This window comes from Maylandia zebra, linkage group LG13, assembly GCF_041146795.1.
Source record: "Maylandia zebra isolate NMK-2024a linkage group LG13, Mzebra_GT3a, whole genome shotgun sequence".
Taxonomy (NCBI): domain Eukaryota; kingdom Metazoa; phylum Chordata; class Actinopteri; order Cichliformes; family Cichlidae; genus Maylandia; species Maylandia zebra.
Window position 1 is genome coordinate 328,706 of NC_135179.1, and position 144,179 is coordinate 472,884.

The 144,179-nt window shown below is 43.0% G+C and overlaps 2 protein-coding genes across 8 annotated transcripts; one reads left to right on the forward strand and one right to left on the reverse strand.

The window, feature by feature from the left end:
* Nucleotides 1-10,010: 10,010 nt before the first annotated feature.
* Nucleotides 10,011-90,444, reverse strand: gbf1 (golgi brefeldin A resistant guanine nucleotide exchange factor 1). 4 transcript variants are annotated; one of them, XM_012925082.3, is made up of 41 exons: nucleotides 90,155-90,444; nucleotides 82,774-82,877; nucleotides 82,493-82,559; nucleotides 46,124-46,255; nucleotides 41,699-41,817; nucleotides 41,511-41,619; nucleotides 40,991-41,051; nucleotides 37,123-37,177; nucleotides 35,787-35,822; nucleotides 34,617-34,761; nucleotides 34,287-34,513; nucleotides 34,003-34,171; nucleotides 33,664-33,875; nucleotides 33,182-33,280; nucleotides 32,897-33,091; nucleotides 31,861-32,053; nucleotides 31,582-31,719; nucleotides 31,409-31,497; nucleotides 31,136-31,338; nucleotides 30,890-31,013; nucleotides 28,508-28,633; nucleotides 24,975-25,057; nucleotides 24,385-24,621; nucleotides 23,981-24,074; nucleotides 23,060-23,236; nucleotides 22,868-22,932; nucleotides 22,473-22,596; nucleotides 21,968-22,039; nucleotides 21,758-21,852; nucleotides 21,521-21,674; nucleotides 19,701-19,926; nucleotides 19,448-19,605; nucleotides 19,008-19,257; nucleotides 17,968-18,176; nucleotides 15,608-15,758; nucleotides 14,632-14,762; nucleotides 14,442-14,543; nucleotides 13,422-13,535; nucleotides 13,132-13,309; nucleotides 12,866-13,048; nucleotides 10,011-12,045 (listed from the first exon to the last, which is right to left on the reverse strand). In XM_012925082.3, the coding sequence occupies exons 2-41, from the start codon at nucleotides 82,867-82,869 to the stop codon at nucleotides 11,792-11,794; spliced, it is 5,652 nt and encodes a 1,883-aa protein (XP_012780536.2). In that variant the 5' UTR covers nucleotides 82,870-82,877; nucleotides 90,155-90,444; the 3' UTR covers nucleotides 10,011-11,791. The 4 variants fall into 4 exon arrangements, with proteins under 4 accessions (XP_012780536.2, XP_012780535.2, XP_012780537.2 ...); XM_012925081.3 differs by having other exon boundaries at nucleotides 17,956-18,176; XM_012925083.3 differs by lacking the exon at nucleotides 35,787-35,822 and having other exon boundaries at nucleotides 17,956-18,176.
* Nucleotides 90,445-110,113: 19,669 nt separating this feature from the next.
* Nucleotides 110,114-128,537, forward strand: pitx3 (paired-like homeodomain 3). 4 transcript variants are annotated; one of them, XM_076891348.1, is made up of 5 exons: nucleotides 112,409-112,494; nucleotides 112,609-112,723; nucleotides 116,108-116,225; nucleotides 120,492-120,697; nucleotides 127,113-128,537. In XM_076891348.1, exons 3-5 carry the CDS (start codon nucleotides 116,117-116,119, stop codon nucleotides 127,683-127,685), a joined length of 888 nt encoding a protein of 295 aa, XP_076747463.1. In that variant the 5' UTR covers nucleotides 112,409-112,494; nucleotides 112,609-112,723; nucleotides 116,108-116,116; the 3' UTR covers nucleotides 127,686-128,537. The 4 variants fall into 4 exon arrangements, with proteins under 4 accessions (XP_076747464.1, XP_004572558.1, XP_076747463.1 ...); XM_076891349.1 differs by lacking the exons at nucleotides 112,409-112,494; nucleotides 112,609-112,723 and adding an exon at nucleotides 110,114-110,347 and having other exon boundaries at nucleotides 116,055-116,225; XM_004572501.3 differs by lacking the exons at nucleotides 112,409-112,494; nucleotides 112,609-112,723 and adding an exon at nucleotides 110,114-110,347.
* Nucleotides 128,538-144,179: the final 15,642 nt, after the last annotated feature.

Sequence of the window (144,179 nt, forward strand, 5' to 3'; positions counted from 1 at the left end):
AAGGACAGTGAGACAAAAGTGAGTACAAAAAATAAAATAAATTAAGGGGAACATAAATAAACAAAAGTTTGCAAGAGCCAAAATCAAGTTAGCAGTTTCAATCGGTTACAGATGTTAACAGTCTTGAGAGCCTTAGTGTTTTTTGATGAGGAGATTGTCCTTATATATTGTGCAAGTTCCATTTTTAATACAAGAAGTTCAGGCTTTCTGCTGAGGACTTTCCTTTTGTGTATATGAAATTTTGCCAAAAATAAAACCAAATTTATAAAGAAGAAAGCATCATTGTCCTTGTCTTTAAAATAATAATAGCCAAAGATAACATCCTTATAGTATAGTTGAAGATTAGGGAGAACAAAGTCAGTAATAAACTTGTGGAAATCCTTCCAGAATTTACACGTAAATTTACATGACCAAAGCAGATGAGAAACTGTTTCAGGTTGCTCTTGACAGAAGGTACACACCTTACATTTATTGAGGGTCTGCACGCTTGAAGTACGCATTTTAAGTGCGGTTACGTCACCGCCACGCGACGACGGCTGTCCCAATTCGAAGTGTACTCCAAATGCGCCGTTGATTTCCCCAAATATCAAGCGTGGTCCGGTGCACGCTTCGTGGTCCCATAGATCCCATAATTCATAGCGCGGCGGTGGGTGTGGATAATTTTGATGCAAATTACGGCAGAAGGGAGCGGCCGAAGAGTGAACTGTCAAAAGTACTGAATATGACGTCACTTATTTATGTGCGAATGTTTAATAATTACAGTCAGTCATATATCCACAAACACAACAAGCTGAAAGTCAGTGATTTTATAGATAGATCTATAGATATAGATCATAATCTGACAATACTATAATATTGGCCATATTATATTTACATTACCACAGTGAGATGACTTTAGTCTCATGAACAACATGAACTAATTGTTATTTACTAACTAATCTTAAATGACTGTTCAGCACAGAAATGAAGCCCAACAATCATGTTTTACAGTCCTGTGGTCTCAGCCTCAGATACTCAACTAATCAAAGTGATGTCATGACAAAAATGAATGAACAAAAATGCTTCATTTCTGTCAAACAAAGCTGTATGTAACGTGTATCGCGGTTAGTATCATGGTTGCTAGGCAACCTGAACAGCGCGACGAAGCGTATACCGTCCCATTTCACAAGCCTCTCACTTCCGCACTTCTCGTACTTCGCGAACTAACCCTAACCCTACGCACCGTACGTAGTACGCGTAGTGCGTGTCACTACCCGATCCGTACCGGAAACCCGATCGGTACCCCGCATGCGCGAAAGGTTTCTACTTCCGGTCGTAGCGTTTTACGATAGTTATGGGTCAGAGTATCTGTTAAGATGTTAAGAATAACAAGTATATCTTAAAATGTTTGCAATAATGAAGCATTTCAGTACAATGTAGACAAAAACGAAAAATAAAAAGAAAGTTACGGATAGGGTTGCCAACTCCCTGGAAAATAAATAAGGGACACCTCGTGGCCAGGGCCGGGCGACCCAGTTGTCTTCACCCTTCCCAGTGTGGTGAATTTTCTAGCTCTTTTTTGTGTGTGAAATTATTTTTTTAACCATTTGACTTGAAGTTGATTTAAGTAGATGCATATTCTATTCTTTGTGATATGAACACATGTGAAACAAATGATCATTTAGCCATTTATTTTTAGCTCAAAATGACAACATTAACACAGTAAAACAGGTCTCTTTCTTAAACAGAAGCCTGTCATGCTTAACTTTTGAGAATATAAGTAAATCTTTCTTTAAAAGAACTCTGTCCTGCTTAACTTAAAATAATAGAAAATAATAGAAAAAAAAACATTCTTGTAACAGTGCACATTTAGTGCATTTAGTACAATTGAGTTCAGTTGAGGTATTATTTCAGCTTTTCTAATGCTAATCAGCTGCTCCTGTTTGTAAACCCGCTTGTTCCCATGATTACGCATCTTAACTCATCATCATTATTCATCTATGAGGTTCTCACCACAGCCGCTCACACTGCTCGCGCGCAAACACGTAAACGTCGGTGATAAAGACGGAGCAGCACGGCTGTGCAGCGTGTGATCTGGACACAAGCGATGGAGGCACAACTTGTAGAACTTTGGAAAGCTCATCCGAGCCTTTTCGATGTGGCATCACAAAATTATCACGACCACAACAACCGTGAAAATAGTTGGATCTACACTGCTGCTCAATCACAGCTGCCTGATCAATGTTTTTCATTAGCAATTTAGCAAAGTTGATGGTGGTGGTGTGTCTGTGTGAGTGAAAGACAGAGAGAGCGAGCGACAGATTTTCTGTTATAACCTTCATTTTATGGAGGCACAGTGTGAGCACTCAGGTCGCATCAGAGCATCGGGCGTATAGTGTGAGACCTGCATCGTGACCTACCAACTTCTAACCCCTGCGAGTCAATCGTGCAGTTTGAGCAGGAGCTGAATATCGTGACTGAAAAAATCGCACAGTGTCTGCTCAGCTTTAGGTGTACTGTCGTCCGAGACTTGCACCGCAGTGTCGGCGTTTGTTTCCCTGTTGGCCATGCTTCTTGTTGTGGTCATCTGTTGTCTTCCGGAGCATGTGAGGAAGAAGATATAGAAGAGATGGAACTTCAGAAAGAGATCGGAAGACCCATAGGTGACCACACTCCGTTACCAAGTCCCAATCCCAAAAAAATGAAAAGCAAAATAACTGAGAAGCAGGTGAGCATCGAGAATGTATATGAAGTTTTACTTGGCTTCACAAAGAGATGCGAGGAAAGGTTTGATTCGCTTGAAAAGAAGTTGGAAGCCTTCGAACAACGCATTGAAGTAAATACACAGGCGACCCAAAAAAACAGAGAGGAAATTGACAAGCTGACGACGAAGGTGGAGTCGCTGATGAAGGAAAACAAAGAATTAAAGGAGAGCTGTCGGGAGAGTGCACGTTACCGCAGAAGATGGGACCTCAGAATTTTGGGTCTGACAGAGAAGGACAACGAGAATACACGTGAAACAGTGATCGGCATTCTAACAAGAGTGGTTCCTGTATCAGTGGAAAAACTGCAGCTCATGGTTGATACAGTACACCGACTGGGGAAGAAAGACAATGCAGTGAGCAACAAGGTGCCAAGACCAATCATCATACAGTTCAGCATGAGGACGGCAAGGGATGAAGTATGGAGGAAATCCAAAGAGGCCAGGGTCTGCAAAGAACTGAACATAAAATTTAAAGAAGACTTCTCCAAAGAAGACCGTGAAGCTCGGATCAAGCTGTGGCCCAAGGTGCAGGAAGCTCGAAACAACGGCAAAAGAGCATTCCTAAAGGAGGGTTATGCAATAATAGACGGTAAAAGGATCGATCTGTGAGATGCACTTGAAGAAGTCACTACAAGTTAACCATAAAATGTGGGTATGTGTGTATATATATGTTTATATATACATATCTGTTAAAAATACACAAATAAAAAATAGGAGAGGGTCAATAAGCAAAGTCGTAGTTAAATGTGAGCTATACAGAGCTAAAATTGCCGCATATATAAAGGGGTAGTACTGTGATAGGGTCGGAGTACTGTTATGATTACATAGGTAGGACACTAGGCTTATTCCTGCTTCAAGCACTTTTTTTTCTTCTAGTAAGTGCCAAGGAAGCCGTTACTGTTCTTGTTTTGTATTTTGTTCTTGCGTTTTTGTTTTTGTTTTTTCTTTATCTTATAGATGGCTGTTCTATTAAGTTCCTTAAATGTTCGAGGCTTAAAAAACAATGTCAAACGTAAGGCCATGTTCTTATTCTGCAAGGAAATTAAGGCAAACATTTTGTTTTTACAAGAAACACATTCTGGTAAGGAAGAGGAAACATTTTGGAAACATCAATGGGGAGATAGTATTCTTTATTCACATGGTACTACTCACTCAGCAGGAGTTATGATCTTATTCAACAAATTTGCAGGGAGAGTTATTGATCATAAAAGCGACGGAATGGGGCATTGGATCATGGTGTTGGTAGAAGTCTGTGAACAGAAAATTATTCTTATTAACGTGTATGGATACAATAACAGGTCGCTAAATAGAAATATGATGTCTAACTTAAGTAAATTAATTGCAAAGTGGAGTACTACATATGGTTCTACCCAGGTGATAACTGGAGGCGATTTTAACCTGGCTCCTAACTCATGGCTTGACAGACAACCACAAAGAGGAAATCAACCAGAACACGATAGCATTATTTGTGACTTTTGTACGACAACCAATATGATCGATTATTGGAGGATGACAAACCCAAATACGAAGAAATATACTTGGTTTAGTCCATCAAATAAAAACTTATGTTCAAGATTAGATTATTGGCTTGTCTCCCAAACAGTATCATCATATGTTACGAAATGTGAGACCCAGTCAACCCCACTTACTGATCATTGTCTGATAAGTCTCTTATTATCGCTACGTAAACAACAAAGATCTGACAACATATGGAAATTTAACAATAGTTTATTACAAAACGAAGACTTCTGTAAACAGGTTAAAGAACTTAAATCAGAAATTAACAATATGAGCATGACTAATGTCAGTAAATGGGAATGGTTTAAATATAGTGTGAAACAATTAGCTATAGAAACGGGAAAGAAAGTGTCTGCCCTACGCGTATGTGAACAGAAAAATCTAATTGAACAAATTCATTTATTATGTGGTAAACCCTGTATGACTGCGGAAGAGTCAGAACGCTTACAATCTTTACAAAATAAGCTAGATGAGGTGTACTTGATTAAAGCTAAAGGAGCATATGTAAGGTCTAGAGCCAAGTGGATTGAACATGGAGAAAAAAATTCATCTTATTTCTATAGTCTAGAGAAGCGTAGACAAACAAAGAAAAAAATTACTAAATTGAGTAAGGATGGTACTATAATTGAGGAACCAAACAAAATAAGTGAGGAAATTAACATGTTCTATAGTAATCTGTATAAATCAAGAACTGAAAAAGAAAATGCAGATATCTTTTTTGATATGATTAAAGATCAGGTTAAAAAATTGGAAGAGGATGATAAAACATGGTTAGAAGAAGATTTGAAAATATCCGAATTAGATACAGCTCTAAAACAAATGAAAAATGGAAAATCGCCTGGAATTGATGGTTTAACGATTGAATTTTATAAAACCTTTTGGCAAGACATTAAAGATTTGTTATTTAATGGCTTTTTGGATTGTTTAAAAAATGAAGAACTATCCCCAACAATGAAAACAGGATTAATAACCTTATTACCCAAACCAAACAAAGATTTACAAATGCTAGACAATTGGAGACCCATAACACTTTTATGTAACGACTACAAATTATTAGCCTTAGTATATGCAAATAGGCTTAAAAGCGTCTTAACCAAATTGATTGATGAGTGCCAATCAGCGTTTATTAAAGGAAGGCAGATTCATAATAACATAAGATTAATATTAGATATGATTGACTATCGATCCTTTATTAATTCAGAAAGTTTAATACTATTTATTGACTTTTTTAAAGCATTTGATTCAATAGACCATAATTTTTTATTTAGATCTTTAGAACTTTTTGGATTTGGAAACAAATTTTGCAAAGTGATCAAACTGTTCTACAAGCAAATTTATAGTTATGTTTCGCTCAATCCAGGCATAACATCTAGGATAGACATATTCTGTGGAATTCGACAGGGTTGCCCAATTTCTCCAAAACTATTTATTCTTTGCACTCAATTAATGGCTTACCTCATTGTGAACCATTCAGACATCGAAGGAATAAACATTTTTGATATTGAACTGAAAATAAGTCAGTTTGCAGATGACACAGTAATATTTTTAAAGGATAAATCAATACTCGAGAAAGCATTGAATGTCATTTCAATTTTTTCTAAAGCTTCAGGCTTGTGTCTGAACCTAAAGAAGTGTGAACTTTTGCCACTTTATGATTGTTTGGAAAATAGCATGAGGACGATTCCAGTGAAAAATGAAGTTAAGTATCTAGGCATCTATTTAGACAAAGACATCAGCACTAGAGAATCAAAAAACCTAAAAGACAAAATTGATGGCATGTCCAAAACACTAAATCATTGGTTGACGAGAGATATTACAATTTTTGGACGCAATCTATTATCCAAATCAGAGGGCGTATCAAAGATGGTTTATCCAGCATACTCACTATACATTACCCCGAAAAGCATTAAAAAGATTAACTCTATAATCTATCAATTCATTTGGCGCAATAAAACACATTACATTAAAAAATCACAACTTGTCAAAGATTACGCTAAAGGTGGTATAAAGTCAATTGATTTTCAATCAATGGTTGGAGTATTTAAAATAAACTGGATAAAAGCCTTCCTCTTGAAACCTGACTCCATATGGTTCCATATCCCAAAAAATATTTTCAAAAAGGTGGGAGGGTTGGATTTTCTCCTGAAATGTGATTTTGATATATTGAAGTTGCCTGTGAAACTGTCAGAATATCATAAGCAGGTCTTGTCTTATTGGAAGATGGTGTTTGCCCATAACTTTTCACCACATTGCTCCACCTTGTGGAATAACAGAACAATTACAATTAATAAGAAGTCATTGTTTATTAAAGAGTGGTTTGAAAAAAACATAATCTTTATAACAGACTTACTTGATGAAAGGGGTCAGTTTCTCTCAGTGGGTGTTTTTAATGCTAAGTTTAACATTCAGTGTTCCCTTAGAGAATATGACAAGGTTTGTAAGGCAATCCCCTTACCTCTGTTGAGTTTAATTCAAGGTTATTTGTATTACTCTAAGGCACAAATTAGTCTACCTTCTTTACATCTAAACCAGATTCCTTTGACGGATAAAAACTGTAATAATAAAACCATGAACAAGATATTTAAAAACAAATTATTTCACGACTTTAACAGTAACACAAAACTAAAAGGGAGTAATGTTAAAATAACGAACAAATATACGCACTTTTTAAAATGGCCTATCCCCCCCAAAGTCAAAGAAATGCAATTTAAAATAATTAATGGATATTACCCAGCAGCTGAAATGCTTAAAAAAAGGTTTGGGTTTGAGGTAGAGCCATGTGGATTTTGTTCACAAAATGCGGAAAGTATTGATCATTTGTTTTTTTCCTGCTCAGTAACAACTGACTTTTGGCAAGATCTAGTAGACTGGTTGAGTATAAGAATAGATGGGATGACCCCACTGACTCTAACACAAGTTTTATATAATAATGGTGATCCATCTAAGGAACTGTCCATGCTACACAAGGTGGTGATAATTATGGGCAAATACCACATACACAAATGCAAATGGAAAAGTAAAAGACCTTCCCTAACTGTATTGAAAATTGAATTAAAATCTTTTTTGTCATCTTTAGAATTACTGAGGGATTCATGTAAAGAGGCTGCTTTGATATGCGACAATGGGACTCAATCTCTATCCTTTTAATGATTGTTTTTTGGTGTACTAAGTAAGCCACATGTATGTTAAAGTGTTCGCAGAAAGGAAACTGTTATATGTCATAAAAATGGCCTTCATATATTTATGTATATGTATATATGTGTTTTGTTTTGTTTTGTTTTGGTTTTTTTTGTTTGTTTTGTTTTTTTTCGTTTGATTTCTTATTCAACCTTTTCAAGATGTTGTTGCACAAATGTTGTCTCCCAACGAGAGATTGTAATATGTGCATATATTTAATTAAAGTATTTAAAAAAAAAAAAAAAAAAAACACGTAAAAAAAAAAAAAAAAAAAAAAAAAATCTGTTGTCTTCCGGTATTTTCTCCGCAAGCGACCTTTCCTCGACCAATGAGATGAGCGGTAATCTGAATTGTCATACTCGAATTGTCATAAGTGTGCTGTCAGCTCATTGGTCACAAAGCAGGAGAGGGGCTGGGAATTATGTTTTCAAACAAAGCGTTAATTCCATTAACATTTATAGACTACTTTTGATTCTCACTGTATTACGGGACAAAGTGCGTCCCTTATTAGCTCAATATGGGACGTGTGCTTTTGTTTCGAAATACGGGACGATTCCGTTTTTTAAGGGACGGTTGGCAACCCTAGTTACGGATCAGGACTCTCCGATCCTTACTGCGCATGTGTAAAGTCTGACCGTACAAATCGGGTCTACCCGATCCGTACCACGCATGTGCAGGGGTTTTCTTCTTCTGTTCGTTTAATGGCAGTTTACTCCCCAGTGTACGAGGATACCGCCACCTGCTGACCACGCGAATGAACCCTATTATACACTGAATTAGCGTCATTACAAACGTGTGTTAAATTTGATTTAGCGATAGTCGAGTGTGTTTATGCTTGTCTGTGAAGAGAGGATTGCTGGAATAGTGATGATGATGTGCGCTATCACTGCCAATTGTCAGTAAACACTTCATCTGGCTGATGAATCTACACGTGAGATATTACAAAGTCTGCATTATTAACTCTGTAATTCGGCGCCATTCTTCTTATTTTACGGCGCTGTTGCTCAATCGGGGGACGCTCTCTGTTGAGGAGAAAAGCATGAATTTCTTTGTATACGGATTATCCATTGTTTAAATGTCCCGGGCAGTCGAAAAGGAGGCAGAGCTGTTGAGAAATGCTAGGAGCTAACTGGGCGCTAACGGTATCATTCAAATATATTGAATGTCGCAAAGTTGGCAAAGAGAGGAAGTGACGTAAGATTTGCGCATGCGGGGTACCGATCGGGTTTCCGGTACGGATCGGGTAGTGACAGTGCGCGTACTTCAAGCGTGCAGACCCTGAATTGAGACGCAGCCCCAGAATTCATAGCGCAGCCCAGCTCAGTTTCCAACAATGGCGGCAGCTAGTTAGTTTTAATGTTACTCTTATTATTCTTTTTGGGTCACAAAATAAACGTTTAACATATTTTCAGCCGAGAATGTAGCTGTGTAAACCTCAAATATCTGCTCAGTTTATCAAGACATCACATGTTTGCAAAAGCGCTCCGACGTTTTCGGAGACGTCTGTTACCCACTAGCTCGATAGCTAGCCGGGGGCTAGGCTCGCTAGAGCCGTGAGAACACCGGACTCCCGGCAAATCGTTTTCAAACCCACTGACGTCTTTCGCTACTCAGGTTAAACATGATATATGAGTCACTTAGATAACTTAAAATGTTATTGTTTGGCTTTTTTCAGTGTTTTATTTGTTCCTGAGTAAATCGGTTTGGCTGAGATTAAAGTTATAGTTTTTACACAGCTGAATAAACATCAAGCAGACAGCTGATTATCAGAAGTGTGAGATGCTCGAGAATTTACTCCGGTGTCCTGTTATATTTTAGATAGCAAGGAGTTTATTAAACTTCACCGAAACAATCTGAAAATTTCATTAAAACTTAATAAACTATCATCTTGTCTTTATTTTTAGTTAGCACCTTAAACACTTAAAGCTGTAAGCTAATGATAGTTATATGAGAGCAGATGCTGCTGGTGCAATAAGCTGTACGTTTTATGTCCAATGGATGATGATCTGATTAGTCGACTAATTGCAAAAATAATCGGTGACTAGTCGACTATCAAAATAATCGTTTGTGGCAGCCCTACTACACACACAATGTTATATGTTAGTTATCCCAGTTGTATTGCAACATATCAAAAATGTGAGACACACCACACCAGGTAAGTCCCCAGGTGCAGGCTGTGTAAAGATGCCCCTGAGACAATCCAGCACATAACAGCAGGGTGCAAGATGCTAGAAAGCAGGGCATACATGGAACGCCATAACCAAGTGACCGGCATAGTGTACAGGAACATCTGTGCCCAGTATAACCTGGAAGTCCTGAGGTCAAACTGGGAGACGCCCCCAAGGGTGGTGGAGAATGACCGAGCTAAGATCCTGTGGGACTTCCAGATACAGACGGACAAAATGGTGGTGGATAACCAACCGGACATAGTGGTGGTAGACAAACAGAAGAAGACGGCAGTAGTGATCGATGTAGTGATATCGAATGTGTTGTTGCTTTTGCTTAATCCCTTCATTAAGAGTATTTTTCCGTGTTCTTTCAGAATTAAAACATAAGCAGACACCAGGAGGAGCACTTTCTTACAACATATTTATTACATAGTAAAAAGTACATTACCTTTCATTTATATACATTAGACATTATATTCACGGAATTTCCTGTTCAAGTCACAATCAGCTTCTGATAAATCTACGATGCCATCCAACAAATAAACACTCAGCTTACATGTTGGTGGCTCTATAAGGCCGTAGTGTTACCTGACTGACACACATACACTGCATCTATGCCATCGTACTGCAGCAGCTCAGTCCACTTTCAATAAATAACACAAAACATCCGTGAGAGAAGCCCAGGACTGCTGTGAATGGTTTCCAGTCAATTTGACATCAGATGGTCATTTAACCAATGAGCCAGCACATGTATGGAAGCAAAGAGGAGCAGCTGACTCAAACTGAGGACGTGTTGTGGAAATGTTTTAACTTCTGTTGGCAACCTCTCTCTGGAAAAGAGACTGTAATCTCAGTGAGCCTTTTACCTGGATAAATAAAGGAGAACAACAAGAAAACCACCGGTCTACATGTGTGATTCCTCTCTGGCACGATGCTGCAAACTTCAGATGTTTCGTACGAGTCTGTCAAATCAAAGATGCAAGTCAGGAGAAGGTGACGTGACGGCGTGGCGAGCTCCTGTACCAGAGCAGTTCCTGTGCAGAGCGTGCTCACTACAGACTGACACTGGAATGTTTACGCCTCCATTTGCTGCTTGTTGAAGGTTATGAGATGCAAGCTTGGGGCAAAACGATGAATCGAACTTGGCCATTTTACACATGCTGATGTTGTCATGCCTTCTGCAACATCAGACTGTAGCCAAGGCTCTGGGAATCTTAAAACATGCAGATCATATAATCCTCACAACTCACTGTCCTTCTTATCTTTAGGTTGTTGTGAAGCATAGACATATATGAGCAAAGCTATGAGTTCAGCCTGGGGCGAAGAGAGGACTCCTGCAGGTGTTTCTGATGTAAAAACACAACAGTGCTCAGTCTAGATGAAATGTTTTCATCACTCCCAACATGAAGCTAATCCTGACGATGAGGTGGGGCAATGAAAACACTTCACTCAGAAGCTATTTACAAGACGGAGCTCTGTTTGCTGATATCCAGAGCCAAACGACACAGTCTGGCACTGAATAAGCAGTGTGTGTGTCAAATATACAGGATGTGCAGTGTGTTTTCGTCTGTACGGCTCCATTCTTATGTAAAAACTGTTAAAACAAAGCAGTGAGGCACAGTCTGACCCCTGGACAGCCACTGTGTGCATCACGACTCAAGCAGACGATCATCATTGGCACTACAAACCTCTTAGAAACAGTCCTTAACACATCTGTACTATTTATTTTAAAAACAATAAATAGTAATCAAAGTCAGCTTTCTGAACCCATCACCCACCGAGTTCAAAGAGAACAACTAACACGCTGTGTTGTTCATCCGTTTACAGACTTACAACAGTAAAAAACACAAATATAAATCAATGGGGATAAGTTCGATCTGTGGGTTTAAAATTACTGCCTGACTTAAAATATATGCACGGTGAACACTGCTGAAAATTGTGGAATCAGTAAATTGCTCTCAGTGGGTCGCACTAACCTCTCAAAGACTGCGCGTGGCTTCTAAACCAACCTTAACCTGTTGGGTTTTTCCTACAATAACATCAGTGCTGAGTTTTTATCGGTGTCACCAGGTTTCCATTCTGGAGGATTTCTCCTTTAAATGCGGTACTACTCCATGTCCCATCTTAAGCTGCAGCTCTTCCAGTTGTTAAGGAGAGAACAGCATGGCTGGGGGGCAGCTGGACTTTACTGGACCTCGTCGGAAGGAGTTGTCGATCTGGGAGCAGGAAGCAGTGGTACAGGGGATGTGGCCTCTATGAGGGCGGGATTAAGAATGATTGGCAGGGACATGGGTGGGACTCCCACCTGCAGAGGAGAAGCAAGGGGCTGCAGAATGAGGGGGGACTGGCCTAAAGGTGAAGGACCCTGGACAGGAGAGGTTGTTAATGGCACTGGCATGGGAGGAATCAAGGGGGGGGCCGGAGATGATCGGCCTGATCCTGGAACACGAAACGAGAGAACACAGTGATTCAGTCTCTGCTCTACATCAGTTATCAGTGTGATATGCCTGAACATGAGGCCTACACAGTCTCACTTGGAGCAGTTTGCTATTTTCCTTGCAGTCTTTTGAGCATGCATGCTCTGACCTCGGGATGAATGTGCTGATCCACAGCTACAAAAACTGACAACAGTCCTGAATGTTTCTGATGGAAATGACTTAATATGGCCCATGAATCTGTGATGGGCCGTAACAACTACTTCTTTAAGACTCATATATACTTGGCATTGGGTTACCACAAGCATGAATACTGCAGACTGCAACATTTCTGACTACTTGGATACGAGATGGTCAGTTAATCAAAGTGCAACTAATTACCAGCACCTGGCTGCTAATTACCCACCTGCAGAAGCAGCAAGGATTCCCCTCAGGTTTCACACACTACTATTAACACTGACGGTGTGTAACATGCCACGTTGTTTCCATCCAGACTGCTTTTACAACCATGTGTGTAAGAATGGGTGATAGGATGCTATTCGTGCAACGAGTCCAGCCATCCAGTAGTTTCCTCACTGCTAAATATTCCACAGTTAGTGGTAGGCCACTCATGACCATGACCTCAGCTGAACAGTGGCTGAGCCATTCGGCCCCCTGGGTTTTCTAACATCAGGTTTCAACTTACACACAGACGGTCATTTAGACCATTTAAAAGTTTTGCCATTTTATCCATCTGCCGTTAAAACAAATGAATATCCTACATGTATTTGTACCCTGACGGAGATCATACTGTGCTATAATAGAGGAAAGTTTCAGACATTTACCGTTGGCACTGGTTGGTGGAGGCTCCAGTGGTGAGGCCGGCCTGCTGGAGCTTTGAGCCACTGTAGAGTTTACTGGGGCTTGGGCGGGTGTTTGCATGGGAGGTGGAGACACCTGAGGCGATGGGGGCCGGCCTGCTGGGGTTGTCAGCTGCACAGACTCTGCTTGAGGATTGGGTACTGCATCTAAAATGAAAGATGATACAACGGGGTAAAACTGGTGACGGTACAAGCTCAAATTTACAGGTTGTCATGTCAGTGTGTCACACCTGGTATGATAGTCTGTTTGAAGAGCTCCTCCCTCAATAAAGGCAGGAAACAGACAATTCTTTCCCAAGTTATTTCCCACAGGTCAGAGTATCCTGTCCTAGAGTCAGCACTGTGGAAGATGCCTGCTGTGTCCATAACCAGCAGCATGTTCTTCAAAGACTCAGGGATGGCTTCCAACTACACGAACACACACAGGCAACACAGTCTACACACACCTTTCTCTCATAGTGACAGTCATAACTACCATGGTATTTTGGTAATGTGGACATAAGAATTATATTCTCCTTACCAACAAGTCACTTGATCCAGCATGCATGTACTTATCCATGAAGTCCAAAATGGTGAGCCAGAGGGCAGCAAAGGTAGGCAGGGACAGCAGAGGAGAGAGGTGCTGTAGGAAAACCTAGAAGACAATCACACGTCAGAAGAAAATGTTCTGTTTGACCACCTAAACTCAAACTACGGCAAAGAGATGTAGACAAAATGAACCAATGACAGAGCGACTTTTATTAACATTGATTAGCCACAACATTAAAGGCACTGACAGGTGAAGGGAATACAATTCAGGATCTTGTTGGAATGTAATGTTCTTCTGAGCAACCCATGTGGTGAGCCTTAACTTTGACACGTGGCACCACCTGGAAACTGCTACAGGCAGTGTTTATGTGAACTGTATCTTCACAAGAACAGGCCAAATCAGGGGAGCTGCCCTGCATGTCATGTGTGCCCTGCATGTCCTGTGTGCCCTGCATGTGCCCTGCATGTGCCCTGCATGTACCCTCATGCCCTGCATGTGCCCTGCATGTGCCCTGCATGTGCCCTGCATGTGCCCTGCATGTGCCCTGCATGTGCCCTCTGCCCTGCATGTGCCCTCTGCCCTGCATGTGCCCTGCATGCCCCGTGTGCCCTGCATGCCCCGTGTGCCCTGCATGCCCACAGAACTCGACTGATCAATTGCTTATGTTTCAGTGCCAGATACCACAGGAAACATTCTAGGCACTATATCCATCTCTGTCATATATATCTAGGTCAGGGCTGTTTTGGTGGGAACTTAAACAATATTAAGCTTGATTTAAACTTCTGCAGGAAATGTATCACCTAAAATGTATCACACTGCAACCTTCCATGCCATTCAAATTGTTGTGGTATGCATGTAGTTTACCCGACATGTAGTTAATATTTCTCAGGTTCACGTCAGCATAGGGTTAAAATGGGGTTCCAGTTACGACATAGATCTGACGCAGGTTGGAATGTTGGTTTAACTTGTGTAACTGTGGTTGTGTGCAGTGCAATATGTGATGCTTTCAACCTTTGACAACAGCGTGCAGGCTCTCATTCTGGTCTCCTCCATACCACCAACATCTGCTGGGCTAATGTTGTCAAGCAGCTTAGTCAGCAGGGGGAAAAGCACCTGACAGCCAACAAAGAAACACGAATGAAAAACGAGTGAACAAAGGTGTCTTCACAGTCCTGAAATAACGCAGACATTCAGCATTTACCTTGTTGAAACAGGACTCCCATTCAATTGCATCAAGTGTCTGCAGATCATGAACAAGCAGTGCCCTCTGGAGGTAGGTGAGGGCCTGCATGCGAACCGGTCGCCTGGCATCACAGCACAACCAAGCAATCCCTGTGGGAGTGACATTGAGTGGAGCTGTGACGAAGACACTGATATGAACATAAACTGCATTACAGAGCTGAAGCAGAACTGACATCTGAGAGAAAACTAAAAGTGTGGAAAAAAGAAAATGGCACCTAAAAAAGAAAAAGACTTCTCAACCTTGTACTAGAAACAGTAACACACATACACTGAAAGAGCAAGCGTGGTCTGAGATCCTTTATAACAACACAGATCTACCAGAAATTCAAATTCTTGTAAAAAGACATGTTGTAAGACAATATACAAGACTGTGCATTTGGTCTACATTAAGAACAGAAACAAAAAAAAGTTTATTCTATGACAAAAAATACACCAAGTACTTCAGACATGTTGTAGTATACACAACACAACACCTAAGATCAAGATTCAGGAATATCCACCACCAACCTATGAGACTGAGCTTCAGCTGAAGTCAAACCAGATTATCGAGGACTATCTCAGCTCCAGGATGGAGCACGTCAGTGATCCTGCTAAGAATTCCCTGAGTATCTGAACAGGGACTAGTTTTCCATGAGGGAAAACAAAGTCTGCTCACAATTCTTCACAAGACACATTTAAATAAATACATTTTCAAGTTTTGAGTTAAGACATTTTGCGCAATTGATAAATTTCAAATTTTTAAAACGTTAAATAAGACTTCTGAATTTCCTAAATGCTGATCTTTATTACCAAAATCCCTTTGTTAATTTAACTGCCAAGAAGACTTTGGAAACCTCTAGTTTTCAGCTCCAACCAGGCTTTTTACTACAAGCCATATTTACACACACACTGTGAATGTGTGCACGACAGTCAGAGAGCACAGAATAGTTTCCTACCTTGCAGCAGGGGGCACCAGCAGCTGGTCCACAAAGTCTGAGAATCAGCCTCAATCTTCCTGCTGGAGGCCTCCAGATGGCACTGCTCCTCTGCCCAGGAGTTGTAGATGCTGGCAGCCCGGGTGTGCAAGGTGTGCATCAGATCTAAGAGCTGCACCCCCCCACACACAAAAACCAGCATTAATAATAAGGAGATGTCCAGCTTTATGTCTGCAGTTCAAACTTGACGAATAAAACCATGTACAGACTATTTAGATGTTTACTCAGTTTCTACTAGCAGCAAGGATGCAGTAATGGTGTCTGTGACAGTAAACAGTTTGATCAATCACATAACAAGAGACAATGCTATATGTTATACAGACATTATATTATGAAGTCCTGCAATTCCACAGTGAATAATAGGGAGATTATTCATATTTATGCTTTAATATAAAAGCATTGCTCTTCTTGTTAATAGTTTATTTGGTCAATAAACCAGTTTATACAGAACTTTAGCTAATAATTAATTTCATCATGAACTAATACGCTGACTATTTTTTCCAGGAATTCACAGGAAAATATTTCAAAACTACTGGTGAACACAACAAAGTGGTTTAAATGTTTGTCTTTCATCTAATTTCATCGTAGATGAAGTTACATTTACGAAGTTCTTCACAAGCTGCTCTTTATGTGTCATTAGTTGGCAATGACATCAGTAAATGTGATCAAGGAAAACACCATGTTTGTCTGAGAGGAGGTGGAGTGTCATTATACAAAGAAACGACTTGAATGAAACAAAATAAACTCAAATTTGTACGTAAGTATTGTAGTTACAATCTCCCACTGGGTACAAAACAAGGCTCTTTAAAATAAGAGAAGAATTTTAAGCCATGTTAGTTTAACAGCCATAGTAGCAGGTACAGGAAGCAGTGAAGATGGTTTTGTGTAGGAAGAAAAGACGGAGACGGGTCAAAGCACTGACATCTACATCCACGACACAAACTGCACTTTGGTTTGTAATGTTTACTTCCTGTGTGTGTGTGTGTGTAATACATTAATTGGATGTTAAATCCAGACCAACAACACAAAAATGTTCAAACGTCCATCCAACTCTGAACATGCTGACTTAAAAGCTCCACCGCTCTGATCTGCACTGAAGGATGAGATCAGGCACTGAAACAGCTCTCAACTCTCTGTTTAACGTGTAAACACTCTAAACACAGCATGTTCCACCTACTTACACTTACAATAAGTCTGTGACTGTGCCGAGAACACAAGTGAAATGGTCTTTGAAATTAGCTGGAAACTCTGGTGAACACTGACCGTAACAATGAGCATAAACAGGTAACATCCTTCAACCCAGTGTTGTGACCCATCACCACATCAGAAACAGAACAAATGGGACTCTGTCAGGAAGAGTGTGATGCTACATTTACAGCTGACGTGGATTTACAGCTGTAAGAGTCCTGATGCAACACATTATAAGCTGCACCTAAAACTAAAGTCGTGATTATTGATTTTAGGAAGTCCTCTTATAGCTCATCACCTACTATCATTGAAACTGCCGATATTGGGACTGTTGAGAGTTATAAATATCTAGGTGTGGTACTTGACCATAAACTGTGTTTTGAATCTCATGCTGATGCCACTACTAAAAAAGTCCAAAGACTGTTCTTTTTAAGGAAAATGAGATCTTTTAATGTCTCATCTGAGATGTTGTCCTTGTTTTATAGAAGCTTTATCGAATCTGTGATGTCTTTTTGTATCGCTGCCTGGTTTGGTAACCTGACGGTGAAGAATAAGAATCGGTTGGGACTTCTGGTAAAAACTGCTAGCAAAATTTCAGGGTGCTGGCAAGATGGACTTTTGGCCATTTACAATAGAAATGTGCTTAGAAAGGCTCATTCTATTATTAATTGTGTGAACCACCCACTTCACAGTGAGTTTGAGTTGTTGCCTTCCGGCCGCCGTTTTAGGGCACCTCCGAGGAGGACTAAAAGACTCCAGGTCTCTTTTATCCCTACTGCGTCTTGTCTCCTTAATGGCAAATAATTGTCCTTGAACTTTCTATCATTATTACTGTTATTATTATTTTATAGTATTGTTCTGTTTATTTTTGTCCTCCTGCTGCTAAACTAATTTGCCCTTGTGGGACAATAAAGAAATTGAATTGAATTGAATAAAACTCCATCTGTGACCCAAACCAGGCGTCTAACATGCTGACACTACAGTCAGTGGGAGGAGTCTCAGTGCTGCATTAAAATGCTCAACTGAATCAGAGATGTGTGGGTAAAACAAGATGCTTTTGGGACAGCTGGGTTCTCATCATTAGAAGGGTAAGGAAGGGTAAAGAGGGCTGTTGTACTTACGTCCTGACTAACCTGTAATGACACCGTGTGGTAACTGGCTGGGACACCCTCATCCTCCTCATCATCACTGTAGGAACGTGATGGGCGCTGGCTGAAGGTCCTGCTGCTGCTTCGCCTCACGCTGCCTCCGCTGTCCTTCTCCCTGCCGCCTGCCTTCTTCCTCATCCGAGACTTGGAGGTGTCATATTTGTGGCTCTTCTTCTTGTCGTGGTTGCGGTAACCTGGACAAGTATGAGGAAACAGAGAGGCGATCTAATCTCATCTGAAATCTACCAGAAGCATGGCTGTTTGAAACATTTGCCCTTCCTGCTTAAAGGGTTTAAAACATGCTATAATAATGGGACCAATTAAAGCCACAAGCAGCTAAAAGAGAGCCCTCGCAGCTCGGTGCACATCCAGCATGCTGCTGCTTGGGTGTGCTGGAGATGTGGCCGTGTGGATGCAGTGCAGTTTACCTCCTCGTCTCAGTAAGTGGCGATGGAAAGTACACAGTAATTACACCGTTTTATATCATCCATGAAACCACTAATTAAAACCAGCTCATTTCTGCTGCTTGAATCCACAGCTCTAAGCTTTTGACCACATGTGAGGCACGGATGTTTCATTCATCATTTCTTGGTACTTTCCCACGGACACTGGAGAGAAACTGGAATGTGAATATATTATCTGGCTTCATAGATCTGCGTGTCATCTGCATAGCAGTGTAAATGTATGCTATGCCTTCTAATGAATAATATAAACAGAATTGGTCCTAGCACTGAACCCTGTGGAGCTCCATAATTAACCTCAGCGTGTGAAGAGGACTCATGAACGTGTTCCAATATTAAATCATAACTTCATTTATGGACATCTGTGGTTTGATGTGTTTGGATGAGTGGACTGAATGTGTTGTTATCAACATCTGGTGAGACTTTCATGCCAGTCACACCTTTAGAAATAAACTGGTGATGTGTTCAGTACTGACCTGCTATATTTAACTCAGTGTGTTTAGTACTAAGTGAACAAAGTTTAATAGTTCTTCTGATAAAACCAACCAGACGTTAGTGTCTCACCTCCATTGAGGCTGGCCTCCACAAACACTCGTATCGCTCTGACACACAGCTCAAAGTTGTCAGGCGTGACGTGGGCGGCGTCTCGAACGATGAAAGAAAGCGTCTCCACACACTTGATGAGAGACTTTGTGTCGTGCTGGCCAAGGTCCTGACCCAGTGTCAGACTGTACTGGTTGACCAGTGGGTGATTCAGCTGAGCCTTTGACCCGACTGTGGGGGTCTTACTTATCTCAAAGTCATCTTTCCCAACCTGTGTGGGGGTAAAGAAACATCTGAAATAAAACAAGCATCCCATGTTCTTTCCATAAATTAAGCTTTCAAATAAAATCAGGAAAAGAAACATGTCCTTGGCTGTATATATGATACTGTTACAGTTTCAGTGTCATATGCAACATACTGTTACTCATGAAGCAGGTGTGAGTGTGAGTGTATGTGCTAACCACGAGCCATCCACTGCTGGCTACATCCACATCAGTGGCTGAGCGTGGGATCCTGGTCTTGCTGTGCTCAGTGTAGACCTCCGAGTCCGATGTGTAGCCTCGGTCTAAGCTCACTTCACTGGGATGATGAGACGACAGCTCACTGTCTGACTGGGCACCTGCAGTAAATGCCAACAAAGACATGTTCATGTAAACTCCTAACATGATGTTTTTATGTATTTCTATTTGCTCTTAGACGCTTGTTCAGCTGAACCTGTGTCAGTGTCAGCTGTGGCCGAGGTAAGCTGGAAGGCGACAGGAGGTTTCACTCCAGCTCCGATGCACTCCAGCAGTGAAAAGAGCGTGTACCAGTCATCTGTACAGTGGATATTGGCTGCATTAGTCTTCAGCAGCTCATGAAGGCCATAAGCCACCTCCCTGCTGACCCGGGAGAGGACATGGGGCTTCATCATCAGCAAGAGGCGGAGGGAGAGAAGAACCTGTGGGCGCACAGCGAGAGAGCACTGTGGTAATCTGTTCAAATCGTTTAAGTCAGGGGTCGGCAACCCTGGGCACGAACGGTTAACTGATGGCACGACCATAGCTGGACTGGCCATCGGCCATTTTTCATCCATTTTTAATGGGCCGATGATTTTTTTATTTTTTTTTTGTAACGGTATAAACAATGAAAGGTGGTGGATTGTCCCGATGCTGGCCGATGTGTAAAAATAACTCAGTGGTTTGGTGGTGGCGGAGCTCCAACAGAGGCCAGCAGGTGGATGAGGGAAGGGGAGTGTGTGGTTTTTCCCATATTTCTAGCATGTCAGTTTATTTTGTTGTTATCAGCCAGACCCATATTTGCTTTAAATGACAAATGTATTTAAGACGGAGTGATTTATGTCAGTCTGGGATGGTACGTGTTAACAGCCATAGTTCCTACCTGCCGGATCTTCTTTTCATTGATATTGCTGTTATGACTGATGAAGCCGAGCTGGTGAGTTGTTGATAAATAACGTGTTAAAGCTACAAATATGACTATTACCAAACTGTACTGTCACTAATAGGGTTGCTTTGTTGATGTTGTTTTATTTTGTGTCTTTCAGTTTTGTAAAGGCACGGTTACTGTACTGGTGTTAGCTTATGCGACAAAGGCAGCAATCAGGCGTCCGAGCCTGAGTACCACACAGTTTCATCAGTTAAAACACACCCTTACGGTGGGAGTTAAATTAAATTTAAATTAAATTGTATTTTCTGTTGTACAGTTCATTTGCTGTTATGGATAAAAAGTCTTTTTTTGTTTCTAAATAGCTGATAACTATTCGCTGACAGCTGCCAACATCTGCAAACAAATATAATCCTATGAAGTTGATCTATATAGTGAGTAACTGTTCATATAGAGCGTTATTAAATTCATTGCTAATGCAGTCATATTGCACACTGACCTCTGAGGGAATTTTAGAGGCACTCATCATCAGAAAGGTTGCCGACCCTGGTTTAAGCACATCAGACATTTCCAGTCTTATTTTATTGGTAAATTCTAACGAAATAGTAAACTCAACAACATTATGCAGAAACAGGAAACAAACCTTTAGATCTAACATGCACTTGGCCCAAAGTGCTTGCTGGATCTAAATGATTTACTCTTCCTGCTTTCTTTGCATCCTTCTGAAATTCTCACTAATCTGCCGTTTGACTCAACGCATCGAGTAACAAATACTCGAAAGATTGTGTTGTGGTGGATAAATACTTTGTCTTTTTAAAGAACAACAATATTCAAAATAGAACAACACAGGTATTTTAAAATGACATGCTAATCTGTATCCATGTCCAACATGCCACATTCACACCAGCACGTTCTTCTATGCTTTTCAGTGCTTTCTGACACTCACACATGTTCATACTCTGATGGACGCATCAGAGAGCACGGTCATCGTGCTGGTCAAAGAGACCACCAGCACAGGTGGCTTTGCACCAACAGCATCCAGCTACCTGGGTTTAAGCTGCCCTAAAACTGAGACTGTCTGCTAACTTGATGATGATCCGAGTCTGCAAGACCACATCTGTGTGCCGGGGTCAGGAAGCATCTTTGTATACCTGCGAGCTGATGTCTTCTCGTCGTAGCAGGCGAATTGCAAGTCGAAGGAGTCCCACCACAGCTCGTTCCACCAGGAAGCAGCTCTCATTAGCATGAACGCAGAGCTGGCAAAGGTGGTCGCGCACCGTCTGCCACACACAGGACACACGGTCTCTGCTCACAAACGCAGAGAAACAGCTCGTTATTGTGCTCAAAATCACTGACAACACAAACGATGTCACAAGAGTCATTCCCACCGGTTCTCAAGAACAATGCGCAGCAGCATCTCCAGGCAGAAGGCAGCATCCTCTTCATCATACGTCTCTTCATCTGGGGTGACTGATATCAGAGCCTTGACAGGAGAATCCAGGTCATTTAGTGTGCTTATGTTGAACCATGAGGTGAATGGTAAGGGAAACACTAAGCTAACACTTAGACTGTTAAAGTATGTGCTGAACAACAATAACCTTCATGAGCTCTTGTAGAGACTCCAGCTTCAGGAACTTGCTCTCGGTGATCAGCTTTTCTGGGTCACATTGCTGGAAGACAAACAGCAAACCTACTGATGGTGATCTGATACAGTGTCAGCTGTCCGAACAGTGTTGGTCAAAGTGCACAGCTCAATAAGGCCAAATGTGTAAAAATAAACTATGAAGCAGGCTAACGTTGTTCCCATTTTCACAGCTTTAAATCCAGTTTGTTAAATATCACGGCTGTAACGTTCATATTATAACAAACCAAAACAATCACCGGTGCTGTCGTCATTTAACTGAATAAAAGTCAGACACTGCAACATGGGGCTGGTTTTAATTAGGCACCAATTACTGTAACTACAAGTAGTCTGATTACTCGGAGCATTGGCTCTGTGTCATTGTTGCTACGATATGCCTTCACTTGAACTGTATTTGAAATAAAGCTGAGGATGGCAGCTGGTGTTTGGACTGTGTTCAGAGATTGCGGTGAGTCCAGTACCTTGATGCAGTGGACAGCAGCCTGTTTGGCTTCCTGGTTTTCTGTGGACGGTCCTCTGAGTCCTGACTGCTCGGCTCCACTAAGCGTCAGCCAGTTGAAAACACTTAGCACTGCTGACTCGCCACTGAATGTAACACATGAGGAGAAAACGTCCTTTTACTCCATGGCCTCTTAGCTAGCACATGCCTTTGTACTGGTTTTAAAGATCCGGTCTGTTCTACGGGGAATTAAACGTGAAGCTGGTATTTCACAAACATGCAGAGCTAACCGCTGAGCATGGGAGCAGCTGAAAGCAGTTCTAGCAGGTAAAAAAAAAGTTCACCAGTATTTGGGAAAAAGTCACTGTGTGGTGACACTTATTGGTCTAAAAGATGGAGGATGAGATTGGTGTGTACCGATTTGAAGGGGTTTCCTCTCTCTGAAGAGAAATCTTCCCATTGGGCTCTACAAAGTCTTCCACCTGAGGGCACAGGCAGGTAGGTGTTAGCACAACTTTATGTCTCTCTTTACAAAAGACAAACAAACAAACAGTAGATGCCACAGATGATCTATGCAGTACTATCAGAAAGCGAGGACGGAACAACGACCTCAACCATGGCTTTGGGCAGCAGTTCAGCTCTGAACAGCTGCAGCAGCGAGTCCACGATGTTCTTCCAGCCCTCCCTCAGGATGTTGCCATGCCGATGAGCGAGGTCGAACACCGTCTTGGCGGCTGTCTGGGCCTTACTGTTACTGCCAAACACGGTGGGAAGATTCTCCACAGACTGTGTGTGGGGGGACACACAAACACTATTTACACATCTGAATACATTACTGTTACTGAACAACATGCAGGACAACACAATTAGATCATTCACAAACTCTGTTGTTTCTGTAGATGTTTAAGAAGCTGAGAGCTGTGAGGAAGGCTTCTTTTAAACAAAGGTCGTTTTAAGGTGCTGACAGTGGGGACTCTCTGCTGACATCAACAGGTGGAGGAGTGGTACTGACCCAGCCACGTGTGAAAACATCCTCTCAGTGCATCAGCAGGAACATTGAATGAAATCTGGATCAATTCATTAGTGACAACAAACGTGTGTCTGTACAAGTTTAAACTGCTGCGTTCACTCATCCTCACTACAGTTGTGTGTGGCACGGCTCAGTGTTTGCTGTGGAGCACAACTGATACAACAGTACATATTCTCACAATCACAGTTCAGTTCACGGCACTATTTATGTGTTAGCAGTATTTATACATTAGCAGATGCTACATTTTGTACACATGTTTTAATGTGGGGTGTGTATCAGAGGTGTCAGTTTTTCTTCAGAAACCACCAAACGATGATTGTGTGAACCAGAACGCCAAACTAACCAGTGACAGTGGACACAGTCAGGAACTGTGTTCTTTAATCAGCTGATCCCCAAAACACGTGATTGGACTAAGCAGTGTCACATGTGCACTTACTGTGTGTCAAAGGTACGGCAGTGTCTTTGGCTGTGAACAGAAGCGATTTAAGCTGTGGACCCACCTCGCTGCTCAGAGTGGTGAACTTGCAGAGGGAGATGATCAAATTGTCAAACACGTCATTGAAGCCATAGTGAGCTGCAATCATCGCACATTTCCTGCCAAACACAGACGATTGCACACTTTAACAGCTGACAAACACAAAGTGTTTACACTTCATTCTTTACTTCAACTGAACGCCTGACAAAACTACGCCTGTTTTAAAACGTGCATTTTTTCTCCTACAGTAGTCACACGATTTGTCCGTCCACAGTCAATAACAGTAACTTGTGTGTGGGTGGACCGTGCTTCTCCTGCAGGCTAACCCGTGGATGTGGACATCTAAAGGCCGCTTCCAGCCGGCAGCCTGCACTACAACTCGCAGCGTCTCGTAGCATTTACCACCGAGTGCATCTGAGTGCTGTATACCTGAAGCCAGTGATGGCCTTCTGGATGATGACATCATCGAGGCTCTTGTCAAAGACATAGGAGAGTGCAGCGATAGTGGGGCCCCATGTCATGGTGAACAAGTCATTGTCGTAGCTGCCGGGCGGCAGGTGGAGAAAGACGCCTTCGGACGAGGCGCCGCGGTGCAGTAAGACGCTCCACACATAATTCTCCTTCACTAAACCCGTCTGCTCGTCCGGCATCACAATCTCCTCGTTTCTGCAAAGGAAAGAACATCAGTCTATTCATGAGCCTCGGACAGCTGCCCGCCTTCTTTAATCACATCAATATGGAAACAGCTGGAAGCTCTTTAGATCTGTGTTGATGCAGGTAAGGAAACCCCAGAAGCCTTATTCTGTTCATCCGGATGTGGCGTTTCAGCAGGAGAAACATTAAACGCTACATGCAGATGAACAGAATCAGCCTTTTGCTTTTAAATGAGGTGAATGAAGCAGCGTGATGGGCATTTTTAACAAGATATCCTGAACCAGGATGAGCACAGAGATGAGGCTCAGGTCTGGCTGCTGATAGCAGATGCTAACACATCAGGGGAGTTGTGCTGTGCGCCTTACTTGATAGCATTGTAGATATCCTCCAACATGTCCTGGTCAAAGTCTTTGTTTCCGTTGACTCCCTTTAGATTTTTCTTGAATTGCTGTTTTAAAGTGAAACATCGTGTTAGCAGTTAGCAGCATTGGTTTCACTCTACAAACTCTATTCAAACATGTGACCAGTAGACTTTTATTTCCACTCACACGTCGGTGAGAGCACCGATGTGTGATCCTTTGGCATCTAGTGCTTTGTTCAGAGCATCACACCAACAGTTAAAAGGCCTTGGTTGGACACGCACTCATGTGTCATTTAATATATTTTAGGTGCATCATTAGGAAAACAGCGATGCCACAGAGAGACGCAGAAACAGGATCCTGCTAAGGATCAGGAACATGCCATCTGAAACGCACAGTGGTCAGTATCAGCGCTGGTCTGGGAGCAGCTGCTGGAAACAGCACGCTGGGTTTCATGGACACAGTACCTACCATCCCACCGCCCTCAGCTGAACCGCACTCGTGTCATGTTATTGTCGGGGAACACGATCTGATGTGCACACAGCCATAGTTTTCCCATTCCAAAAATAACTGGTGCCAACACATGCTGTGATGAATGTTACATACTGCAACAAGCTCCTAAGTAAGCGAAGTGCCAGGCGCCACTTTTATTGGCCCTGTCCAAACTATTGTGTGGACGTCTGTGTGCTGGCTGACCCCGAGCTCGGTGAGTTTGTCCCCAGACTACAGCTGAAAGCGCATAGAAATGATTTTAATACACAACAACAGACGATGAGGTCAGACCAGCTTTTATTAACTATGTGAACATAAGAAGAGAGAAAGCAAGTGTGTGTTCGTCAGTGAGTGCCACACACAGTTTAGGCTTCGACACCGTCAACCAAAGGCAGAGAGCACCGACATCCACCCCCCTCCATGACTGTGTGGAGCCACTGACTACAGCTGTGGGCTCTGAACCAGCAGCTTCACCAGTGCAAACACCAGCTTTGTTAGAGGAATGTCAAACCACCACATGTGTCATGTTTAACAAAAATAAAATGACATGACTGAGACAAAAACGCTGGCCTTTTGTAAATATAATAATAGCAGCGTCCTCCTATTGAGAGTAACATCCTCCCCTCTTAATGCTCTCTGGCTGCTATGGTATCGCGTAAATATTTCTTTCAAAATAAGACGCACAACTACAACACGGGAAAGACCCAGGGAAACAGTTAACAATAAAAACCCTGAAGACCATAAATTTCACACCCGAGCCTCAACTCTCAGGGCCCGGTACCAAACGACTAACGGACCGGTACTGGGCCGTGGACCGGGGGTTTGGGACCGCTGGTCTAAACTCTTTGATGTACTTCTCTTTAATTTGCTGTTTTGCTGAATGGGTTCGTTTGTGTTTATGGGTTTCTCACACATGCATGTCAGAACCAGTGCTGTGGTTTTACTCTCAGCCTCACCAACATCTGACTGCATTCTGCTAGAATACACAGGTCAACAACATTATTATCATTATCATTAGTAGTATTATAATCATATTTACAACATTTATGGCAGGCTTCAGTGACAGTGTTGTGTTATTTTCGTGCTGATGTGGTATCACGGGAGGGATACTCTGTAACAGCAGCTGTAACAAACGAGCTTTGCAACTAGCTTCAGTTTAAACGTCTCTATTAACTCGTGCACTGAACTTTAAATGAAACAACCTAACCTAACCTAACATGTGAAGTACAACAGCTCACCATTTTCATTTAGCTCGGTATATCGTTATTTAAGAGAGAGCTGCAAACTTTACAATAATCAAACATAGTGTGTAGATAATCAGGATGTTGACTTTGTTAAAGAAATGATAATGAAGGTATAAGAAACAGACTCATGCTAATGCATTTGACTTTTCATTTCTTATCACTGAAACAACCTTAATAGTCTTCACAGTGTTTCCATGGACAGTCTCTCTACTCAACATGTTTGTGCTTTAAAACACTGCATAGAAGTAACTCAGCATCAGGACTTTTCTCTGTTAACGAGCTCCCTGCTGACCACCGAGTATTTACTCGATTACTGTGGGAAACAGGGCGGACGTTTTACGCTTCATTCAGCCATTATTACTCATGCACAACAGGCTGGTGAATGAGAACCACAACAACGACTTTAATATCTTTGTTATTAGATTGTGAGCCCAACAAGGGACAATTGTTGAAAATCAGCAGCAGCTATAAACCTGTGTGCGGTACATCAGTGTCATGTCTTGCACTTGAACTGTGTTAAACTGCACTGTCCCTTTTAAATAAATAAATTCAACCATCAATGTTTCCTATGATGTCTGCAGCTGTAAGAGCTTCAGTTCTTCTGAAGGACCCACATATGTGAGGCACATACTGGTGTTGGGCTACAGGACCACTACAGGACCAGTCAAACTTCTTCCACACCAAACTTGTTTATTCACGTCTTTATGGTGCACAGTCAGGTTGGACGTGAAAGGGGCCACACCTGAACTATTCTCAAAAGGTTGGGAGCATGAGATGATCCAAAATATCTCAGCACGCTGACACATGAAGTTCACTGAACCTAAGGAGCTGAGCCTGAACATCAGCCCCACACCCTGAGCCACTAGCCCTGGTCAGATAGTTCTGTTCTCCTGCCTGCTGCTAGGACTCGTCCACTGGGTAAGAAGACGGTGAATGCTGATTCCTCCAGAGAGCGCGTGCACTGCTCCTGAGTCCAGAGGTGGCATACTGACTCATGGGATACTGATGTGCACATCACTGCAGCTGATGCTGTGCCTCACACTTGGAGTGCAGCAGTACATGAAGTTTGTCAGTGTGTAGTAACTGATCCTGCAGAAAGCCGTCTGCACACTACACGCCTCAGGTGTGATTCTACCTGGCCTACCTCTCTGATAATAATAGCATTAACAGCTCACTGTGGACTATTTAGTAGTGAGGAAATTTCCCGACTGCAGTTTGCAGCTGTTTGCAGCTGCACAGGTGGTATCCTATCAATATGACCCAGCAGCTAGAGGCTCGACTTCATGCACCTGTGGCCATGAAGTGATTGGGACACCTGGATTTTGACAATATAATGTAAACAGATGCATAGCTGTAATCATTCAGGTTAGGTAATTATCATTAGTAGACCATATGAATATATCTTCCCATCACATTGGTAGTTCATCCCAGTGTTACCATTGTTGCTTGGTTACATTTTGGCAGTTGAGTCTGGTTTGATGAGGTTCAAACTACCATCCCTGTGACACTCCAACACAACCATCATGTTAGATTCAAGCTTCTTACTGAGCTCTTTGTTTTTATGTCCTGTTCGACGCTCCTGTTGCAGCGGTGTTGTCCGGTGACATTTGCCATGTTTGGGCTTGCACAATAATAAATCTCAAACGCTTCTTATACGTGTTATCTTATTTCAAAGCTCCGTTCTTGGTGCTACGGGGGCATATCCTTTCAGACCAGTGTTGGGGGAATGACTGCTGTCCATTTACACAAACTGGCACGACTAGTTCATGCTTCACAACCGCACACAGGTGTGTGATCACTTACCTCTACGGTCATGGGGATGTTCTGCTTGCGGACATTGTGGTTATGCTGGTCAGTGTTCAACATGATGACAGCGTAGGCCAGGGCGAAGCCAGCATCGTTGCTCATGAAAGGAAAGCCGTTGACTTTCTACAAACACAGAGCATGGACCAGATATCACACAACAAACAGAGGCTGCTGTGCCTCTATGGCACACTACAACTACTCCCCGTGTTCTGACCTCCAGATTCACCTCTCAGCTGATACCACACTGACCCCACACAGTGGAAAACCCATTTACAGTGTCACTGCCTAGAATGAATCATCTTCTCTTTCAAAGCCTACTCCTGTGTGCGGCTGGCCTAAAAAAAAAAAAAAAGGGACATTACTAGGAATAGTTTCCAGGTCACATGGCTCCTCCTGCTATTTTGAGGCGTCACATGTTTCCCCTGTGGAGTTTGTCCTTTGCCTGTCACACTCTATACGTGACTCTGTCTTGACACTTATGTCATCCCACTGCTATAATCTAAACAATCTGCAGGGTTGACCACAATACTGAGGGCCGCCTCTTACAAGTGGAGTTACCTTGTGATGAACACGCTTGGTTGTGACCAGACTGTGAAACGTGAATGTGACCGAGTTTGTTTCCAGGTATGTTGGAACGAGTAAAAGCATTAAATTATAAATGCACTGCACTATTAGGGTCTATTAGGGGACACTAGATAATTACATAATCCAAGTCTTCCCAGTGGTAACATTATTAGCCAAAGAACAATAGAATAAAAGAGTATATGCACATTTATCAGTCTTTTGTTTGATGCCACTGGCGAGCTGTTCGGCTGCATGCCTGCGTTTGCCCTGTGACAGCTGGCACAGGCTCCATAGGCTGCCTCCTCTTTCTGCAGCACCGTGCTGCCACTTAACAGCTCAGTTCTTGGAAGACCATTGTAGGAACTCCCTCCATAGCTGCTTTCAGACACATGCACCATCCTTCCAGTGACTGAAGCACACTGTTCAGACAAGCTGTGATGGACACATCAAACTACACAGCATCCATCTGTCCATTTTCTGCCACTTACAGTGGGTCAGATATCAGGCGGAGCAGCCTAAGCAGAGACATCCTGAGGCAAGATGTGCCCAAAACACTCAAACTGGGGGCATCCCAGTCAGATGAGTGACTCTACACTGGCGCTTTCAGAACAACCAAGGGAGAGCCGAGACATGACAGAGGAGGATGATACCTATGAAGCGCCTTGAGGCGACTTTTGTTGTGATTATATATATATATAACTAAAATTGAATTGAGATCTCACTCTTTCAGTCAGTCTCCACTGTGGCCATATGTGAGGGCAGGAACATACACTGACCACAGAATCAACAGCTTCGTTTTCAGGCTTTTCACCGTAACAGTGTAGTGTCCACATCACTGCAGACACGGCGTCAACCTCTGATCAACAATCTGTCACTGTTCCATTTCACTTGTCCTAACTGACTGCAACTACCTGCAGTTTACTGCCGTATCAGGCCAAGACAACCACATCAGCTGTGAACAGCAGAGATGTGATACTAAGGCCAGAGCCCCTCCACGACTTGGCTGTGCCGAGAGATCGTATCCATCAATGCTATGAACAGAACCGATGACAAAGAGCAGCACAGGCCAACTTTCACCAGGAGCAATGACTCCAATGGTAATGCACACCAAGCTCTTAGGGAGTGCCTGCAGCAAAGGGCCAGTCATACCAGAGACACTGTCCCAGTCTTCCATGCAAAACTAAGACAGCCCTACAAGATCCAGAGAACCTCAGGGCGAACCCCGTCCACCCAGGGGTGAGGTCCAGCGGACCACCCAGGCGACATGACGTCTCCAGCCTCATTGTTAAAGCTTTTTTATTTGTGGGACCTGAAGTGGTGCATCGGTGCAAATGACGCTCAGTACCTGCTTCCCTGACCTGGAGGAAAGCAACCCCCTCGTCCACTGGGAAAAGTCCCAGTATACAGACGCCAAACTGGGGGAAACCAGTATACCAGGCTCTGTATCCTAGGCTCAGGCTCCTTCTCCACACAAGCGCTGACCTTCAGATCACCACCCAATCCACAAACCCCTGAACCCCTATTGGCCCTAAAGTGAGAGGTTGATAGGAATCTAAACCTCAGTGGGATCATCACATTATTACTGTTGTGCCTGATCCTGCTACAGCAGTCAGCTGATGCTCATTCTCAGGTCTGTTTCATCTCTGATCACGCTCTTATTATGACCTTTGCAGGTGTCCAGACTTCTTTTAGCTTTAGTATTCAAACTAAGAGTGAAATGACTTAGTCTCTGACTCAAGCGCAGCCTAGACCACGTGTGGCCCGATATCCTGCTGTGTCCTGCAGTAATGATGAATTGTAGGACGTGTCCCTTACATGCCAGTTGTCTGTGAACGTTTCCAGGAGTCTCTGAATGACAGGAGCCTCTCCAGGTAATCTGAAGGCCTCCAGGTAGAGCCGCAGGGCCTCGTCAATACGAAGCCCCTGGAAGGTAAATGTGCTGGAAAAGAAACCAGTCAGATTATTGTTTGCTCACACGGTGCATTACTGGTTATTGTTCCTGAACACACACGGCTCTGCCTGTGAAGAGCACACGTTGAAATGAAAGGATGCTAAGCCTACTTCACAAAGCTGTCCAGGAGTTCCGGGTTCTTCCGATCGCTGACGTACTCGCCAATCATTTTCTTGTCCAGTCGGGGGTTTTCTCTCAGCCACTGGGCCACCTGGTTGTTGTCTATGGGGCTGCTGAGGAGGCCTTTCTCCTGGAGGAACTGGATGCCTTTCTTGGGCTTCTGGTTAAACTGCTCCGTGCCTGTGATCAGCAGCTTGACACACAGCAAGAAACGCTGCAGATGTTATTCTTTACGTTACTCTCATTAAATGAATTCCACATACCTTTTTCTTTGTTCTAATTTCCATTAGCTCGTGTGAATCAGGTAAACAGGACAAGAAACGCTGAGGCTTTTTCAGACTTCTCTTCTCAGCTGGAGAAAAGAATTTCTGTTAGTCTCAGCTGAACAGTTTCCACGCAGCGCTTAGACAAACTTTAAAGAAGACGGAGGCCTCACAAAGGTCGCCGTCTCCCTGATCCTGTCTGCCCAGCCTCATCTTCTCAGCCATTAGATGTCCACTGGTTGGAGGATACACTGGTGCTTTTTCAGGCTGCGAGGGACTCAAACCATTGGTACTGCCAAGTCTACTAACATCTGTAAACAGAAGGGAAATGTTTTTACTGAAGCCGTCCGTGTCCAACGTGTGTGTTATTCAATCACATGACAAAGGTGAAAAAGACAGTAAAATGACACCCAAGCTGCATCTATGAGGTGTGAAGTTATCTGTGCTTATACCAGCTGCAGAGTCTGTTTCAGCTTTGGCTGCACCCTCTCCGTCTGCCAGCGCAGTCTCTGCTTGGTCTTGCTGAGCTATGCTGCTTAGCACCCTGGCCTGGCAGTGAGCTTCGATGCTGTCGATCACTGTGAGCAGCGCCTCCAGTGACAGGAGGTGGGTGGTGTACAGCTGCCCCGACACGGGAAACGCGTTCTATCGCCACAGAAGAAAAAACACTTTCACATAATACTCACATCATAATCTACAGAATATTAGCCTGCAAACGGTCTATTGTCCAGGTACATAATACTACCTGTGAATACAGTGTTATAATTATCGTTCCTACGACTGGACATGTTTGGCTCTGTTCTGACTGATCTTTTGTTTCTGTCTGCTTCGCTTGGATCAGCTTCGTCTGAGGTCATTTTGAAGTTGATGGACTATTTGACCACATGTGTACCACTGTGCAGCATCCTCTCTTCTTTTAAATGCCTGCAAGCTGAGGAGCCTGGCCGGAGGACTCCTCCTCCTGTTGGGAGACAGCTCTCTGCAGTCCTGACTCACACAAAACATGGTTCTCATGTGAATAACATGAGTTTATGTGATTAGTGCATGTTGTTTTTATTTACATTTTACACAGCCCAAGTTTTCGAGACTGTGTTTATACATTGATTCAACATCACTGTTGCACGGCAACCAAAACAGCTGACATGTGCAGTGGACGATGGGGAACAGGACGGTGGTGCAGTGAAACGGCTGGTTTGGAGATCAATGCAAATCTGCTTTCTGTTATCACCTGTATGTTGTTCCTATCACCTAAAACACTAATATTTTACAAGTGGTGACCAGTGTGTAAACAGAGCCAAACGTCCTCTGCAGAAAACACTCAGGAGTAGAAGAAATGGAGGACGCTCTAAACCTCTTCTAACAGAAAACTGGTTTCCATTATTTTGCCATTGAAATACATGGAAACAGAACAACTGCAGCAGTCTGCTCTCAGTACAAAAAGGTAATCAGGGCCTGTTCATCACTAGCAAGCCTTTCAGGGCGAGTTACCTTAGACAGCAGCTTGGTGAGGTCTTCAAAGAGGTTGGAGCAGTAAAAGTCACAGTCATAGTTAATGTAGAGCTCAGTGACAAAACTGGGGATCCTCCATAACTGGACCAGTGCCTCCAGAGCCACCTCCTTCATCTCGTAGGGCATCTTAATGTTCTCTGAAGTGATGATGTCTATGAGCTTCTTCAGGTACATCTGAGCAAACAGAGACATGGCCATCAGGTCCTCAGGGACTAACGCTATGAAAGCTGAATGACAGGAGTGTGGATCAATGAGAACAGCTACCTCCAGCTGAAACTTCAGGTGCACTCTCATGCTTTCAAAGAGCAAGAAGCAAACCCGTATGGATGAAGCATACAGGTTCATACGGTCCACACTCAGCAGCTGGAACACAGATGAGGTACTTCATCAGCAAGGCCTCATAACTACACCAGCGTACTGCCCTGCAGAGGACTCAGGCCTCGACAAAGAGAACCAATCAGTCCATCTGAGGTCAGATAAATCAGTCGAGAAGGTTAAGAGTAGATCTCTGGGTTTATAACCTAAAAACACTCCGGTCATGTCTGTCATTAGCAGTGAAACACAAATATATGGTGCTACACTTTTAGCCGTCTCAGTAAGGAACCTGGACCAGATGCTTTAGTTCAATAAAAAGCCAATAATCGCTAAAAAGACTCCGATCAGCACAGAGTTACCAAAATAAGACCGCGGCTTTGACGAGGACTGCTCCTCACTGTCAGCAATGACATCATCTACATTTAATTTACCTGGAACAGGTGTCGACAGAGCTCGTCTTTGACCAGCACTAACAAGGACTGGTAGTTAGGGATGTGTGCTGATTCCAGGGCTACAGTCAGCAGCTGCAGCCCCATGTGCATCATAGCATCAGTGTTGTGGCGGTCATGAGGGTTGGTCAGTGAAATCAGGAAACGAAACAGCTCTCTGAGACACGGCAGGCCATACGGGATGAGGGATGCTCCTACAGACAAGAGGCAAAAGGACAAGAGGTTAGAGAGAACCACTCTACAGCTGTCTTTATACATCACAGAAACGTGGAACTCTCAGATCATCTTCTGCCCTTCTTGCTAAATTCAGCTGGATCCTACCATCTCTTTGCGTGGACTGTGTGAAGCGGACGCCTCTGGGGTTGACGTAATCCATATCATGGACAGAGGCACTGTCTGACTGCTCTGTAATGGAGTCTTTGTCCTCCAGAACCTCAGGGATGGACTCCACTGAGGCTGACGGTGCTGGTTCAGCCTGCTGGCCCTCAAACTAGACAGAAAGAGGCGCAGCACAAGAGATTAGAGAAGGACAGGGAGAAGCGAGGAAATACAATGTCTCTCACGGAGCCGAAAATGTAAACAAGAGCCATTAGAAACATGTTCACCTGTGCATCTGTAGAGCCAGACTCAGTCCCTGTGAGTGCAATGGCTGCACCAGCGGTTGATGCAGAGCTGCACTGATCCAGGTCAGAAAGGTCTTCCCTGGAAGTAGTTTTTGAGCAGGTGTCCAGGCCGCTGTCAGTGGCTGTTGGGCTGCAGATAGATGAGGCAGAGCTGTCTGAGACAGGAAGGCTGGGATTGGACAAGCCCTCCTCCATGAACGGGACACCACCTGAGAACACAGGATCCAGTCATACAGCGCTCCACCAAAGACCTGAAAGCCAAGCTCTGCTTACAGACGGCTGTGAGTCCATTATTACGACAGCGCGTCCTACCCGAGAGGTTGTTGTTGAGCGTGCTGGGCTGGCTTGGTTCCATCTGACCGGAGGAACTACGGACCATGTGCCGAGGCGGCCGCGGAGAACGTTTCTGTTTCTTCCATTTAGATGACTCGCTCATGCCACCGGCACGCATCTTCAGCTGGAGGAAACACAGTGGTTCAGTGAGTCAGCTGGTCCATCATCATTGAGCAATGACAATGTTTCACTTCTCTTTATATCCAGATCATTTACACACTCGTAATACACAAGAGGCACCGGGACTCGTGTGGCATGTCTTCAGCCGGCGCTGTGTACCTGGAGTGGAGTGCTTTGAAACCAGATTTATATATGCTTGTATATATGCTCGTTATTGTATTAGTGACTCTTTATGACATGGCGTGCTGCGGGGAGAAGGTCATTCTAACGTCTCAGGTTTATCTGAGCACTTGACGACGTCTCGTTGGTAAACTGTCTCCATACTCTCGCACGTTACTCTCGCTTAGCTAGTGCAGCTTTGTTGTGTTGGCGTCTACTTGCCACATAGTTTGCACAGCACGGTTTTCTGCTGTTTTCATGCTACAGTTTAGAAACGAGCTCCTTGACTTGTCTGGCTGATTCTCCTGTGGCGCACTATTACAAACCATCATCTAAAGCAATGAAAATGATTGCACTGAACAGAATATGAAACGATCCCTGTATGCAGATCGCATAGCCCTGCCCCACTATGAGAAAGAGTCAAAAAAGAACAGGAAGAGACTTCTGCTGGAAGAATATTCCCTAAGGTTTTCATCCTCTAACTATTTATTTATTTATTTAACACTTGGGATAGTTGGAAGTCTGTTTTAAATAAAGAAAAACACACATACAAAAAAAAAAAAAGCTATCTGCTAACAGCTGGGACACATATTGGCAAATGAAATCCAACAGCTGTGTAGCCCAAATGAATTCAATCATTTAAAGTGTGATAATCCAGATGTGAGTATTACACAGTCATACACTGCTATGTGTCACACAATGACCAGCAGGATCTGCAGGCCTGCTTCCTGTTTGTGTCATGTCATGCCTCCATCTTGCCAAGGTCACAGGTAAAGGAAAAGAGGTTAAGGTAGCGAGGGTAAGTCAAAGGTTATTGGGAGAGAATCTATATACTGCCCTAGCCTAAATACTGAGAGTAATCTTCCTTACCTGCACACGTTTGTTTTTCCACAAGATATTGTAAGCCTCAGAAGAGAAGGGGAGCAGGCAAGGCCCGTGATTAGTGATGGATAACATTATCAGCAGATAAGTGGGACCAACACATAACACAACTGAGCATACACATCTATGCACGATGGGAAGAGTGCAAACAGTGCTCCGGATCAGAGTGCACAGTCACTGTAGGCTGTAACCAAGAGCAGCCAGCACAGATGTGTCAGTGGACAGGCAGACCATGCAAGAAGCAACAAGCGCTAAAACTCTGGGAACACCCCAATCTGCATCGAATACACATATGTGACGTGACACGTAACCAGCAGCTCAAAGGACAAACAAGGGTCATTGTTGTGTTGTGGTGTACAGTGCTGTACCAGTCAGTGCTTCAGAGGCAGGGACATCCACAGAAAGTCCAGACTGAACCACAACAGGCTTTCATAGAGGTGAGCACAGCTGACTGGATGAAGCCGTTTACTTTAACCTGCATCTGACTTATGTTTGCAGGGATTGAATTTACCTGTAAGCTCAAAGCGTCTTCATATTTAGTCATGTGATAGATCTTCTAATTACACTAAATATGTAAAAGATTTACACATTTAAAGCTGTAAAGTGATTTTGCCCATAAAGCCGGTGCAATGTAAGAATGAGCTTCAGATAAAAACTGCCATTAGAAGCTGCAGGAGCAGTCAGCAGCAGGCGAACAGAGCACCACAGTCACGGCTTGAACACCTCTCAGGGGCTCAAGGAGAAAACTCACCTAATTATTTTTGCATATACAGTACAAAGGACTCACAAATGTCATCTCTAACAGTGCAATAAAAGAGCAGCATCTGATAGATAAAGCCAGAGTGTAGCTGTTAACTCTTCTTGTTATCACTTAGTGCAACTACAACATGTAATTGCAGTCTACACCACAGCACCACTGTGCTGCTCACTGGTGGATACTGCAGAAATGTTGAGATGCTGATGTTTGATTCAACTACATCCTTAAAACCACCGATGTTTAACGCTCATGCGCTCATGCACTCCCACCAAGAAGCCATGCTAACCCTGCCAGTTAAGTACCCTGTCTACCCCACTCTGACTTGTGTTTCTATGCTGCTCTGCACAAATAACATCCTCAGAGTCCAGTATGACAGGTAGGGTCTGTGGGAAGGAGAACAGGGACACATCCAAGTACAGGAAACTTGAAAAGAAAACTAATGGTTACAAATAATAAAGTGGATCCAAGCACAGGGGGAGGACACAGACTCAGACGGAAGATTAACAAAGAATAAGAGAAAGCACGATGACAGCAAGCAGCACACATTCACAATCTCAGCCATGTTACCTTCTTCATGTTAGCACCAACATAACTCTTGGCCTCCTCTTTGAACTGGGGGAGTCTGTAAAGAGACATGAACATGTTACAACATCCCATCTACAGTCTAGGACATAAATCACCAACCTCGCCCACGCTGTGCATCTTAGATGATGTAAGTGAATTAGAAATGGAAGCAAACACACCAACAGTCAAAAGACTGGACACACATTCTCATTTAATGGGTTTTCTTTATTTTCATGACAATTTCTATTGTAATCTACGGAGCTCATCTAATCCAGGTTTAAGGTCCCGTCCCAGACGGCTTGATGTCCACTCACGTCTTGGGTCATTTGATATCGATAAATCACGTGATAGGGTGGGGCAAGGTCTCCCAATGGGTTCATCCAAAACCTTGGCTGATACTGACCCACACCTGTTTTCACATCTTGGCTCATGTGATTGGGCAGATGATCAATGGCTCTCTTAAAGAACAGCTTCAATCTCTCCACCAGTTCCTCTTAGAACTGAAGAAGCTTCTCAGATGAAACCTCGTCAAGAAACTCAAAGAAGTCCAGTCACTGTTCCTCCCAAGCTCTTTCGATTATCATGACCTGGCTGACCGAGGCCCTACACAGACATGATAGCCTGAGCTCTGACTACCTTCCCTCTTTGTTATCATCCAATTACACGTCTCCAGTCCAAATGCCACTCCAGTATCTTTGCTGTTTCACTGAGAGGGTTCAGGCTTGCACAGGACAGACGCATCCCACGCTTGATAGCGTTGTGTGCTTGAAGTAGGCCTCTAGTGTTGCTCGCCATCAGGGTCCTGTTGATGTTGTGGTGTTCTAGGAATTCCAGGATCTACGAGGCATTTGTAGACTTTCTTGTACTGACGTATTCATGTACTGAGCCATGTGCCTGTGCATTATGTACTCTGCCACTGAGAGCACACCTTGGATGGCTGAGTGGAGAACAGCTGGTTTATTCTCATGACTTCCTTCTCTGGTGTACCTGTTCAGGCAGTAAGCCGAGGCCATGCTTTGCTTGGCAGTTTCTAAGGCCTAAGGCATGCAAGGTAAGGTATTCTTCATCACACCTTTCTCCAGCTCTAACAGTTCCCCAGCTTGGTAAATGGCCTGCATTTGTATAGCGCTTTTCTAGTCCATAGGACCCCAAAGCGCTTTACACTACATTCAGTCATTCACCCATTCACACACACATTCACACACTGGCGATAGCAAGCTACATTGTAGCCACAGCTGCCCTGGGGCGCACTGACAGAGGCGAGGCTGCCGGACACAGGCGCCACCGGGCCCTCTGACCACCACCAGTAGGCAAACACGGGGTTAGTATCTTGCCCAAGGACATTTGGCATGCAGCCAGGATGCAGCCTGGGATCGAACCACCGACCTTCTGATTAGTGGCTGACCTGCTCTGCCACCTGAGCTACAGCCACCCCAGTTCCCCAGCTTCCCTCCACACCGCCTTGATCTTGGACCAATCTTGGAGGGTGAGGATGATGACATCTCCCCCCTGATGTCCTGGCTCCTCTTCGCCGTAGCATTTATATGGTACATTGTTAATCTCTAGTTGTGTTAGCAGTTGCTTCTTCCGAATATTGGAATGCTGACCTACTGGTTGTTTCGCCGTCAGTCTGGATGTTGGCTGTCGAATAAGGCTGCCACGATTACGTCGACTATCAAAATCATCGATGACTAATTAACAGCTCATTACAGCAAATGTAATGTGTCTGCATGACAGAGCCAAAGAAAAACAAATTAAAGTTGTTTTTAAATCAAATTGGACTGGTAGTCTTTGAAAAGTGTCCAGTGACTGATTTGTTGAAGTCACAGCAGTAATTCTGTGCCATTCCTTTATTAGCGTGTAAACCAAAAGTTCACGCCTCCCTGTTTATTTAGGCAGAGGCTTTAAATAACTGCTGTATACTGGCCCAGAGGTGGTAACTGGCTCCTGCACGGACACTGCTTTAAAGTTATTTAGTGCATCCTTTAGCCCTGAACCAAAAGCCAAAACACTAACAACGACTTTTTGATTAAAACTCTACAAAAGTACAATAATAAATAATAAAAAAAACCCAAAAGAAAAAACATATAGCACTAAACACAGAGCCTGTCATAAGCTGCTTAAGAGGAAATATTACTGTAAGAGTGTCAGCACATTCAGTGAAGCCACAAACGTAAGGCATCACACAGAGTATGTTAGTGTGTGTCACCAGGTTTCTGTGAAGCTAAAGCTTCGCTAGAAAATGATGAGATTAGAGCTCATCAACATCCAAGCACGCACGCACGCACACACTGTGCGAGCCAGCAGCCTTCTCCTGACATTAGCTCAGCGTTAATAGAGTGTTGTTCTGTAAGCACGATTATTGGATGATCTGTGGGTCCAACAGATTAACATGCTTAATACGTTCAGCAGCCAATCTAAGACTGAGCTGCTGCTCATTACTCTCTGATGGAGGTGGGTGAGGGTGGAGGGCATCCCAGACTCACATCTCTATTATCTGGGGTCTGTGGACAAGCGGGGGGCTGGGGCTGAACACGAAGGAAATGAGCTGCGAGTCGTATGTGTGTCTGTGTGTGCGAGAGTGCAGGATGAGAACAATAGAGTAAAAGTCCAGACTCCTTCATTGCACCTGCTCGTGTGCTGAAATGTCTGTTAGTGAGATTTATGCTAACACAGTCAAGTCTTGTAAGAGGACTTGATAACAAGAATCCAGGCAGCAAATAACAACTGGACTGCTCGGAGGAACTGGCAGCAAACGGCAACAACCTCGGCAAAAACTAATTCTGGACTTCACTGAAAGGACGATAAGCTAGTGCTTTGTGACAAACCCCATGTCAAATAGTCTTAGTTAAGAATGCACAACATCAGGGAGGAGGTGAAGCAAATCACACCTTTAATTTAAGCTCTGTTTGTTATCCAGCTGCAGTCGGTTTCACTCACATCAGCAGACATGCTTTTGCTGATTGCTTCTATGTGGCGTTGCTGGCAATGCTAACTCAGTGCGTGATGTGTGTGTGCTTAATATTTATGGGGGCTGGAACATTGCTGCTGAATCAGAGAGCAGCTTTATCTATATGCAGATCATACAGCATGCAGCTCAAGTGGCTCATCCCTTTGTCTGTGACCACATGTGCCTGGCACTCCTGAACACATGGTGTGGACGATGGTGCTGTGAGTGAGTGAGAGAGCGGTTTGATTAGACCAGACCTTCCCAAAGTGGGGGGGTGGAGAGCCAATGCAGGGGGGGAGCGGAATGAAAATGGGGGGAAAAAAACAAAACGCTTGGACGCTGCTAGCATGGGCGCCCACAGAAACACAAAGCATCGCTGAATATGTTTCCAAACCAACTTCATTCTAAGCCAAAGACTAGAAAATATGGTGAAGCAAATCTGCCCTTTGGCTTCACAAGTGCCGAGGTAGGTCTCCCTGCAGGATTGGTTTTCCCTTTGTCGGGAGCAGCGCTGTTCAAATATCAGAATAAACTTGGCAAACTTCATATACAGAATCTTACATTGGAAGAAACAGACTGAGGTAACAACAGCTTGTGGTGAGTGTTCTGGTCAAAAGACAAACATTTAAGACACAATAAGCATTTCTCTCACAGATCTTACTGAACGTGTGATCATGTATTTAATGTGGACACAAAGCCTGTCAGTGAGCCCACAGCTCACAAAGCTCTGCCTCCACTTTTCAGGCTCTTCTGAATATCCTGCCATGAGGCGCTAACCTGTATCTCTGGCAAACTTACTATGGACATTTATTTTAAGTTCCAAAACGAGAGTGTTTGTCTTACAACCTTCCTCATTTATATTAAAGACTGTCAACTTGCCATCTGCAACAAACCACCAACACAACCCCGTCATTTATTTACCTGGAGAATAACAGCTGCACCATGTCGACCAGTGTATGTTCAGCCGTCTTCCTGAGGAGCTCTGCACACACAGACATTAGAGACATGAGAACCAAAAACTGCGTGAGAGAGGAGACGCCTCTGGGTGGAGACAGTTTAAGACATAATTTGATATTTTTATGTAAATAACAGGACTGGACTAGAACCTCACAGAAGACGGCGGTACAGCCGAAGAACAGGTCGTCCAATAAGATGAATAAGATGTGAAAATGTCTTCTGTTATCAGTGTGAGGCTAATCTCACACAAACACTGTACCTAATGTCGAGTCCTCAGGGTCAGAATGATTTAATATTCTTATTATTTCAGCTTTATTCTTCACTCCCAGCCTGTCTGAGTACCATTTCACAGGCATTAAATGATAAACACTGCATCACAGGAGCCGTGTTGTGAAGGAGCTGCTGGAATGTGCCAGTAAAACTTGATCAAACTGTTTCCAATAAGGATGCAATGCTTCCTTGAATTAGCTTCAAATAAACTTACCACTCAGACGCATCTCAAAGCAGATCCTGAAGCAGGACTGCATGATCTCACAAACAGACTCGTTGGTCAGGTGGGCTCCCACTGGTGTCAGCAACAAAGTCCTCAGGACCTGAAGCAGCAGGTACAACTGTACTAACATACATACTGTGGTTGGCAGTGACAGCGCTGACCAAACAAACGGGGCATACCTGTAGAATTTTCATAAGGACAACTTCATCACTGGCCGGGTCTGTTCCTACAAATCTAGCGTGCGTGACGGCGTCCGCCATGTTCTCAATGGCCTCCGCTGCTGCCTCGTGGCTAGCATCTGCCAACAGACAACAAACACAAGGTTCTCAGAGTCAGACTGTCGTCACTGAAGGGGCGCCGAAGAGAGACTGACTCTCAGACGCGTGTTCATTGATGAGGTCCAGCTCGACTGGACTTATGCTACATCGTCTTCATCTTGAGCTTTCGCACAGCTGGCTGAATAAAGGAAGACTTGATTCAGTCATCTCAAAACGTATGACGGCCAGTTTTGAGATTTCCTTCATTAATAATCAACTATTATTTTTGCTGCTGCAGAACATGTGGCATACACCACAAGCATATAAAATGATGTAGCACAGACAGTGTTGGGAAGGTTACTTTTAAAATGTATTCCATTACAGAATACGGAATACATGCCCCAAAACGTATTCTGTAACGTATTCCGTTACGTTACTCAATGACAGTAACATATTCTGAATACTTTGGATTACTAAATATATTATCATGTTTTTTACAACAACGTGAATGTACTATTGCTGTGTGATTTATTACTATTACTGAAGGTCCACGACTCCGAACTGTAGTAAAGGGACCTCTGACTAATACGGCGGGGTCCCTGTCGGCTCGTAGCCCAAAAATAGCTTTACTTTGTTGTGTGGGTCAACTTTTCTTGCGAGAGACAGAGAGAGGCGTTGAAAGGCTCCAACGGAACTTATTGTTTTCGGAGGAAAACACGAACACGGTGTACAGTCGAGTCTTAATAGCTTACTTACAACTACACTGCCCATGATGCTACATTCTTTAGAGCTATGCTTGTAGCATTCTGCCTGTTAGCTTAGCACAACAACAACGAAAAGGCGCTCTCTCACCCAGGAAACACACAGTCGCAGAGAGAGAGAGAGCGTCGCCCTGTAACCATGGCAACCGTAACGCTGCCGCCTGGAACAACAGAACGTAGCTGTCAAACAAAACCAAACAGTCCTGACCCGCGACAATATGAAACAGGAAAGTACCGCAGTGTAATCCATTTATTTCAACAAAGTAACTGTATTCTGAATACCACCTTTTTAAACGGTAACTGTAACGGAATACAGTTACTCATATTTTGTATTTTAAATACGTAACGGCGGTACATGTATTCCGTTACTCCCCAACACTGAGCACAGAGCACCGTAAAGTGAGCATTTTTCCTCCAATCAGTGACTGCCAGATGTTCAGCGGTGACATAAATACAGTGTGAGCCATGATATCCAACACGTGGTGGCAATGAGCAACTATGAAGACATGTCCAACAGCATCCATCGACAACGTGCTTCAAACCGTGGATCTAGAGACCAGATGTGGCCCTTTATTGAACGTAAGCTTGGACAAACAGCTTACGTCCACCGACTCCTGTCAGAGCAACAGCCCCAGTGTTTTTGAAACCAGAGTGGCTGAGCCATCTTGTTTTTCTTTCCCACCATCCTCACGAGCAGCAATTCATTAACTAATAAGCAGGAGGGGGGGGATTAGGACTATCCCAGCGAGGCAACAATGCAGCCTGTCAACATTAACACTCTGACACAACCTTTCCCTCTGAACATGTGTTTACTACATGATATGTAATTAAAGTTAAAGACACTTCTTGGGAATTTGCTCTTTGACAGATGGTGTGGAGAACAAGAGTCGGTGGTTCGTTTAAGGCTGAGAACTGGTTTCAGAAAAGTCCAGGGAGATGGAGTCATGCTGACATCCCTCCAGAGTCGAGGGCGACAACAACCGTGGAGGTCGTGTTGGAAACATCCAACACCCACACAGAGAAACTGGAGCCACATGGGGATCGAGCAGAGAGACAGAAGTGATAGAAAACACTAATCCTTCCTCTGGCACAGAGCGGAGGCAAGTGGTGTCCAAAGGTGGGCTATGGTGGGGGGGTTTAAAATAACACTGAGGAAAGGAGAGGCTCAGTGTGTGTGTGTGTGTGTGGGGGGGGGGGGGGGGGGGGGGGGGGGGGGGTAGCGGGGCTGCAAAGTCAACAGGGGGCTGAAACAGCTGCCACATGAAGTCGAGTCTATCAAACTGTGGTCCAGAAACACACACATTCTGTGGCATAACAGAGTGGGCGCAGAGGCAGCGACGCACAAAAAGAGCTCGAGCTGCACTCTGCATGACAAACCACACACAGGGAACACTTACTTTATTGGATTTATACTCGTTCTGTTCCTGAGCAGTTTGTTCACCTGGTCATCTTCCTAACAGCACACCATGCTGCTCTGCTAACTATGAGCTGTGGTTCTCGTCACAGAGCGGGGGCTGAACTACAATCAGCTTTTCACACACTGAGCATGCGTCCAAAGAACTAGTTGACTGTATTTACACTCATTTTCTTTAATGCTCTGACTGTGAGATTCAGCAAATGGCCCTGTGTGACACTTTGTTTCATTACAGCAGGCAGTTTATTAAGAACATGAGAGTTTACTCCAGCCTCGGCCCCAGGCAGGCTTCAGCTGTACTCTAAGCTCGTCTCTTCTGGCAGTCCCTGCAGCCTAAGCCTCGGCTGAGCCCTGTGAGGTCCAGTGACCACGCGGCTGCTAGCAGCACAGTGTGGGACTGCTGACTACAGGAGACCCTGAGAAAATAAAGAAGGGGCAGAGGGGGAAAGATGAGCAATAAGATGAGAGCGAATAGACCCCATTTCTGGATATCTGTCAACAACTGGGCTTAGTTTGCTCTCGCTCTGCCAGAAGCCCTCCGACCACAGAGAGGAGCCACTGCTCTCTAAGTAAAATTAAAATGTGTGCGTCTGACAGTCATTTCCACAGAGATGTCTGTAGACTATTCCACTATTAAACTGTATTCCAGTGTAGCCTGACAGTGTGCTGACCTTTTTGTATCATATTTGTGTGACACCCACGCTGTTCTCTCTCTGCACTTTGACAGGCCTGTGTGACTGCAGGCAGCTTTACAGACTCACAGGCAAACGCTCAGTGAGGAAAACTTGCATCCAGAAAACAGAAATCCACCAAAGCCTTACTCTGTGGTGTCTGTGTGGCCAGCAGGGGGCAGTATGTGACTGGAACGGTCATGTTTGAGTCCATTTATCTTCTACCTGCTCAGAAACTTAATGACATGCAGCTTCTAAGTTTCAGGTTTTTCCTTAGCTGGCCTAGATGGGGTGCAGCTCTGCACCGACTGAAGCTGCTCCTCAGTTTTATTCACATCCTTCGCAAGAAATCTTCAATGTAAAGGAGCGAGCACCAAGACAGTTTCCCAGCAGCTCTCTAACAGGGTGCCTACAGCCGTTTGACAGCACCGTCACGCTGCCTCAGACCCTGCTGCTCACACCAACACCTGGTGATGCATCGTCATTTCACACTTGGCAGACACTGGGCCACATTTCCCTGACGAGGCCAACGATGGCAGCGACCTTCGGTTCATTCTGCAGCAGCTATGAAGAACAGAAACATGTTCCTGGGCCGACTGCGCTCCTGGACTTCACCTGAAGGTGGTTTCCGCTCTTCTTGGTATCATAAAGAAAGTCACCTCAGCCAGGTGTTCGTATTCCTTCATCTGCTGAACCAAGTCACAGACACAGGCCCCACAGCCACGTTCTGGCCTGGATTTCACCTAGAAAAAAAGAGGCTGCTGGTGCTAGCACACTACAGTCAGCCACTATCCCAACACTGTGTGAGACACATGACAACATCTGACACACAATCTGCAGAATGTAATTCATGGTTTAAATGGCTCTTACACACACACGTCTGACCCCCTCGCCCGAGGCTGACCTCATGCTTAACTGTTTTTCTGCTATTTATTCAATAATAATAATAATAATAATAATTATTATTATTATTATTATTATTATTATTATTATTATTATTATTATTATTATTATTATTGTTATTATTGTTATTATTATTGTTATTATTATTATTGTTATTATTATTGATAATAATAATAATAATAATAATAACAATAACAATAACAATTATTATTATTATTATTATTATTATTATCAATAATAATAACAATAATAATAATAATAATAATAATAACAATAATAATAATAATAATAATAATAACAATAATAATAATAATGGATTTGATTTATATAGCGCTTTTCAAGGCACCCAAAGAGCTTTACAATTACCAGGAACCCTCCTGTTATTAATATTAGACCTACAACCGGTCCCACACCAGTCTCACCATTTGAAGGAAATGTGATTAAACTGGGAAATGATGCTTTCTCATCCTGGGCATGAGGTTTTTGGGTTTGTTTAAGAATCGAGTACATTCATCAGCATGTTTAGTCTTCACATGAAGCCGCTCCACTACTATCTGGAAACCAGGTCGCTTTCATGTACAGGTAAGGATTTTCTTACCTATAAGGCCGTGAGACAGGAACTTGTTGACAGAGGTAAGAGCAAGGCCTGTGATTGGTCCAGTGGTGTCCTCGGAGCGCACGACTTCTAGGAAAGGCCTCAGGAAAATATTGGGTTCAACATCTGACAGCTCTGAAAAACAATGCAGGCACACATAATCAGGCACACGGTCCCCTGCAAAGGTTTTATCACTGTCATGATCTGGAGCAAACAGTTTTTCCCCAGACTCCAAATGATGGTTTGTGCAAACAGCTGCGCCGATAAATCGATGAGGAATTAACATGACCTGTGTTTTACTTAATGGTGAGGGGAAGACGAGGGGGGTGCAAGATCTTCGATACAGGCACTGCTAAGGCAGGGAGAGAAGTGTGCTAACAGTAGAATAGGTTAGCATTTGGGTAAAGAGGCTCCACACTCCCTATTATTGATCTATTCTTCTTCATTTTTTACCTCCACCAGTGTTTTTAGGGTCAATCTGCAAAACCCGACCAAAGAACAACAATCAGATCAGTCTGTGAGCACCGCAGGGTCACCAACACTCTAGCTTTTTATATCACACACGTAAACACAACAGATAATGATCAAAGTGATGAACAATAAATAAAATGAATCACTATAATGATTTAAGAGCATATTTACAAAGGACCACTACCCACTCTGTGAGCCTGAAAGCTTTTCCCACAGCGTTGGGAGCTGTCTCCGTGTGCTGCAGCAGCGAGGGTGAAACTAAGAGCCGACTACAAGAATGCACACCGTACCAGCACAGTGCAGTCAGGTGCTGCTCGTCACACTGTCAGAAGCATCATTTCGCACTTGTCTCCACGGCTTTACAGTCCAGCGGTGGCTTGTTTCACACTACTGTGTCTGGTGGCTTGCACTGCTCGTGGTGATGCAAGGCCTGGATGTAGCAGTTATGGAAACCCATCCCATCCCTGGTCCTGAGAGCAGTTCTTTCACAAATATCTGCAGAAGCAATCACAAAGCCTCGGTGCTCACTTTTAGTAAGAGACTATGATAGGTGTCCATCAGCTTTCTAGGAGGGTGGCAGTGGTTTATTACTTTATATTCAAACACATGTAGTTTAAGAGGAAGATCTGAGACGATCCAAAGGGCCATCAGTAAACACAGGGCTGAATGCAGCCACTCTGTGGCCTTTGAGAAGTCCAGGAAAATAAATAATTATAGCTGCAGCCAAGCTTAGACTGACCTCAGGACGACACTGACCAAACTGCAATAAAGAAATGAGTTTTCAGTCAGAGGTGCGTGTTGCCTTCTATGAGCTGTGTTTGCTGCATACAGTCTGTCTTGTACACAAGTCCAACTGGAGCTGAGCTTAACTGGAAACAAAAAGAAAACCAGTTTGTGAAATGAAGCCATTATGATTCACCATGAGCCTGATCCCATCTACCTTGACTTGCTGGAGCTCGTCTCTCTGCTCAGAACTGTAGGAGAGGATCCAGCCATGTGTGCATTACCTTCACAAATGGCCCTCGCAAAGGAAGGGAAGAGAGCCGGGGGTGAACCTCTGCCCCCAGAGAGCACATCAGGATGAGGCAAACTCTCTGAGCAACAGAGGCCGTCTTTAACACATGCGCATCTATTGGCACTGGAGCAGAAAAGCTTAGAGCACAGGGAGCAACTACAGCAGATGAATCTGAGCTGAAGACACTGTTCAGACAAAAAGGACAAAAGCAGAAAGCAAACAGGCCTCTGTTTATTGTGGTGTCTTTGTAAGGCTTTCCAAACAGAGTCGTGGAGCTCTACAATCCCAAAATGCAGGATCTAAGCACAATATGGAGTTCTTCTAATGATGGAGACCCACTAACTTCCATGTATCCCTTTAAGAGGCAGTTACAGGGCTGACTGGACTCTGTGGGAAATAAACCAGAACGTTGCAGACGTCTGCTGATTTTAGACATTTGTTGCTATTTAGAAGAACAGATATAAATGAGGCCACAAACACAACAAGAGTGTGGCGTTTTTCTCCCTTTGCTCCTCAGTGCACAGTCAGCACTTACTGTCCCGTTCATGGATCAGCAGTATCCTTTCACTGCCTACTTCATGCTCCTCATTTTCCTTTGCCAAGTCTGTCAGTCCGAGGTCAGAGGTCACCACATCCCTGTGACACAGTCTGTTTAATGTTCTTCTACATGATAAAGAAAAAGCTGCTGTGACAGCCAAACAAAGACTCTTCAGTTATCATGAACACATTTGGAAAACAGCATAAAAGGTTTTTGGGGTTTTACACTGTAGTCGTAAATAAACAGAACTTTGTAAAGTAGAAACTTTTCTGTCATGTAGTCGTTTATTTCTTAATGACTTTGTGTGGTAACATGCACACACTTCTGCATGTAGTTTATTTTACGGGACGTTCAATAACTGTACATTTAATCTTTTTCATTTTAGCTCCTAAGAAATTCTGCGCTCATCCCGTTATCACTGCGGTCAGAAGCTGCTCTCTTCACGTTTTCCCAACACGCTTGCCTTTAAACCCACCTCCCCGTGTCCCAGTGTACCTGGCCTGTACCACTACCGTTGCTGTCTTTGGAACGTCTGCCCCTTTGACTCTTTCACATAATGGTATGATCCCAGTCTGTCATTACATGTGATTGGCCACATGGTGTGCCCATTGAAATCGAGTCCCACCCCTGCCTGCACTGATTCTCAGCAGGGCTGAACCTGCGGCTCCCACACACTGACGGGACATTAATAATTGACATATGAAATTATCTCGCAGGGCAGATATAACTGTATAATTGGGCCATAGGTTTGACAGGCCTGCTGTGAGGTTTGCCTATGTCATCTATATTTATTAAAACTGAACAGTAGGGCTGGTCCTTTGATTTTTCTGAAAGTCGACAGAGCCCCTTATAATCCCGTGTGCCTTATGTATGAACTCTGGTTGTGTTTACTGACCTCGGAACGATTTTATGTGCACGGCGCTCGAACATCTGTCAGATGTTTCAGTACGACTTTGCTGAGCTACGAAGCCGCACCGCTTGATGGATTGTCGGAGCATTACGGTTATCGTAGGCGGAGCCTCGCAGAGTGATACGTACTGTGCTTCACCATAATGTTACCGTACTGTGTGTGTATAACCTCTTTTTAAGTTTTGTGGATATTATACATGGTTATGCTGAGGATGTGTCGGCCAGTTTCCACTGGAAATGCCTTTTGGTTAAACTGTCAGCGAGGAATTTGCACTGTTACGTTTTTATATAACTTTAATGCAGATAAAAAACAGCTGCTTGTTTCAGTGGAAATACATTGATGTCGGGTTTTTTTGCACTAATAAAGTTGAGGAGTTGTAAAGTATTTTGTCTTGTGTCAATTATATCATCAATTATATCGTTATCACAACTTTTCAAATGTATATGGTGATAAATTTTTTTGGTCATATCGCCCTGCTCTACTGAACAGAGATGTTAAGAATGTGTTATATGGAAAGGAAGTGTATAAGAGCCTGTGTTATAAACGGTCATCATCACTAAACTGACCGACGGTGAGTCATGTATCTGTGGGAGCTCTGCCAGGTCAAACAGCAGTGGTGAAACACCCTCTGCCACAGACGCTGTGGCCCGGACCCACACACTGATAACCCACCAGTGACACGAGTAAGAAGGTCTGTGACTGCAGTGCTGAGGCGCCTCATGCTAAGGCAAATATATATATATATCCCTAACCTTATTAATTTAAGTATTTATGACCTATTATTTTGTAAAGGTTGTGACACCTGGCCAGTCACCAAAGGTTTGAATGCTGTTTGTTGGATGTATGGACTATAATACAGCTGTGCTACTCTGTTTTAAAGCTAGTGTAGGAATACTCCTACATACACACCTACAGGATCAGCCATGATGAGCTTTAGATGACTGAGAAAGTGTGACATCACCACACAGCTGTGGGATGTGGTTGCTATAGTGACTAAAGCCACTGAGAGGAGGGGGAGGTGTGGAAAAAGCTGCTGTGTGGGTCACTGAGACGTTTCTGCAACTGAAAACATCCACATGAACAGAATCAACTCTGTGGGGCAGAGAGGACAAAACGTATAGTTCAGTACCAGACTTAACACAACATCCTTATGTGTAAAGTCCAGAGCCTCTGTGCGGCACTCCATGGAGGCCTGAACAGTCCCTTCTAAGGAGCCCTGCAATGGGGTGAACGTAGCTGTTGGTGATGATGTGCACGGTTCTTAAATGACAAGAACAACTTATAATTGTTTGAAAATGACTTCTGGTGAGTTTTTAAATGTAACATTTTACTACAAGTCATGTAGCTCCATGTTAAGGTGGTAGTGTTGTCTGCATCAGGGAGAGACAGACATAAATGTTGCTCTGAAATTCAAAAGTACACATTTTATTTGAGCAATCCTTTCACCATGAGTGACACCAAGCAGAGGACAGATGTCATCACAATGATAAAAAACACGGGTTGAGATATTTGGATGAATTATGTACTAGGGCTGCCACGATTAGTCGACTATCAGACTCGTCGACGACTGATTTAATAGTCGACGCCTCGTTTGAAGCTTTGTAAGATCACAAAAGACGCAGGAATAAGTAGTAGGATTTAAGAGTGTAATAACGGACTGAAACAGAAGATGGCAGCACTGCATGTACAAGGATGCCAGCTGCCGTTAAACCCCGAAGAAGAAGAAGAAGCTGTGTCCCAGAATTCATAGCGCAGCCCAGCTCAGTTTACAACAATGGCGGCAGCTAGTTAGTTTTAATATTACTCTTATTATTCTTTCTGGGTCACAAAATAAACGTTTAACATATTTTCAGGCTTGAATGTAGCTGTGTAAACCTCAAATATCTGCTCAGTTTATCAAGACACCACATATTTTCAAAAGCGCTCCGACGTTTTCGGAGACATCTGTTACCCACTAGCTCGATAGCTAGCCGGGGGCTAGGCTCACTACCCGATCTGTGCCGGAAACCCGATCGGTACCCCGCATGTGCGAAAGGTGTCTACTTCCGGTCGAAGCGTTTTACGATAGTTAGAGGTCAGAGTATCTGTTAAGCTGTTAAGACTAACAAGTATCCCTTAAAATTTTTCCAATAATGAAACATTTCCATATAATGTAGACAAAAACAAAAAGATAATTACGGATCAGGACTCCTTGATCCTTACCGCGCATGTGCAAAGTCTGACCGTACAAATCGGGTCTACCCGATCCGTACCGCGCATGTGCAGGGGTTTTCTTCTTCTTCTGTTCGTTTAATGGCAGTTTACTCCCCAGTGTACGAGGATACCGCCACCTGCTGACTGAGCGACTGAACCCTATTGTAAACTGAATTAGCGTCATTACAAACGTGTGTTAAATTTGATTGTCGAGTGTGTTTATACTCGTCTGTGAAGAGGATTGTTGGAATAGTGATGATGATGTGCGCTATCACTGTCAATTGTCAGTAAACACTTCATCTGGCTGATGAATCTACACGTGAGATATTACAAAGTCAGTATTATTAACTCTGTAATTCGGCGCCATTCTTCTTATTTTACGGCGCTGTTGCTCAATCGGGGGACGCTCTCTGTTGAGGAGAAAAGCATGAATTTGTTTGTAAACGGATTATCCATTGTTTAAATGTCCCGGGCAGTCGAAAAGGAGGCAGAGCTGCTGAGAAATGCTAGGAGCTAACTGGGCGCTAACCGTATCATTCAAATATATTCAATGTCACAATGTTGGCAAAGAGAGGAAGTGACGCAAGATTTGCGCATGTGGGGTACTAATCGGGTTTCCGGTACGGATCGGTTAGCGACAGCAAGGCTCACTAGAGCCATGAGAACACCGGACTCCCGACAAATCGTTTTCAAACCCACCGACGTCTTTCGCTACTCAGGTTAAACATGATATATAAGTCACTTAGATAACTTAAAATGTTATTGTTTGGCTTTTTTCAGTATTTTATTTGTTCCTGAGTAAATCACGTCATCAAGCTGCGCCTGTTTTGGTCGAAAGCATCGCAGTGGCTAAAACCATGATCATCTGCAAATTATGCCGACAGTCATAGCAAAGAGATGAAGCACTGTTGAAATATGGGGAAAGCCAAAAACTGCGCTTCCTCCACTTCTGTAACATTGATTCATTAATGTTGAATTCTCTCGCAGCTGTTCTGTTCCCATGTTGTTGCAGTATATTAATAACTAACCTCGTATTGTGGATGAATAATCTCAGTTGTTCTCCTGACTGAAGTTTGCCCCGTGTATAGCATCCTGCTATGCGATTGCATTTGTCCCTGACCACCAGAATCCCTCACGTTAACTTTTAATGAGTGGAAAAAAAGTTGGCTTCATCCTGCAGCTTCACTGTGCTAATGTTATGCTAACATAGCTGTGTCGCTAGCAATCACGTAGCACAACATTATATACCAGGTAGTCCAACTCCAGTAACCCTGCAAACGCCACTGCTGTTTAGTTTCCTGTCTTCATTTATGTTGGAAGTGATAGCAGAGCTGTACGTTTGAATTAGTTTCAGAAATCTCTGTCAGAACATGCTATGAAATGTTTAGGTGTAAACTAGCGATCTAACTTCCTGTTAACTTCTAACTCCGTTAAATTTAATAAATTCTGTTTTCATGGATGTTAAACTTAATTGTTACACCCGATAAAGCAGCAACACTGATGATTTTATTACAGATGAAATAATTTAGACCGTTTTTAACTCTCAGTGTTCGTTTGACTTTGGAACCTGAAGCTGACAGAGTTTTGGACCCAGATTACTCCGCGAAGCTCCTCACTACGGCAGCGTAATGCTCTGACGATCCATCAAGCAGTGCGGCTTACCAAAGCTGTACTAAAACATTTTTAGCAGATTTCTGCCAAAATCTGTTCGAGGTCAGTAAGCACAACCAGAATTCATACATAAGGCACACTCTTGATTTTTGAGAAAATTAAAGGATTTTAAGTGTGCCTTATAGTGTGGAAAATACGTTATACAGAAGAAAATAATATACTGTGATAGATATCGTTATCGCACATGCTTCAAATTATATCGCGATATGAATCTTAGGCCATATCGCCCAGCCCTAGTTCAAATATAAATGTATTCAGTAAATGAACATTTCAGTTCATTGAAGCCTGAGCAGAACTCAAAGCTGGATCAGCTTTTCAAACAAATGTAACAATGAGTTTTCAGTGGAAAGCATCCACCACAGACTTGTCTTTAATATTAATTAAAAATGAATGAATATGTTTTAGATCTACACATAAGTATCACATCATCATAACATCATAAGTACACATCATTCACTGACCCAATCCCATCATTATTATCGTCAGGTGAGAAGGCCTCAGATATGAGATGCACGTATCGTAACTGTGGTTTGTCTAAAACTGTAGATGATGTCCAGCTACTACTGCTGCCAGCAGAATTCTGTTTCCAGTCTGAAAAACAGAGCTAATAAAAAAGGAAGCAGGTGCATTATTCAGCCAGCATGACTTTATTACCAAACCGTGCCTAGGCCACAGCTTGCCAGCCACTGTGCTGCTCTGCACCTGTTATCCTGTACGTAAAATGTATTTTCAATGGTGCATACTTTGCACAATGACTACATTATTCCAGCAGGGAGCTGGCTGGGCCCCAGCGTCCACTTAATGTGTTTCACAGTCTGCTGTCCCCTCTGTGATGGACGAGCACTAGTCACGGTCACTGTGATTATAGATAACGGATGTTTTATCACAGCAAATTAAAACCTGAGGACATACGAACAGTTCTGTATTAATGGGGATGTTAAGTGCGAGATATTCTGCTCCACACTGAACATCATGTAAAATGTCACTGCTGACATATCCTATCAGCTCTTAAAGCATAAATGCAGCCGCCTGATTCAAATGGCTCCATTTCATTTGGATGCATAAGTGTTTGCTTGTAGTATCACAGTGAGGTGCCCTTCAGATAAGATGGGCTCATATTATCACCTCTATTTCCAGAAAAACAAACAGTGGAGAGCAAGACGCGCAATTTCCATCCCATCTTTTAACCATGTATCCTTGCCAATGTCAGCGTGTGTCTTGGTTATGATGCAGGACGGGGGGGGGGGCAAACTTTAGGTGGGCAGCAGGAGCGAGAGCGCATAGAGCCGGGAGTGTGTGAGGTTGGAAATAGTACAGAGTAAGGCTGTGGACTGTCATTCAGCAGGATAAACTAATACATGGTTTCAGGCTCAGACTGGATCGTGTCAGTTATCCACGATACAGAAGCGAAGAGTGCAGAGTCGAAGGATGATTGATTTAAGGAAAAATGGAAATGCAGGGAACGTCGACGTGTCCACCACATATCAGCAGGCATGAGGATAAGAAAACAAACAGCTGATAAGTAATAAGATGCTGCACTGGAAATACTCAAGTCTACATGTGCCTTTAGACACACACATCCATGTGGAATTAGACTGTTGTGTATATAATAGCAAACAAACCTAGTGTCAAACACCATTGTGACCATTTTCATATGTGGTGACAGAGCTGGCACCAACATCCAGTCTGCATGAGCCAAAAAGAGACTGAAGTGTGTGTGTGTGTGTGTGTGTGTGTGTGTGTGTGTGTGTGTGTGTGTGTGTGTGTGTGTGTGTGTGTGTGTGTGTGTGTGTGTGTGTGTGTGTGTGTGTGTGTGTGTGTGTGTGTGTGGCTATCATCCTTATTTGTTTCACCTGCTGCTCTCCTTCACCTCCCCATTAATGGCATTCCCAAGGAACGGGGGAGAGATTCCAGAAACCACACACACTGTGCAAGTGTGTTCACACACTACGCCACTCCCCCACACGATCACACTGCAGGCGCACTCTACTGGAGACAACGCACAGCCGCTATTAACAACTGATGCAGCGCCTGAAAAACTGCCATTGAATTGTAAAAATCTCCTTACAGGCAGTTCTTCACAATCACCAAGTACCACTAAAGACAGGGGCAGGGAAGTCCAGGCCTCGAGGGCCGCTGTCCTGCAGGTTTCAGATCTCACCCTGGGTCAACACACCTGAATCACACGATGAGGTCATTAGCAGGCCTCTGGAGAACTTCACGACATGTTGAGGAGGTCATTTAGCCGTTTAAATCAGCTGTGTTGGATCATCATCTGAAAGCTGCAGGACAGCGGCCCTCGAGGCCTGGACTTCCCCAGCACTGATTTAAGAGAACCATTTTTAGATCTGCTGTCAGCACCTATTCTAAAATTAAGACACCTGTGTTTATGTCTAAACTCAATTAAATCTATTCAGTTTGACCTGAACCAATTAAAAACAAAACACTACAAAGACTTAAAGACTTAGTGGGATTAAAGTGAATCATACGTCTAAAGACATAAGACAAAGGCAGGGCAACTGTGACACCTATGCCTAAAGGAGGATGGAGTTTGTGGAGGAGCAGCAGCTCTACTCTCCAAGAGAAGCTGGGCTCTCTGTAGGACAACAACAACAACAACAACAACAACAACAACAATCTTTATTTATAGAGCACATTTAAAAGCCAAGGGCATGCCAAAGTGCTTTACATAAAAGAATAAAACAATAAAACAATTAACATTATAACATCAGAGTCATATAAGTGTGGAATTATGTTCACAGGTAAAAACCACTAATAAGAGTAAACTATAGCACATAGCTATAGCAAAGTAAAGCTGTACCATCAAACACAGTGATAGAGAACATAGACAACGCAAGACAAACAGAAAAATTAATAGAATAACTCACTGCAAACAAGGCCAGGATTTAACTGGTAGAAAAAGCAAGTTCAAACAGATATGTTTTAAGCCGTGATTTAAAAGATTGAATAGAATCAGACGCCCGGATGCCAATCGGGAGATTGTTCCACAGCTCAGGTGCAGCTAGAGCAAACGCTCGATCACCTCTAGACTTCAAACGAGATCTGGGCTGAACCAACAATAACTGTGAGGATGATCTTAAAGCCCTCGCAGGAGCATATGAGTTTAAGAGTTTCCTTAAGATAGCTTGGTCCTGTGTTATTAGTAATTTTAAAAGTAAGCAACAGAATTTTAAGGAGATGGAGTGAGCCCAGCTACTCTTCAAAGGAAACTCATGTCTGCTGCCCCGACCTCACCACCCGGAGCACCGGGCCTTAGGTGATGGTAGGAACGTAAACTGACCGGTAAACTGAAAGCTTCACGGGTGGATTTGGTAATCTGATCGTCAGATCTGTGGCCACATGTCTTGAACACTAAGGTGAAGAAAGGTGCTTATGTTTGGTAGCTAATAATACTTTCAGTACTAATAAAAACAGTCCTTATTCCTGCTAATTACACAGAAAGTACCACAGGTGTTTCCTGGTAATGGTCACACTTCTTGAAGTTTGCTTTAATAACTTGTTCATGTAGTATTAAACAGAAACAGGCAGTTTTATAATTTGCAGCTCATTACACCAAACCTAGCACACACTACACGTTATATTTAATAAGTCAGAACAATAAACGAGACATAATTTAGCACCCAGTTATCTTTCTGATTTACTCCATTCATACAATCCCAACAGGGCACTTAGATCATCCAACCATAGGCTCCTAGCACAACCTAGGACTCGAATGAAGTCGAGAGGCGACCGGGCCTTTGCATCCGTGGCACCCAGACTCTGGAATAACCTCCCCGTTCATATTCGCACTGCCGAGTCTATCCAGTCTTTTAAATTACGTCTTAAAACTTATTTTTTTACTTTGGCTTTTGATTCTGTCTAGTTGGCTGTTTTAGCTTGTTGCGTTGTTACCTATTGTTTGTTGTCCTCTTCTATTGTTTGTTTTAACTGTCTCATGTTTTTATTGACTGTGAAGCACTATGGTCAACACTGTTGTTTTTAATATGTGCTATATAAATAAATTTTGATTTGATTTGATTTGATATTTACATTATTGCTTTAAGCCAAGCAGAATGCTGGCAGCCTAAGTCAGGCTTAATTTAAATATTATAATCTGGTATAATCCTGCTACACTAAAACAGTAGCCCATAAGGTCATTATGATGGAAAGCAGACACATTACCTTCTTATTGCCAGGAGGGTATCATATTGTTACTGGTTTTGCCTCATGGGCCTAGCTTTGTTTCTTAGCTTGTTTTTGGCTCCTATTATCCAATGAAACACACCAAAAACAGTTATTACTCTGAGGGGTTATAACATCCAATATCCCATAATAATACCTTCAGTTTCCACCTTGCTGCTGCCTTGTCTATACTAACATGTCATATTCAGATTTCCTCATGAAAATCTTCTAAATCAAGACCACTCTCCAACCTGGAAATGCATCCACAATTCAAACATCACACCTGAGATGGGTTTGTCTCATTTCCCTGCCAAAGAATAATTATTCATCTCACTGTGATACCACACACACCAACTGTCACACATGTTACATGACATTTGGTTAATATAGTTATTGATATATTGACAAAATTAGATGGGTGTCACGGCTTGAACATGTCACAAAGCCTATTCAGAAAGTGTGTACTCAGCTCCGTTTGCCTCACACCAGTCATTGTGACAGAGTGCTGCCCATTCCTGAGCCCAGTTTTTCCCAAAAGTACCAGAGAAGAACGTCTGACTCTCTCTTACAACACAAAGCACCCTGAGAAGATTGCTGTGCTGACTTTAGAAACAACACTCAGTTAAATAAGTAAGAAAAAAGAACACCAGTATGCAAATAGCTACCACGTCCTACACTAACAAAATAACTTTTACTTGATGTGCAAGTATAACTACACACTGAGCACAAATACAGGCTGGTAAACTGACACACAAACACCAGGAGCCTACATGCTAGCTGGTTGCGATGCAACTCAGATACTTGGACTAAATGCAGGAAAGCAGGATTCAGTTGAGAGTCATCCCATTTCATCCCTCCCCCAGTATGAATGTAACCACTTACAGCACAGCTCATCAGCATTAATAAGCTGATACCACTGTACTTAGACGTGACGTTCGCTTTATGTCCACACTGCATTGACAGCAAATCCTCTGTGTGTTTAATAAATCACAGCAGTTAGGTGGGATGGCTTAGTCTCCAGTCACCTAATGACTATATTATAAGCTACAGCATTAAGAGGGATGAATACTAATCTTGGCTGTTTCAGTTTACCCTGGGCTAAAGGGGAGAATGCTTTGAGCAGGCAACGGAGCAGTGTGGGTTTCCCTGGCAGCCAGTGTGTCAGCCGCTTTCCAAACACAGCAAAAGTACATCACTGACTTAGTTCTGCATGCTGATCTCTGCCATCTCATTATCGTTGGGGATAGTGAGGGTATACAGCACCCACACACTTAAAAAGCTCTCCTACATTCAGCTCCTCACCCCTGCGCTTCACACCTGGGATTACAGTGTTACACACCGTTACAAAGTGCTACATGCTGTCACACGCTGTTACAAAGTGCTACACGCTGTTACAGAGTGCTACACGCTGTTACACGCTGTCACACGCTGTCACGCTGTTACACGCTGTTACAAAGTGCTACACACAGTTACACGTTATTACAAAGTGCTACACGCTGTTACAAAGTGCTACATGCTGTCACACACTGTTACAAAGTGCTACACGCTGTTACAGAGTGCTACACGCTGTTACACGCTGTCACACGCTGTTACAAAGTGCTACACACAGTTACACGTTGTTACAAAGTGCTACACGCTGTTACAAAGTGCTACACGCTGTTACAAAGTGCTACACGCTGTTACACGCTGTCACACGCTGTTACAAAGTGCTACACACAGTTACACGTTGTTACAAAGTGCTACACGCTGTTACAAAGTGCTACACGCTGTTACACGCTGTTACACGCTGTTACAAAGGGCTACACGCTGTTACAAGCTGTTACACGCCATTACACACTGTTACAAAGTGCTACACGCTGTCACGCGTCGTTACATAGTGCTACACGCAATTACACACTGTTACAAAGTGCTACACGCTGTCACGCGCTGCTACAAAGTGCTACACGCTGTTACAAAGTGCTACACGCCGTCACACGCTGTTACAAGCTGTTACACGCCATTACACACTGTTACAAAGTGCTACACGCTGTCACACGCTGTTACAAAGTGCTACACGCTGTTACACGCCATTACACACTGTTACAAAGTGCTACACGCTGTCACGCGCTGCTACAAAGTGCTACACGCTGTCACGCGCTGCTACAAAGTGCTACACGCTGTCACGCGCTGCTACAAAGTGCTACACACTGTTACAAAGTGCTACACGCCGTCACACGCTGTTACAGAGTGCTACACGCTGTTACACCCCATTACACACTGTTACAAAGTGCTACACGCTGTCACGCGCCGTTACATAGTGCTACACGCAATTACACGCTGTTACAAAGTGCTACACACTGTCACGCACCGTTACACAGTGCTACACGCTGTCACACGCCGTTACAAAGTGCTACACGCTGTCACACGCCGTTACAAAGTGCTACACGCCGTTACAAAGTGCTACACGCTGTCACACGCCGTTACAAAGTGTTACACGCCGTTACAAAGTGCTACATGCCGTTACAAAGTGCTACACGCTGTTACAAAGTTCTACATGCTGTCACACGCTGTTACACGCCATTACACACTGTTACAAAGTGCTACACGCTGTCCCACACCGTTACAAAGTGCTACACGCTGTCCCACGCCGTTACAAAGTGTTACACACCGTTACACACCATTACACACTGTTACAAAGTGTTACACGCTGTTACACATTGGAAAAACAGAAAAACAAAAGACAGAAAACATCTATACACTTGTTATGTCACTAATATATTTGGGGAAATTATGTATTTCGGGGGCGATCGTGGCTCAAGAGTTGGGAGTTCGCCTTGTAATCGGAAGGTTGCCGGTTCGAGCCCCGGCTTGGACAGTCTCGGTCGTTGTGTCCTTGGGCAAGACACTTCACCCGTTGCCTACTGGTGGTGGTCAGAGGGCCCGGTGGCGCCAGTGTCCGGCAGCCTCGCCTCTGTCAGTGCGCCCCAGGGTGGCTGTGGCTACAATGTAGCTTGCCATCACCAGTGTGTGAATGTGTGTGTGAATGGGTGGATGACTGGATATGTAAAGCGCTTTGGGGTCCTTAGGGACTAGTAAAGCGCTATATAAATACAGGCCATTTACCATTCTTTAATTTCCAGTTGGAAATAACGTGTCTCACCACAGTCCTTACCAACTTTGTCTGTTAAGAAAAGCTTTCTGCTTCCATTAAAAACCATCCTTATAAAGTCACGTGACTCTTCTTCTGCAACAAACAATCCCCAATCAGAGACAGTATCAGATAATGAGGGGATAAAATGGAGACTGAAAATCATTAAGAAACACAAAAGACAAGAAAATAAAGCAATGTTGGAAAGAAGACAACAGATTGACTGAGAAAATGTGTTGAAATAAACATGTAAAGTCCAGTGAATAGTTTTTCTTGCACGCTCAGAGCTGCTGTTGATTTCTACAGTGAGAGCTGGACATCATACATTTAAACGCTAAAGGTCACCGTCCCCAAGCTGTTAAAGAAGATCCCTTTAGTTGGTCAACAGATCAAAATGAATTGAATTTTATTGACTCAACAGGTATTTCTGTGTCTCCTGTGTTCTCTTATCTGTAATTCCAGCAGCAAAGTTAAGCAGCAGATTACAATCAAGTATAACAGCATTTATACATTTCCTGCATTACAGAATTAATAAATGCAAACGCCTGTGACAAAGCAGCACTTCATTCAGTGCTTTTATATAAACTGGCCTGCAGGGAATAAATATCACCAGGCTTTCAATGTGTTTGTGGTGTGTTGCACCTTATAGCAGTTTATTTAGATTATCTGTTACCGACATCTGATTAAAATCTGGGATGTAAAGGTTGCATAAGGGTTGCAAAGTCTCCAAAAACTGACACTACAGCATGAAACACTGTAGAGATAAGCTGTGGCAGGCTTGTTCTTTGGTAGCTAACAACAGGTGCCAATGCTCCAAAAGACACCAGCAGCACAGTGGTAACATGCAGTGACACAATGAGCAGGAATGAGGCCAATAAACAGGTGCCAGCTACAACTACTGTTCACCACAGTTATCAGTCATAGAGGCAGGTATACAATCAAAGCTGGAAACACTAAACCAGTGTATGTATAATTGTGTGCTATTTTAACAGAAAACCATGGTGGGCTTGTACAGGGACTGTTTGTACTGGTGCACTGGCTTCATGAACACGTTGGACATTCAGCTTAAAGCTTATGATCCAACCCACTCATCTATTCCTCAGTGCTGCCATCTATTTCAGTTCTACATGACCGTGATCTATACCGAGGGCAAAGGGGGCCCATAAGTCGTCATTTTGAAAAAGTGATGAAACGTGTAAGCTGTCCATGGCAACACATGAACAACACTGTGGACTGTGGATGGTGGGGAGACATTAAACCCAGTCAGGTTGATCCACAGTGGGGCACTGAACTGCCCGTCATAGTCCATGCCCCTTTGGGCCTCCGTGAGCTGCAGAGCAGAAACACAGCAGGGGGGCTCACACCTGAGAGAGCGCAGGTGTGCGGGGGCATCACAAAGAAGTACCGGTCTACCATTATACTGAAGAGATGTCAGCCAATCGTTTTTACAGTTAGTTCACTTTCAGTAAGAAAATGTGCTGATCATTTCAAATAAAAGCAGACTTTTGCTGCTTCCATGAAATCCACGTTTCCTTGTCTGCTGTGAGTGCCAACGTGAGGACAGACTGAGTGGTTAGAGAGGAGGAGAAAAACGAGCCACTTCACTGCTGTTCACATTGCAGCCCACTTCCACCCATGTACAAAGTGCACTTCCCCAGGGCTTGCTGTTTGTCATAAAACATCTTTCAGCACATAATTTAACCAAACTTGAGAGGTAAAAGCGGGGTGGGGGAGGGATAAAACATTTTTCTAAAGGAGTGGTGAAGAGTAACACTGAGGCTGTGTGCCAAGAGCGCAGTAATCCTAAACCAAGCTCAAGTAGTGCTTCCTCAAAGATACTGTGGCGTAATTCCAGGCAGCTGAGCAAATGAGAGGCGTTCCAGAGAGTGCATTATCTTTATGCATTTATCAGCATCTGCACTGACAATGATAGATGCGCACGTGACTGCAAATAAACTGCTTCAAAAATCAGTGTTGAGGAATAAAAAGCTGCTCGATGGCTTTGACTTCGAGGAATTACACGGAACAGCATCATTTTTCAATCGTGGATTAGATGGTTGCAAGTATTTCTGGATTTCAGCCTGCACAGATATGAACCACACACAGCCAAAGAACCAAAAACCTCCCAACAGAAGAACACCCAGAAACCACCCTGCACGTTTAAATAGGGCTGGGCGATATATCGAGTTTTTAAAAAAATATCGGTATATTTTTTATACGAGATATAAGATGTGACGATATCCTTTATATCGATATAGTCTATGTTACATTATAATTATACTTGTGGAGCCGCAAGTTTGCCTCTCTTTCGCCCACTTTTGTCTTTACGCAACGTTACTCGGCCTCGCCCCTCCTTCACTAAACACAGCTCCCCCTCCTCCCCCATCGCTTCACCTGCAGGAAGCGACAAGATGGACACGGCAAATCTCCGTTAACGAGTTACTGCACATCGCCCCGTGCGTGGGGCTGGACGCCGTCAACGTGTTAGCTAACTAACCACGCTAACGAGCTAACCACGCTAACATGGCGTTAGCGTGGTTAGCCCAGAGATGCCGCACGGACTAAAATCCTTTCATTTTCTCAAAAGTTGACAGCGCGCCTTATGTATGAATTCTGGTTGTGCTTGATGGCCGCGAACCGATTTTATGTGGAACACGGCACTCAGCAATCTGTCAAAAATGTTTTAGTACGACTTCTACTTCCGGTCGTAGCGTTTTACGATAGTTATGGGTCAGAGTATCTGTTAAGATGTTAAGAATAACAAGTATATCTTAAAATGTTTGCAATAATGAAGCATTTCAGTACAATGTAGACAAAAACGAAAAACAAAAAGATAATTACGGATCAGGACTCTCCGATCCTTACTGCGCATGTGTAAAGTCTGACCGTACAAATCGGGTCTACCCGATCCGTACCGCGCATGTGCAGATGTTTTCTTCTTCTTCTGTTCGTTTAATGGCAGTCGTACTCCCCAGTGTACGAGGATACCGCCACCTGCTGACTGAGCGAATAAACCCTATTATAAACTGAATTATCATCATTACAAACGTGTGTTAAATCTGATTTAGCGATAGTCGAGTGTGTTTATGCTTGTCTGTGAAGAGAGGATTGCTGGAATAATGATGATGATGTGCGCTATCACTGTCAATTGTCAGTAAACACTTCATCTGGCTGATGAATCTACACGTGAGATATTACAAAGTCTGCATTATTAACTCTGTAATTCGGCGCCATTCTTCTTATTTTACGGCGCTGTTGCTCAATCGGGGGACGCTCTCTGTTGAGGAGAAAAGCATGAATTTCTTTGTATACGGATTATCCATTGTTTAAATGTCCCGGGCAGTCGAAAAGGAGGCAGAGCTGTTGAGAAATGCTAGGAGCTAACTGGGCGCTAACCGTATCAGTCAAATATATTGAATGTCGCAATGTTGGCAAAGAGAGGAAGTGACGTAAGATTTGCGCATGCGGGGTACTAATCGGGTTTCCGGTACGGATCGGGTAGTGACAACAGCTACCGAGGAGCTTCGCGGAGTGATAGGTACTGTGCTTCAGCGTAATATTACCCTACTGTGTATAAGGACCATAAATGGCACCTGTTAAGAGACGTGGTTACGAAGAGGATTTCAAACTCAATGCTGTCAGTCACACAGTAGAAGTTGGGAACAGAGCAGCTGTGAAATCTGTCTTTGTTACTATGCTCAGCATCTTTTAGTTTACATTTTGACTGCACAATTGTGAGCTTTTTGTTATGCACAAAAACAACATTGTTTTCTTTTATTTATGGAGCATTATTATTTAATAAATGCTCATAATTTATTTTTGAGTAAATCTTATGTACATCTATGCGCTATGTTAATAAAAGTGCCTGTGTGACATCTGGGACACAGCTTTGACTAAGAACTCTCTTTTTGTTCTTACTTTATAGATTAAAAAAAAAAAAGAAAAAAAAATCGAGATATATATCTTATATTGCCGTCCAGGTAAAAAATATCGAGATATGAATTTTGGGTCATATCGCCCAGCCCTACGTTTAAAGCACAAAAAAATCACACACGTGCACATTTCTAAATAACGCATGATAAGATGACAGATGTACACAACTGAAAACATTTCCAGTATCTGCTGTTTTTTTCAAACATGTAGACAAATTCTTTCCCATAAAGTTGGTTTCTGCAGTGCAATGTGTCTCCCTCACATCACGCTCGCTCTGCACACGCAAGGCTGCGCCTATCCAATCCGACTGGCATCACGGCCATGGAATGCTGAAGTCCACATTTTTCCCATTCAGCAAGGAAAAACGGCCTTTCAAAGCCAATCAGCTAGAAATGTTGCTTTGTTTTTATTTTTGACTGAACTTCCTGGAACCTATTATGGAGCTGTCAGGGATGTATATTTAGTTATGGCAACACAGGGCCTCCTCGCCCCCTTGCGCCACTGGTCATGTCACCTCTGATAAACAGAAAAACAATTGGCTATCCCCTTTGTCACCTTTAAAGAAAATGGTGTGGCCACTGTGTCTGTGGGTGGAAATGATGAAGCTCTCTGTAAACACCAGCACAGGGGTCTGGGACTGACACGATTCGGCCTTTACGTGATCAACGAGGTTTTTCAGAAGTTACAAAAAAAGAGCAAACATTTCTAATCGATCAGTAGTTATTTAAAAAAATCTGTTCAGCTGTGATCTATACAGCGACGGGCAATGTTCACACGAGTCAAAGGAGAAAGTCCTGAATCTTTGATCTTCAATGGCCTGATCAGTGCTGCTGATTTGGATTTGCAGCATGATAAGGAGCTGCAAGAGTGAATATACCAAGCAGCTCTGCACCCAACGCAGAGCAGTCAGTGTGGATCAGCCAGCTCACAACAGCTGCAGACTGACTAGTGCTGCTAGCTGCAGTCCTAAACTAAGAGAACGTTAGAGAACAGCCACAACTGGCTAACTGGCTGGTAGCTACCACATTTTCAAAATAAAAGTACTGTAACGTGGCCTTATTTGCTTCCACACAGAACATGAGAAACAAACGAGCAGCAGCCTGGGAGCAGCTCACTCCCGGGACAGCATTTCATGTTCAGAGAACAGTTTTGTATTTTCTATATACTGATTTTATTTTCTTTGTTCTTCTCACACGTTCTCCAAGAGTGCAAACTTAAAGGGAGTAAAAGTCAGACGAGGGTACCGTGACACAGGGTTACTGTGATTACACAAACACAGTAACACACACTTTGCAGCTTTGTGAACGTCTACAATTATGTCTCGTGTCTTTTGACAGCTCTTTGGTTTTGCCCATGTTGCTACTTAGACTTTGGCTGATTGTGGGGTGCACAGGTGTCTTTATGACAGCTAACGACCTCAGACAGGTGCTACTAATTTAGAACCATGAGCACAGTGTAGCTCGACTATTTAACCCTCTGGGGTCCAGGGTATAGTTGACCGTTTTTGACCACTTTTGATTTTACTTCTATATTTCACCTTTAAAGACTGTTCATCTTGCCTTGTTTTCACTATTTTCAGCACAACCTCAAATATCTGAAATTGGAGTTATGTTTTCCATTTTAGCATTATGGATATTAGCACAGTTGATCTAAATTTAGGCAAAAAATGTAAAATCTGAGTAGAAAAAAAGTTTTATTTTTTACTGTAAAATCCACAAACATGTTTAAGGAATCCTTTTCATAACTTGAAATGCAAATAGAAATTGTACATTTCTAAAAATTATGCACAAGTTTTGCAAACAACAAAGTTATATGGTACTATTTACCTAAAAATGCAGCCCAGGCCTCAGGCGTTCTTTATATAACCATTTAAAACTATTTACAGAACAATGAGGTGTGCTGCATCAAAGGAGAAGGCACACAAATGATTTGTGCCAGTCCAAAAAATCGTTTCTGTCCAGTATAAGACCGAGGAGAACAGCACAGGGATAAACCTGCAGGTCTGACAGCAGGTCGATTCACACGAATCGATTCGATCCACGATTCGATTTGAATCGGTTAATTTTGCCTCAGACAGTCAGAAATATTATAATTCTGATCACGTATCAGTACATTTCCATATCTTTATTTCTATAAAAAGAAAGCTGACACTTGCGAGACTTTCTCAAAAGGTGTGAGCATCACAGCAGAGGTCTTTGTGTCAAAGTAACTGAGGAAAAGAAAACATGAAGGTGCTTTCCTTGCCTGGGATTTTACAGCAGATGACCTTAAAAATATTCTGCAGCAGATCAAAAATGAAAGAAAACCATTAATCAGCACATGAACGTTACCTGATGCTGCTCAAGTGAAGCAGAGCAAAGTCACAGAGGTTTTATTAGAGACACAGCTGAGCATTTTGCAATTCTGCATAATTTTAAAAAGTTTAGATTTGTTCAGTATTGAACAGCAGAAATGAGGCTTTCTTTTTGGAAGTAATTAAAAGGAAAAGAACAGCGTCCGACAGGCTGTGAACAACGGTAGACTTGTGCGTAACAAGCAAGCGAATAATGCAGAAAACAGAAAGAGAGCTGTGCATGAAGTGTGATTTTATCCTGGTGGATTTCAATGAATCGATATCACGTTATCCAAGCCAGAATCGATTTTAATCGATAATCAAACCCAGCCCTAGCTTTAAGGCAGCAACTGTGACATTCACTGGTATCACTGACACACAAAACAAAACAATGACTACACTACACACTAACTACAGCCTCCAAACACACTAAACATCACTCATGTCTCACATGTGAAAACATGCTCTCTTTCTTTCTTTCTCTCGTGGGCGTCACTCCTAAACCTGCCCCCTCTCCCTAAACAACTCAATGCCACATGTTGCCATATCATTTTTCTGATTGGTTGACATAGTACACTTTAACACCAATAGGAAAGGGTCTTTTTTCACTCGCAAGCGCAGAGTGTTTCCGAGCGCTGTCCTTAGAAAACGCCGTTTTTACCGTTTCTCCCGCTGTAAACACCGCTGTTTGTTCAGAAAAAAACATGACGTGTATTTCTTATCATAACCCTGGTTGTATGTCGCCTATTGACACAATTTAAAAACTGGTATATAGTTTGAAGTCTGGCCTTTCGACTCTGGGATGCTACATGTTGTTGCCGTGTCGTCTTAAATTGTTCATGTGACTTTGACGCGCCGGCGTGTCGGTCGACCCCAGAGTGTTAAAATCAAAATAACAGGTCTTTGAGGGTCACAAATCTGGCTAATAAGCAAGTGATCAAATACTTATTTGAAACAGTAATTCACAAATAAATTGTTCAAAAATCATACAATGTGATTTCCGGATTTTTCTGTCTCTCACAGTGGAAATGCACCTATGCTGAAAACTGTAGACCCCTCCATGATCTCGAAGTAAGAGAACTTGCAAATTCACAGGGTGATCAAATACTTATTGACCTCACTGTAGATATACACTTTTGTGCACTGCTCAACACTCCAGGTACACAACGCTCAGCCAAAAACACGTCACACAAGACGATTCACTTCATTTATACTACAAGTGTTGGGTCAGAGTGCTGAAATCTGCAATGTAGCATCCTCGGCTGCAACAACAGACACGTGGGCAAGCCAAACAACACAACGCTTTATGATGTTAAGCGTGCGCACAGACTGGACACTGTGCAGGTTTGTAGACAGACCGTTTTAATGACCAGCACACCGCATGATGGAAACTGATAACTGCTCGTGTGTTAAGGCCATGAAAGATCCATATTCATTTCATTTTGGATTACTGAACTTAAATGAAAAAAGAAATAGTACTTTTAATGTGGTGATTGTACAAACTATTCACTGAATTTACAGAAAAACGTGTTTTTTTGTTATGGAGATGAGACATGGGTCGTACAGCACAGCCCTACATAGCAACATTAAATGAACTGCAGCCACAGAAAACTCACAGGGCGTTAAACTGTCACAGGAACAGCAGACGACTAAAACTCGTGTATATTTTACACAAAAGACTAAAAGAAAAAAACTGAGTGGACTGACGTCCTCCGAGCAGACACCGACGCCTCCCCTGTAGCATCAAGTGTGAATAAGAGTCGCAGGAGAACATGAGCCGGGTTCTCAAATCGAGGAAAAAGGTCCTATGTATGTACTAGTTCATTAACATTTTACCATTAGCAATCTTTAAAAAACACTTTTAAAGTTGTAACTTTGAACAGAAAAACTTCAAACTATGTGGAGTAAATAAAGACAAAACCTAAGCTCAGGCTTTCAGGACATTCACACTAGGGCTGGGCGATATATCAAAAATTTATCGTTACCGAAATTTATGACTCTCATCGATGTCATTTTGCCCATGTCGGTAAATTCGGTATTTAAAAAAAAAGAAAAGGCATGTGCAGGTTGGCGATGTTCATGTCCCTTTAAGACGCTGTGCTACGTTACAGACTTGACGGGGTGGAGTCACATGACTCTACTACCTGTAACAAGACGAGACACGGGTGAACAAATGGAGGACGATTTAAATGTTGAAGCAGCAGCGACGGAGGTAGAGCTGGTGGAGGAGGAAGAGGAGACGCTTGTTAACAAAAAAATGTTCAAGCCCTGCCTAATTTTAACTATCAGTGTTCTATTGAAGTTTTTTGCAAACAGCACAATTTAATGTTTTTGTTTAAGAGTTTGTAGTTTTCACTAGTCACATGGCAGTGCTTAGTATTTATTATAGTTTTTTCTGTGTTCAATTGACATTTGTGTTTGTGACATTATTTGTTTACAAGTTATAGTACCTCAAGGCCTTAGCAGAGATAGGCCTTTGTCCATGATGGCATTACATTTGCACAATCATTGTTTACTTTGTGAATAGCCAATGTGAAACATATTTATTATTAAACTATTTTGTTTACAAGGGATACACATTTTTTAGAGAGCATGGTTACATATTGTATCCTACACTTTTTATTTTGTTCAGTTAATAAATCTTAACCACTAAAAGTACTTACTACTATTGTCTTCATTTATTTTCAGTGACATTTTACAGTCCTTTAAAGTGGTAATAATATAATTGCAATGAATAGGTCTAGGGGGAATAATATTATCAAAATAACTGGAGGAACTATGCTGCCTGCCACAGCCCCATCAAATGAAAGAAAAAAAAAAAACGTTTGTTTTTTTTGGCACTTGGGGTGGTTATCGTCCATTTATCGTTATCGAGGTTAACTGCTCAATTTATCGTGATATTGATTTTAGGCCATATTGCCCAGCCCTAATTCACACTGTTTAAACTGCAAAGACAAATCAGGCTATAGAGGTCAGAATACTATAAATGATGCAATGTTGAACTGAGGACAGGAAAATGTAAAAACAGTGCTATCTGATGGGCTGTGTGTAGGACAGGCCAGCGTGGACACTCCATGAGAATCCAGAGACATGTGATGCAATCCTTAGCTAATTGGATATGTGTATTACAACGTCTGTGGTCACAGCTCCCTTATGGGGGCATGAAATAACAGGCAGCTGTGTGTGTGTGTGTGTGTGTGTGTGTGTGTGTGTGTGTGTGTGTGTGTGTGTGTGTGGTTGCTGAGAGGTTTATTAACCCAGTCCATCAAACCAGTGTGGGATTCACACTGAGACACCAAAGGCTTAAGGATGCAAGCATCACACAAGCAAGACAGCAAGACGGTTCCTCCCTGAAATACTAATATAATGTAAGCCCTTATTTTCTAACTCAGCTCTACCACCTACACACACCCTCACCTCCACAGACAGGGTGGGGGTGCTGCATACACAGGTAGTGAACTGTGTACTGTGATTTGATCAGCTTTGCTACCTTTCTAGGGAGAACACCAACAACAGCCTCGTTTCCTTCCGTGTGATTCACACTTCACAGCCATGTACAACATACAGAGCACTTTTCTACTCTAAGCACGTTACTACAAGTTTCATTCATTCAATCACACTGTTACGACCCGGCTCAAAAGCCGCAACATAAAAAAGGAGACGAATACTAGAGTGTAGGTGAAAAGAAGTTTTATTTTAAAATGGCATAGCAGGTTGGCTCAAATGGCTGGTACCACCGAGGCAAAGACTAGGGAGCTCTCTGGGAAGCTTGCTTCAGGTATGCTTTTATCCACACCTGACAAGGTGTGGCCAATTAGCACCAGCTGAAAACATTGAGATGATTAGGGGCTGCAGAGGGACGCAACACCTCCTCCCTTAAAAGGGTTCCTCTAGGACCCTTAAATTTATTAAAAGCCCCTCTGAAGCCTTCAGGTCCTTGACCCACAAACCTGGAATAAAAGTTGAAGCTAACAGAAGCACAGTGTTCACATTATAGTTGGCATCTGTAAGCATGGATGGGCATGAGGATTTGAAGTTGCCACACTGAACACACAAAAAGTAACATGTGACCAACACAAAGGAGCACAACAGTCAAACCCAAAATGATTACCTGATCTGCTACAACACAAAACCAAAAGTAGCAACAAATAATCACAACTAAGTGATCTGTTGTCTCCACCACACAAACAGTCACATACAAGTGGCCCTATACCACAACAAGTTACTTTAATCCAAAAAGTTCAGTAAATCAAGCACACTAGTGACCAACCACAAAATAGAGAGCTATGGCCACACAATGATCACATCAAGGGTGGCTCAGCACCCCACAGTGTTATTGCCATCACCTGGCCAACAACACTCACAAGTGATCCAACAAAATAGCCATATTCCCCACAACACTAAAGGTCACAGCATAAAACACTCACCTCACAAAGATCTCATTAGCATCCATCAACACTGACATATGCACACACATGGTGTACACACAATGCCAACCTAAAAACAGCCTACCTGCCTCAGCTACAGACCAGAATCATGAATGGTCTCAAACCTCCTACCAAGTTTGGTGCCACTGATTTACTTAGAGCTGGGCGATATGAGATTTTTTCATATCACGATATGTTTTTTTCATTTCAGGCGATAACGATATCTATCACGATATAAGCCAAATAACTATATTTGTAAGATTTAAATGTGCCGTTGCTCACAAGTAAAATGTGAAATAATCAGCAGCTTGTTTTTAAATATTTATTTCCCATAATAAGTTCAACAGGGTAGATGTACTTAAGGAACATGAGACTTTTTCAGATAAATAAAGGCAAATATTGCAAACTACACAAAAGGCAGCCACTAAAGCGTTTAAGTTTCAAAATAGAACAAACAAAACAGACTAAACTGTCAATTCCACTTAGAAACAAAATATTAATTCTAAAAATAAATCTTAGTTTGTTTTACAGAAGAACAGACAAAACTGACTAACTTTTGTCAGTATCAAATAAACTGAGAACTAAAAGGAAATTCTCAATCTCTCCTTGTTGTATAGCTTAGCTTTTCAAACAGTTTTAACAGTTACTTTAGTCTGACAAAAGCCGAATGACGAATTAGCGCTTCCAGTCAGAGACTGAGGCTACGTCCACACGTACACGGGTATTTTTGAAAATGGAGATTTTCCGTTTTCGTTTTAAAAAATAATCCCGTCCACACATAAAGGCAGAAATGAAGGCAAACGCTGCTATGAACATGCCAAAGCAGCAGGTGGCGCTAGATTCCTAACTGTGCAGAAATGTTGGCCAATCAGAAGTCTAGAAGCCTCGGTGGGAAAAAGTAAACAAAGCTGGGGCATAGAAGCAGAACCGAGTCGTATGTGTGGAGGGACAGTAACTGTGTGTATATGTAAGCATTTAAACACTGCAGAGAGTAGAATTAACAGTATTGTAGAAATTCATTTCACCGAAACAATAACGTGGCGCACAGTGTGACGCATGCACCAGTTTATTGTATTTCCAGACTTGCTTTCGGCACAATTTACAGTGCACGCTACTCTGTTTTTTGTCAGACTTGAAATAGCCGAAATACCTTCACACTACGGACCTTCTATGGCTCTTCGGTTCGACAATCTCTCCGGCGTTGGAACCATCATCTGATTTCTCTTCGGTCACGCTCGGTTGATTTTTCTAGTCGGCACACTCATTTCCTCCATTACCCGCTGGCTGCTTCCCAAACAAACACACGTGCGGCTTGGCACTTGTGCTGTACGTAACAAGTCACGCGACGTGACGCTGCGGCTGTGATTGGTCCGGCTCTGCGCTACTTAATTTGGATCGGCTGACCTTTTTTTTTTTTTTTTTTAAGAGGACAAGAGCGGCGAGGTCTATCGCGATAGCTTAATTTCTCTATCGAGTAAAAGTTATATCGCGATACATATCGTTATCGTTCTATCGCCCAGCTCTAGATTTACTATGTGCAACTCCCAGCCTAAAACACTAAAAACAACAAAACCCTTACTTTTCCTACCCTAGTCTTCAGTGGTGTACCAGCCTCGAGGCAACTTTAAACGCGAACTCGAGAGCAGGCAGCAGACCAGAGATATAGTCTCCTACCAAACTCTGAAGCGTACCCCCACCTAGGATAGCCACCAAACACAAACTAAAACAATAAAGCAAAACAACAAACAAGTGCTTGGATGGAAGGGCAGCACAGCCACCCAGCTGAAACACACTTACTAAAGGGAGTTTGCTCAATTACAGTGAACACCATCACTCACCCACTTAAAAGCAAAACAAACTGACATTCAGTCTCCACTAAAATGTCCAAATATCCTGGACGAGCCCCCGCTTATGTTACGACCCGGCTCAAAAGCCGCAACATAAAAAAGGAGACGAATACTAGAGTGTAGGTGAAAAGAAGTTTTATCTTAAAATGGCATAGCAGGTTGGCTCAAACGGCTGGTACCACCGAGGCAAAGACTAGGGAGCTCTCTGGGAAGCTTGCTTCAGGTATGCTTTTATCCACACCTGACAAGGTGTGGCCAATTAGCACCAGCTGAAAACATTGAGATGATTAGGGGCTGCAGAGGGACGTAACACACACACACACTTTGTCCAAACACTGCATCCAGTCTATGGCCCAAGGATAAGTTAAGAGAACCGTCCCAGCGTCCTGAGTGTGGACAGCACTGTCCGGGAGCGTCTGATCAACAGCTGACCAGCAAAAGTGACCCACTGCAAAATGTGCCTGTTTGTGTCTGAAAGCGCCAAAGTCTCGATTTGGGAATTCTGGGTGACTTCCTTCTTTAATAGGGATGCTCCTGCAATTCAGTCGACTAACATCTGAGTAACCAACTCTAACTCTTAACATCTGAGTGTTTGAGTTAAATTTGAGTCTAATGTAAAAAACTCATAACTCAGTCATAAATATGAGAAAGAATAACATTTGAAAATCTAATAACATCTCTTCAGTGTGTCCGGGTCTCCAGTAGGACATGCCCAGCCTCAGCTGGCTCCTTTCGATGTGGAGAAGCGCCTCTACTCCCAGCCCCGACCCACCTCCTCACCCTATTCCTAAGGGAGAGCCCAGAATGAGCCTCTCGTTCTAGTAGTGTTAACAAAACATGTAAACATCAGGCCTAGATGTATAGTGTTTCAACAACTATGCTCCAACTGGTAGACATTCAGACAAAGAGCTTACCGGACTTGGGTACCAACGAAAATTCATCAGAACAAACAACCAGCACGTCTGGTACCGACTGACAACAGTGCCCATTAGTTGTCTAGTTGTGCACATCCCAATTCTTGACTTATGGCATTCACAAGCGTTACAGAGATTCAGGCTTGTCCAAGAGCTTTGGTAGATGCACCTCCTGTATGGACTGGAAGCTCCTACATTACTCCTTTTCACGGCTGAAGGGTTAAAAAAAAACGATTTCCCGTTATGATTTAGTCACGGCACGAAAGACACCGAATGTTCACCATTTTGTTTCAAGTTACGTTCTTTTGAGTCGTCGAGCCAAAATCAGCAGGGAATTCAGGAAGCGCCTTCATAAGAAAGCGTTCCACTAAACTATCAAACGGAGGAGTCACTGTGTTACTAACAACATGTTTGAGGCTTGCTGTGCATCATCAGCATCCTCTTTTTCATGCCATCATTCGTGTTTGATTTCATCCTTAAACACATTACATGATATGTTTTATTTTTTTATTTCACACATGGTACAGCAGTAATGCATTCCCATACACAATCTTCCTTTCAATTAAAGTAACACTGTTTCCATGCACGAAAAGGAGCAGGAAGAAGAATAAATTCTTATTGATACCTGCCCCCTATCTGTGATAATACAAGTAGGCAACCAAAATTACACTATGACAATTTTCTGCACATAACAAAATAAAGCAAACAGAACAATATACTCAACAATGAGCAATACCACTAAATATCAAACTAAAAGGATCATTTTTCTACAATTAAATTCTATTCTTTTCAACTTCTTCATATTGGTTCATCATTTTATTCTTATAGCAGATTTTAAATTGAGAAACATTTATACAACACTTAAGATGATCACTGAGAGAACTCCAGTTTCTTATGCCTGTGACTGTTGGACACATTTGCCTTTGCGTGGTTCGAGCAAACCGGTGCTTAAAATAAAACTTCCTTCTGCCGTCCCCATTTTCTGAACACAATACAAATAAACTTTGTAACTTAAGAGGTAGTGTTTTATTTTTCGCCCTAAACATAATAGTTAAAGTCTGTAATTTCACTATGTCTTCTAGTTTTAATAATTTCAATTTTATAAACAAATTAGTGTGTTCTCTATATTTAACATTATGCATAATTCGAAGCGCTCTCTTCTGTAATAAATATAATGATTTCATATCAGTCACGTATGTATTCCCCCATACTTCAACACAATAGCTCAGATAGGGTAGAAACAATGAAAAATATAATATTCTCATTGTCTTGCAATCTAATATATATCTAACATTACCCAGGATATAAACACTTTTAGCCAACTTTTTTTTAACATGTTCAATATGTGATTTCCATGTTAACTTGTCATCCACTATTACACCCAGAAAACTGAATTCTGTCACTCTTTCAATTAATACTCCCTGTACAGATAATACTATCTCTTCCTCCTTTACACGGTTTCCGAATATCATAAACTTTGTTTTTTCCAAATTCAGTGATAACTCATTTACATCAAACCATTTTTAAATTTTTTTCATTTCAATAACCATAATTCTTTCAAGTTCTCTCCGGAACAATAAAAATTTTTATCGTCTGCAAACAAAACAAAATTCAACATTTTTGTTGACACATCACAAATGTCATTTATATATAAATTAAAAAGTTTTGGTCCTAAAACAGAACCTTGAGGGACCCCACATTCTATTTTCATTCTATCAGATGAGTCGCCTAAACACTGCACATACTGAAACCTATTATCTAAATATCCAGTTCAATACCATTCCTCTCACACCATAAGTTCTTAACTTAGAAATCAAGATGGAGTGTTGCAGAGTGTCAAAAGCTTTTCTTAAATCAATGAATACCCCTATAGTATATTTATTATGATGTGTTGCTGATGAAATGTCTTCAGTAGTATTCATTAATGCTATTGCTGTTGATCTGTTCCGTCGAAATCCGTACTGACTTTCACTTAACAGTTGATGTTTTTCAATGAAACTATCAAATCTTTGTGCAAAGAGTCTTTCAAGCACTTAGAAAACTGTGATAGCAATGATACTGGTCTATAATTATTAAAACTTTGTCTGTCTCCCGATTTATAAAGAGGGATAACTTTTGCCACTTTCATTCATTTTTACATGCATTTTCTAGTCCTTTTGTTATCCATGGTTTACCAGTAGTTTTCTTTTGCTTATATAATACCAGTGGACAGTGATTTTCATACAAAACCAAATAAGTATTTAAGAATGACTCGTATGCAGCATTAACGTCATTTACATAAACCTCATTCCAATCTTCTTTCATAAGATCTTGCCTGAACTCATTTATTGCATCATCATTTCTAATTCTTATATATCTGTCTACACACACTTCCTCCTTTTGTTTCATTTTATAATCTAAAGTAACAAAAACAGGTAAATGATCACTTGTGTCATTTATGACAAGACCACTTATAATGTTGAATTCCAAGCAATTTATGAAAATATGATCAATTGAAGTAGCTGACTTTTCAGTTATTCTACTAGGTTTAGTAATCAGAGGGTAGAACCCTCTTCCAAATAATAACTCAAAAAAAATCTGATGATGCCTTATGATTGGACATTTTTAAAAAATCAATATTATAATCAACGCAAATACAGAATGTCTTATTTCCCTTTGCCTTGCCTAATAAATCTTCTACTACATCTGTGAATGTTTCTATCAGTGTCCCAGGCCTCCTATACATACAAGTAACAATTATATTACTCTCTTTCCCTTTCTATTTCTACTGTCACACACTCCATTAAATCATCAATAGCCACAGACATATATTCAACCTGTTTACATTTCAAATCACTATCAACAAAAAGTGCCACACCTCCTGCCTTCTTATTAGATCTATTTATATGATGTAATTCATACCCATCAATGTGAAAGTCCCAACCCCTTTCCTCATCTATCCATGTTTCTGATAGTGCTATCACTTTAAACTTGCCTTTCAGATTATTCAAAAAATCATAGATCAGAACAAAACTTTTATAGAGGCTTCTACAGTTTAAATGAATTAATGAAAATGTATTGCCTAAGTCAACATTATCCCTAAATTGATTCTCAGTATAATACTCGCATGTAACATTAATTGCATTGTTTTGTTTTTCATTTTTAACCATGTATTACCACTGGAGGTAAACCCTTTGTCTTTACAGTCATGAAGGTGTCTCTTAGTCGGAGCTTTTTCATACAATAACCCAACAAACTGTTCTTGACCAGGCCAGATGAAGACGTTTTGGTTTACCAAGCAAAGGATGTTCTTTTTTGGCCGTTCAGTCCAAATAATAATAACATTAATAACAACAACAACAATAATAAGCCAAAAAAAACAAGCAATCATATTATTTGGAGGTAAAGCTGATAAGTGCCAACAAAAGAACATTCCTCCATTGTGCTGCCAGACTGTCCTAATAAGCTAAATGCATCCAAAGGAAAGACTCCAACACAGAATGTGTGGCAGCGACTGCATTTAGGAACAATAAGAGTTTAAATGTGTACATCATGCTTCTGTGACCTTTGATCAGAGATTCATCAGAAATAAATTATGTCCACAAAAGCTCAACGACTTGGAACTAAGCTGAACTGATCTGAAATCACTTCAGGATTATTATGAGTGGACTAAAACTTCAAAAACTGACGTTCAAGCCAAAGCTGCCTTCCACCTCCTCCTCCACCCACTCTTCCTCCTCCTCGACCTCCTCTTCCTTCAGCTCGAGGTTCATGGGGAAGAGTTTGCTTTCTTCTCAGCTCTGTCAGAACATCCAGATCCTCTGCGGCACCTTCGACCCTTTGTCCCATGTAGCTCTCTGCTGCCTCTGTGACTAAGTCCAGACCCCCCACCCCCACCCAAACAGACAGGATGATTAATAGCCCTCTGGTGGGACTCTCGATCCACTCAGCACATTGTTGAGAGCGTCTGAAACAGAACAACAGTTGCATCCCCACTTCAAACTGGGCCTAAGCCCTGCCTGTCATTCCCCGGTTAACTGGCCAGATTTACAGCTACGAACCAGCACTAGGTGGCAGCCTGTCTGAGGACCCGCGGCTACTTCTTTTAGCTGTTTTGATGGGACTCTTAAAACCAGTAGGCCAAATGCTTGGCACACCTGTATAGTCCATGCTGTCTCCCATCAGGCATCCAGGACCGTGCTACACCGAGGCAGCGAACATTTATATTCTGTTTCCAAAGCATTTGGTTTGTTTGCTTCTTTGGCAGCAATGAGAAGAAACTGTCAGGCAGCACTGCTTAAAGAGTTCAATCTAAAAGCTCCAGTGCTGTTCCATTTACATCTTATTCATTCTACAACTTGTTGTATTTATTTAATGCAACAAGAGTTGAATGAAAACAGCACGTTTGTGATTAAACATTTCATATCTGTACATGCGTTATTTTACAGCATCGTCTAATTAAAGAGTATATCTGAAGCTCAAGTTCCTCCTGATGCATCAGTGCCAGTGTTAGAGTTTGTAGGAGAGCAGTACAATAATGTGTCCACTCAGGAGTTAATCTGGACTATTTATCCTGAAAAATCAGACTACAGATTAATAGAAGGGACGGCTTGAATCGATCACCGTCTTCTTACTGTGTCATAAAACGACACTGACAGAAGGAATGAGAACATAATCTCATGCTTAAGGGTTTCAGACGCCGGGGCCTGGCAGCAGACATGTGAAGCATCGCCATGAGGCACATTCTCTGTGCTCAAAATGCCTTCATAAGTAAACATATTTGCATAAGCAGCTAAGCAGCATGAATTATGGCGCCTCTTCATCGGCATTTGCCAGTTGTCTTCTGCCACTTCAATTGGGAGTGATATATGTGTGAAGATCAGGTGGCAGAAAAGAGGGAGGGAGGGGTGAGACTGTTGAAGGTGGGGGTAAAAGGCCACAACCAGTTCATAAGTGCTTGGGCTGCAATCCCCAGAGGCATGCCGATGCCTACAACTGCATGCACGCGACCTTGAAATGAGACGACGAGGGACAGCATGTGTGCATGCTCTCCTGATGACTGACATGAAGGTAAAATGGGATGAATTAGTGAGGGTTGTTGTTGTTGTGGCCCTCAAGTATCACTGAAATCAAAGAAAGAAATATGAGCATTCAAAGCGAAATGATTAAAAATCTCATATTTTTGCCATAATTCTGCGATTGCAACGCCTCATAAGCCGGATAATTATTACGAAGCCCATCTAGAGAGCAATCAAGTGATCCTCCGCCGTGTTCCTTCTGCAAGTCCACTGCCATGCCCCCAAGACATCCGCTCCTCGCGCCGTGCTAGTGATTCGAGTCAATTAGAGGTGCGCTTGTGGATTTCGTTATTGTCTGGATGTAAAGGGGAAAGCTGTCAGTCAAAGGGCCACTCTGGCTATGTATCTGGAGGGTGCAAGGGGCTCTAAACCTGTATTTGTATGAATAAAAATGAAGGGATTTAGGAGCAGACTGTTTGGCTGCAGCACAGGGATGGGGGAGGTGGGAGTGCAGGGAGTAAAAAGAAAGAATTGAAGATTTGAGTAGCTGAGGCTCAGTGACTTCTGCATAACAAAAAAGAAGGTGAGCAGGAGAGGAAATACAATCTGTTTCAGGAAGGGCTGTTCTCTGCTCTCCTGTAGTCTCAGAGGGATAGTCAGCCAATAAAAGAAATCCACAGAATTATTCAACAAGAGAGCGAGACGGATTTCTCCGTGTGATAACGGCCCTGTGTGGGAGAGACCCTCCGCCAATGTCAAGTAAGAGATGAAGACTCAATCTGCAGGTCAGAACGACGCCTCCATGTTAGAACACCAAAGCTCTGAGTTCATGGTCACAGGGAATCTGGGAAGACAATCTGTCAGCGTCGGCGGCTTGTTTGTAATTCCAGCGCAGCGCCCGGATTAGGAAGAACATCGTAATTCACGTCGTTACAACTGTTCGCCAACGAGCACCTGATAACGTTTCCTTCCACAACGATCAAAAGAATTTATGCACACCCCTCACTTTTGGTCTGCATGTTTCACAGTGTGGTCAGAGCAGTGGGGGGGGGGGGGCAGCAGGAGAAAAAATAAATGCATCACCATCTTCTGTTTGGGCGACTTTTATGTGTGACGAATGAAACGTGCTAACAACTACGACCAAAGCCAGCAGCAGCCACTGAGACAACAGACAACTGCTAAACAATAGAGCGCTCACAGGGTGTGCTAGGACCTGATTTCATACTGAAATGAATGGTCAGTGCTTTCAGTGGTCTGCCTCTTGTGCCACAATTTTTAGCAAGAAAATACCGATTCAGTTTCTGGTCAAAGCTGTGAAAAGCACTCAGTTACACCAGTCTAATGAGATTAGCGCCGGAGCATTAAGTATGGCGCTCGATACAAACCGTCCCATGTAAATCGGTGGAATAGCTCCGGTTTCCTGGGACTGCCTGTCTGAATAAGGGCATTACAACACATGGCCCATCGCTGGCCCAACTATTTGACTGTGCTCTCATTGTTCTGAAGTCAAGAACGGACCTTACACTTTCCAGAAGTTGGGGGAGAGCTTTTCCCGCTTTCACAAAACAGACACAACACTTCCTTTCCCAGAACAATTCATCTCTTTGCTTGACAAGACTCCCTGCTATATTTACCCAACTAAAATTGCAGATGATATACTTCCAGCTGCACCACGGCACATGGTCCTGTCAATCACGCCGGTTACAGCAGAGCAGGACTGCCAGAGCGACCGATGCTACCACGACACTAAGCTGCAGAGAAAAACGAAAAGAAATCTTGTGGGGACTAATGCCCGTTTCCTCTGCTGGTTGATTCTTGTCGTTAGAGGAACGGAGACGCACACGAGAGCGAACGGAATTACCGGGCTTTCATTAAGCAGACAGCTGGGCTACTACCAAGCAGCAAAACACAGCCCACCCACAAGATTTATCCACCAGCACAGCGCTGAGGTTCTGTGTGAAAGGTTTATTAGGCTGTTGTGCTGCTGCGAAAAACAAAACAAATTGATCAGTCTCTCAAGCACTTTGGCTCTGCTGCGGTTATTCCTCTAACCCAAGTATGAATGAAACATTTGACAGGCTGACTGCACAGGAGATTTGGACTTAAGGACGGAACAAGGCCTTCAAACATTCTTGACATCAAGTCATTACTTAATGCAAATGTCTAAAAAAGAAAAAAAGAATAATCCAGCATTACATTCAACTTGCAGTCTGGTCAAACACAGAACTATAATGCAGGCAGTGAGGTTGGTGATTTGATGGCTGAAGGGAAAAGCTTATGGAAGGAGGAAAAGAAAAGAGGAGGGTGAGCCCGTGTTGTGGATTCCTCCTCAGCCAGCAGTGCCTGTCCATCTCACAGTGGCAGAGGCATTCCCTGGAGGAAGGCAGCAGCAGCGGTGGGGGCTTAGTGCTGTGTGTGTTTCATCTTTCCCACTGCCCAGAGCTGCAGGGCCATGGGAGCTGCCAGGATTCTCACTCCAAAGGCATGACAACATGCGGGACGGAGCCAGCTTGGACCGCTCAGAAAGAGCAGGCCAGCTGACGGAGAGGCGGGGCTTCAGCACCACCATTGTACTTACAGACACGAGGACTCGTGAATAACTGGTCCCACTCAGTAACAATGTTACTACAACATCCAATGGCACAACCTGAATCTACTGGAAACACAAGTGTGGGTGTGCCCTGGGGTATGTGCACTACACCCTCTGCACCTTGGGTGGCCAGCAGCTTCAGGTAGTTAAACTGGAAACCATCATTTCATAAAGCCACCCAACCCTTCCCTGCACATTTGTAACAGCACTACTGTAACTCTCATCGTAGCCTGACGGCTGTTACAGATGTGCTATCAACAAGAGCAACAAATGCCTGCTTGACCTGATCTGTGTAGACATCACTGATCACTGTTAACACTTTGCTTTCAGACTCCTCGAGCAACTAGAACGAAACAGTAAAATACAAACTGCTGGTTCGCTCCTGCTCATTTCTTTTGTTGGCTAAGAGTAATGTTAGATAAAAAGATCCCATTTAGAGCCAGTCAATATAATAGGCGACCTATTGTGATCTCTGACATTTTCACACATGAAGCATGAAAACATGAGTCACATAGACTGTCAGCTGCTCTGCAAGTCCACAGGAGCTCTATTTGGGGTCCTTAGGGACTAGTAAAGCGCTATATAAATACAGGCCAGGCCATTTATTTATATACATGTATACATGGTACATTTGGCATTTATTGAAAAATTAAAAAAATTCTGTGGTCAAGGTCAAAAATGTCATCATCACATTTGCAGGAATCAAAACACAGTGAGTCATTACGTAACGTAAATCGTTCTTTCCACTTTATACAACATGCCTCACTCAACAACACTACGCTCTGGTGCTTTCTAACATTTATACACTCTCCACTGAGTGTACGGTATCCTGCCCAAGGACACTTTAGCACCCGGCCTGGGATCAAACCACCAACTTTCTAATTGGCAGATCATTTGCTCTGCCTCCTGAGCTAAACCCATATATAGCACGTTCTAACAGATCTATGCCATGGTGATTTACAGAAGAACAGTGGACCTGTCCTTTAACTTCAACTTCAGGTCATTTGATAAATAAACTTGTAAGTATGTGGAAGTCCTGAAAATAAGATAACCAACAAAGCAAATCTTGATGAACAGTTGCAGACTCGTATCTGTTCAATAATACGAATTCATAACACTTTTTACAGATTGAAGGTTCTCCAGTGAAGCTGTGACTCAAAAATCAAATCTTTCAGTATTTAAAGTGGAATTCAAATTAGCACACAGCCTAAATAAGGCCACGTACCTTTTATGGTGTTCAGGATGTCCTTGAGATTGCCAAAGCTGTTGAGTAATGGGTCCTGTTCTTCGTCCTGGGTAAAGAACAGAATCTGATTGGTAAGAAAACACTTACACACAGTATTATCAGTATTATGGGTTTACTGTTTGGCCCTGAAGCAGACTGACTGTAGACAGACATACAGCCAAGCTGGAGCTCATCACGTTCACGCTGGTCACTTTTTCATATTGTTAGTAAATCTAACTAACTGTGTAAAACAACACATAACACGCTTGTGTTGAACTTACTAGTGGAGTGTGGGTATTCCATCTGGAGTTCCTCTTTATGGCTCCAACAACGGTGCTAATTTCACCCTGGACGATGTAGATGTTCTTATCCACCATGCTGCTTCCTGACAGAAAACACATAATAGCATATGGTCACTTCTAGAGCCAGGCTAAATAACCTGAAGTCACTGAAAGGCCATTTCTACAGGCGTTTATAATGCGGCTCTTCATCTGTGGCTCCATGCTACACTGATTTACGTTCACTTAGCAAGTGAAAGGTTACTTGTTCAATTGTAGGTAGAGGAAGGGCATCCAGTGTAAAAAGTACGCTGGGGAAAATAATGATTGGATACCTGCTGAATTTAGAACATTAGGCTTTGGGCTGAGGGCGCAGGAGGGACTGGAGCTAAAGGATGGACCATGGACAGATACAGCCACTGAAAGATGTGTACTGCTGCCTTCTCCCTGACAGGACCATGAAGGAATTCTGACTGACTGCCGGCAGATGGGTGACCGTAATGATAGCCCCTGCCTGTGACGTGGATGAGGCAACCATGGAGTAGTAACGCTGCTAAACGGCTAGGAAAACCAGTGGTAATGTCTAATGTATCCACCAGGGGGAGCAGTGTGGCGCTGCAGTCATTTACAGGCTGCTACACTATATGTTTATACTTGTTCAGGGTTTTTTTTAATTATGACAGACTCATACCTGGATATGTGTTTGCAGCAAATAAAATAGAGGCTGTGCGCAGCGAAGCAGCCAGACAGAAAGTACTGTTTGTTGTGGATAGGCGTAGCTTTTGGTCACGTGGTGTCAGTAATAGTGATTGCTATATCACCTGTTCACGGCCCGAGGGAAATTTTGTGAATGAGTGGGTGATGGGGGAAGTCGACTTTTGCTGACCGCTCAAGCTTGGAATGTTTTTGTTCACTGTTTTTCTACGGATTTTAAGGATTTGATAACAAATAAAGGAGTTTTAACTTGGAACTTTGACTAACGTTTTAAACAGCGGGCGCGTCAACATTATTCCCCTATTCAGCTGCTCGGCGACTCAAAGGCTTGACAGTCGCCAACACCGTTTGTGTTCTCTGATTATTGTCGACTTGTGTTTCTGAACATGAAAGCATAAAACGAGGCTTTTATTGCACTGCTAATGTTCTTATATACAATGCAAAATCAAAATGTAATATGGTATTTTAACGGTGAATAAATAAATGAACACTTTTATAACACAATTGGTAAAAATATATTGAATGGATGACTTGACAGTAGCTTTACTAATGAAGTATGGATTGCATCATGTTAAAATGCAGTAAATTGCCTGCTGTGACTTTTACAGACAGGTAAGAAAGCACAGGCTGTCATTAGCATCACAGTGGGTTCCTTTGTCACACAGTGGGTGACCATTCAGAGCGCTCCCACCCCCACAGAAGCCAGCGACTTCCAAACCCCAGCCCAAATATCCTCTCGATGCCAGCCCTGATTTTATCACATGTAAATGGTATTCAAGGAATCACTGACAGAACGTATTTACAAATCACTGTTACAAAAACAATAATTTTTTCTGTGATAAAGTTTAGGAAAATACAACGTTCAAAAGAGGGATTTTCTCATTTTAGTGCTTGTTGTTCAGCTGCAGCGTTTCATTTGCACTGAAACTATCGTCACCTCTTAAAGATCCATCCAAGCAGGCAGCCACCATCTCTGCCTGTCTGTAAGTCTTTCTTAGTGAAAGTCATCGAGGTTTTTTCACCCTTAATAAAATAATCACAGAAGAATTTAAGTTTTTAACATGGAAGTCCCACAGGATCTTAGCTCGGTCATTCACCACCACCCAGTTTGACCTCAGGACTTCCAGGCCACACTCGGCACAGATGTTCCTGTACACTGTGCCGGCCACTTGGTTATGGCGTTCCATGTATGCCCTGCCTGCTAGCATCTTGCACCCTGCTGTTATGTGCTGGATTATCTCAGGGGCATCTTTACACAGCCTGCACCTGGGGTCTTACCTGGTGTGATAGACCCCAGCCTCTATGGATCTTGTGCTCTGAGCTTGTTCCTGTGCTGCCATGATTAGTCTCTGTGCTGCCTTTCAGTCCAGCTTTGTCCAGCCACTCGTAAGATTTCTGGATGTCAGCCACCTCCGCTATCTGCCAGTGGTACATACCGTGCAGGGGCCTGTCCATCCATGATGGTGGTTCCTCTTCCTCGGGTTTCTGCTGCCTGAGGTATTCACTGACCATGTGGTCAGTTGGAGCCATGTTCCTGATGTATTCGTGGATGGTCGTTGTCTCCTCCGGCCTCCTTCCTTCCGCTTAGCATACAGCCTCAGGGTGCTGGATTTGGGGTGAAACCCTCCATGCATCGTCAGGAGCTTCCTTGTCTTGATGTCAGTGGCTTCTATCTCCTCCTTTAGCCAGCTTATTGTCCCAGCAGGGTACCTGATCACGGGCAGGGCGTAGGTGTTGATAGCCCGGATCTTGTTCTTGCTATTCAGCTGACTCCTCAGGACTTGCCTGACCCTCTGCAGGTACTTGGTGGTTGCAGCTTTCCTAGCGGCCTCTTCATGGTTCCCATTTGCCTGCGGGATCCCCAGGTACTTGAAACTGTCCTCCATGTCTGCAATGTTGCCTTCTGGTAGTTCAGTCCCCTCAGTTCTGACTACCTTCCCTCTCTTTGTTACCATCTGACTACACTTCTCCAGTCCGAACGACTTCCTTTGTCTTTGCTGTATATCCTGGTGGTGTGGATCAGTGAATCAATGTCTTGTTTACTCTTGGCAAACAGCTTGATGTCATCCACGTACAGGAGGTGATTGACAACTGCTCCATCCCGTAGTCGGTATCTGTAGTCAGTTCAGGCCTATGCAGAACAGCAGTGGGGACAGAGCGTCTCCTTGGTAGATCCCACACTTGATGGTGACTTGTGCTATGGCCTTGAAGTTGGCCTCTAGTGTTGTCCGCCACATCCCCGTTGAGTTCCTGATCAAGGCTCTTAGGGTCCTGTTCATCTTGTTTAGTTCTAGGTATTCCAGGATCCATGTGTGGGGCATCGAGTCACAGGCCTTCTTGTAATCAATCCAGAAAGGGCACAGTTTGGTCAGTCTAGTCTTGCAGTCTCGGACGACTGCTTGATCTACCAGCAGCTGGTGTTTACCTACTCTGGTATTATTACCCATCCCTTTCTGTGCCCCGCTCATGTTTTGAGCCATGTGCTCATTCACATCATCTAGTAGATCTTCAGAGGATACTTTACATAGTCGTGGTAACCGGCTAGGGAGGATCCAGGTTTCAAGCTTCGCTATGATCCCATCTCTCAGGTCAGTTTCTCTCACACTCAATGATCCTTCTTCCATCACACTCGGGGTCTTGGGTGGGGGTGATGTTATCTACCGTACCAGTTTTGCTGCCGTCAATCTGGTAGTATTGACGGCGGCATCCAGTAAAAATACTGGTGGTCGCCAGTGCTACCCCTCGGCCTCCTAGTAGATGCACCCATGTTATTTTTTATAAATCCTAGGTGACATCTTTCCCCAACTTATTGTTGTCAATATATTTTTCAGAAAACGGCCCTTGGTCACCAGGATTTAAACTAGTCCACGATTTTTAGCAGATGCACCACCGGTATGCTTTTCAAGTCAAACCATAGATATTTAAAAAAAAAAAAAAAAAAAAAAAAGAAACATACATTATTGATCATACTATTCAGAACAGATAGGTTCCAATAAAAATTTGAGTAGGTATACTGTGTCATTTTATGTGTGAGACTTAAAAAAAATTCAATGTCAAATACCAAATTTCTACAAAAACTATATGAAAGTTAAGTCTTCAAGCTTCAAGTTTAAGTCTAAGAACTATGACCAGTAAATGTGCATCGAATATAAGAAGCAAACAGCAAATTTCCGTGTCTGGCTTTCCAATGCCTAAAGCCAATATGGATAACCAAACAGAATCAAAATGACATGTGATTTATATTTGACAAGCAGTACAGGTCTGAATAGTTGGATTAACCTTGTTCCTTTTGCCATGACTCTCATGGCAATTTTTCATACCATTCATTTTTTGAATACACAGAAAGCAGCCTATTTAAAATAACACCCAGATATAAGTGTAAATAGCTGGATACAGTGACAGGCGTATAGCTGATGGAAAAAAAAAAAAAGGGATAATAATATTAAGTAGATATTGGCAAGAGAATGAGCCCAATGCTCAGGAGCTGACAGCAGTCTGGAAGAATTACCAGACATTCATTTCATGAGCCACAGTTGTTAACGGGTCTGTATTTCCCCCACAGCATATGCAGAAAGTCAGAGGTCTCTAGTTCTTACATCTGGGTGAGACAACTACATCTACAGTCTTACATAAAGAAGAGGACAGAATCATTAGGTCCCTTTTTTTTTAAAAAAAAAGATGGCGTATTAGAGCTAGTATTAGAGTTGAAATTTAGAAACTAAAGTTGAAAATCTAGTTTGTATTTCCAGAAAAAAGTCGAAATGGTTGTTTCGAGACAAACCACCACAGTTCCCAAACTGTCCAAGTTAGTGACATCACACTTCAGAATTGTTTTTTATTACAAGGAAGGAAATTATTTCTCTTTCAGCACATAAACACAGTGTGGTGATAAACATAAGGATGTTAAAAATGCGGTAGAGAAAGCTGCATCAGGTGACATGGAAAAACCACACAAACTTGGAAGATTTATAGAAGTGAAATGCTGGTAATGGACAGATACAAGGTTATCTGTGGTTGGACCCTTATGTAATAAAAGAGGACATGTCAGGAAATTGCACTTGGATCACCCAACTCTATCATAGTCGAGCAGTAATGCCTGAGCCGGGAAACAAACCACCCTAAAACCTTACAATACAAAGTTATGGAAAGTTTACACTTTGTTTCAAAATGATTAAATCTGAGATGTTGTTTTATTGTAAGGTTATTAAAGTTTTAAATTGTTTAACAAATAATTCTAACATTTACATATGATAATATTAGAAATATGAAACATCTTCAGCAGTCACAATACTCACGATTTATAAGTTACCCTAACTTGGCTATCGTAAGTAAGCTCATAATCAACATATACACCCCAGATTTCTTCAACTCTGGTATCTGCTTCCTTCAGAAGTTCTCTGATGACTCAGCAATTGTTGGCCTCATCGCCAATGAGGACAACAGGGACTATAGAGAACTGACTGAGGACGCCGTCAACTGGTGGTACCGGAACCACCCCCATCTCAAAGGTGAGAAAACAAAGGAGCTGCTGGTTGACTTCCACAAGCACAAACATCCTCCACCTACCTAAACTACAGTGAACAGCCACAGAATGGACATTGAGGTAATAGAGTCATAAGTACTAGCGTCAGCTGACCAATAAACCAAACTGGCCGGCCTTCAAGGTGTGGCTGATAAATACAAAAAAATAAAATGATCCGACCAAGACAAAAACGGTGGTATTTTGTAAATATAATAATAAACGCGAATTCACTTTGTAAGTGTGTAACTTTATTAGTCCTTCTGAAATGCGCCAACAACATTGAGAGTAACATCCTCCTCTCTGTCCCTTAATGCTCTCTGGTCGCTATGGTAACGTGTAAATATTACTTTCAAAATAAGACACAACTACAACACGGGAAAAGACCCAGGAAACGGAGTTAACAATAAAAACCCTGAAGACCATAAATTTCACACCTGAGCCTCAACTCTCGGGACCTGGTACCAAACGACGGTACCGGTCAGTGGCCCGGGGATTCTTTCGGTCACTACCCACAGCTCGTGACCAAAAGGTGAAGGTAGGGACGTAGATCGACCGGTAAACTGAGAGCTTCACTTTTACGCTCAGCTCTCTCTTCACCACGACGGACCGGTACAGCGTGCACATCACTGCAGCCACAGCACCAATCCGTCTGTCGATCTCCCGCTCCCTTCTCCCATCACTCGCGAACACGACCCCAAGATACTTAAACTCCTCCACTTGTGGGAGGAACTCATCCCCGACCCGGAGTGGCCACTCCACCCTTTTCCGGCTGAGAAATCTTTGGGTTTTTTCCTTTGTTTTTGTTTTTTTAAATGTGAGCTGACAGCACACTCACATCTGTCATACACATCAGTCCCAATGCATTTACACTGAAGCTGCATTCACGTGCACAAATGTACATATGTAAATTTGAATCCAAATTCCCAAATGTCCTCACGTGGGCGAGTCAGAGATAACTACAAGGCTGGATGTGGTCCAGGGCCATACAACGCCCTGATGTGGACTAATCTTTGAGCATTTCATTGACTAGGAAATTAGTTGCCAAAACATCCCTAATTTACAAAGTAAAGGCACCTTGTTCCACACCTAAGTAACTTTGTTTTAGTAGTGTCCTCAGTGTGCAGGGGCCTTTATTTAGTGACACCTTGTCCTACCTGCTCCTTATAATGTTCATCTCAGGGGCTGGTGATGTCACTAGGGTCGTGCTTATGGACGATGATGTCGGGCATCAACGATAGTCAAAATATGCAGCAGCAGCAACTCACCAATTAAGCTTAGCACATTTTACTATTGTTAAATTAAATTAATTAAATTAATGTAATTACAGTCATCATAATCAATTGGCCTCATATATTCATGTCTCATCTCCAACAACAGCTGACACAAGCAACAAAAATGAAATGTATTTTAGGTTCAGCTAATGAAACCTGACAAATAAATATCTTTGTCACAGTTCTGGTTTTTATTTGGTGGAAACCAAAACATATTTGATGGGGTGCCAGGATTTTTTATGTGCAGGAAAACATTTTTATGGTTAACTTGTACCAACCCTTTAAAATGGTAATATTTCCTTAGACAGAAAGAAAAATCACATAATACCAACCCCATAAACAAGCTGAGTAAAAAGTAACAGTGTTTATGGAACAGTTTGTGCTTGTTTTGGGGGAAAGTGGTATTTTTAGCCTGTGTCTGGATTACAAGTAACTTCCGGTGATTCAACCTCTGTGTCAGAATGCAGACAATTTTATCAATCAGTGTAAAAAGAAACAAAAAAATAAACTCAGCCATGCAAGCTTCTGATAATCTAATATGCTATGTGGCTAATTAGATTAGGCAGTATCTCCTTAAAGACAAACTCAACAGGCTCTCTCTCATTGAAAGGCATTTATCATTTGAGCAAAAGAAAAACATGGCGTCAGACTTAAGTTTAATCGACGTTCTGACGAACTCAAATGTAAATGAGCAATTTACGGGACCAATTACCTGCATGCTACCTACTTAGCTTAACTAGCTAGCATCTTATTTAGCTACTGGTAGCTGTGTTTTCATCATCCAAGCCACTATGTACGTCCCTGATTTGCTTAGGATAAACTTCCGCTGAGTAAAACATAAAACGCTTCTGTTGTCCATTTGAAATGAATATATTACCTGTCTAGGGCGGTTGTATCGCAGATGAAGTCCTTCTATAGCTAATGCTAGCCTTGCTCGGTAAGCTAGTAGGCTAGCCGGCCAAGAGTGAATGAAAAAGACCAGAGTTCAGTTCAGTCTCCGCAATGAAACAAAGCAAAAAGGTCGGACATCCCACAGTGCGATAGCGAAATATTCCCAAACACCGGCTCTTCATTCGCTTAAAAATGCTCGACAGGTCAGTAAAGTCTACACCTTCCAGCTGTCACTCTGCTCTTAGTAAACACACTGACGTGGAAAAGCTCTACACTCTCAACCGAACATGATTGCACAGTTTTGATTGACGTGCAACTAAACCAAGTAGTTTTTAAGGCTATATACGGCTTCATTATACAAGTACGTATCAGATCATGAAATAAGGCTGATTGTTATATTAATGCTTGTGTTACTTTATAACTATTTACAAATAACAGGGGTTCTCAAAAATACCACTTGCGTTACATAGTGATAAAGGCGGGACTAGTGGCGTGTTAGGTTGCGAAGGACAGATGACGAAAGCACGAAAGGAGCAATCCCACTGTGACGCTTAGCTGTCATTTGGCTGTGTTCTGGCCATTACACGTACGTTTCGTTTCATTTCTAAAGCAGTTTATGTAAAATATTTGTAAAACCGCTTAAATTAAAGCTGAAAGTCTGGAATTCAATCACATACTGACTGATTTAAAATCCTCTGTGGTGCTGTACCAAAGCAAAACGACACAAATTCTATCTTTGTCAAACAAATCATGACCCTAATTGCATGGTTTGATCTTACATATTATTGTGAGTCACATTTGCATAATACTGAAGCATCGAGCTGCATGTTACTGTTGCTGCTGCAGATCTCTTATTTGAACTGCTATGAAACATTTTTGCCACCAGTTTTCTAACTATTGTTCTAAAGGTGATACTGACATACACTCCATGGTGACTGGGTGCATAACTTATTGTTTTCTTTGAAACAACTGTACCTACTGACTCCAGTTCCTTCTGGAGCTCTCCACACGTCGTCCTCGGCTCTCGGACGTGGCTCTTTGTACTAAGTGGAAGGATTGTTTTCTAATATCTGATGCATTTAGGCTGTTGTCGTGGCTTTCCGTGCCTTTTTGCACCTCTCTTTTTCAAGAGTTTAGTACTTCTCATTATTACACATGACTCATCTATGGACATTGATGGTTTGACTTCTTAGCATGATCTGGGTTATCAGTGAAACCTAATAAAACATTTCATGTCAGCAGCACCTTTAGAAATTGTTGACAGCTCAATACTTATTACACAGCTGTGCAGGTATCAGGGTGCCCTTTGGCCCTTTTTTTCCGGTTGAGTATTCCGTCTTTCCTGATGTGTGTGTGTGTGTGTGTGTGTGTGTGTGTGTGTGTGTGTGTGTGTGTGTGTGTGTGTGTGGCTCAGGGGCTGTTCTGGTAATCTTCTGATTCAGCATCCGAAAAGAGACACTGACTGCCCCGGGCACATCATTGGTGTCTCACACACTAAGAGGCAAGATTGAACATGAAAAATTCAATTTTATTTATATAACACCAAGTCACAACAAGAGGTGCCTCGAGGGAAATAATACAGAGAAACCCAAGATGACTGCCTATGACCAAGCGCTTTGGCGACAGTGGAAAGGAAAAGGTCCCTTATAACAGGAAGAAGCCTCTGGCCCATCCAGGCTCAGGGAAGGGCGGCAATCTGCCATGAACAAGTAGGGTGAATGGAGGAAGACGAGACAAAGACACACCGTGGAAGAGAGCCAGAGATTAATAATCACTAAATGACTAAATGAAGAGTGGTGCATGAAGACAAAGGTGACAAAGAAGAAACAGTCATGGGAGTCCCCCGGCAGCCTACGTCTATTGCAGCATAACTAAGGGAGGATTCAGGGTCACCTGGTCCAGCCCTAACTATATGCTTTAGCAAAAAGGGAAGTTTGAAGACTAATCTTGAAAGTAGAGATAGTGTCTGTCTCCTGAATCCAAACTGGAAGCTGGTTCCACAGAAGAGGGGCCTGAAAACTGAAGGCTCTGCCTCCCATTCTACTGTTAATGTATAATGTAAATTATACTGTGTTACATAATTAACCTGAGAGTGAAGAAGACTCCCCAGTTACACAAAGAAACTGGAGTGCATTGATGTGTTAATATAATCCCCACTGATGTGTAATTAATTACTGTACATTTCATTGTTATTAAGAAACAGACAAACGAGGGACTTCAGGACACGCAGTTAAATGCTCAGTGTCTGTGCCATGTGTCAAAATAAGAGCTAGAGTGAAACTGAGTCAGGGCCAGGAGTGTGATAGATACCAAATTAAACAGTTTGTTGAGTTTTCTGATTGTTAACAAACACATGTTAACTATTAACACATGTATGAGTCTGAGTCTGAGTCTGCAGAGGGTCCCGGTGATGTGGAAGACATCATGCCTCGTCCCTGTACCAAAGACGCCTCGTCCCAGTGGCCCCCAGGATTACAGGCCCGTGGCACTGACCTCCCACATCATGAAGACCCTGGAAAGGCTCATCCTGGACCAGCTGCGACCCATAGTAAGACCACATCTGGATCCCCTTCAGTTCGCTTATCAGCCTCGTCTCGGAACAGAGGACGCCATCATCTACCTGCTCAATCGTGTCTACACCCATCTGGACCAGCCGGCGAGCACTGTGAGGGTCATGTTTTTTGACTTTTCCAGTGCTTTCAACACCATCAGGCCGACCCTCCTGGGTGATAAGTTAGCAGCGATGCAGGTGGATGCTTCTCTGGTGTCCTGGATTGTTGATTACCTGACAGGAAGACCACAATATGTACGTCTCCCACAGTGTGTGTCTGACAAGGTGATTAGCAACACAGGGGCACCACAGGGGACTGTCCTCTCCCCCTTCCTCTTCACCCTCTACACCACAGACTTCAGCCACTGCACAGAGACCTGCCATCTTCAGAAGTTTTCTGATGACTCTGCGGTGGTTGGATGCATCAGCAGGGATGATGAGACAGAGTACCGGGCCGTGGTCGACTCCTTTGTCACGTGGTGTGAGCAGAATCATCTGCAGCTCAACGTGGCAAAGACCAAGGAACTGATCGTGGACTTCAGGAAGACCAGGAAACACTTGACCCCTGTTTCAATCCAGGGGGTCAGTGTTGACATTGTGGAGGACTATAAATACCTTGGAGTACACATTGACAATAAACTGGACTGGGCTAAAAACACCACAGCACTTTACAGGAAGGGCCAGAGTCGTCTCTATTTTTTGAGGCGACTGAGGTCCTTCAACATCTGCCGGAAAATGCTGAGGATTTTCTATGAGTCTGTGGTGGCCAGTGCGATCCTCTATGCTGTTGCATGCTGGGGGAGCAGGCTGAGGGTCGCAGATGCCAACAGACTTAATAAACTGATCCGTAAGGCCAGCAATGTTGTGGGGATGGAGCTGGACTCCCTCAAGGTGGTGTCGGAGAGGCGGATGCTGTCCAAGATAAAGACAATGTTGGATAACACCTCCCACCCACTCCATGACATGTTGGTCAGTCACAGGAGCTCGTTCAGTGAGAGACTGAGATTACCGAAAAGCACCACTGAACGACACAGGAAATCATTCCTGCCTGTGGCCATCTCCCTGTACAACGCATCCACTTAACACACTGTTTGCTGCTACAACTACACATGTTTCTTTTCCAACTATTTATTTATGAGTGACTTATGTATGTATGTATGTATATATATGTATATATTGTACTATTCTTAGTTAGCGTATTGTCTGTCTTGTCTTAATGTTGGTTTAAAATGGAGCACTGTAACAAAAAATAATTTCCCCCAGGGATCAATAAAGTATTCTGATTCTGATTCTGATTCTGATGATCTGAAACATGTACCTGTTACGTATCTGTCAGCATCTGAAAACCTACTCAAAAATTAAGACTTGAGGAAGGGAGCAAATCCTGTATGTATGCATATTTTCTTTGAACTGGGTGGGTGTGGGGGTCCACTCAGTACCAGCTACAGTTCCACTCAGTGTGTACCCAGAAGCCACCATTGTGTGTGATCCTCTGCTCGCTCTTTCCAGTCTGTTTGATGACTTGGGAGATTTGTAATTGCAACATTTCTAAGCAAATATGTGCATGGGTTTCCACAGTGACAGATACACGGGCACCCCCGCAGAAATAACACACCGTGTGTTTTTGATGTCCTTGCATAAATATTTATTTAAACATATTTCATTATCAGAGAACCACTGTTAGCCGTCAAACCTTCCAAGACTCAAGAAATGATTTTTAATGACCAGGAGTTTGTGTTGCACTCAACGATATCCCTTTGCTACCATGATCAGTGGCTTATGAAACATCCGGAGTTCTCTCCATGACATTTCTTTCATCCGAGCTAAAAATATTGATTTAAAGTCGTGGACGTGATTGGGTTTATCATGAATGACAGACACAAGAATAAGAGCACTGATCTTTCTTTAACTCTGCAGGGTAAAGTTTGGATTATGGATGCACTTTCTTATTGGACGTAAACCGGGTGAATTTTCAGTAGAGGGGCGCCTACCTACAGAACGATCCCGCTAGCAAACCTGACTCAGCGGACCGAGTTTGATCCGTCCACTCTATTCAGGACGCCCGGGACAGCAGGGTGCGATCATTCGCAGAGTTAATAGTTCTGATTAAATCTTCTGGAACCTAAACCATGTCCTCCTCACAGCCTGATGTTCCTGCTCCTCCGGAGTCGCCTGAACCTGAATTCTCTGTCAGCGGGTTAGAAAAATGTGTCACATCTAGCTTCTGTCAGCACAATCGGACTGATGCCTTTGACTTTGTGAAAACTGTCAACAGCTGTCCTGACTTTAACAGCATGAAGGTCCCTGCTATAATGTAACCTGAATCAGACCATGATCTTCATTTGAATCCATCATTACTCCGAGCTAACCAGTTCATCCTGAACTAAACTGCAGATTATTTTAACCTTTAAATAACACCGTTTGTTTACCTTAGTTTATTTTGTAGCACATTTCACATGTACAGACCCAGTATCTGATTTGAAGCCATGAGCACTTGATGCAAGCTGAGCAGTCCTCAGCAACAAACCTCTCTTCTTCCTCTCCTGTCCTTCTTTCTTATCTTTCTCCATCTGATTGAAGTTCGCTCTTTAAAATGCAGCAGTGGGACCTTTAGCAGACACACTGCACACATGAACAGTTTGTGTTTGCTGCTGTTTAGAAGCGCTGCATTTCTGCTAATTACAAACTTTACTCTTTATGCTCCTCTCGCTCCTCTTTCGTAGCTGGATGCTGAGCACAGCAGCCAAACTTATACACAGCTGCACTTTTTGTATCCAAAAAACAAACAACAACAACAACAAAACTGAGTTACTTCCCACCTGGCTGTAGGGGTGGCTGTAGCTCAGGTGGTAGAGCAGGTCATCCACTGGTCGGAAGGTTGGTGGTTCGATTCCTGACTTCCCCTAGTCTACGTGCCAAATATCCTTGGGCAAGATACTAACCCCAAATTGCTCTCTGATGCATCCATCGGAGTATGAATGTGTGTGAATTTTAGCTATAAAGCACTTAGAAAAATGTACATGGGTGAATGCACAAGTTGTGTAAAGCGCTTTGAGTGCTCAGATGAGTAGAAAAGCGCTATATACTGTAAGAACCAGTCCATTTGCCATTTACCATCTATGTTGTATAGCAGCGGTCCCCAACCTTTTTTGCGCCACGGACCGGTTTATGCCCGACAATATTCGGGTCAGCTGGAGGCGCAGTCGAAGATTGCAGCGGTCCCAGATCAGATGTACACACTGGAACTCTTTCCCATGTTGCTGTCTGTGTTTATTGTGCTATGGTGTGTTGATATCTGTGCATTCCTGTATTATCCTTTTGTGTTACACATTTCGATGTTTTTTTTCCTCGCTACCTAGCCTGACCCGTTTCCCCAATGTGATGTTTGTGTATTGTATGTATGGTCAACAAGGCGCACATCTCGGTTGTGGGCCTTTAAGGCCTTTAAGGTGTCGCGGATAAATACAACAAAATAAAACTAGTACCGGTACTGAAAAAAAGACGATTTATTCATAACACAGGTGAAAAGACCCAGGAAAACCGAGTTAACGATAAGAACGATAACAAAATAACGCTGAAAACCGATAAAAACCCTGAAAACTATACATTTCACACCTGAGCCTCAACTCTCGCGGCCCGGCACCAAACGACTCACGGACCGGTACCGGTCCGAGGCCCGGGGGTTGGGGACCGCTGTTGTATAGCATTTCCTGTGGGAGTCTCTGGGGTCTCCAAAGTCAGCTATGCACTGGTTGTTTCAGTCCCTCCCTCCCACCATCCGGCTTTGTGTCACGACCTAACTGAGGTGTTCCCCAAAGATCTTGGACTCTATAGATCTGCTTCCTTGTGCTCCTTTGCCCTGTAGCTGCCTCTACAGTTTAGCCAAGTCCTTTTTAAAATTGTGTTTTTGGTCTTATTTGATAGGAGCAGTAAAAGCAGAAGGAGAGAAAGGAAGACATGTGGCAAAGGACTACGGTAAATGGTAAATGGCCTGTCCCCCCTAGGGACCCCAACGTGCTTTACACACCCAGTCATCCACCCATTCACTCTCACATTCACACACTGGTGGAGGCAGCTACAGTTGTAGCCACAGCTGCCCTGGGGCAGACTGACAGAAGCGAGGCTGCCATATCGCGCCATCGGCCCCTCTGGCCAACACCAGTAGGCGGTAGGTGAAGTGCCTTGCCCAAGGACACAACGACCGAGACTGACGGGTTGGGATTCAAACCCGGACCAGCCGCTCTCAGCAGTTCATGGTTGCCTGCTCTAAATCGGCGCCCGCTGAGGTACATCAGTGACGGTTGAGCTCCTGGTATCATTGGTGTCTCTTCCTGGTGCAGGTTTTTTCTTTGTTTAAAAGAAAGATAAATAACTCTGTCCCTGTTTGGCCTGAACAAAATAACTTTAAAGAACTGTGACCTCTGTTCTCCTCTGCTTTTGACCTTCTGCAGTGACTATCAACTTCTGGAGCTGGGCCTGTGCACCACTTCCAGTCAAGTATAAAGGACGGAGGAAGACGGTCTTCGCTTCTAGTATTTGGTAATGCCATTTGAGTCAACTAATGCACCAGTTGCTTTTGAGCCCCTAGTGAACGATGTCCTCACTCTGTCTTTGTCTAACTCGACCACATCCTAATCCAACTTTAAGTCTAACATCTGTCAAGTTGGTCAACATCTCTTGGAAAACCGTCTCTGTGTAAAGGGTGAGATGTGAGTGGTTCACGACAAGTTTCATTTCTTGGTTTCACTGTTGAGAAAGGTCAGTGCAAGCAGTGATGGAGTGGCCTGCCCCCCCAGCAGAAAGCAGCTTCAATGATTCATGTTGATTACAAATAGATTCCTGGAGAAACAATTTGCAAAATTTTACCACCATGCCCTAGACTAATCGCAGCTCTCCCAAAGTTAGATTTCAGTGGGACTCAAGAACGAAAGCATCACTTCCTGTTCCTGTTACAACACACAGCTTATCTGTGCAGCCAGGTTAGTTAAAAACCTGTAGATAACATCTTATTTCATAGTGTAATAATTCACATTTCTGTTTAATCATCTGCTGATTAAATTCACAGTATTCATTCACCCTTAGAAACTGTCTCTGTTCCCAAACCAACAAAAAACAAACCAAAAAAACTTCCATCCACTCTCAAAACCACCCAGCTGTTTATTGATCACATCTTCTTATTTCGGAATAATAATTCACCTCTCATGTGTGGAGCGCTCAGTCTTTTATCCATTTTCACCCCCAGACTAATGGAAAAACTGAGCATGCTAACCACCTGCACTGATGCCGCTCGTTGCTGTGTTGCATCATCCAACCGGTCAACTTGGAGATCTCACCTGCCCTGGATTAATTATGCGCACAACCACATGACATCAGCGACAACTCTACTGTCCCTGTTTGCGTCCCCAGTCGGCCACCAGCCTGCACTTTTTCCAGATGCTCTTTGTTTCCTCTTTACAGGATATCTTACACCATCATTTCCAGTTGAAGGCAGCTGAAGCATCAATGGCGTGAGAGGGGCTGGGCTTGGTGGACTGGGAAAGATATGGCCTGGTTGCTCCAACCTGGGCAAACATTACAACTTTGTATAATCTGAAGACTCCGTACATTTTGATGTCATTACTTCAGTGAGAAATCTGGTGTTGTCTGATGATAAAAACTAAAACCCTTGAAACTGGTCTTGTGCATAAACACCTGCAGATATAAAAAATTTTATGGATGATGCTGCAGATTGTTTTAAGCTATTACAATAAAGCTTAACTTCCACCCACTCGCATGGATAAGAAAGACACAAACCACGTAAACACAATTTTCCTACCCTCCTGCCTTCTTTGTAAAGAGTGCAGAGGAAAGGGGAGAGAGTGATTAGTCCCATCATAATCACCCGTCCCCTCAGCACCACCGCTCCACTGCAGCAGGCCAGAGACCACACCCCTGCCATAAACTGATATTGATCTTATCTGAAAAATAAACCAATAAATGTAGAAATACAACATCTTGAAATACTTTATTTATCAAACACAAACTGTCGCTAAACCTAATATATTCTTGAAAGGTTTACAACAGACATGGCAAAAATCTCCATAGTCCTGAATGCACTCCAATGTTTCCAGAAGCCAGAACTCGAGCTGTAAACTGGGAATCAAACGAGGTTTTTATGGAGGTTTCCTGTGGGATATGTGGTCTCTGTAAACTGACCTACATGCTTAGCTAGCTGCACAGTCTGAATTCTTTGAGCTGGTTGCAACAGTCTTCTTTATTAAAACCAAAGAACTGTCTCTTGTTTACTATTCACTCTCTGCCCTTCTGTATCACCTGAGCTGCAGAACATGGACAAGTAGTTTATCAGTGCTGGCATTCAGCGTGGGCTTTTCACACACCAGGTGTAAAAGAAAGACAAATACACCTGCCTTCGATTGTCGGTCATTTTCATACCCAACCTGCACCAGTGGTTGGATTTGCAAGCCTCCGGGGCTAGCATCAGCAGCAAATGGCATTGAAAGATGACAAACACTGTATTGTGTATATGTGTAATATCATATCTCGAGGGCCACAGCTGTGTTTAGTTGTGTTAACGTGTCAGATAAGTGTGATTCATGCGCTTCTTTGAATCAGTGTGGAACCGGTGCTCTCTCACTATAGTCCAAGCGTCCTATTCCCCATAGTCAAATTAAGAAACAAAGCCTAATGTGAGATGTTTTTGCTGTGATTCTTGACCTTATGAAGTCGTCATGTGTTTGTTATTTTTCCATACTCAAATTCAATTTTTTTTATTTGTCACGTACACAGTCATACACAGTACGATATGTAGTGAAATGCTTGGAGAACTGCTCGTGACCTAAAGAAAACAAAAAAGGAAAAGGCTATGAATAAGAAAGGAAATAAATATGAAAAATTAAAAAGGGTAAATTTAACTAGGAAGGAATAAAATATAAATTAAGGTTAAAAATGAAATAACTGTACAACACAAATTAGAATGAAGGGTAAATTTAACTGGGAAAGAATAAGATAAAATATATAAATTAAAGTTGAAAATAAAATAACTCTACAACAAAATACACAATATAGAACTATATAAGAATGTATGAAGAAATATAAATAAATATATACACAATAACAGCAGCGTGATTTAAGTAATGAAGTGAAAACAATGTCCAGAATGTCCAGTGTGTGTAAGAACTGTATGTGTGGGTCAGTACTGTGTGGTGGTGTGATTGAGAGACCGTATCGCCTGCGGGAAGAAGCTCCTCCTCAGTCTCTCTGTGTTGGTCTTCAGGGAGCGGAATCGCTTTCCTGACCTCAGCAGAGAGAACAGTCTGTTGTTGGGATGGCTGAGGTCCTTCACCATCTTCCTGGCCTTGGTCCAGCACCGCAGGTCAGGGAGCTCGGAGCGGATGGTGCGCTCAGCTGACCGCACAACCCTCTGTAGAGCTCGTCTGTCCTGCATGGTGCTGTTCCCGAACCAGGTTAAGATGTTTCCCGTCAGGATGCTCTCTATGGTGCACGAGTAAAAGTTCCTGAGCACCTTGGAGGGCAGTTGGAAGTCTCTCAAGCGTCTGAGGTGGTAGAGACGCTGTCGGGCCTTTTTCACCACGGTGTTGATGTGACAGGACCATGACAGGTCCTGCGTGATGTGAACTCCGAGGTATTTGAAGCTGTCCACTCTCTCCACTGGGCACTCGTTGATGACAGGGGTCTGGTAGTTCCTCTCCTGCTTAGTGCTGAAGTCCACTATCAGCTCCTTTGTCTTACTGACGTTTAGAAGGAGGTTGTTCCTCTGGCACCAGTTCCCCAGATTCCTAATCTCCTTCAGGTAGGCCGTCTCGTTGTTATCAGAGATCAGGCCCACCACGACGGTGTCGTCAGCAAACTTGATGATGGTGGTGGAGCTGGTAGTGGCCACACAGTCATATGTGTACAAAGAGTACAGCAGGGGGCTCAGAACACACCCCTGGGGGGCTCCAGTGCTGAGAGTGGTGGAGGCTGAGATATGTCCGCCCATCCTTACTGCCTGTGGTCTGCCAGTTAGGAAGTTGGAGATCCACTGACACATAGATGAGCTGAGTCCCAGATGCTCCAGCTTGGTGGTGAGTGTGGAGGGAATTATGGTATTACAGTTTTTGCTCGTTGCTTGAACACTATAAACCCATGCTTAGACTAAAGTAACACAACTTGAAGCTTTTGTTACCATACCCCAAACACATGTACCCATACCTTAAACAAAAGTGCTGCTTTGCACTCTGGTTGCAATTATGCAACACACTTACTCCTTTATGCAACACACATGGTCCTGCATACTACACTCTATTTCATACATAAGACACTTCGTTCAAAAATGAAATTTCAGGGTGCCATTTGGAAAACACATGTATCCAAAATACAAAACACATCGGGTAATTGCAACCACTCAAATACACACCTGAAGGCACTTACTTGCAAAACTGAACACCAATTAGCCAACCACAAAAAGCCCTCAGTTTAGCCATTTCAAGAACTTTGCAAGCATGGATGGAGGGAGAGCAAGAGGAAGAGGAGGAGGAGGTCAAAGAGGCCATGCACGGACCTATATTTCTGATGATATAAGAGCAACTTTGGTGGACCATGTCATCAACCACGGCCTGACTATGAGGGAAGCTGGGCAGAGAGTCCACCCACATCTAAGCCGCTTCACAGTGGCATCTGTAATAAGAAAATTCCGACTAGAAAACAGGTCTGTCTTCATCTCACTGCCTTCTACTCTACTCAGATGGTTTTTATAGTACTGTTCTACAGTTACCATATCAAGTGTGCAGGGTACTGCAGGGTGCTAATGCTCCTTTTGCAGCCAAAGTGGTAGTTTCTGTGAAACATACCATGATTACTTATATTGAAGTACAGTGTTGTACAGTGGATGACACAGTACATACAGTAAAGTACTGTAAGAAAAATAAGCAAACCGATGACAATATGTGGTTGTATTTCTCTAGAATGACTCGAAGACCTTCTGGGGGAGGACGGCAACGCCTGTTCACACAACGGCAGGAACTTGCCGTTGTGGACCTAGTGAGGGCAGACAATGCCATCCGTCTCCACCAGCTACGAAAGCAAATACTTGCAGACAGGCAAGTGTTCAACAACATAAACCATGTGAGCATCACCACCATCAGATGCATCTTGGGAAAACACAGCATCACCATGAAGCAGCTCTACAGAGTCCCATTTGAGAGGAACAGTGACAGGGTCAAAGGACTTCGAGCTGAATATGTACCATATCAGTACCACATGAATACATTCTGAGAGCTACACAGGTACCTGTGTGATGGGTGAGGGTTCTGTATGTGTAGCACTGTAGTGCAGTAATATGTTCTCTATTTTCTTTTTTTTTTTACAGAGAATCTTGGCCATGGATGGAGCTGCACAGCCTCATGAATTCATTTTCATTGATGAAGCTGGATTCGACCTGTGCAAAACAAGACGACGGGGTCGTAATGTAATTGGCCAAAGGGCAATTGTGCACGTTCCAGGGCAGCGCGGGGGAAATATCACATTGTGTGCCGCCATAAGCCTTCGAGGGCTTCTGCATCATCATGCAAAACTAGGTCCATACAATAGGCAACATATACTCACATTTCTAGATGCTCTCCATGATATAGTTGTACAGAACAGACCAGATCAGCCCAGGTTTGTGGTGATATGGGATCATGTCAGTTTCCATCGGGCTGTTCTGGTCCAGGCCTGGTTCTCCAACCACAGTCAACTTGAAGTGGTATGCTTGCCCCCTTACTCACCATTTTTAAACCCTATAGAGGAATTTTTTTAGGCTTGGAGATGGCGTGTATATGACCGCCAACTACATGCCCGCATGCCTCTTCTGCAGGCAATGGAACAGGCCTGCGGCGACATTCAGGTGACAGCAATCCATGGATGGTTTTGACATGGAAGAGGATATTTTCCCCAGTGCCTAGCGGGAGAAGACATTGCTTGCGATGTTGATGAGGTCCTGTGGCCAGACCCCAACAGACGGCGGGATCCATGAGCCCACGTATGCACAATTGTCATGATTTTTTGTTTACAGTATAGTGTTTTTTCTATTACTGTATTATGGGTTTTTTGTTTTTGTTTTGTTTTTTTGCTTTATCTGAATTCATGGTACTGCAATGTACAATATTGAGTAGGTCTATTTGCTTTTTTGGTTGTTTGCAAATGTGTCTCCTGAAAATATGCCTTCTGAATGAACAATGGAAATCAAAGACTGCAGTGCTTTATATAAAGTAGACTAGTGTGTTCCCCTGCTCTGTAAGTGTTTGCATACGATGCAAGTATGTGTCATTTTGTCAACAGAGTTACATTTTGACAAAGGAATGTCAGGTTTTGATAGCAGAGTTTAGGTTTTGAGAGTAGAGTTTCAATTTGGTGCAGATGTGAATGGTATATTTCCCAGTGTTGTGTCATGTTTACTTGTGTTTAGGGTTTTGGCACAATGAGCAAAGTTTTGCAAAATGTGTTCAGGCAACGGGCAAAAACTGTAAGTAAGGATGAATAACTGCATGCTTAAACTCGCTTGGTACTTGACCTGACAAGAGGCTGGTATTGATCTACGGAGAACGACTCAGAGGGACTGGACACAAGTTGTTCAAATAGTGTTGAAAAATCCTCAGCAGTATCTGAGCCGAAGGCACGATAGCATCGCATAAGTGCAGCCCGTTTAACAACAGGACTAAGAGGAACAACGTCAAATACAATGGGCATATGGTCAAAGAATACAGCATCCTCCACATGTAAGTTACAGACAGATAACCCATATGATAACACCAAGTCCAACGTGTGACCAGGTTCTTGAGTGGCACCTTTAACAGATTGAACAAGATTAAAAGAGTTCACCAGGTCCATGAACTCCTTAGCCAGGGGCTTCATGGGCAACAGATGAAAATCACCAAGCAGCAGGACCTGGTCAAACCGGGATGCGCAGTCAGCGAGAAACTCAGAAAACTCAGATAAAAACTCCTTGTTATATTTAGGAGGCCGATAAACTATTGCACACAGCAATGAAGGCGAGTGGCCCAGTTCACACAGGCAAAGTTCAAAGCTGGTGTGGCGTGTCCATGAGGATAGTTGCTTAAACTCAAAGTGTGCTTTAAAAACAGCTAACCCCCCGCCATGACCGGAGCGCTAACATAAGCACAGCTGGCGGGCAGCAGTTCAGAAAAGGTGCTTAACTCACCGGGGGAACTCCAGGTTTCAGTCAAACAGAGGAAATCCAAAGCATGGGAAGAACAGAAATCCTTCAAAATAAACGTCTTATTTGCCACCGATCTGGCATTTATTAACCCAACCTGAGGGGAGCTGGTTCAGAGGAGTCATAGCCCTGCCCCCAAGGACATGAAGCAGACATGGAGGAGATCCAGGCCCCAGACATCTAGAGGCCCCCCAGAGCACGAGAGCACCTAGCCCCAGACACTGGGAACCACCAACGCACCAGTGGGTGAGGACATCAGCCACTGGCAGGGAGTGTGGTGGGGGGAGATTCCTCGGGGGCCCTGAGATGTTCCCAGAGAGGTGGAGTCTAAGACCCCGACTGACACATGACAGGCACACACAGACACAAACATGCATTCCCACCCTCACGCACACACATACAAATAATGAGCACTCACCCAACGTGGAGACAAACAAATGAACACTGTACGCACACTCACCCTCCCCAGACATACTCTATAGCCCAGGTCCAGGTACCATCACCCCCAGAGGGGCAATCTGCCCCCAGACCCAGGAGATGTTTCCCTTTGCTCTGGGGTGGAGACAAGCAGACCATCCCCGGTCCTTCAGCAGCAGGGAGGCCCAGCATCCCAGACCCCGACCACCAACTCCTCCTCCCGGTTCCTGAGGTACTCACTAAGCACATGATCAATTGTGGTCATCTTCCTGATGTATTCATGATTTCTTTTGTTTCCTTCTGACACTCACTAGTTGTTACTACATTTCTCCAGTCTGAAAGACGTCTTGGGTGAGGGGGTTCCTGACTGTAAAGAACAGCAGTGGGAGCAGAGCATCTCTGTTTTGATGGCAACTTGTGCAATTGTCTTGAAGTTGGCCTCTAGTGTTGTTTGCCACATACCACTGAATTTCTGATAATGGCTCTGGTGTTTCTGTCAATTCCTCTCTAGGCTCAGCTTTTGTACTGAGCCATGTGCCTCTTCATCTTATCCACTATGTTAACTGGCATGTTACATGCCAGAATTCAGATGGGGATCAGGACTGTCCCGCCTTTGGGAAACCATTCTAGGTGCACATCATCCACGAGCATCTCGTTCATTTGTGCTGCCAGACGTTCATGGAGTGCAGTTAGCTTCTTTAGCCATCAGATGTGAACCATATCAGGGCCTGGTGCTGTACAACTCTTCATGTTTGAGGCTCTTTCTTGGATATTTGACACTGTGATGGTTACTGGACCCTGTTCAGGGAGGTGCTGCTCAGTCCACTAGACACTGAACATTGTTGTTATGTGTTGCGTCCTTCTCCCATAAGGATGCAACATAAAAGGTTTTTTAACCATGAAAGGAGCTTTTAGAGATGGTGACAAAGAATGGATCAAACAGGAAGAGAAGATCTAAAACAAAAAACTGAATACAAAAAGAAGATAGAAAGGAAGCTACAGTACAGCAATACCTGTGAGGAGGTATGCAAAATCAAAAAGAAAACATGGACACTTGTAGGTGATGTGGAAAGAGCTGATGATGTCACGGCGGGGTGCGCCAATGTGTGCGGAAACAGGACCCAAAAGCAGATGATGACGAGGAATAGTAATGATTAACAGAAAAGTGAACCTTTATTGCGATGACGGCAGGAAATGAACCAAGAGACCAAAGCAAACAGGCAAAACACTAAGAAACAAAACACTAAAGGTACTAAGACCAAAAACTATAACTATGACTGAGGTGGAAAATAAACAGGCTAAGACTATGACTGTAACTCTGGTGAGATAAACAGACGAACTGACAATGGCATGAAGAAAACAAAAGGCTTAAATACAGACATGAGGTGATCAGGGGAAGTGGCGACACATGGGGGAAAACAGCTGACAGACATAAACCTAATGACAGGACCAGGAGAGGAAAGCTAAATACAATGAACAAAGAACACATGACATTGTCAGAATAAAACAGGAAATGACAACACAACTTAACAGACCTAATACGTGATGAAATAAATAGAAAACCCCAAAACATAGAAAACCCAGGAACAATAACTGCCTAAACTAAAGGCAAATAGGAAATAACACAAACTAATAACATATCAAAAAATACAAAGAAAACTCAGAGTGCTGGGTCGGAGACCCAGCCTGTGACAGATGAGCTCGACCAGTTCTTCGATAGATTCAACCCTATGGTCCCACCCACTGCCACAGCTTCTCCTTCTCCTTGCATTTCTAATGCAGCAGCTTCTTCCTCTCTCACACCTGTGTCCCCACCTTTGTCTGTCACAGACACAAGGGTAAGACTGGCGCTAGGAAGACACTGCTGTGGGAAGGCTGCTGGCCCACACGGTGTGTGTCCAAGGCTTCTTAAGGTTGTATTGCCCAACTGTGTCCACCTTTCTACAGGATCTTAAATCTAAGTCTACAGTTGGGGCGGGTGCCGACACTTTGGAAAACATCCTGTACTGTGCCAAAATAATAATAATTGCACATCATCAAAACACTGAGACTTGAGGTCAAAGACTAAAATGATCCACTGCAGTTTGCATACAAACAACACATGCAGTGAATGAGTAGTTGTCAAACAGCTAACAGGTACAGGTACAGGTACTGTGCTGCAGTGGTTTGTATCATATCTATCTAATAGACTCCAGTTTGTGCATGTAAATGGAGAGTCCTCTTCACACACTGAGGTTAATTATGGAGTTCCACAGGGTTCAGTGCTAGGACCAGTTCTGTTTACATTATACATGCTTCCCTTAGGCAGCATCATTAGAAGACATAGCATACATTTACACTGCTATGCAGATGACACCCAGCTCTATCTGTCCATGAAGCCAGATAACACACACCAATGAGTTAAACTGCAGGAAGGTCTTAAAGACATAAAGACCTGGATGGCCGCTAACTTTCTGCTTCTTAATTCAGATCAAACTGAGGTTATTGTACTCGGCCCTGAAAAGCTTAGAAATATGGTATCTAAGCAGATTCTTACTCTGGATGGCATTACCTTGGCCTCCAGTAACACTGTGAGGAACCTTGGAGTCATTTTTGACCAGGACATGTCCTTCAATGCACATATTAAACAAATATGTAAGACTGCTTTCTTCCATTTGTGCAACATCTCTAAAGTTAGAAATATCCTGTCTCAGAGTGACGCTGAAAAACTAGTTCATGCATTTATTACTTCCAGGCTGGACGACTGTAATTCATTATTATCAGGAAGTCCTAAAAACTCACTGAAAAGCCTTCAGCTAATCCAAAATGCTGCAGCAAGAGTCCTGACAGGGACTAGAAAGAGAGAGCAGATTTCTCCTGTTTTGGCTTCCTGTTAAATCCAGAATTCAAAATCCTGCTCCTCACATACAAGGTCTTAAATAATCAGGCCCCATCTTATCTTAATGACCTTGTAGTACCATATCACCCTATTAGAGCACTTCGCTCTCACACTGCAGGCCTACTTGTTGTTCCTAGAGTATTTAAAAGTAGAATGGGAGGCAGAGCCTTCAGTTTTCAGGCCCCTCTTCTGTGGAACCAGCTTCCAGTTTGGATTCAGGAGACAGACACTATCTCTACTTTCAAGATCAGGCTTCAAACTTTCCTTTTTGCTAAAGCATATAGTTAGGGCTGGACCAGGTGACCCTGGATCCTCCCTTAGTTATGCTGCAATAGACTTAAGCTCCCATCATGCACTGGGTGTTTCTTCTTCACTCACTATGTATTAACAGACCTCTCTGCATTGAATCATATCTGTTATTAACCTCTGTCTCTCTTCCACAGCACGTCTTTATCCTGTCTTCCTTCTCTCACCCCAACCAATCACAGCAGATGGCCCCGCCCCTCCCTGAGCCTGGTTCTGCCGGAGGTTTCTTCCTGTTAAAAGGGAGTTTTTCCTTCCCACTGTCGCCAAAGTGCTGCTCATAGGGGGTCATATGATTGTTGGTTTTTTCTCTGTATGTATTATTGTACGATCTACTGTACAATATAAAGCACCTTGAGGTGTCTGTTGTTGTGATTTGGCGCTGTGTAAATAAAATGGAATTGAATTGAATTGAATTGAATTGAATTGAATTGAATGATGTTGCCCTACATAATTCACCGTGAGAGAATTATGTTCTTGCACTTTCAATACCTCCAAATAAATATACTCAAAAGCAAGCTCACAGAGGTGGGAGCAGATTCCTCCTCTGTTTCCTGGATCACCGACTACCTGACAGAAAGCCCATAGTTATCAGGTTGGGTGGGACACTAATGAGCAGCACATGGGCTTTCCCGGCTCCATTTCTTTTCACACTGTATACTTCAAATACAACTCTGAGTCCTGTCACATCTAGAAATACTTGGACGACCGTGCCACTGTGGCATGTATCAGAAATGAAACAGAGTCTGTCCATTGTAAAAGCCTTCATTGACTGGAGTTACAAAAATGGTTCATATTAAACACCTCTAAGATGAAGGAAATGATAGTAGATTCAGAGGTTTGTGGTTTAGACATAGAGGTTGTAACAAAATATAAATATCGAGGTTTTCACCTGAATAACAAACTAGACTGGTCCCTCTATACAGACAAACTATTACAAGAAGTAGCAAAGTCCCCTCTTTTTGTTAAGAAAACTAAGAATATGCTGAGATCTGCAGTAAAATGCTACAGATGTTCTATCAGTCTGCGGTGGCAAGTGTGCTTTTCTATGATGCAGTGTGCTGGGGGGGCATTAGAAACACGGATGCAGGCAGACTGGTGAGGAAAGTTGGCTTTGTAATTGGAACCAGACTGGACACGCTGGGAGACGTGGTGGAAAGATGCACACCAAAGATGTTAGAGCCAGTAACTCTGATCAGCCACTTTAGCTTTATGGAACAAAAACAGCAGTACTGGAGGATTCTTGTCTCTTTATTGGAAAACAGAGAAATACAGAGAATCACCCCCAACCATCGAGCTTTTTAATTCTCATACAAATAGCAGATTAGCTCTGTCAGACTTTTCCAATAAAATGATTCTTATTCTTATTATCGTCATAAGCCTTTCCAGTATGGCTCCGTCTCCAGCCTCGCTGGGACTGCTCTCGTATCGTTCCCTCCACTGAGCGCACACCTTGGATAGTTTAGTGGCAGACATCTTTGTTCTCCTGACTTTTAACTGTCTGGTTTACCTGTTCAGGTATTCATAAAATTACATAAATATAAAATAAAATCCAACTGATAACAACACTTTTTTCACATTTTAAACTATTAATTGTATTTCAATTTGTGTAAGCATGTAAACATGCAAATACATTTAATTTAATATTAAAATAATCAATAAAAATACAAAAGACTTGATGGAGTTTAAAGTTGATAGAATTGCATTAAAACTTAATTTGCCTTCCTGGAAACACATTTTTTTCTGTATTTTAATTATGAAAAATGTCAGTATTTGTACATGATGGTAAATTCCATTATTTCAGCTACCAGAATATTCAGTAGGTTTGTTCTTGTTGTTTTGATAGTGGCCATTCTGGAGGCTAATAACAGATTGTTGATTTTTGTTGTTGTTGATGTTTATGAAAATCATTTCTCTATAGTGGTGCTTCCTCTTTAAAAGTCCAGTGAATCCGTTGATTGGTATCAGCTGCATTAGTCACAGAATTCCAGGTTCACTGAACACGTGGTTAAATATGTTAAATTACGCCACATGTAGAGCTGCGTTTGAGTGTTGTCATTGTGAGCGCTGCTCTCAGAGACGCTCAGAAATACTTCCGAGCGTGGACAAGACTTCTTTTAAAACGTGCCGGTGAAGTGAAATCTTCCACAGGAAGCACAGATGCATTTCTTTTCTATTCAAGTAAATATTCGAGCTTATGTGACAGATCTATTTATTTCTGTGTCAAAGAAACTTCAGTGTAAACTAAACTGAAAATGATTAAATTCAATTTAAACTAAACTATTGTTCATTTTTCTGGTTGAATTTTAAAGCTATAAGTGCAGCTGTTCCCTACAAACAATGTGCAGGTAAATAATAACCAGAGTTGTGCAGTCAGGAAGAGATGGAGGGTGTTTGTAGACAGAGCCAATGGGAGTTCAGTGTTTGCGTGTGTTTGCACATCAGTGTGTCTGAGTGTGTGTGTGTGTGTGTGTGTGTGTGGGGGGGGGTTCGCCTCTCCTCTCTGCAGTGGACCTGTCGCACACAATACTTAGCACCAGATCAACCCCTCCCATCCCCGCACCCCCTCCCGCCTCTTCCCTATACTCTGTGTGGGATCAAGTCTCACTCGTCCACAGCCTTCATGTCTGACAGTACCGAGGATAGAAGAAGAGGAGGAAGACAGAGAGTGACGGCAGACACATTCTTCTGAGGTTTGGACGCACCCGGGGAAGTTTTTGTCCATGTCACCAGCAGACCTGACGCCAGGACAGCCATCAGCCTGCAGCAGAGCTCTTTGCCCTTTCCACGGATTAATTTAACTAGCCTGGGATTCCATGTAAGTGAAACTGCCCAACTTTCCCCGCGCCCCTTCAGTAATTTTGTCTTTTTATTTTTCAGCTTTTCTTGGTGTGTTTGAAATCCAAGTAGATTTTTTTTCCTGTGCATTAAAGTTCGCAAGACGACCAAAGTAAAAATTGAGAGGCTTCGTTAACGTTCTTCTGTGGGACGATTTGCACTTTTCCAAAATACACACGTTGTTTGTTCTTGGACAGAGTCAGAAGAATAAACCGTGAATAGCGCTTGGAACGCAAATAAAATCCCGTCTGCGTTCCTCACGAGCAGATCACTGTGCTGATGAAAAGCGACCGTTTGATGCTTCAGTTAAATCACAGTGAATGTTAACTTTATACACGGCCGGCGTGACGTGCTTCGAGTAAATCCGACAATTCGCACTTGGTACAAGAGAGCGGTGCTGTTTGCTGCAGCGCTTCTCCGTGGGTAGGTGTTCGAGGCCTGTTTTTCTTTTACCTCTATTTTTGTAATAACCAGAAAGATGATCATCTCGAAACGTGTTCAAACGACGGCGTGACAATATTTGAAAATGTGAAAAATATTTGTGAATGTGAGGAAAACTGATGGGAGGCTGCAGAGGCCCGAGGAAACCCCACGAACCCGCGGACATACACGCGCGCGGATACTCACAAGCTTCACTCTGTATAATCACACTGAAGGGAATCTTCAAGGAAACAGCAGCAACAACAACAATAATAATAATGCTATTATTATTATTGTTATTATTATTATTATTATTGTTCCACAAAATAATTTTGTTTCATTCCTTTAAAATAACAAAAAAGGGAAAGAGCGTGAAACTGTCACTACAGAATAAACAGATCAAAATGTTCGATCACTATAAGCTCGCGCTGTTTATATTATTATTATTATTATTATTATTATTCCACAAAATAATTTTGTTTAATTCCTTTAAAATAATAAAAAAGGGAAAGAGCGTGAAACTGTCACTACAGAATAAACAGATCAAAATGTTCGATCACTATAAACTCAGAAGCTCGCGCTGCTCATATTATTATTTTTATTGTTATTATTATTATTGTTGTTGTTGTTATCATTATAAACATGAAAATCAAAGCGATTGTTCTTTTTTAAATTTATAAATGACCATCTTAGCGTTGCCCCTGCAGGCCTGTACTTTATAGCCTTTTTTGCATCCGGACATATGAAAATACTTACTTGAATTTGTTTAATCGAAGTTCACGTTTGGCCTCAGGGCACAATGGAAATATTTTACACCCAGCCGAGGGCCGAGGTGCTCCGCTGAGAGGCCAAGGTTCCAGCACAATGACTTATCAACATGTTTACATTACTTTTGTGATCTGTCGAAGTAATAACAACAACAACAACAACAACAACAACAACAATAATAATACTAATAATACTACTACTAATAATAACAATAATAATAACAACAATAATACTAATACTAATAATAACAATAATAATAATAATAATAATAATAATAATAATAATAATAATAATAATACAGACTTGGAGTTGACTGTCATTTGTGCTCCATCTAATAATAAGAAGCAGATCGCACACTGTTCAAACACAACCTTTAGTTATAAATGGACCCAGATTCACGCGCGGGACTTAACCCGGCCGTCTGTGAATAAAATCGCGAGTGTTTAGTATTCCCCTGCAGGTCTGAATTTCTGTTAACTAAAGTTGCTTCGCAGACTGAGCTGAATGGGTGAAATGCATTTTTTATCGGGCCTAATAAATTCTTGATGTGGAAACGCTCTGTACTGATCACTGTCGAGAGCTTCTATTGGCTCGCCCAACCAATTATTCCTCCGTGATTCTGCTGCAGGACTTCATCGGCCTCGCTCCCTCAATCATATGCAAATGGCTGTTATAGGAGGGCAGAAATTAACATCTACAAACATTGGACCGAAATTCCATCTGCCGCCTCTTAGGAGGAGGAGGCCCTTAATAAGTTCTCAGACAGCAAAGTGACACACATCTTAATCAACTCTTAATCCCAGGAATTAATTCTCAACGCGTTTATGAATAATTCCCGGGCTAATGCCTGCTGTCCGTGGAAATGCAAGCACGCCGCCGCGCGCACTGCCAGATGGACCGCCAGAACTGCAGAAATGAGAGGATTCCACTTTTTCACAAGTATTTATTGTATTATCGTCAGCAGATATATGCTTTGAGCTCGATTTCACCAGGCTGCTACTCATGCAAAGCGCTTCTGCTCATGCAAACTGTTGATTTGCGTTTACTTCCTAGCAGGACCCCCGCCCGCCTCCTCCAGATTACCCGTGTTTTAGGCTTTGTTTCAAAGCTGAGGTAGAGGTTCGAGTGTGCTCCAGGAAAGAGCCGCGGTCTGTGTTAGAAAGCAGAGGTAAGATCCGTGAAAAAGTCTGCTCAGCTCAGTGGTTCGGTCACGGGAGGCTGTGCGGTCAGTGATTAGTCACACTGTCAGCTGCTGAGGCCCGGCCTGCTCGTTAGCTCGGTGATAGTTTGTTGGACATACTGAGCAGGGAGGGAGGATGAGGGCTTTTGATTTTACAAATATAATCGAGCCCTTCATGAGAAAGTGTGTGTGAGTGCTGGTGGGTGGGGCTGTGGCACGTTGTTTTGGACAAAATGACTGGCTTGCATCACCCGCACTCGCCCTCACTGCCGAGCCAGCCGGCCTCTCGGGCCTCTCAGCACCACATTGACAGCAGGCCCCGCGTCCATCCATCACTGCCACGGCGGATATAGTGCCCCAAACTAGCTCACTGTCATTTCTGGCCAAAATACCGGACCTTGCTGATACTAAACCTGGGCGGCTGTTGCTCTGTCGAGTCCATCGCCGTTTAAGTGGCGTCTGTGGAGGGCTGTTAGCTTTAAAACAGAGAAGTGGCTCAACAACAATCCAGCGCAAAGGTAAACATCCATTGATGGTCTGCTTTTCAAATGAAAAGAGTTCATTATCATATAAGCTGATTGCCTGAATTCATATCTTGTTGCAGTTTTTGCTGCTTTTGTTTGACTTTTACAGTGAAGCCTATAGATGGGCCTTGAATGTAAAAGTGTGTGTTTGTCGTTGTTAAGTCATCCCGTTAAAGAAAAGTTGGAAAATAAAACAGTAACTGATCTTTTTAACCCACCGTCCATGTCAGAGTCATTAATCCAAAGCACTGAGGTCTCGCCCCCCACCCCCGGGATCCAGCTGTAGCTTCCACGCAGTGCTCATTTTCCCGTCTGTTGTGAAATGTTGTCACCATTGTCACGGATGCTCAATAAAAAAAAGAGACTCAAGTCTTTTTTCTCTGAAGTGTAGCAAATGTTGGTGGTGATCACACGAACGTGCTTTTTAAAGGCTGAGAAACAGAAGTGGAAGAAAACGTTGATTCAGATGTGGCACATGTCGCACACCTTTCATCACAACATGTAGGTTGGCCTCAGCGCAGCATCACACCCGCTGACACGATGTGAAGAGGGAGCAGGAAGAAAATGCAGTTGTATGTTTTTGTGTGTTGTTGTGCCAAACAGCATTTGTTCTGTGAACGTTAGTGGAGGACATTTGCATTTGTCAGGCTGAGTTTGGCGTTGTGTGGTTCTTTCTGGGATTACATTTAGTATTTTTACTTGATTTTGTCTTATTAAGCTGACCTCTAAATATTAGGACTTTATGTCCTCTCTGTAGGAGTCTTTAGGTGTGTTTTGCATGGAGCTACAAATATTTGCATAGACTCTTTAGGGCATTTCTGCCAAGAGAAACGGATTAGAACAATAGAATAAAGACAAAACAAGAAAAACTCCATGTGGTCACTGGTTCTACCTCCCATATTTCAAGAGTAGAGTATAGATGAGTGACAAATTAAAAGAAAACCATTGCTACATGTTGAGCCACCACACACCCCCAGATTTCTTCAGTGCTCCTTATTGTAAAGATGAAGCTCTCCTGGGAGCTGGAACTTCATCTTGCTCGTTTAGTGTTTGATAGTAGAGCGTAATGTCTGCCAAGCTGGTCTAAAATCTCCTGTAGGTGTTTAACTGACTCCAGATGGAGCGACTGTAATGACCATAACACGCGATTCAGATCATTTTCATCTGCATTAAGCATTAAGTGAGCCATCACATCATATGGATGGAGGCACGGTCCTCCTGGAAGAGACCAGTCCGGTCAGGATAACCATTTCATTTTGACAAAAAGGTCAGAACAACTTTGAGCCCTTTTCTCAAACTTCTTTTCAGGCCATTGCTTTTAATGAATTCCTACCATAAAACAGGGGATAGTGTTTAATCCATGTTAGCAGTGGGATGGTGGTCTTTGATGCAACACCGCAGTCCGAGCCCTCTGATTTAACTCTAGCAGAATGTCAGGCCTGGCATAGTGGCAAACAGAGGACAGGGAAACACATTCGTGATGGAGGGGCTGAGGAGAGGTGGGGGTCACAAATACCCGTTCGCCTGGAAATCTAAATGTGCTGCTTCTAAGTATAAAGCTTGTAACCACAACGTTAACTACACACAGACACTGGCAACATCAAACGGGGAGCAGCCGTATCATCTTTTTAAACCTCTGATGACATGGATTCGCTGACAGTAGCCTCAAGACCTGCTCTGAATTTTCACTCACTAACCGAACGTGGAAAATGCAAAGTCAATCAAAAAGACGAGTAAACATTGGCACCGTGCTGAGTTTAGGGTGGGTCTTTATCCCTTTGATTCCCTTTTCTTTGATTTGATTGAGTCCAGCACTTTGCAGCTGACAGTAACATCGATGAGCCTGCACTGATCCGCTCGCTTCAGGACCGTTTCTACTGGCTTCATTTCTGAACCAGCATTTTGTGATTAAACCAAATCCTGTTTTCACCTCAAAGCCACAAATCATCCCATCGTTTTCTATAACTGCATTTTCAAAATCAGCTGCTTTCAGATTAATAAAACAGTGACCGACACTTTGACCTCACTGTCTTAAGTTTGTCTTGGAAATGTCATAGTGTGTTTTACAGCCAGACCTCTACAGCGCTCCCTGTGTATCCCAAAATAGAGCCAATTCAAGGCAGGTGTACTTATAGCTGCTTGTGTCAGCCTTCTATACAGGGGATCATAATCATAACCACAACCGAGTGTGAAAGGAAAGCTTGGAGAGAGAAGAGAGCATGTATCGACAAGTACAACAAATACACACAGACCCACATGAAACACTGTGATTCAGAGGGTGATACAAAGACGTCAGGTGATCCTCAGATGCAAAGATGATTGTATGCACATGATGAACCACACTGTGTGTTTGATTTGATGCACTTCAAGTCAGAGTATTTGATAATATTTTTGAATTTTTCACGATTATGAAAACTCAGTCCCTTCCTTTTTACATTAAAGAAAGGAGTTGTGCACAACACATGATGTTGGTAACATCAGTATTTTATCAGCTCTGTATGGATTATGGCAGCTGGACATGAGTCATAAATATAAAACTGGAGAAAACATGGATAAATGTTTGAACGGAGTCACGACTGTCCCTGCAGTAAGACAATATTAAAGAAGGATAATCATCTGAAATCAACACTGCAAACAATAAAGTAACAATATTACAAAATGATGAAAATGTTCTTGGAAATAAAATATTTAAAAAGGTAAAATCGTCTTTCTGTTGGTAGAATTGTAGATTTATCAGATGATAATTGTGGTCGCTGACCTTTAGGCCGCTGTTTCTTTCTTTATGCTGACTGCAGGTGGTGAAAAGTGTTCTGACCGTGTCTTTCGCTCCGTGTGTGTCTGTGTGCAGAGCCTGGTTATGGATTTTAACCTTCTGACGGACGGTGATCCCCGCAGCCCGGCGCTGTCGCTCTCAGACTCCGGGACCCCGCAGCATGACCCGGGATGTAAAGGCCTGGACCAGAGCGGTCAGTCTGATCTCTGTCTGACACATGACTGATGCACTGCGCAAATGTACGACTAAATGGTTTATTAGTTTACTCTAACAGCGAGATGATATTTCCGTGAAGATGACTGGAAAAGAAACTGGTGGTTTTCTGCTTTTTCTGCGGGCTGTTGTGTCTGCTGACCTCGAGTGTAATGTCATTACAGAAGTGAAGAAAGGCTCGGAGTGTTGCGCTGCGAGTGGAATTACATTCTGAGCCTTTTTCATTTGCGGGTGATTTGTGTCGGCGCAGACTCTCTAGGCCCAAACTCAGGCCGATGATAAGCTCTAATCAAACGTCGCTCAATCCGACTTTGAATATGAAAATGAACCGCCGAACAATCAAACGTAATTCTCGCCGTGGACGCGCACCGGACCGGCGCCAGGATCGCGCGCTCTTTACAAGCGAGAAAACTGGAAAAGTTGCGGCCGTCGCCACATTTCTGTGTTTAATCACCAAAGCGACGAAGAACAGCTTCCCGTCAACTCTTCCGCCAATTTCTACGTGACCGTGAGACGGACGGACACCGAGAGGCGGCGGCTTCAGTTCCGTTCTTACAGAGAAACAAACTGTGTTTGATGAAGCTGCCACTCATCTTCGCTATAAAAAAATTAACCCACTGAAATTTTTATACGTTTCACAGACTTGCGTGACGTGACCGGTCGTACATAAGAATCATCGTCTCCGCTCTCTAAGGTCTGATCTGAACCCAGACACCCGTCTGCCAGTCCGTGTCAGTGCCGTGAGGCTGTGTGTTTATGTGTGTGTAACCCAATCTAATGGCTCCACTCCGCCACGAGATCCGTGGCACTAACAAACTGTCAAACACGCGCTATTCTAAAGAGAAATACGGCGCTCCCTCCGCAGCACCTGCTGTCGCCTTTTGTTCTCCTGCTTCTGTCACATTTCTCATCCAGTTAAAACTGCTTATTATTATAATAATAAATCAAAGAAAGCTTTTAGTTTGAAGGTAAAACTCAGTGTTTAAAGTTCAAAATCTAAATCACGCAATTTATGAATTACAAGCCTTTACTCCACAATCAAAACCCAAAATAACTCTACTTCATAAACAATGAATACATTGATGCCAGGTCACTCATGGAAATGAGATTTTAATCTCAATGAGATTTTTTACCTGGATAAATAAAAGACTAATAATAATAATTATAATAATAATAACATTAAAGTCTGGTTTAAAGAAATTGTCTTTTGCAATAAAACATGTCATAACTTCCATTTACCAAACACACACACACACACACACACACACACACACACACACACACACACACACACACACACACACACACACACACAGGCTATTTTATATATATGCGTGTGTGTGTTACTTTCAGTTTAATGTTCACGTGATCATGAACAAAACATACAACCTTAAGCTCTGTTATTCTGGAGAATAGGTTGCCACACCTCACCACACCGAGCTGACGCCTATGCTGCAGGCGTAACTGAACGAGTGTGCGGTGCTACTGGACGCTTTCTCTCTGGATAAAAGGCTCCACTCCTGTAAAACCTGACTGGCTTCTGAAAGCTGGGATCTGGACTCGTCTACGTTTAGCAGCTCATGTCTTTTTCTTCTTTCTGTGAATGCATCTTGCTCTTTGTTTTTTTTCCCAGCTGTTGAAAAGTAATTTGGTTAAAAGCTTCTTGAAGTTGTTTTCCGTATTAAAATCTCAGAGAGGCTGACCTGGAAGGACTTTGTCATGTCGGCACATTATCAGTCCGATTGCTCCTATTGTCCGTCGCTGCATTACTCTAAAAGTCGCTGCCCTTTCGTCCGTATTGTGTTATAGATTCTGGCCTTAAGTGACAGCTTACCCAGTGTCAGTTTACTGCCAGATAGCAGCTTCAGCTTATTCATTTGGTCGGTGGTCCCTTGGAGCCTGCTTTTAAACCCTGCTGATCATTTTGAACTGCTCCCAGAGAGCTAAGCCCTCACCAAACAGAGCCCAACCTGCCCTCGTCACAAAAGCCTGATCCACAGGATTAACTGGCCAACTAATTTCACTTCTTTCTGTGAGGTCCTCAAATTGCAGGAGTCAGATCTGTCAGAGAGGAGGCCTGGCAGACATAACATGCAGTCCCTTAAACACTGCACTGGGGGCGAAATGCAATCACTCTGTTCTCCTGCACATCTCTGACCATAATGCACTGTTTGCAGGCATTCCCTGCAGGCAACACGATGTTACGTTCTGGGACAGAGCGATACCATCTGATGATTCTCTCACATTATTATCCAGTCAGTTTCAGCTGGTCTGGATAGTGCCGGAGCCATCCAGCATGAAAGGTGTCAGAAAAATGTTTCCAGTGTCTCTAGCTCTCTCCGAAGCCAGCAAAATCCCCATTTTGGGAAATCACTGTCCTACGGCATTCGGATGATTTCCCAGAAAAGAACCTGAGCGTTCAGTTTTTCTGGTGTCTATATTCAAACAAGTAGGACATGTTTATAAAATAATAAAGTACATTTCCTGTGGTTTTTCACTCTCAATCTTTTCTTAATGATTATTAATGGATGCTGGAAGCGCATCAAAAATACACAAGTTCAAATGCAGAGATGGTCATGGAAGTGATGCGTGGTTGCTGTGCGACAACCCAGCAGCAACCCTGAAACAGCAGCTGTACTGCTGAAGCTTTAGGATGCAGGAAACCCAAAACTCAGGCATAAACCGAACTGGGAACAGTAAGAACAGAAGCACACACAGCACAGCCTGGGTGTAAGGACACGACAAGGAACAGAGGAAAGGTAAGGGCGCAGAGAAAACACCTGGGGGACACAATCCACTAATGAGCCAAGAAAGCCAAAGCCCAGTGTGACACACATGGAAACAGGGACTATCAAAATAAAACAGGAAACGCACGAGCTCGGCATGGACAAAAAGGTAAACAAACAGACTTCTGGAGACGGATACACGTGAACAGACTAAATACAAGAGAAGTGACACAGGAGCAAGGGAACCCCGAGAGCACTTAACCAAACACAAAGTAAGACGTGGAAGTATGATAACAGAAGCACAGGCAAGGATGGCCTCTGTAATCACAACGTGGAACGGACTCTGAATGTCAGGAATACAAGTCCGAACAGAGCCGGGCCGCGGCACTCCTTATGTTCACGCACACTTCCAGAGAAACACTTTATTTTTATGATCCGGGGCAACAGGAAGAGCAGTTTGTAAATATCACAAAAAAGAAAACAACAACAAATAAAAACATTAACACTGCTTCTGCCAACTATTTAACACACAATATGACTATAACAAATATCACTGATGTTAAAGTCTGTTTCTGTGTTACTCGGACGTTAGCTTGCATGTTAGTTTTGTGACATTACTTAAAGTGAAAACACTTCAGATTTATCTACATAAAACCACTTTGTTTCCTAATTTATACAAATTTAAAATTTGCACGTTAATTTGCACATGTTAACTTTACTGCATAACAAAACTGGATCTGTTTGCACTGGTATAATGGTTAAATGGGTCCAGTCAGATGGGTGCTTGAAGCCTGACTCCTCCTGTAGCCTCTCACTCAGTGTTTGAGTATTAGAGAGTACTTAGACATGGATGTAGGAGGGACATGACTGTATGTATGACTGGATGACCTTTACTTGAAAGGTACCATGTGACCACCATTTACCAGTTATAAATGAGATGACTGTGGGTATAAAATGAAAACCATTTGTTAACTTCCTGAGTACGAGTCAGAAAAGCATAGATGCTGAATGAACTGAGAAACCAGCAAACACTCTTGTTTTCATGTATTTTACTTAAAGGTTACAGTCAATAAATGTTTTATACATATTTACACATTTCTGTTATTTGAGAAACGAGTTCCTCCTTGTAGGTGTGGTGCTGATTACAGTGATGTACAGCAGGTGTAGTTGGTGTTAAATGACTTCTTATGGATTTGTTGATTAATGCTGATCAGTTTTATTGGCCTTTATTACTTACAGCGAACATATGACAGAAATCTGAGTCACTGTGTCCACAGCTGCTTTCATGTGGTCTTGAGTAGAGTACAGTTATGACTGTGAGCTGATTTGCATCGTCAGCCACGGCAACATGCAGTTATATGCATGTTTCTTCCTTTTAAAAAACGGGTATGTTTAATTCTAATCATTACTGTACAGTCATGTATGAACCTTCACGACCAGCCGTTTGATAGTCTATAGAGTCGTTGCTGTCACTTCCTCCTTGTGTCTCATGCAATGTGTTATACCCTGTGTGTCTGTAGACACAGAGAAATCCCAGCAGAACCAGCTGGACGAGTCCAGCGCCGAGGACGGCTCTCTGAAGAAGAAGCAGCGGCGGCAGAGAACACACTTCACTAGCCAGCAGCTGCAGGAACTGGAGGCCACCTTTCAGAGGAACCGCTACCCTGACATGAGCACCAGAGAGGAGATTGCAGTATGGACCAACCTCACCGAGGCTCGGGTCAGGGTGGGTACATGAGTGCTGTCATGGTGGGGAGAGGGAAGCCCTGACTGTATTTTGTTCCAGTATAGGTGACAAGGCTGCACAACATGTTTCCAAGCATTTCCCTGCATTAACGTTTGGTGGCCTTTGACTGTGTCCCCCAAGTGTGCAAACTTATTAACTGTGACCTCTGCAAACCACAACTTTAGTGCCATTGTCAAGCTTGGCAAAGTTAAACCTCCTACTTCTAAGTGTGCGTTCACAGTGACTGCAGCACTGCGTGAAAAATCGTGATCTCCTTAATTTGAATGGCGTCAGCCTGCACAGGAGAAGGCAGAGTGCAGAGCTCAGGCAAATAAGATGCAGACGTCTCCTCACAACATGTTGTTGTCCAGCAAGTCTATGAGCCAGTCCCACAGATGAGTCTGTGATGGGCTACTGTTCATAAACAATAGTGACAAATGGACTCTGACATATTACTCTGCTTTTACTTCAGGGTGGAATTATTCTTATTCTAATTTCATCAAGTGAAACGAGCCTTTTTAGCTTTGTTGGCTCTTCAGAGTTTGAACCAACTTTCTTCTGATTGGCTGCAGGTGGGAAGGTTTGTGTGCACACAGCACGAGCTGAAAGGACCACATCAGAAATATCTCCCTCACTTTGTGCACCTCCAAAAATTCAAAGGCAGAAAAGTGTCTTTGCAATCTGGGGGGTTTAATCCTGTCGGATCTTCATCTGCTCAGGAAAACACTTTACTCTGTAATACTGATTGTAATCTTTAAAATTTATGTTCATCTGTAAAGCTGGGGCAGAATTCATGATTTTAGCACAACTCAAGAACGGGATACGTCAGTCTTCTGTGTGCACCGTGCTATTCAATGTTGAAATATGTCATTAACAAATCTGCCCCCATGGATGTGACTCCATGTAATTAGCTGGGTAAAACATTTTGTTCCCTTCACCAAAGCGTGAGTTTGGACAATAAACCTAAATATTAGAACGTGGCCACACCCACTGGTTTGGTCATTGTAGCTATATGAAGCAGGAGGACACACATTGTGATGGATGACAATACAATCGCTGGCCTGCCTGACAAGTAATGGATCAAATTAATGTTGGCTGTAGGAAAGGTCACATAGCACGCACGCTCGGCTGATATTTGGAAAGGACAATAGAGCGCACATCGTGTCGTTCCTAACGTCCATCGGTGGAATCTAAAAACTCTCGATGCGGACCGTTGAAGCAGATTCCTCCATGTTCCAAAGATTTCATCTGTCAGTGTGATTCGTGTGATTTGTCAGGGAGCTATTGTTAAACATCAAAGCTGGCTGTGCTGTGCCAGTTTTTACTTAAAGTGACTTTAAAGCAAGGCAATGACAGTCATGTTTCCAACTAAAACATGTATTTCAGGATGTTGTGCGTGTGGGAACAATCACTGTGGATCCGAAACAAAGTGGTTTTGTGGCACAACCTGCCCCCGGTGTGCGGTAACCATCCAGTGTAGTTGTAGGATCTGGTTTTGTGTGCAAAGTTCACCGTAGCAATCACAGTTAGTTTAAATATGTCTGTGAAGGTTCTCAGTCATCACAGTCTAAGGAGCCCGGAAAGAAAAAAAGAGTCTGGACTTGTTTGAGTTACTCATAGTGCAGCTTACAGAGCGCTAAAACATTTCATCTGTAAATGTTCACACAAAACAAAAGTTTGATTTTGTTGCCTTTCAAAGTAAGTTTTAGAACTTCTATGTGCTTCATTCTTGTGCAATGAGGCTCTCCTCTCTGCAGGATGAGGAAAATGGTTGACTCTTTAAAAATGTGCGGTCACATGACCCACTTCCTCTATGGTTTCGTAGAAACAGGGCGTGGCACAGATCACCCCACTGTTGATAAGACGGATTCTTGGGTAAAGAGCGAACTGATCATAAAGAACTTCTACGTGATGCATTATTGGTTTTCATTTCATTTTGGATCAGCGTGATCTACACTGACTGTATGTTGAACTGAACGCTGACATCAGCAGATTAGCAGACTCATATTTTTGGATTTGAAATGTGAAATACACCCCATGAAATACACTCCGCATCAGGGCGTGGCCGGCCTTACACTTTCATGTTCTTGTCATGGCTTTGTGTCAGTCTTAAATTAAAAATTATAATCAAATGTTCAGAGACTCGGACAAATCCAAGGTTGGTTTCAGTGCAGGAGATTTAAATTGACTGTCGGTGGCATATTCAGCGGCAGGTAAGTGGGACTTTAGTCGGGGCGTGCGGTAAATCAGTGCTGATAATGATGCTGGATGAGAAACGTTTGTACAACTCAGTGAATGTTGGTGGATGGCAGCACATTTTGTAAAGACATCCAAAGTATTAGACGTAATGATGATGTAAAGTGCTACATGCCAGTACTCGCCTTAAATCTATTGCAAACATTGTTGATTCCTGGTCTAAGGAGAGTTAAAACCTAACAGATAAATGAAGCTTTTAACCTGCTTGTGTGGCTTAATAGAGTCGAGGTCTCAGAGGTCAGCACGTTTGGTCTCTTACTCTAAAGATGAGACTAAATTGAATAAACAGCTCCCAACAGTCAGGAGTGCTCTGGGTTTGCTAAACCTGTAAACTAAAGCTGGCAGTTGTTGAGCGGGTTGCTGTGAAACCTGATTATTGTTTGGTAGGTTTGGCTTTCTGACAGCTCGGGTCAGTCAGGTGACGCACTAAAGACGGGCCCAGTCTCTGCACTGGTAGATGTGTCAACAGACGAAACTGGGTCAGAGTTTCTGTGGTGACTATTTTTCAGGCACAGACAAAAAGTAACAAAGTGGAGTACGGTAACCAGTCCATCTCATCAAATGTGTCTCACTGTGGTTTCAGAGGGATCGTTGGATTTGTGTATTTATTTCAGCAAAAGACGCATAAAAGTGAAAAAAACCTCTCTCAGAAACCTTCAAACAGCATTGCAGACGACTCTCACAAGCTTGTCCTGACACTTCTCTGTTACTGTAGGATCGGGTGATGCACAGCATGCACCAACACAGAGGTTCAGGAGGATTAAAGCAGCAGAAAACGTGAATATGACAGACATGTGGTTCTGAACAGATCACCAGGAAGCAAATATAAAGTGTTTTTCACAGACATGTAGTCACAAAGCGCTGTGCATCACAAATGAAAACGACAGGAATAATGACAATAAACTCATAGGAAATACAGTTAATAAGATAAAAAAAAAACAAGGAAAAATACAGAAAAAAATAAATTCAAACAAAACAGAATAAAGAAACAAAAATGTTTGTAAGGACTTTGAGTCCATAGAGTCAGCTGAACAAAGTCTTTGTGCTGAAAAGCTCCGTCACCCCGAGCTTCAAGGGTAGACCGCCCGCAGGGGCGAGACGGGAATTAAAATATATATTTATATATATGTAAAATAATTTAAAAATGACTTCTAAAATCTGCAGGAAGCCAGTGTAAAGAGTATAAAATAAGAGCACTGAAGCACATTACTGATCTGGCAGTGGTATTTTCTATAGCTTGGAGATGTGACAGAGAAGTGGCTGAGTGGAGCGTCACAGTCATCTGTGCACGATATCAGAAATATATGCACAATTTTCTCCGGTTCAGCCGAGGAAACTCGAGCTCACAGTTTAGTGTTGCTTAATGAAAGAAACGGGGATGTGAAATAGCGTTTACATGTCAATCAGAGTGAATCAGATATTACACCAAGTATTTATATGGATGGTGGAGTGTGTCAAACACCATTGTTCTGCAAAGTTTGTCCAGAAATGTAGCTACAGAAGAACTCCTCTCATTTTGAAAAACCCTAGATTTGAATTTTCCACTAAAGCTTTAATCCGATATATATCCTCCAAATATAGGGCCATAAAAGCACCAATGTGACGCTTGCCCTTCCCTGACATTTCTTTCATTGAGATTTCGCAATTCAAATAAGTGAATTATGAGTTTTAATAAGCCTTTCCTAATATGACTGTTTGACAGTACACTTACTGTCTGTGATCATCACGTATTTCAGAGACTGTGGGTTCGTGCGCACACAATATTACTGAGTATTTGACAGAGAGTTATGGTTAAGAGACAGTTTCTAACTTTCTTGGTCCTTCGCTTTTGTCTTTGTTATTGAAATAAAATTATGAGTGAAACTGTTAGACGTCAACTTTCAGATAAATTACATCTTCCTGTCTGTGGCATTTCATGCTGTGTGTTTCTCTACAGTTTAACCTTTTCTACCCTCAACATTACCTGTTGGCTCTGTCATTGCAAATGAACTTTCATGTAACTTCCACAAAACAATAAAAAACAAAAAGAATAAAAGTTTTTTAATTAGAGCTAGTCTTAATTTGATGTAGCAGCTAAAATAAGTATTAAAATGTTACCAGTTTTCTAAGTAAATATATTTGTAAATGTGATACAACAACACATATAAAAGGTGTCACACAAGGAACATCTCATGATCTCAAGACCTCTGCAGCCTCACTGCTGCAAAACATACTGATGGCGTTGGTTAAAGAAGAAAGGACTGAAGGTGCCAGCGAGCACTGTTGGGGCCATAATCACCATAACCACGTTTATAATGACACAAATTACCAGATATTTATGAAACTATTCTTTTTAGTGAGATATAGCCTTCATGCTGTTCTTTAAACCAAAATATGTTATGGAAATATGAGCATGCTGTGCAGCACTGAGAAAGCTTACATGCTGGAGTTGTAACAATGTTTGAAAAATCTCAAAATAAAATATATATGAACTTATATTTGTATGATTATACAAACTACGATTCTGAGCCCAGTGCAGAATTGTCAGGTATAGTGTTCCCACAGTGTTCCCACAGTGTTCACATAGTGTTCCCACAGTGTTCCCACAGTGTTCCCAGTGTTCCCACAGTGTTTCCACAGTGTTCACATAGTGTTCCCACAGTGTTCCCACAGTGTTCCCACAGTGTTTCCACAGTGTTCCCACAGTGTTCCCACAGTGTTTCCACAGTGTTCCCACAGTGTTCACATAGTGTTCCCACAGTGTTCCCACAGTGTTCCCACAGTGTTCACATAGTGTTCACATAGTGTTCCCACAGTGTTCCCACAGTGTTCCCACAGTGTTCACATAGTGTTCCCACAGTGTTCCCACAGTGTTCCCACAGTGTTCCCACAGTGTTCACATAGTGTTCACATAGTGTTCCCACAGTGTTCCCACAGTGTTCCCACAGTGTTCACATAGTGTTCCCACAGTGTTCACATAGTGTTCCCACAGTGTTCCCACAGTGTTCACATAGTGTTCACATAGTGTTCCCATAGTGTTCCCACAGTGTTCCCAGTGTTTCCACAGTGTTCACATAGTGTTCACATAGTGTTCACATAGTGTTCACATAGTGTTCCCACAGTGTTCCCACAGTGTTCCCACAGTGTTCACATAGTGTTCCCACAGTGTTCCCACAGTGTTCCCAGTGTTCCCACAGTGTTTCCACAGTGTTCCCACAGTGTTCCCATAGTGTTCCCACAGTGTTCCCATAGTGTTCCCACAGTGTTCCCAGTGTTTCCACAGTGTTCACATAGTGTTCCCATAGTGTTCCCATAGTGTTCCCACAGTGTTCCCAGTGTTTCCACAGTGTTCACATAGTGTTCCCATAGTGTTCCCATAGTGTTCCCATAGTGTTCCCACAGTGTTCCCAGTGTTTCCACAGTGTTCACATAGTGTTCCCACAGTGTTCCCACAGTGTTCCCGCAGTGTTCCCACAGTGTTCCCATAGTGTTCCCACAGTGTTCCCACAGTGTTCCCAGTGTTTCCACAGTGTTCACATAGTGTTCCCAGTGTTTCCACAGTGTTCACATAGTGTTCCCATAGTGTTCCCGCAGTGTTCCCACAGTGTTCCCACAGTGTTCCCAGTGTTCCCACAGTGTTCCCACAGTGTTCCCTTCCAAACTGGCAGATGTACAAACATCCAGAATGACCACACAGTGATATCTGTGAGTTAGGAGATGCTGAGCATTGTGTATTGTCCTAATTATGATGAGTTATGTATACCTGTGTTTAATGGAATTGTCTGGGTTTATTAATGACGACAGAATAAAACAGTGTTTTGGGGTTACAATACATATACGTATATGTATGTTTTTATAGATGTTCCAAAAATGTAACAAATACAGACAAAATGTAAGGTTTTCTTCTGAAAAGAAGGCAGCTGTAACGATTCACTGTCTGAGCTTGTTTGTCTGATGGTTTCTGTGCAACCTGACTGTGGAGCTGCAGCTTTCACGAGTAACTGAAGGATTTAAACCAGGAAAGTGAAGCCAAAAAAGAGAATTCAGAACATGTCCAGCTGTGTTTGTGAAAAAAGAACGTTTTGGATGCCAAAACAATGTTCTTATGCCTCACACTGACCTGTTCATACACACACTGTATGAACTGTAACATATAACTAGCTATTTTTGTGCGTCCTAGGTATGGTTCAAGAACCGGCGTGCCAAGTGGAGAAAGCGCGAGAGGAACCAGCAGGCAGAGTTATGCAAAAATGGCTTCGGTGCCCAATTCAATGGACTCATGCAGCCCTATGATGACATGTACACGGGTTATTCCTACAACAACTGGGCCACCAAGAGCCTAGCAGCAAGCAGCCCACTCTCTGCCAAGAGCTTCCCATTCTTTAACTCAATGAATGTAAGCCCCCTGTCATCCCAGCCCATGTTCTCCCCACCAAGCACCATCCCCTCCATGAACATGGCCTCTAGCATGGTGCCCACAGCAGTAGCTGGAGTTCCTGCTACGAGCCTCAACAACCTGGGCAATCTCAACAACCTCAACAGTCCCTCAGCACTCAACTCGGTAGCAGTGACCGCAGCCACCTGCCCCTACGCCACCACAGCCAGTCCCTACATGTACAGAGACACCTGTAACTCCAGTCTGGCCAGCCTGCGGCTCAAGGCCAAGCAGCACACCAATTTCGCCTATCCAGCAGTGCAGAACCCCGTGTCCAACTTGAGCCCCTGTCAATATGCTGTGGACCGGCCAGTATGAACTAGAAACTCTGACTCAGTCAACCAGCTGTAAACTCACTGCTACCCCACTTCACATCTCCTTAGTTCCATCTGTAACGTGGCCGATGCACAGCAGACTGCCAGCTTGTGTGTTCATGGTACACAATAAGAGTTATCTCCACAACTGACACAACAAATAGACGTGTTCAGATGGACCACTGCGCTTTGTCGCTGAACTGACCAACTGCTTCAAATGATTTTTAAATATTATTGTTCCTTTTCATTTTTGCCTTCTTTTGAACTGCATGATTAGAATAAATGTAGAAACCAAGGCTAAAGAAAACAAAGATGCTGCAACTGGACTGCTGCTGGCCCACAAAACCCTTTGAGCTGCAGTCTTCGCTGCAAAGACAACTGGAAGATGTATATAGTTGAATTTTTCTGTTTGTTTTGTATGTGAAAAATATATCAAATGTAGTACGGATGACAGGAGCATGTTCTACAAATACAAAGGCCTAGTTTGATGTTCTATGAGCACATTCTTTAAGAACTTTATTGTGAATTCCTCGACCGTTGAAGGATCATAGGTCAAAGGTCGGCTTGGAGAGGTGACAGGTTAGTCCTGAAATACGAGCACAACCTCGAATTTAAACAAACAAACACACACACATGCACCAGAATGAGCAAGAAGTTTCAAGTAAATATAAAAAGCCATTGAGTATATAGATTTGTGTGGTGTTATACAAAGAAAGTCCATGACTGTAAACATGTATGTAAGAGTGCAGTTGTTATAACAAAAAACCAAACAAAAAACAAGCGAGCTTTCTTCCTGGTGTAGCCTGCTTTGTCTCATTCATGAACCAATTAAAGGATCCGATTCTATGAACCGTGGAGAGCATCTATCACTCCGTTTCTCTCATTTCAAAGACGTGACACGAACTAAAACATGCTGTTCTCAAAGCAATGTGCATGATGTGATGGAAACAGACTCACCTCAGCAGCAAGTAGCAGGCTGGAAGAGAGTTCGATGGGAAATAGTGCTCAGTGATATGTTTGACCTACAGTGTGAGTGGTGCCCACAGGAGATCCAGTAACGCTGAGAGAATTCACAGAGACGCTGCCAGTATTATATAAAGGCTTTGAGGAGCAGGGTGTCCCAGCAAAGTCCGAAACAAGGAGTTTGCATCAACATTTCCACTGCTGTTCCCTTTATCGGACTCATTCAGCTTTAAACCACAGGGTGACTTTATCTCGAGTGGGTTTTAACACTGAAGCACTGTGAAACTCCCAGAATTAATATGGAGAGTATGAAGAAAATGAAGACACTTAAAAAAATCATTTTATATAAAAATTAAACAAAAATCTTAATATTCCTTTGATTATGGACCGTGAGGCAAATACAGAGTTTAAAGAAAAATCTCTATGAATATGTTTAGATCTTCTAACACAATTTTCAGCATGTTTTTGTGACACAAAGTCAGAAGCCATAAACAAAAAGCAACAATCAAATGCCACACGTTTACAGTAGGAGCCTTTTACCTTTTCAGTGCTTTTCTCTCCATCACTTTTAAGACAGTTTTTACTCAGAAGACTTACCAGATGAGCGTGCTTTGGAACAATGGAGAAGAAGATTTAATGTGAAGCATCGTGGATGTTTGAAGCTTGTTACCAGCTCACGGTTAAGCTAAATCAAGCCTCAGAGACCAGGGTGGGGCTGGAAAACAAGATGTTAGAGGGGCAAATATTTCTTCTTATCCATATTTAAACACTTATTGAATTACCAATGGCTGAACTTAATGCACGCGTTCTTTGTTTCTCTATTGATTTATTTCTATGTATTATAATTATAAACATATCTATATATTAATTAGATCTATTTCATTACAAATGTCATTTATTAGACCAGCTGTAAGAACACAAAAAGGAAAATATTTTAGAAATCTGTCAAAGACGTAAATAACTGGTTTCACACCCGCCACATTGGAGTTCTCTGAGAAGCCAGAAATCAATCAAGCTTAATATTCAACGACTCACATTTTTCATTTCTTTTCAGGAATACAAATAAATATGTGTCATTTTTGTATCTTAATTAAATAAACAAAATAAAAAAATTTTTCAGCTTTGTTGAAAAACAGTAAATTTAAAATGAAAAAATAACAATAATTAGAATTAAAAATATTATATTTTGAAATCTAATTTCACATATTGTGAACGCTTGCAGGTGGATTAACATCACACAAACAAAAACAATGACTCTCAGCTGTCCTATTGGCTGAGGGTGTAATTAACTCATTAAGGCCTGTATGTCCATAATTACATTACAGCCCTGCAAAATCAATAGAATTATTTTACTTCTCAGGCTGAATGAGATGCTTGTTTTTAAAATGAAATATTAAATCCTATAATAATAAAATCAAACAGACATTCTCCAGTGGAGATCCTGATCACAGGACCTTTCATCAGATACTGATTGTTGTGTGAGTGTTTTTTAAGATTTGTTGTAATGATTAATAATCCAGTAATATTCTTCATACAGCTGAAGAGTCACATTTGCATAAGCTTCTATATAAACTTCTATTCACCAGAATTATGAATATTTAAAAACAGGCCAAATCACCCACATCTAAAGAACAGTAATGACTATATCACCCTAAATGTTAAGCTGTAGATTAAGGGTGTTGTGCACACACAAACATGTGCTGCAGTATTAAACACACCCTCAGAGACAAAGCAGCACTGTCAGATTGTACAACAAGCAGCAAGGAGCGCTCAAATTAACCTGCTGATCCAGCTGCAGCGAGTCTCCTGGTGGCCTCCTCACAGACCTGTTTTGTGGAGTGAAGAGAAACGGTCACAGTATGTGCTCCTCACAGCCACACCACAATAAAGAATCAATACTCCACCGGAGGGTTTATAGGTCCCTGATGTTTCCTCAGACCCACAGAAAGAGAGGAGAGGGCACAGAGCGTGGTCTGGAAAAAATACAGAACGAAGGAAGTTCTAACAATTACCTCAGAGAGTAGGGGAGAAGAGCAAACTAACAGGGAGGAGTTAGCGCTAGAAACAGAGAAGATTCAGCCGTTCTCTAGTTTTGCTTTAACCTAATATTTCATAAATGGTTTTAAAACAATCCCGACACCTCAGAGGAAGTTAGGGATTATGCTTTAAGAAATGATGCATTAATTACTTTTAACATAAGGACTTTAGATGATTATGTTCAAAATAGAAAAGGATAGATTTGATATATGTACAACACCGATGAAGACGTAATCTAATGTTTGTAATATTTTTATTTACATTATAATCACTACTATATTACTTTTTTTAAAAAAGCATAATTTTAAAATAGAATTAGACAGGCGGCGTGGCATAAATGACACGTCTGGAGAGTTTAGGAGTCAAAAATATTAATTAGAACATATTACAGTTTTTGCCCGTTGCCTGAACACATTTTGCAAAACTTTGCTCATTGTGCCAAAACCCTAAACACAAGTACACATGACACAACACTGGGAAATATACCATTCACATCTGCACCAAATTGAAACTCTACTCTCAAAACCTAAACTCTGCTATCAAAACCTGACATTCCTTTGTCAAAATGTAACTCTGTTGACAAAATGACACATACTTGCATCGTATGCAAACACTTACAGAGCAGGGGAACACACTAGTCTACTTTATATAAAGCACTGCAGTCTTTGATTTCCATTGTTCATTCAGAAGGCATATTTTCAGGAGACACATTTGCAAACAACCAAAAAAGCAAATAGACCTACTCAATATTGTACATTGCAGTACCATGAATTCAGATAAAGCAAAAAAACAAAACAAAAACAAAAAACCCATAATACAGTAATAGAAAAAACACTATACTGTAAACAAAAAATCATGACAATTGTGCATACGTGGGCTCATGGATCCCGCCGTCTGTTGGGGTCTGGCCACAGGACCTCATCAACATCGCAAGCAATGTCTTCTCCCGCTAGGCACTGGGGAAAATATCCTCTTCCATGTCAAAACCATCCATGGATTGCTGTCACCTGAATGTCGCCGCAGGCCTGTTCCATTGCCTGCAGAAGAGGCATGCAGGCATGTAGTTGGCGGTCATATACACGCCATCTCCAAGCCTAAAAAAATTCCTCTATAGGGTTTAAAAATGGTGAGTAAGGGGGCAAGCATACCACTTCAAGTTGACTGTGGTTGGAGAACCAGGCCTGGACCAGAGCAGCCCGATGGAAACTGACATTATCCCATATCACCACAAACCTGGGCTGATCTGGTCTGTTCTGTACAACTATATCATGGAGAGCATCTAGAAATGTGAGTATATGTTGCCTATTGTATGGACCTAGTTTTGCATGATGATGCAGAAGCCCTCGAAGGCTTATGGCGGCACACAATGTGATATTTCCCCCGCGCTGCCCTGGAACGTGCACAATTCAGAATCAGAATCAGAATCAGAATACTTTATTGATCCCTGGGGGAAATTATTTTTTGTTACAGTGCTCCATTTTAAACCAACATTAAGACAAGACAGACAATACGCTAACTAAGAATAGTACAATATATACATATATATACATACATACATACATAAGTCACTTATAAATAAATATTTGGAAAAGAAACATGTGTAGCTGTAGCAGCAAACAGTGTGTTAAGTGGATGCGTTGTACAGGGAGATGGCCACAGGCAGGAATGATTTCCTGTGTCGTTCAGTGGTGCTTTTCGGTAATCTCAGTCTCTCACTGAACGTGCTCCTGTGACTGACCAACATGTCATGGAGTGGGTGGGAGGTGTTATCCAACATTGTCTTTATCTTGGACAGCATCCGCCTCTCCGACACCACCTTGAGGGAGTCCAGCTCCATCCCCACAACATTGCTGGCCTTACGGATCAGTTTATTAAGTCTGTTGGCATCTGCGACCCTCAGCCTGCTCCCCCAGCATGCAACAGCATAGAGGATCGCACTGGCCACAACAGACTCATAGAAAATCCTCAGCATTTTCTGGCAGATGTTGAAGGACCTCAGTCGCCTCAAAAAATAGAGACGACTCTGGCCCTTCCTGTAAAGTGCTGTGGTGTTTTTAGCCCAGTCCAGTTTATTGTCAATGTGTACTCCAAGGTATTTATAGTCCTCCACAATGTCAACACTGACCCCCTGGATTGAAACAGGGGTCAAGTGTTTCCTGGTCTTCCTGAAGTCCACGATCAGTTCCTTGGTCTTTGCCACGTTGAGCTGCAGATGATTCTGCTCACACCACGTGACAAAGGAGTCGACCACAGCCCGGTACTCTGTCTCATCATCCCTGCTGATGCATCCAACCACCGCAGAGTCATCAGAAAACTTCTGAAGATGGCAGGTCTCTGTGCAGTGGCTGAAGTCTGTGGTGTAGAGGGTGAAGAGGAAGGGGGAGAGGACAGTCCCCTGTGGTGCCCCTGTGTTGCTGATCACCTTGTCAGACACACACTGTGGGAGACGTACATATTGTGGTCTTCCTGTCAGGTAATCAACAATCCAGGACACCAGAGAAGCATCCACCTGCATCGCTGCTAACTTATCACCCAGGAGGGTCGGCCTGATGGTGTTGAAAGCACTGGAAAAGTCAAAAAACATGACCCTCACAGTGCTCGCCGGCTGGTCCAGATGGGTGTAGACACGATTGAGCAGGTAGATGATGGCGTCCTCTGTTCCGAGACGAGGCTGATAAGCGAACTGAAGGGGATCCAGATGTGGTCTTACTATGGGTCGCAGCTGGTCCAGGATGAGCCTTTCCAGGGTCTTCATGATGTGGGAGGTCAGTGCCACGGGCCTGTAATCCTGGGGGCCACTGGGACGAGGCGTCTTTGGTACAGGGACGAGGCATGATGTCTTCCACATCACCGGGACCCTCTGCAGACTCAGACTCAGCATAAACAGTTTATGAAAGACTCCACACAGCTGGGGGGCACAGGCCTTGAGGACAAGGGGACTCACTCCGTCTGGTCCAGCAGACTTGCCTGAGTGAAGTCTCCTCATTTGCATCTCAACCTGGTATTGAGTGAAGGTGATGGGTGGGGGAGGGGTGTCAGGAATCTCACAGGAGGCAACATGTGAAGAGAGAGGCTGGCACAGTGGTGTGGCTCTGGATTCCAGGCTGACTGCAGGTGAGGTTGTGGGGGTGGGAGCAGACACTGTGGTGTCGAATCTATTGAAAAACAGATTCAACTCGTCGGCTCTATTCTCACCTCCCTCAGCTCCCCTGCTGTTGGTTGGCCTGAATCCAGTGATGGTCTTCATGCCCCTCCACACCTCTCTCATGCTGTTCTGCTGGAGTTTCCACTCCAGCTTCCTCCTGTAATTGTCCTTAGCCTCTCTGATCTTGTCCTTTAGTAACACCTGGATCTTCCTCACCTCCTCTTTGTTGCCCCCTCTGAAAGCCCTCTTCTTGTTGTTGAGGAGGGCTTTGATGTCCTTAGTCACCCACGGCTTGTTATTTGGGTAACAATGAACAGTCTGAGCTGGAACAATGGAGTCGGTGCAGAAAGTTATGTAGTCTGTGATACACTCAGTAAGCCCATTGATGTCCTCGGCGTGAGGCTCACAGAGTGTTTCCCAGTCGGTCACCTCGAAACAGCCCTGTAGTTCCGCTATTGCCTCCTCTGACCACCTCCTAACAGTCCTGGTGGTCACAGGTTCCCTCCTCACAATTGGCACATAGCGGGGGGTGAGGTGAATCAGGTTATGATCTGACCTACCAAGTGGGGGGAGGGAGGAGGAGCTGTATGCATCCTTGACGTTAGCATACAGTAAGTCTAAAGTTTTCTCTCCCCTGGTGGGACAGTCCACATATTGTTTGAATGTTGGTAGTGTATTGTCCAGTGATACATGGTTGAAGTCACCCGAGATCACAATAAAGGCACTCGGGTGCTGAGTCTGTAGCCGAGCTATGGCAGAGTGGATAGTGTCACATGCAGCTGTGGGGTTAGCAGAGGGGGGAACATAAACAGCCACCAAGATGACGTGAGAGAATTCCCTGGGTAAATAATACGGCCTGAGTCCAACAGCACACAGTTCAGTGTCCGGGCAACAAATCCTTTCTTTGATTGTTATGTTGGCAGGGTTACACCACCGGTTGTTAACTAAAACAGCAAGCCCACCTCCTTTACGCTTACCGCTAGCGATGCTGTCCCTGTCCGCCCGAACAGTGTGGAAGCCTTCCACGGAAGCATTCTCATCGGGAATGACCTGGTGCAGCCATGATTCGGTGAAACACATCAGGCTACACTCTCGGTATTCCCTCTGACTCCGTACCAGTGCTGAGAGCTCGTCGATTTTACTTGCCAACGATCGCACATTTCCCATCACGATAGACGGCAGACACGGTTTAAACCTCCTCCTCACTTCGAGCCTCCGCTGTCTCACCGTCACCTTTTTTCTTCTCTTCTGTCCTTGACCTCTGCATCCCCGATGTGTTTTCCTCCAAATTGCCCTTTGGCCAATTACATTACGACCCCGTCGTCTTGTTTTGCACAGGTCGAATCCAGCTTCATCAATGAAAATGAATTCATGAGGCTGTGCAGCTCCATCCATGGCCAAGATTCTCTGTAAAAAAAAAAAGAAAATAGAGAACATATTACTGCACTACAGTGCTACACATACAGAACCCTCACCCATCACACAGGTACCTGTGTAGCTCTCAGAATGTATTCATGTGGTACTGATATGGTACATATTCAGCTCGAAGTCCTTTGACCCTGTCACTGTTCCTCTCAAATGGGACTCTGTAGAGCTGCTTCATGGTGATGCTGTGTTTTCCCAAGATGCATCTGATGGTGGTGATGCTCACATGGTTTATGTTGTTGAACACTTGCCTGTCTGCAAGTATTTGCTTTCGTAGCTGGTGGAGACGCATAGCATTGTCTGCCCTCACTAGGTCCACAACGGCAAGTTCCTGCCGTTGTGTGAACAGGCGTTGCTGTCCTCCCCCAGAAGGTCTTCGAGTCATTCTAGAGAAATACAACCACATATTGTCATCGGTTTGCTTATTTTTCTTACAGTACTTTACTGTATATACTGTATCATCCACTGTACAACACTGTACTTCAATATAAGTAATCATGGTATGTTTCACAGAAACTACCACTTTGGCTGCAAAAGGAGCATTAGCACCCTGCAATACCCTGCACACTTGATATGGTAACTGTAGAACAGTACTATAAAAACCATCTGAGTAGAGTAGAAGGCAGTGAGATGAAGACAGACCTGTTTTCTAGTCGGAATTTTCTTATTACAGATGCCACTGTGAAGCGGCTTAGATGTGGGTGGACTCTCTGCCCAGCTTCCCTCATAGTCAGGCCGTGGTTGATGACATGGTCCACCAAAGTTGCTCTTATATCATCAGAAATATAGGTCCGTGCATGGCCTCTTTGACCTCCTCCTCCTCTTCCTCTTGCTCTCCCTCCATCCATGCTTGCAAAGTTCTTGAAATGGCTAAACTGAGGGCTTTTTGTGGTTGGCTAATTGGTGTTCAGTTTTGCAAGTAAGTGCCTTCAGGTGTGTATTTGAGTGGTTGCAATTACCCGATGTGTTTTGTATTTTGGATACATGTGTTTTCCAAATGGCACCCTGAAATTTCATTTTTGAACGAAGTGTCTTATGTATGAAATAGAGTGTAGTATGCAGGACCATGTGTGTTGCATAAAGGAGTAAGTGTGTTGCATAATTGCAACCAGAGTGCAAAGCAGCACTTTTGTTTAAGGTATGGGTACATGTGTTTGGGGTATGGTAACAAAAGCTTCAAGTTGTGTTACTTTAGTCTAAGCATGGGTTTATAGTGTTCAAGCAACGAGCAAAAACTGTAAAATGGCGACCCATGACACTATTGGCAGGACTCATGCATTATGGGAGTGCTGCTAAAACTCCTTATGTGTGTGTTTGACATCTATCCGCCCATTTTCTTGCTCTTTCTGGGATTTAAGATCACCTTTATTAGTCCCACACGTGGGAAATGTGTTTTGTTACAGCAGAAAGTGGACAGTGCAAAGTTACATAGCAAAAATGAGAAAAACACTGGTATAGGATAAGATGATAAGGCCACTTCCAGCTCATCTAGGAGACACCAAAATGTTCCAAAGCTAGTCAAGAGACATAATCTGTCCAGTCTGTCCTGTGTCTGCACAGGGGTCTCCTCCTGGTAGACCATGTGCACAACACCTCCTCAGATGACCCAGTTAGAGGCCTGAACCACTTCAGCTGGCTCCTTTTGTTATGGAGAAGTAGTTATGGTGCTCTGTACCTCCGAATGACTGAACTCCTCACCCTATCAGTGAGGGACAGCCCAGCCACACTTCTTGGATCAGCAGTCTCATTCTTTTGGTCACGACCCAATGCGTGAGACCATAGGTGACGATATAGGATAGAAAATGGGACTGACGGTCATGGCAGGGATGGGCACCGCTGCAGTGGTTGCGGGACAGTGTCAGGCTTGCAGGGCAGCTGGGACTGACGGGGTAAAATGAACTCAGCTGAGCTGGAGACACGGTGACTCAAAAGTCTTAGTATCACAAAAATGTGATTTAGTGTGGTCGTGTGTTGATATTGTAAATGATGATGGGTTAAGGTTAGGGTTAACGATACACCAGGAGCAGGCAGTGGTGCATTATGTGCAACTAAAGAAGCTGCAGGCCTAGACCAAGTGCCAGATGTAGGGGCTAGAGCAGCTGGTCCCACAGTCTGGATCTTCTCCAGTGCTGCTTGTCTCAAGCCCGATAGTGACACTGCATTGAATCGGGAGGAGGATGATACCCAGGCGTTCCTGGAGACGATGCAGGAGACAGCAGAGGCATGGTCACTGTGGTTGTTGCTGCTGTCGGGGGAAGCCCAGCCTGCAGCCAGCTTTGTGAGGGTGCTCTGCTGAATCCATAAAGTATTTATGGACTCACTGGGCCTCTGCAACACCAGGATGGAGGTGTATGATTGCCCCTTTGCATTTGTTATCCACATCTGAAATTGGCCATCCACAAGCAATTTGTGGAGGAACTCTCCCGTGAGACAGCCCAGTGGGCCCACTGCCATCAGCAGCCAAGCCTGGAGGCGGCAGCCACACTGCAGAGTATCACCTGGTGGCACCGGTCCCTGCCCTGAGGCTCTCCAGCCCTGCTCCTGCTTTGTTGATTGTTGAGCAGTGTGTCTCTGGAGTGAATAATGGACTGATTTTATTGGCCGGGTACCTGACAGAACGTGCACCAATGATGTGCATCCTGCCCGCACTGTCAGCTGCTGAACCAGCGTGCCATTCCAAAAGTGTCTTTGTGCTCATTACCAGTAGTTAAGCACAGTGGCCTGGACCTTATCGGGCCATTTCACTGGAGTGCTTGTATTGCTTTGTATTATTTCTGGTGGATTATGGACACAGTATCATGAAGCTGAGCCAGAGTTTCTGCAAAGAGTGTATTTAATTTCTGCTAGTGCTGTTTCTGGTTATCTCCAAGCAAAGATACTGACTGACTGGGCACATGTCTCGCACACTGAAACAGCTGTATGAAATAGGGGGAATTAATCTGCTACCACCCTCAGACTGACGGGTTGGTGGAGTGGCTGAAGAAGAGTTTAAAATCCATGACTCCTTAGTTAATTCCCGAGGATGAACACAATTGGGATCCTGCATAGTCACACCACTCTCACAGAGCAACATGTTGAAACACATCCCTACAGGTTAGCTGAACACAAGAGGCAAATAGCTCAGAAGGAGGTGACTGCTATGCTGGAGATGAGTGTAACAGAGAAGTTCCACAGTGCCTGGCGTAGCCCCATAGTTCTTGTATTGAAGAAAGAAGGGTCTGTCTGGTTCTGTGGGGACCAGGTGGCCAAGGTGAATGACGTGTCACAGTCTGATGCTGGAAGGATGTTGCCCCTAGTCCATGACACCTGGGCAGACACATGCCATAGCATGATGGTCACAGTCCAACATGGCCAACCCAAAGAAGTCTTCAGTTGCATGGAGGGAGGTGCAATATCTGGGTAGTGACAGCATCTGGGTACATACAGGCTGTGTCCCAATCCAGCGACCGCACGCTTCGTAGTGCACATCTGGAGACCGATTACGTCACAGCGACTCGACGAAGGGTGTCCCAATTCGAAGTGTACTCCAAATGCGGTCGACAAATGCGCAGTTCATTTCCCCAAATTTGAAGTGTGGTCCGGTGTAGACTTTGTGGTCCCACAATTCATAGCGCGGCGGTGGGTGTGGATATTTTTTTCGGAAAAAAACGCAGATGGCTGAAGCGGAGCGGCCGAAGAGTAAACTGTCAAAAGTAAGTACTGAATATGATGTCACTTATGTGCGAATGTTTAGTAACGAAGAACATTAAAACATGACTGTTGGCCACATGTCGGCAAAGTTATGTGACATTAGCAATGTTTGTACTAACTTGATTTTAAAGCCTTTACTTTAAAATATGCGCCGTTCAATAGTCGACCTTAATCTGACAGAGAATCTGCTGATTTTGTGGATAATTAAAGTCAGTCATATATCCACAAACACAACGAGCTGAAAGTCAGTGATGCTGCTCGGTTTGCAGTCCTGAATATCACGGCACAAGCAGGATCCACTGCACTGTTAATGTTAGCTATGTTATATTGTTGCCTCTGTGCAGTGGTGTCGAGCCAAACGGACTTTAACGTGTGTTTGAACGAGCTGACGGTTCACTCGTTAAGCTGAAAGAAAGATGCTGGGAGAAAGTACTCAGGGCCTTCAGGTTACACACTATGAAATGCAGCAACAAGTTTAATGTTCAGAAACCTAAAGTCTGTATCAGCAGCAGAATGGAGCTAAAATAAATGTTGGTTTCAGTTCTATGAAGCTTTGAGTATTTTGGATCAGTAGCTGCTGTGTTTGTTGCATCATATTGCTGTAACTGTTTATATGCTTTATATATTCTGAGCTAAGTTGATCTATAGTGTTACATCATATTCTATAAGGATGTTATGTGTTTGTAGACTTCCTGCCCAGTTTGACCCATTTAGCAGACGTCAGCCTGTTTAAGGCTCTGATATCTATTCTGTGTGACTTACAGCAGTTATGACATGGTCTGATTTTCTCACCCAATAAAGGAATATTTCATATATCAGTCGACTCTTCATTCTATCAGACACAGTTATCACAGCTCGTACATTTGCTTTTTACACATGTATGTAAGCATTGAGCCAAATTTAGTAATGCCAACATATTAAAAGAACAATATTTGTCTCTTATATATATAAAACATCTATATACACACTGTCACAGATACTTGTCTTTGAGTGAAGATTTAAGGTGACAGGAAATATAAATAACTGCAACTTGAATCTTTGAATCTTTGACACAGAGTTCAAGCTCACTGCTGTGATATATCATAATAATCTGACAATAAATATAACATTGTCCATATTATATTTACATTACACAGTGAGATGACTTTAGTCTCATGAACAACATGAACTAATTGTTATTTACTAACTAATCTTAAATGACTGTTCAGCACAGAAATGAAGCCCAACAATCATGTTTTACAGTCCTGTGGTCTCAGCCTCAGATACTCAACTAATCAAAGTGATGTTATGACAAAAATGAATGAACAAATGGTTGCTAGGAAACCTGAGCAGCGCGACGAAGGCCAGACCGTCCCATTTCACAAGCCTCTCACTTCCGCACTTCTCATACTTCGTAGTACCCGCCGTACGTGGTCCGTGAACTGCGCGTACTCCGAAGCGTGCGGGCGCTGGATTGGGACACAGCCTCAGTCTCTGATGCACCTGCCAGCCTCCCAGGTTGGGGGGGGGGTGGATCCACAGATGGAGAAAGCTATAGCCATCACATACCAGGACCAAAAGAACAAGTGGGGCGGTTTTTGGGGCTGCTGGCTACTACCTCCAGTTTGGTAAATGGACTGATTCTTATACAGCGCTATACTTCTCTCCCAGAGTACTCAAAGCACTCTATACAACACACAAGTGCTCTACACTCACACTCCAGAGGGCAACTTTGGATTAGCATCTTGCCCTAAGATATTTGACATGCAGACTGAGGAAGCCAAGGATCAAACCACCAACCTTCCAATCGGTGACTGATCTGCTCTACCACCTGAGCCACAGCCACCTCCAAGTTTGTGCCTCACTGCACAGTGCACTGCTACACCACCACATGAGGAGTGCCACCACCACCGGGTTTTGCAGGTTTGAGGAGAGTGCAGTGTGTCAGCATGCTATGGTAGATGCGTTGTCTTGGAGAAGGTGGACTGAATGAAAGCAAAGAATGTGACAAATATAATTAGGATTCAAGCAGAAAAGCAGTTCACAGAATTACTGTTGAAATCACAGAGTAAATCAACAGACGGGTTACTGTTTGTTCCTGGGAGGGGATTAGAAAAAAATGAGAAGAGCCGGGGTGGAGCAAGCTTTTGAAGTAGTTAATTAAAGAGACTTTTTGTGATGGTTTTTATTACCTCGTTGTTCACCTTTTTAAAGTGGAAAACATCTCAGCTGTTAATTGCCAGCAGTAATTTGGAAAAAGATGCATGTAAAGATGAATAAGTGTGACACATAACTCTGGATATTTGTTAGCGCTTGAGCACCACGGTGACACTACTCTATCTGCTGCAGTTATTACTACAAGGGCTGGCACATCAACAGCATGAAGGCCATGTTGTAGCTGCTCCATTTATTATTATTTGGTCAAATGAAGTTATTTTACTTATTTTTAATCCTGTTCTGCAGAATCATGGTCTGAATGCTTTCTTGCGGCAATCACGTTTGCTTTCATAAGAGGAGCACTGTAGACTCTTCTTGTTAATCTTGTTGTTTTATTTATTTGTTTTATTTTATTGTATCTTTCCTATTATTATCTGTGCGTTATGCCGGAGTGGACGGGGGTTAAGACCAGGTTGGTGAAAGAAAGGAGAAGAAAACAGAGGACTAGAACGAGAAAATGGACAGAAAGAAAGAGAGAAAAGAACATGCGGGGTTTCTGCTACATCTGTAACAAAATACACCGAACAAAACCCAGGGAGGCACACAAACAAACATGTGTGTGTGTGAGAGAGTGAGAAAGTTGGCCGAGGATGGGGTCCTGGACCCAAGGCCCCCCCCATGGGATGCAGTTAATCCGCCCCCAGATCCCCAGCCAGTATTCAAGAAACGTACTGTTGCTGAGTCCATGTTTTGGTACCTTAAATGAAAGTTTCCATCTTAAATAACCTTTCCTAGGTTTCCGCCTTTTCGTGCCATGAAAACTTTCTTTTTCCTGACAGATATCTGGATTGTTCCAAATGGATGTTGGTTTACATGGGATAAGTGAAGATGCTGTTATTTTAAAAAATCGCCATCAGCCTCTCAGCGGTGTTTATATAAAGATGCTTAATACTGGTGCTTATGAGAGCGAGATGAGACGTTTTTACAGGGTTCTTGTTCTCGATCCAGCCACAGATCTAGAACAAGAACTCCATCTTGATTTGATCCATTCTGAAACATATAGCAACCTGTTGGATAAGAAATAGTCATGAGATTGTGGTAGTTCTACACCACCATTGTGTTTTTGTTTTTTGTAGTTTTCAGACTTATTCGTGATGGTTGATTTTTCTGTAAAAGTTTCGAGATGGTTGAGTCTAGTGACCTGAACTAGACAGTAGAGGGTTTATTGGGAAACAGTGGGAACAGTTTATTTTAATTGTGTTGTAGGTAAAGTGCTCCAACGTGTGAGATCATCTTCTACTGATTTTAGTAGAGCAATATGGTTCAATCATATGGTCCGAGCATCTGGTGGAAAGATTATACCCGACTGTAGTCGAGATGTTCTGAAATGTACCATTCAGAGGCAGAACTGTAGATTTCCTCCAGGTAACAGAGTAGTCTGACATGGATGAGAAAGTATCTATGAGAATGATTGTCTTCAGAAGAGAGGTTTGGGAGTTGCACGTAGGCTAATCTTATGGTCTGGAAAGTAACATCTACATGTTGGTTGCAAAAGTTCCAGTTTACCCAGTCAAATGCTTTCTCTGCATCTATAGAGACAGCTGTTTCTACGCAGATGATGGTGGAATAATCTGTGGGTGTATTATTGGCTCAGTGTCTACCTTTGAGAAAACCTGTTTTATTATGCTGTATTATGAATGGAGCGATTTTTTTCATCAATCCAATTAAATCAGATTAAATTCAGTTTGATTTCTATAGGGCCAATTCACAACAACAGCTGCCCCAGGGCACTTTATATTGGAAAGTAAAGACCATACAATAATACGACCCTCTTCATGTTTCTAAAGATCACTTTAAAGTCTCTGGTTTCATTTTTGCTTTGTGTTCATACCTAAACACTAAGAGTAAGATCACATGTGTGCTGGTGTGTAGGACTGTAGCCTCAGGTATATATTGTTAAACGATAATTATGAGAGAATGTGTTTCAGGTCATTTCACAGAGAAATGCAACAGTAATGTAGTTTAACGACTTACTTCCTCCTGGGAATAATTAAGTAATGCATTACATTACATTTAAGGTATTAGTAAGTAATTAACTCAAAAATGGTTCTGTGTAATACATTACTTTTTTTGAGTATTGACACCTACGCTGATCACAGCAAAGTGCAGAAATACCAACACCCACAATCCTTTGACCTACAGCATGTAATCAGTTTGCAGGAATGTAATGTCTTTGATTTGCTGCTTAGAGATGGTGGCGACTCTCAAACTGGAGCCGCTAACAATTAATAAGGGATTGATAAGGAACTAAATCGATAATGGAATCGTAAGTGCTAAATTCTGATCAATCCCCACCTTTAGCCCTAACTATATCAAAAAGGTGTGTGTGCAGAGCGAGAGCGAAGTGCTCTAATAGGGTGATAGAGGAATGGTTTATTTGAAGAGTTTCAGTCAGGTTTCAGAGCTCATCACAGCACAGAAACAGCTTTAGTGAAGGTTACAAATGATCTTCTTATGGCCTCTGACAGTGGACTCATCTCTGTGCTTGTCCTGCTAGACCTCAGTGCAGCGTTCGATACTGTCGACCATAATATCCTATTAGAGCGATTAGAACATGCTGTAGGTATTACAGGTACTGCACTGCAGAGGTTTGTATCATATCTATCTAATAGACTCCAGTTTGTTCACCAATGAGCTTTGTAATAAAAAGCCACCAGAGCAACACAAATCACCGGGAAAAGACTCGGGTGCTGCTGAAACAGTGTCTTGGATCATGCTTGAAGGAGGCGTAGGACTGGCTGAGCAAGTGTGATCTGTGGGGGGAGACAGCCGAGTAGGACCTTCAACGGTCCCAGAACGGATGTCCTGAGAGAATCTGCGCCAGTTAGTCATTAATGGATTTATAATGCTGTACTAACAATCGCAGGGACTGCTCATGTGATTATGATGCCCTGCTTTGAAATAGCGGTCCTGACTGTACTGTCACTGTACAGTCCGATACGTGGGAAGGACCCAAAAGCAGACCCAATGAACAACAAATTAATTAAGTGAACAACCTTTTATTTGTCCAGGGGGTGAACTGGGGTAGTGGGCTGAGGTGAG

What these genes read in the sequence shown, in the direction of transcription:
- gbf1 (XM_012925081.3), bottom strand. Translation starts at nt 82,869, where the DNA reads ATGGTGGATAAGAACATCTACATCGTCCAGGGTGAAATTAGCACCGTT. An exon ending in TCACCAAGCTGCTGTCTAAG is followed by an intron (nt 32,054 to 32,896) that starts GTAACTCGCCCT and finishes CTGTGGCGATAG; the next exon opens with AACGCGTTTCCCGTGTCGGG. An exon ending in GAGGAAACCCCTTCAAATCG is followed by an intron (nt 22,597 to 22,867) that starts GTACACACCAAT and finishes TGTTACATTCAG; the next exon opens with TGGCGAGTCAGCAGTGCTAA.
- pitx3 (XM_076891349.1), top strand. Translation starts at nt 116,117, where the DNA reads ATGGATTTTAACCTTCTGACGGACGGTGATCCCCGCAGCCCGGCGCTG. An exon ending in TAAAGGCCTGGACCAGAGCG is followed by an intron (nt 116,226 to 120,491) that starts GTCAGTCTGATC and finishes GTGTGTCTGTAG; the next exon opens with ACACAGAGAAATCCCAGCAG. An exon ending in TCACCGAGGCTCGGGTCAGG is followed by an intron (nt 120,698 to 127,112) that starts GTGGGTACATGA and finishes TGTGCGTCCTAG; the next exon opens with GTATGGTTCAAGAACCGGCG.